The sequence below is a fragment of the Zeugodacus cucurbitae genome, chromosome 2 (assembly GCF_028554725.1).
Source record: "Zeugodacus cucurbitae isolate PBARC_wt_2022May chromosome 2, idZeuCucr1.2, whole genome shotgun sequence".
Classification (NCBI taxonomy): Eukaryota; Metazoa; Arthropoda; class Insecta; order Diptera; family Tephritidae; genus Zeugodacus; species Zeugodacus cucurbitae.
Window position 1 is genome coordinate 46,932,882 of NC_071667.1, and position 126,323 is coordinate 47,059,204.

At 35.5% G+C, this 126,323-nt stretch overlaps 2 protein-coding genes across 3 annotated transcripts; one reads left to right on the top strand and one right to left on the bottom strand.

Moving 5' to 3' along the window:
* Positions 1-16,121: 16,121 nt before the first annotated feature.
* LOC105212430 (dopamine receptor 1) lies at positions 16,122-118,807 on the bottom strand. Its single transcript, XM_054233984.1, has 6 exons — positions 117,711-118,807; positions 71,127-71,232; positions 69,518-69,697; positions 56,974-57,103; positions 30,538-30,783; positions 16,122-17,357 (listed from the first exon to the last, which is right to left on the bottom strand). The coding sequence occupies exons 1-6, from the start codon at positions 118,008-118,010 to the stop codon at positions 16,820-16,822; spliced, it is 1,500 nt and encodes a 499-aa protein (XP_054089959.1). The 5' UTR covers positions 118,011-118,807; the 3' UTR covers positions 16,122-16,819.
* LOC105212346 (uncharacterized) lies at positions 44,747-46,845 on the top strand. 2 transcript variants are annotated; one of them, XM_054233990.1, is made up of 4 exons: positions 44,747-45,388; positions 45,432-45,615; positions 45,886-46,203; positions 46,295-46,845. In XM_054233990.1, exons 1-4 carry the CDS (start codon positions 45,018-45,020, stop codon positions 46,706-46,708), a joined length of 1,287 nt encoding a protein of 428 aa, XP_054089965.1. In that variant the 5' UTR covers positions 44,747-45,017; the 3' UTR covers positions 46,709-46,845. The 2 variants fall into 2 exon arrangements, with proteins under 2 accessions (XP_054089965.1, XP_011182551.2); XM_011184249.3 differs by having other exon boundaries at positions 44,764-45,388; positions 45,447-45,615.
* Positions 118,808-126,323: the final 7,516 nt, after the last annotated feature.

The following is a 126,323-nucleotide window of genomic DNA, read 5'->3' on the forward strand; positions in this document are numbered from 1 at the left end:
AAACTTTTCAACGGCAATCGCTAAAAAAGCTTTAGTGTCTTGATATGCGATCAACAAATTTTTGATTAATATGTTGCTTTGACTTTCTTACGAAAGCCCTGTGATAAATGCTGCGTAGGTCACACGAAAGTGTTTCACATTATTAGTGGATACACAAATATAAACATATATCCCTAAACTTTATAGTACATATTTACATCAATGTACTACAGTAGATATGTACACAAACTCAAACTTCTCCTTGTGTGCCCAGTTCCTTTTGGCGTGGACAACAGCTGTAAACAACATTTTTAAAAATGTCACAGCACGCAAATGACACACACTTTTGTTTGCTCACGCTCGCCCTTTGTGTCGCTGCATTTTCTCCGCTGCTTTACTTTGCGTGTTGTCATTCACCCTTTGTAGGGCCACTCAATTGTCCACTAAGGGGCCTGGATAAGGTTTTGTTTTCTGCTGCAAAGGGTTAAGTAGCACATTTCAGCGTCCATAAGGAATTGTATTTACAACTTTTTATATTTTTCCCAAAGGCACACAATTTACAATCTAAGTGGCTTTGGAGATTTGTTCGAGTGTTTTCGTAAAGTGGTATAAACCTCGAGCTAAGTTTTACTTAAGGCATATGCAATGCCACTGGAAGGGTTGAAATTATTCGAAAACTCGCACAAGATAAACCTCAATTTGCTTAAGTTATGAATGTGCAGACAACATTACAGTTTAAGAGTGTTTAGCGATGTTATGCTTTGCTTAGATTCCAACTTCCAGTTCCGTCTTACTTATTGCTTTATGTTAGTGATGTATATGAAGAGAGTCCGATACACACTTGCATACAAAAGCATGAAGAAGATTCTTGAATATTTGCCATTTTACATGAGAATTAAAATTTAGTTTAGGGTCCATAGTAACTCCTAAATCAACAAAGCTAGATACTTGCTCTAAACTGAAGTTATTTATTACGTAGGGAGAAGGATCAACAGATCTACGGGAAAAGCACATCGTTTTACATTTTTTAAGATTCAGTGGCATATCATTTATGTGACACCAAGTAACTAAATTATTTAAGTCCGATTGTAACTCAGTTCTATCATTATAAGAAGTATATGATTTAAAAAGTTTTACATCATCCGCATATAATAAAATGTTTGAAAACTTAATTACGGAAGGTATATCATTAATAAACAATAAGAACAGAATCGGACCGAGATGACTACCTTGTGGAACGCCTGAAGGGACCATAATTGAATCGGATAAAGTGTTATTAAATATAACTTGTTGTTTTCTGTTAGTAAGATATGAGGATACCCAATTAAGAAGTCTTGGTTGAAAACCAAGATAATCCAATTTTTGCAATAGAATAGAGTGGTTTACTCTATCGAATGCTTTACTAAAGTCTGTATAAATAACATCGGTATTCTTATTCTCTCTAAAACCCATTGACACATGGCTTACGAATTCAAGCAAGTTTGTTGCTGTAGATTTCCCTTTACAGAATCCATGCTGAGAAAATGAAATCAATGGAGAAATCGAGAATGTAATTTGGTCAGTGATAATAGCTTCAAAAAGTTTGGGTATAGCTGACATTTTAGCTATCCCCCTATAGTTCTCAACAGATGATCTAACTCCACTTTTATGCAAAGGTAATATAAAAGAGTTTTTCCACATTGACGGAAAAATACCTTGTTTAAGAGATGAGTTGAAAAGCTTGGTTAAAGGTAGATAAATATATTTTGCACAATTTTTAAGGAAGCATGAGGGAATCATATCGGGGCCATATTTAAACGAACTTTTTAAAGTATCTAGATGGTTTAAGACATCTAATTCAGAAATTATAGGTGCATTAATAACGGTACTCGGACAAGACACATGTTGATATGGCACATTCGTAGGGGAGTTAGAACAATAATTAGACTTAAAGAATTCAGTAAACATATTACAAATAGTATAATTGTCACATGACATGGTTGAATTATATTTCATCGCGGACGGAAAATTGGATATCCTGCGTTTGGAGTTAACGAAACCATAAAAAGATTTTGGATTGCGAATAATGTTATTTTTAACTTTATTTATGTAGTTTTTATAACATTTTTTGTTAACTACCGCAAACTCTCGTCGTAACTTAGAATATTTTAAATATTCACTAAGCATTCCGGTTTTTTTTATAAAGTTTAAAAGCACGAGCTTTTCTATTTTTTAGTTTACATAGCTCTTTCGAAAACCACAAATTTGAGTTTTTACTTTGGGTAACAAGACATTTCGGAACAAACCTTTCAAATAAATTAAAAATAGTTTTATTAAAATGTGAAACATTAACATAGACCAAATCTAAGAATTTACCGAATTTGTTAGGAATCAAACTAATTTGGTTAAGACCCAACTCAGACATTTCTTCCAAAAACTCATTAAAGCTTAAACGAGTGCAAACTGGTATAATGTAATCATCAATGGATTTCCATGATACATACGGTAGATTAAAATCGCCCAGAACAATCATGGAATCAGTATCATTAGCAAATGAAAAAACATTTTTTATTAAAGAAGCATGCTGCATATATACAGATAAGTCAGATTGAGGAGGTATATAAGATAGCGTTAAGTAAGTGTAACCACTATTAATGCAAATTCGTATGCATTTAAATTCAATTAAGTCCGCATGAGGGATTTCAACTTCTTCAGATGGAATTGAAGAGTGGACAGCGAATAGTTCGCGCACGAAAGCACCGGGTGGCCAAAATGATGTATCAAGTAGTAATTGGAAATTTTCAGCAGATACATCGATCTTAAAAGATGATATATTCCTTTCATATTTAAAGTTAAATTTTCTGATGTCAATATCTTTCGTTTTTAATTTCGACGAGATGTAAAACTTAATATCTTCGACTGCAGTATCCGAAGCAAATCTCGAAACGAAAACTGATTTTTTTTGTGGTATTACGACCAAATTTTTTGCCACAAATTCAGAGTTAATAGGAGGAGGATCCTGAGTTGTTTTCCGCTTAAGGTTATCAGGATTCCGCTTAAGGTTATCAGGATTATGCGCTTTTGATGACGTTGGCTTCTCTCCTTGAGGGCAAGGAGATGAGAGATTTATTAGGTCTATTTTTACAGGTGACATATTCCTTACGGACAAAGTGGCAGGTTCTTCATCAGACGGACGTGGGTTGAGAGGGATGAGGGTTTAGTATTGTCGTCTTGATCATTTAGACATTTAAATGATTGAAACGTCAGTTCATAACGCCTAAATTTTTCAGTAAGGGTTTCAAGTTCGCGGCCGATTTCCTTAAAATTATTGCGCGCCTGTTTAAAAACTTTAAATAATTCGATTTCTGTTGGTCTACATTTTAAGCAAGACCAACGCAAACCCTGATTATCGAGAATAGAATCTAAGATCCTCCCTGTCAATCCAGCACATTTAAGATGGGCAAGCCCGTCACAAAGCCAACATGAAACAAAGCGATCGGAATCGCTTTTAATATTGCAGTTTGGAAAATTACAAGTCATTACGAAAAGTTTAAATAGAATGAAAATCAAAAAATAGTAAACAATAATAAAATAAATGTAATTCGCTAATAATGGATGACCAAAGATCACAACCAATATAGTGAGCAGTTTGAGAGGCACTGAAACGCTTAAAACGCGAACAGCTGTGAGCAAGAAACGAAAAACAACAAAATCAATATGAAAAGTATAAAAGAAGAATTTATAACAACAATAAATAATTGAAATGACTCGGCACAAGAATTTAAGAAAAATAATTAAAATAGTACTAAAATATATGTACAACACAGAAGCAAAATATCAAAAATAGCACAAAATACTTAGCTTTAGATTTCACTTAGCACAAAATAAATTATATTTAATAAAATTTAATATTTAAGATAAAATTTCACAAAAATTTAGGAGCCGAGGAAAAATACGAGCTTCACAGTTGACGCGTTGCCACTTTTATGCGCGTCAAATTCCCAAAATTCGACTGTAGACATATACTAGTAAATTACTTTAACCATATCGGGCGTTGAAATTATGGTTTCGGCTTGGTACACTGATAAGCAGGAGTTTCCTAACAATTTGAAAAATGTTTAAGGCAAGTATGTGGTTATTGCTTGAAGGAAGGAATGAGTTTTTCGGAACAAAAACTGACTTAAGTCAGTAGACAAGTGTCACTATTGCGGTTTACAACTACACTCCTCTACAGTTGAAATTTTACAATTCCTTATTAACGATAATATCTCAAACTGTTAAACAATTTAATTTTAGCCGCCTTAAAAGAAATCAAATTTAATGTGTAGTTTACTATTTATGCATTCGCCTTACAAAATATGTTATTTATTCAATTTAAAATCATCGGCTGATTAATTATATTTTGAAATTGTTTATGATGTCAAATTCGATATAACTTCAACTGAAATGAGTTGTAATTCTAAATACTAAAGAGGAGTTGAGTTGTATTTAAAGTTGAGTTGTTTGAATTGTAATTAAATTAAGTGAATTAAATTTTTATTTTTGTAGACTAAATACGTTCATATTTTAAACGTGGAGTATATTCAATAGTTCAAAAGTTTTTCAGTTATTTGAACAATCCTACATTCCGTCAACTGTGTTCAGTTGAAATTGCACTGGATAGTTAAACTAACTTTAACTAAATAGAGGCATAAATGTTTATTCCGTTTAATACAAAAATTTAAAAAGTAATGTTATAATAGTGTAATGAAATAATATAATTGGAAAAGTATCAAAAAAAAAAATATTATTTCAGTAATGAATTATTAAAAAACTTTTACCCACTGAAATTAAAGCGAAAATGAAATGTGAACTTCCGCATCATAAAATCCGTCGACGATTAAAATTCAAATGAAATTTCATCAACATCATCAAATTGAAAAAGTTTATTGGCTTATTGGCGAATGCCTTCCTCCAGTGTATACACACTTGCATGCTCATACATATGTAGTGGTGATTATGTGTGCGTGTGTGTGTGTGTATGTGCACATAAGCAAGCGAAAGGCAAAAGTTACGCCCATAATTCGTATGAGTGAAAATTTAATAAAACCGAATCAAAAGCGAAATTATTGTCACAATCAAAAGCGTAAGAAATTACTAAAATAACAACAACAAAAACAAATTTAATGAAGGTTTTATGCCACGCATCGCATTAAGTGTTTGCAGCATATGCGAAACGCGATCAATAATTACAGAAAAGCAAAGCAGAGGAAACTTTTGGAATCGCCTACAAATTGGGTTAGGGAGGGCGACAAACAAATTCGCCGGAGTTTTATTTGCTTGCATTTGTGGCTGCCAAGTTTCTTGTGCGAAATTCGCTGCAGGCGCAATCGAGTGACACGCGCAGGCGCTTTGATGCCTCAGCATCCGTTCCAATCATGTTTGTGGTAGGGCGGGTAATTTAACATAAAAAGGGATTAAGGAAATTATGTGGTTCAGAGCAGAGAGAATACGCAACCGCTGTCAGATAATTTAAATCACACGCACACACATTTATATTTAAATGTTAGCGATTTCATTGTAGCGAATGTTTTTACACACGCCAAGGTTGCACATCGTGCATAACATAATATGTGGGCGACCGAATTGTTCTGCCGTCTGCAATTGATATTAAGACGCAGACTGACACTGATATTATCTTAATTACAAGAAATATTGTCTTTGTGTGCCAGCTTTACTCTACGAGGCGGAGCGTCTGGCAGTTTGCTGGCAGATGCCGCTACAGCTCCAAGCAATTAGGTATTGTAGGAAAAACTGCCGTGGCCTTTAGATATAATTGTGGGATCCTTGCTAAGACAGAACGCAAGTGTGGCCAGTACCAGAAACTAACTTTAAAGGTGGGATGAAAAAGATCAATTGTTCACTACATTTATATATTTCATATTTTATATTTATATTTTATGTATGTCAAAGGTCGTCTTATCATTGTCACAGTCAAAACGAGTTTTCTTAACAGGAATGTATGTTGTGGTAGTTGTTGTCAACTTGTCAACTTGTTGTCAACTACCACAACATACATTCCTGTTAAGAAAACTCGTTTTGAAAGCGTTCCAGTATTCGAGTTTATCATCAAAGACACACACAGAGGAGTCCAAGGAAGATATTTTCAATATTTACTATAAATAATAATTATTTTTAATGTTCAACTTTCAGTAAATATGCTTAATAAAGTTATATTTCCTAGTTTTGTTGAGCAGCTTTGAAATTGAATACCATTTCATTGGAATTTATTGTTAAGGCTTATCCATGTTAAATTTTTGTTTCAGTAAAAACATTCCCATTTCACGATTTGAAATTTCCTGCTGGCAATCACTGTTACCTACAACATTGTGTGTATACATATGTTACTCGTATGTGCAATGTAGACTTTAATACTAACGTATGTCATTTGCGCAAATTAGTATGAATTAATATAATATACAAAAGGTTGAGCATAATCACAACGAAATTTAGTTTGGGTAAAATATTAAGTTCTTAGTGTTATGAGTTCATATTCTCAAACATAATTTGTTTAGAAGGTAATTAAAATGTGTCACGCTTTTTCAGTTAATTGAGTTCAGTGAGTTCTCAGTACCACTCTGGTGATTACAGTCTATTTCAAACATCTGTTGTATCTACTATTTTGCATTTAAGTAGCATTCATTAAAGCAATTTTGTAAATATGTGAATGGTTGTCATTTTGGCAGTCCTAGTGAAGAATAAGTTTAAAATGCTAATAGCAATAATAGCAATAGCTAACAGCAATTATTCGTGGTTTAGTAGGGGAAGAGTTTTAATTAATAATTTTACAAAACTCCAAATATGATATAATAGTACAATAATGATACAAATTTTAATTAACATATGTTTGATACTGGGTTTTGGATTTTTCATCCAATGTGCTGTTAGTGCAATATTGAAATGTAGGTTTACTGGCGATGTGGTCCAATCTCTGCTGCCTCTGCACCATATTTCATACATATATAAACGAAATGTGTAATAAGCAGTCATTATGCCACCTTGTGGCAGGCCATGTACCAAATTATTTATTCGATCAGCATTACCCTCGTTTGGCGCTTGCCTTAGTCATGTTTCTGCAATTTTGATGCTAATTTGTCTGCGCACCTCCGCCATCCGTTTTCGAGGCACACTGACGGCGCACGTACCGCCAGCATTTGTTGTCTGCAATTAATTGCGCTAACACACACACAACAACACATACAAACACGCGTATGGCGACACGCACACACATAGTCACATGATTGGCGCGCCACTTGCACACGAACGCTAAATTATGTATGTGCGAGTATATGCTGCAGTGTGATGCAAATCAGTGTTGTTGGAAATGTGGTTGCTACCACAGTAGCCGCCACAAATAGCTGCGCCGAGAAAGGCGTTTCTGTGTTTTTAGCGAAAGGGTGAGGGGTGGCTGCGCATTTTAAATTGCAAAGGAATTCCAGCGTAACTATTTTGCGGCCGCTGCTAGCGACGTTGAGCAGATAAGCGTAGAGAAATTAAATTGCCAACAGATATCGTTACAATTTCAACCACGAGAATACTCGAGAGATTGAAAATGCGGCGGCTTTCGTAGTGATATTGCAGACACTTTAAGGTTTTTAAGGTGGAGGGTGCTGTTGTAATAGAAGCTGCGATTGAAAAGCGAATATATATATACAATTTGTGGAATTTTCATTAGACCGCTCGAAAGCGTTTGCTGAAATTATGTTTATTCGCCAACCGAAGGAGACAATATTTGTTTGAAGTCATTTAATGTGTTTGTAGAACGGTCGAAGAAACGTGCTTTGGTTAAGCAGTCTTTGATGGGTATAGGATGTACAACGTACCATTTGTATGCTGTGAGATGGCATGGTATTTGCTTTGATTTTAGAGATATGTGCTTATCCTTTGTTTGTTCAAAAGCTTAAAAGTATTGGAAAGAGTAGAAAAATTATTGAAGTGTGTTATTCTATCCAGTTAATCTGCGTATTGTTAAGATAATTGCATGACTTATTCACACTTATAGACACTATAACATTTGTGTAAAAACAGTCAATGGATATATGAGGTATGTCTCATGGTTGATAACGCCAGACGGAGCATCATATGTCACGGCGAATTAAACGACGTCATTCTTCACGCCTTATGGCAAAAATAGATGAATGACTAGACATCCGGAGCGGAGGAGGCTGCCAATAAGGTAGCATTTGATAGATTACACCAATCCTGGCCATGTGCTCGCTGACTGTCCGCTTAAAGCTAGTCGAGGAGTGCTTAGCCTCTCTATCAATAGCTTCCAGCTACTTTACTCGCTTGGGTCTCAGGTCATAGCAAGTTCACTGGAAACTGCAATCTCATCAGATTGTGAAGAAGCTGGTGCCCCACTATCTTCATGACTCTCCGCGTTGGATCGAATGATAACGACCAGTACCTATGCGACCGCGAGATCATTCAGGGGACCGTAGGATATCCACTGAGCTATTTTCTCTTAGTAAGGTTCAACTGGCCCTAATGATAGGAGTCATTACTGGCTACTGCCCGATGGTGTTATATGCCTTGAGGATAAATATCCTGACGGATGCAAATTGCCAAAGTTGCATGGAAGAAGGTGAGATTGAGGCTTCAAGATACTTTCTCCGTCATGGTCAAGCTTTTGCTAGACTGCGGCTGAAACCTGAAACATCTTGGCAATACAAACTTCGGAGAAGCAGCTGAACTATCCCGATTACAAATTAGTTGCCTACACAAATTCGTGAAAGGTTCTAAGCGCATTGTCGCCTCTTGAGTGTCTTAGACGTCCATTTTTAGGAGTTAACCTTAAAGCAAAGACGATTAAACTATTGACGATGTCAAGTCGTATTAAAAAACGTCCAAATTGTTTTCAAGGAAAAAATTAAAAAAATATGTATTATATGTATATCAAATAAAAAGTCTTGTTTTGGGTCAAGAAAAGAAATTTGAGAAAAAAATATATAATCATTGTTAGCTGAGTTTTGGAACATTAACATCAGTTTGGGAATTGTGCATCGCAGCTACTTTAACATATTTAAAATATTTACATTGATACATTTCAATGATAATATTTTTATAATATTAATAATTTTTTTTTTTTCTAAATGGGAAACTAATACACTGTTTTCACTAATTAATAAAGAACTCCTTAATTCATTAACACAACTTAAATGCACACTTATTCTCCTTGAATAAAAATAAATAAAAATATGTAAATCACATCCATTTAGACTAAGTATTTTAGAATAAGCATTTCGCTCCAATATGCGTACATCATTTATTGCCTGAGAAATTTCTAACAGTTAATCAAAGTGCGTCTAATTAAGATTCAAACACTTGACGTGCCGACGGGTTAGACAAATAAAATCATTTACAACCAACTTGCGAAAAGTCACAACGTAGGCGCAGGTACGGGCGAGAGGAGTGAATACTACATGTATAGTCTAATAGACGTCAATACAGTGCAAAGTCAGTGAGTCTGAGTTAAGTTAATGACACTGTAGTAATTGGTGCGCTACTGTTAGAAAATTGGAGTAATCCGCAAAATTCTCGTTTGTAAAGCAGTAATGCTCCAAAAAGAAGTAGTTTGGTTAGGAACCCACAAATACTTCAGATACAAATGATTTGGGGCTAGTCACAGAAATAGTCTCGTCGTAGATTCTTCTTGATAGAGTATTCTGATGATATAGGCCATAGTGTAAGCACCCATAAAGCTATATGGACCTTATATAACATGGACTTCATATAACAATGGACCTTACGTAGTGTAAATATGTTAGTTGGAATAAAATGCTCCCATGGAACACTCGAGAATTTCCGAGCGTGTATTTCAACTTGTTCATATATATTAAGAAGGTATGTATCTGTTAGTCTGTCTGCATTTGTTTGCAACAAGTTGCTGGCAAACATTGAATGCCAACATCTGTGCGCGCGTTTTATTTTAATGTCAATTTCCATTTTGCCACATTTTCAAGTTGCGCGCTGTTTACTTGCAATAACCGTTATTGTGCGTTGTTACTTATTTATACCACAATTAATTCAAACGAAAGTGGATTCATTATACGCTTTTAAATGCTTCATTATTTATGTGTCGCATATTTTCGCGTAATTAAATGCGCATTCGTTTCAGTTTCAGTTTCAGTCGAGGCAAATGTGATTTTTCATGTGAGTAAATCAATTTTCATCCTTAAAAATTTAATATTTATTAATATTACGTATGAGTATGCGTAATAATTCATGATTCATTGAAGCAAATAATGGGGTTTCACTACTGCAATTATTTATTTTCACTTTTACTTGCCAAAGCATGCGACGAAAGATTGGACTTTAAATGCACAGTCCAGGGATTATTATAATGAAATGTTATTAAATAATAATAATTAAACAATTTTAATAGGTAATGGGTTATTACAATACAGAAAATTCGGATATCCGCGGTGAGTTTTATCCATTCAGGAGGTTTTAAGACATTCAGCTCAGGAGTCACTTGAAAACAATTTCAGAAGTTTGCTGTTTTAACGCAGAAATTAAATTGTACAGTTAAATTGAAATAATGCGCCAATGCTATTGGAGATTTTAGTGAACAATGATTTCGAAACATATGATTTAAATGAAAAGGAAATAATTCAATTTACGGTTTTTCACTGAAAATATTAAAGAGGTGGAGGAGGTGATGGATAAGAGAAGACTGTTAATACGAGTGTCGCATCTACGTAACCGGAAGTAAAACGGATTTCTTTCCTGCCAAATAATGTTTGTATATTTTAGTAAATTTCTTTTTCGAATGGTATTTCAATTTCAATTTCTTGCTTATTCAAATGCAGGAAATTGTTAACTTGAAATTCTAAACCACACAAAACTAATTTAAATTGTGTGAACTAACATATATGTACATATTATATATCGAACAGCTCTGGCTTTATTAATTTCAATTTATTACTCAAAACCAATTTAATTTGAGAATTTGTTTATTCACACGTTTCTGTAGTTGTTTAAATTTTCTCTAATTGTGTATATAAGAATAAAGTTAAAATAATAAAATTACTTCAAGAAATATCTGATTCAGTAGTACAACAGTTTTTCTTTTAAATTTCACAAAAACAAAAAAAATAAATATTTTAGTAATTGGTATGTGAAAATGCTCAATCCTACAAATTAAAAGTCATATGCAGTTGAAAGCCAATAACCGGCGGTTATAACAATTAAGGAAATTTCTTTGCCTTCGGGGAAATGACAACATTTGAAATTTTAACAATCAATAAAGTCAAATATTTTAGAAATTTGGTAAAATGTTGGCACACATTATCTAATGTGGAAAGGAAAGGAAAATGGTAAAGGAAAAATAGTATGAAAAATGGCGTACTGGAGGAATAAAGTGGATATATAAATATCAATGAAAGCCTGATTCTTACATATATACTCTTAAAAAAAAAGAGATATGTCCTTCTACAGTCCAAGTAGAAAATAATATAATACATATTACTAAAAATTCGTTGAAATATCCAATATCTGCCAGAAGTAATCATATTTTTAACTGCTTCTACTAAAACATAATTTTGGTTTGTTATGCAGTTGTCTTAAGGCCAGTCTTTTGACGACATAATTCGTACCCCAAACAACAACCGAAATAACTGCGATCCACACTAGAACCCTGGTACACACAAAATGTGCATAAAGAAATTGGACATGCTGGACCAAACACTTTCCAACTTTATAAGGAGTGAAAATGGATAAATTCTCACATTTCCATATTAGCTTTATTTTAACAATCGATAGTAAAATGTATAAAATACTGATTTTCCTATCTTTGTGAGATTAACACAGATCTTCTCTCTTTAGCAGCAAATTTTTGTTGGGTTGCAGACGCTTTGTCGATACTTAAGATCTAGCTTCAGGAGTTTTCTGGCCTCAAGAAAAAAATTTCCAAATGTGTGCTAGCCATGACCGATTGTGGAACAAAGATAATGCTTTGTTTGTTCCGAAAGAGATGCCATTCTGCCATTTTACTTTTGTTAAAACAACAATTTCCTAATATTTTCGAAATGATGGCCGATGGAAGATTCACACTATCGCGCGAGCCTGAAGCTGACTATTCAAAAAAATTTTCAATTTCAATTTTCTAATAACAATTAATTTTTAATATAAAATTTTTAATATAAAATAAACAACAATACGCAATGACATTTTCACGATTTCGATTGTATTAGTTCAAATATGTTTAATAGAGCTTTCGAGTATATGCAACGCTATGTTCGTGGTTAATTACAACATATAAATATCTATAATTTATTATATAATTTTCAATGAAAGAATATATATATTTTCCTGTGTTTTAAGTACAAAAGCGCGTCGGAAGTTATTTTTGTATACTCGTGATTTGAAAGCTTTATTGCTTAACAATTTCTCAATGCGTGCAACAGAGCACTCAAGTGGAACTTCTGCTTCAGCAAGCAATCAATACAGCTAATTGAAAATCAAGGTATTTTCCATTTGAAATCAAAGTTGCGCATTTTGTTTTGCAATTCGCATCCGCCAGACTAGTTGGTCCTGTCTACCTCTATGTGTAAGGGTGTGTACCATATACAATTGAATTTCCTTTGCTTGCAGCTATTTTGAATACATTAATTAAATGCAAGTGCCAGTTTGTAAAACTTACTACAAATGACTGATGAAAGTAGTGCGAAAACTTCCGAATTTCCGAAAAAGCGCATTCAAAGCAAACTAAGGCGCAGCAGTGACTGTGGAAATGGCGTTGAAAGAGTCAACTTCCAGCGCTATTAGTGCAGGCAAGAGTGTAAGCCAGTGACAGTGTGATGGGAGCGCTGAGTGGCTTCTGTTCGACAGTCCAGCAGTCTGCCGTCAATCCCATTACCACGTACTGCTTTGATTTTATTGCTGCGCCGTGTTCTGCGCATTTCGCTAAAAACTCACTTTTAGACGAAGTTTTAATTACATTTAGCATTGCATTTTAACAAAGTGCTGCAGAAAACTGAAAACTCGCTCGCAAAGCGAAGCGCGTTGATGACGAAATTTATAGATTGTTTATTTCACTTTTATCAGTGGCGCTTTTATTTCTGCATTTATCACGAACATTGAATTGAAATTAATTAAAGCTTCGCATTAAATTTTAATGAGAAAGTGTGCTGAAATGTAGTTTGTTTTATTTCCTGGTAGTTTTTAGCTTTCATTATCTAGTACAAATAACAGCATTTACGATTTCACCAAATTTAGGTTTTACCAATCCGTAAGGTTATGGCAGTAACACCATTTATTTGTAGTTTAATTAGATTCAACAATTTATCTGAATAATAACAACAAGCTATGCACTTGGGCGCGCTCACTAGCTTACCATCAGTATAACGCTAATTCTTTTTGCAACTAATTTAAAGATAAACACATTTTTCTAAGTGCAAATCAGTTTTCATAAAGTTCAGTTAGTTTTCAGATAGCGTTGTCCTTTAGTATTTACACAAGTATATCCAACAGTGTATTGACTCAAATATCCCTTTAAGCGATGTTCTAAATCAAAATGAAGAATAACTGATAGGAAATGGTTGGTGAAGTCTCCAATTATTACAAAAACTGTCTTTTAAACTTCAGAAAATCGTAAGTCAATTCCAGTTGCAAAGTAAAACCTTTTGATCAAATTAAATTTTTATTGAGATGCCGTTTTTTGTCCTTTATACTGCCGGCTACTCGGTAACCGATCAGCTATTATAAATTTTTATACTCTTGCAACAAATGTTGCTAAAGAGAGTATTATAGTTTTGTTCACATAACGGTTGTTTGTAACACCCAAAACTAAACGAGTTAGATATAGGGTTATATGTACCAAAGTGATCAGGGTGAAGAGTGGAGTTCAAATCCGAATCTGTCCGTCCGTCCGTCCGTCTGTGCAAGCTGTAACTTGAGTAAAAATTAAGATATCTTGATGAAACTTGGCACACTTATTTCTTGGCACCATAGGAAGGTTGTTTCGAAAATGAGCAAAATCGGACCACTGCCACGCCCACAAAATGACGAAAACCGAAAACACATAAAGTGCCATAACTAAGCCATAAATAAAGCTATGGAAATAAAATTTGGTATGAGGGATCGTACTATTAAGGGGCATATTTGGATGCAATTTTTTTGGGGAAGTGGGCGTGGCCCCGCCCCCTACTAAGTATTTTGTACATATCTCGCAAACCAATAGAGCTATATAAACCAAACTTTCTGCAGTCGTTTTTTTAGCCACTTCCTAATACAGTCCAAAATTGAAAGAAATCGGATAATACCACGCCCACGTCCCATACAAAAGTTAGGTTGAAAATTACTAAAAGTGGGTTAACTCACTAACGAAAAACGTAGAAACACCAAATTTCACATAAGAAATGGCAGATGGAAGCTGCACTCAGATTTTTTTACAAAATGGAAAATGGGCGTGGCGTCGCCCACTTATGGGCCAAAAACCATATATCAGGAACTACTCGACCGATTTCAATGAAACTTGGTTTGTAATAGTTTCCTTACATCCCAATTATATGTTGTGAAAATAGGCCAAATCGCTTTACAACCACGCCTACTTCCTATATACCAGAACTTTGAAAACAATCTGAATCGTTTATTTTACAATATATAAAGTAAGTACTAGTGAAGATATCGGTGCAGAACTTTGCACAAATACTATGTTAATAGTCTGGCAGCCCCATTCTAAAAATCGCCGAAGTCGGACCATAGGTTTTTAAGGCTCCATATATCGAACACGAGGACCTCGGTGTCTCGGTGGTTTCCAACTTTCAATGGACTTTATACAATATATATGATGAATATGTGGGTCAAATTGTGTATTTTATAATATAAATAAATTGCGAGAGTATAAAATTTTCGGTTACACCCGAACTTAGCCCTTCCTTACTTGTTTTCAAGTCGATTTAAATTCAATTTAAAATAATTGGAAATTTTATTTTGTTTGGTGAATCGATCTTAATAAGCGTTTAAGGCAGTGGTCTGCTTTAGAAGCCGAAAAAAGCGTTTTTTTAGCGGTAAACGGAATTTTAAGACAATAGTGTACTATATTTAAGGCTTAAAAAGCAATATTTATTAGTTATTAAAAAATATTGAAATTTTTTCAACGTTGTAAGTATTTTTCTGGAGCGTCTGGGGTCTGCACTTGTAAATCGGTGCCGGTAAGGAGGTCGTGCGAAGCATCTGAAACAGTCGAACCAATTTTTTTTTTTAATTTTTATAAGTTTCTTTTTTTATGAACTACAAAAATACGGAAGAAGTTATAAAATTCTATTTTTTTCGAAGTTTGAAAAAAAAAATTCACTTTTCTAAGAAAAAAAATTGACTTTAAGTTGCACAACAAGTAGTTTAAATAATACTTTTTTTGGTTGAAATAGAAGATAATTTAATAATAATAATTTAATTTTAATCGTTTTTTTAGATCGGATATATATTGTTTTTGCTATCGCCGGCACCGTTTTCTAATACTTGTGAAAATGAAAACTCGAGAAATCGCGCTTTAAAGTCTGCCTGAGCATTCGCACCTGCTCGACGCTCGAACACTAAAACTGCTTTAGCTTCGAAAATATGTCGAATTGGCCTCTGGAATTTTAAAGACATATTCTTGGATATTCGATTTTTTGAAGCCTGTAAAGCAGACTACTGCCTTAAATACAGCAGAAAATTGATCAATTAGCTCCTGTCTAAAAACGGTAATGTGAAGTAAATATGTTCGGCATCACTTGACTCATAATATAATCACATAATAGTTGTATTCGATTCACTAATTGTTAGAGAGTAGCAAAACAAACATATCAACCATGTGTTCGCTGTAATCATTGACCACTATATTTTGTAATTGTAGTAACTTAACAATTAGGAAGCAATGAGATTACACCACTTCTATAAGGTATCCGCATAGGGATACAGGACATGGTACAAGGTTCCATTTATTTAAGTAAGAGCTGAACATCTTATTGATGATTTGAAATTATTTGCTCAGGTATGAAATCCGAGATGAAAGTCCACTGCTCTCGCTAATATCACCTTGAGACCGATCAGCATCGCGTTACTACAATCAGTAATAAATAATTATAATTTAAAGACAAAGATCGATTGTCAAAATTTTTTAATTTAAATGTAGACCACATACAAATAACTGCCAAATAAATATATATTTTGGATGCTTCAGTCCAGAAACAGCCACATATTTTCTGTCTTAATTACTAATAATTCGCGAGTTATGTATTTTACTCGTTTGAGTAGAGTGAATCTTTAGCTCAACAATCTCATTTCGCTCATAAATTCCGCTCCTCGAACTCGTTCATTCCTTAGTCTAAACACACAGCAAAATCACTTACATAACTAATATTATATTATTCTAAATATTAGTATTCACAACACGCATACATACAAATATACATACATACATACAGATACGGTCCATTATGTTTACAAAAGTCTCTTTAGCTCTATATTGCTCACCCTGTTTTACTCCTGTTGCTATTAAATGGTCTGTAAGTCGGTCGGTCACTCACCTTCACAAACGCTTTTGCCCTCAGTAGCAGCGCATAAAATTCACTTTCAACACGATTACCTCTCACGATTACTTTCCACCAACATTTCGATAAACTCCGCTTGCGCCGCGAACATTTCAACGTCGTTACATCCTCTTCGTAATTCAGCAATTTTAAACTAATTCCGTTTCCATTTCCGTCACAACCGGTAAAGCCTCCACGATGGTCGTGGTTGCCACCGTCACCGAATCTCACGGAATATATGTCGTCGTCAGCGATGCAGCATCCGAACTGGACATGCAGCACACCAACGTCGAAGCGGTGCGTTTTGGTCAAATCGCAGATACTTGCTCCAGTTCGGCCGACGAGCGTGCCGAATTCATCATAACCACGTTTTTTGCCGCATAATCGGTAACGAAGCGATCACTATTGCGCGGATGTATATTGCCAACCTCCTGTCGGCAACACCACGGATTTCGTGTGGTAAGTATGCGCTTGAATGCATCGCGAAATTCCTTGTTGAATATTGAGTAAATGATGGGATTGAAGGCCGAGTTGGAGTAGCCCAGCCACGACAGTATTTTAAAGGTCTGGCCGCCGATGCAGGTCTTACAAAAGGCGGCCACAATATTGACACAAAAAAATGGCACCCAACAGATGAGGAAGACACCCATTATGACGCCCACCGTGACGGCAGCCTTGTGATCGGACACGTGATAGGGCGAACTGTGATGCAGATTGCGCACTTTGAACTTTTTCGGTTGGTTTTTGTTGCGTCGTATACTCTTGTAGCGTTGCTTTTCGGCCACCTCTCCTGGTCTTGTCACCGCCTTAATGGACTTTACATGCTTCTGGGCATAGCAGTAGAGTCTGAAAGAAGCGTAATAGAAAATGCGGTTAATTAGTTAGAAATTATGTATATTGATTGACTGATGTAAAGAATTTATCATAGATCTTCTCTGAAGACGTAGGACCCAATGGAGTAACTCTGTAACTCCGTATGTTATGCCAAAGCTCTGTGCAAAGTGAGTGTCATTCGAACTCGATCGATTTACCTAGTCACAAATTATGGGAAAATATGGCGAAATCTAATGTAACAGACTTCGAATAGCCTCCTCATCTATCATACTTCCCCGGATTGTAATAACAATACAAACTAGTTATAGAAAACTAGGAGGATCGCTATAATTAATATACATACTTCTTTTGGCCCGAAGTAATAATGGCGAATATATATTTTCCAAAAGTTCCTAGGTAAGTAATTTGTTTAATGAGAGACGAGGTGAGATGTGATGAGAGAGAAAAATAGATGATTAGCCTTTTGAATCCAAGCCTGGATCTGAGGCAGCCGGTCTGCCTTCTGGTTGGCAGGATGTAGGAATTTAATAACTTTATACTGTCTTTATACGGTCGCCGGTTTGTATAGAATCAGGGGGTACTGCGCGAATGGGAGGCTGACATTTGGGAGATATAGGTTGTGTGTTCGCAACACCAACACCAACCTCATTTGCCCAAGTTATGTGTTAGTTAATGGGCCCGGCCCTCCGCCATGGCGAACAATGAAATCGAATTTCACAAAAATGGTTCTCTTTAAGACAATATTACTTCGCTCATGGAGACAGTACTGGATAATACACTACATTCTCGTTTCCAGTCGTCGATCCGAGAATTTTAGTGAAATGTTTACGAGTTTGAATCTATAGAAAAGGGTATGTATAGAGTGTCAATTGTTACTTGTTGGGCACTTTTGTGGAGCAATGCTGTTTGCTGCAGTACAACCGAAGCAATTTCTTTGAGTGCGTTGCCCTACAGGGACGCATTCTCAATTGTATGTATTGTACGGAGGCGTTGAGTTGGCAGGTGAGCCAACAAACTTTGATGCCAACATCCATACACATGCAATGGCGTATTTGTTTTGGTGCGCTAATAGATGGACGGCTTGCAAAGGAAATTGCAAATTCTTGCTGCCGGAGAGAGGACGTGCTGGCGTGTTCACTCATGAAATAACCACACCTTTTTCTTGCCGAATTCAAGCATGTCTCACCTCGCGATAGGCAATTTGGGCATATTTCACAGCGCAATACGAAAGTTGCCTTTTTGCAATATTTCCTATTCTTCTAGGGAATACTGGAAGATCACGCCGTTTTTCCGCTGAAAAATGGTGCATTGTTAATGGTAGAAGGAAGTCGGAAAAGCTTTTATTGAAGAAGTACGTGCAAGTGCGCTCTGCAATTGCAAACGAATCTACAATTAAACCATTTGCGCTGCAATACTACGGTGTAGTTGGGGTGCGGCAAAATCCATTTTGAGTTGTTAGTGCATGGCATTAGGCAATTTGCGAACGAGCCGTAGAAGCCAAAAAAGCAGGTGTATGAGTGATCTAACATAAGAGTATAAAACGGCCGCCGCGTGCCACTGCACATGCCTCCGAATGCAATATTGGCGCCCACGCTTAGACATAAAGTTGCTTGAATGATCGTTTTTTGTGAGTGAAAGTGTAGGTGCGCTGGTAATGACCACCACGGATGCACACAGTTTCATCGCTTAATGGCTTTATGCTCATCGGCGAGTAAATTAGAAAATAAATAAATAATGACTTCTTTCCCGTCTTCTAGGCTTTGCAATTTTGGCAGTGAAACATAGCTAAATGGGTCTTAAGTGCAAATTGAAAAATACTGCAGACTATTAGAGGATTAATGTAGTGCCGCGGAGATTAATTGTGCACATTTGCAAAATATTTGAAGAAATTTAGAATAAGAAATTTGCAAATTCTACTAAAAAAGTCCTCGCTTAAAGTTTCACGACCGCAGCAATCTTTCTTTTTGGTATGCAGAGCATGTATTTCGTTAATTAAAAATAAAAAAATCCTTAAAAGTGGAAGTTTGATGTGTCAGTATGGCTAAGCCTTTATTTCACTTCATAGTTGAAGTTTTGTTAGTTAAATTCCAAACACAACTCTAAGATTAAATATTGAATGGAGTCTAGCGGTAAAAGGTAGTAAAAGCTTCTGTAATTATTTGCCATTTTAATCGATCTAACATTGTGTTTCTAGTTATGGCTTTTCCTCATATGATTCAGATTAGTATCTAGATAACACGATCAATGTATACCCTATTTCCTTTTCTAACCGAAAGCCAGGGTTGTCGTTCATTATAGAAAAAAATATATTGGAAAAACGAATTGATATGCTTATTAACCGCTGACCATACCCCATTAATAAAAATATATCGGAACCTTGAAGTATAAAAGTAAAAGTAACAAGTAAAGAAAAACTAAGTTTAGGTGTAACCGATCACTACATACTACAATTTATTTCATTAATTGTAACGGGTGATTTTTTTGAGGTTAGGATTTTCATGCATTAGTATTTGACAGATCACGTGGGATTTCAGACATGGTGTCAAAGAGAAAGATGCTCAGTATGCTTTGACATTTCATCATGAATAGACTTACTAACGAGCAACGCTTGCAAATCATTGAATTTTATTACCAAAATCAGTGTTCGGTTCGAAATGTGTTTCGCGCTTTACGTCCGATTTATGGTCTACATAATCGACCAAGTGAGCAAACAATTAATGCGATTGTGACCAAGTTTCGCACTCAGTTTACTTTATTGGACATTAAACCAACCACACGAATGCGTACAGTGCGTACAGAAGAGAATATTGCGTCTGTTTCTGAGAGTGTGGCTGAAGACCGTGAAATGTCGATTCGTCGCCGTTCGCAGCAATTGGGTTTGTGTTATTCGACCACATGGAAGATTTTACGCAAAGATCTTGGTGTAAAACCGTATAAAATACAGCTCGTGCAAGAACTGAAGCCGAACGATCTGCCACAACGTCGAATTTTCAGTGAATGGGCCCTAGAAAAGTTGGCAGAAAATCCGCTTTTTTATCGACAAATTTTGTTCAGCGATGAGGCTCATTTCTGGTTGAATGGCTACGTAAATAAGCAAAATTGCCGCATTTGGGGTGAAGAGCAACCAGAAGCCGTTCAAGAACTGCCCATGCATCCCGAAAAATGCACTGTTTGGTGTGGTTTGTACGCTGGTGGAATCATTGGACCGTATTTTTTCAAAGATGCTGTTGGACGCAACGTTACGGTGAATGGCGATCGCTATCGTTCGATGCTAACAAACTTTTTGTTGCCAAAAATGGAAGAACTGAACTTGGTTGACATGTGGTTTCAACAAGATGGCGCTACATGCCACACAGCTCGCGATTCTATGGCCATTTTGAGGGAAAACTTCGGAGAACAATTCATCTCAAGAAATGGACCCGTAAGTTGGCCACCAAGATCATGCGATTTAACGCCTTTAGACTATTTTTTGTGGGGCTACGTCAAGTCTAAAGTCTACAGAAATAAGCCAGCAACTATTCCAGCTTTGGAAGACAACATTTCCGAAGAAATTCGGGCTATTCCGGCCGAAATGCTCGAAAAAGTTGCCCAAAATTGGACTTTCCGAATGGACCACCTAAGACGCAGCCGCGGTCAACATTTAAATGAAATTATCTTCAAAAAGTAAATGTCATGAACCAATCTAACGTTTCAAATAAAGAACCGATGAGATTTTGCAAATTTTATGCGTTTTTTTTTTAAAAAAGTTATCAAGCTCTTAAAAAATCACCCTTTATAAATATAGCACACCAATTGACCCATATATTCGCCATAAAGTCTACAAGAATACGAAAATTATTATATTTAGAATATTGAGGCCGGGGAAATTATTGGACCGTTTTGACTATTTTTGCCACCAAGCTACATTATATCCTAGATTATACGTTCACTTAGTTTTTGTAAAATATCTCGCATATTGCCAGATATATACAGAATAAAGTCCACTGGAAGCTTGAAAACCGAATATCGGGTATATGAGAGCTAGAGGAAATATTATCCAGATTTCGTAAATTTTTGACAAAATATTAGAAGGAACACATCTGTGTGATTAAGTATATTTTCGGTAAAAATATGTCGCAAGCACTGAGGTCCTCATGTTCGACAAATGGGGCCTTGAAATGTTATAGTCCGATTTCGCTGGTTTGAAGAGGGCAATATTTTTGAAAAGTTTTGTTCGATATCTTCACTGGTGCTTAATTTGTAGATTGTATAGTGAACGAATCAGATGGACTTCAAAATTGTGTTTTAATGAGAGTAGGCGTGGTTGAAAGTCTATTACGTCCATTTTCCAACTATAGCTTTGGGATGTGGAGAAAATGTCACAAATTGGCGAGTAGTTTCTCAAATATGATTTTGACCCATAAGTGGGCCCATGTAAAATTTCGCAAATAAATTTGAGTGCAGCACTTCTGTACCATCTTTATAATGAAATTGAAGGTGTCTGGGGTTTTTCCTTACTGAATTAAAGCATTTTTAGTAGTTTTCATCATAACCTTTGTATGTGGGTGGGCGTGGTAATAATCCGATTTCATCCATTTTTGGACTGTATAAGAAAGTGACTAAACGAAAGTTTGGTTGATATTGCTTAAGTGGTTTTCAAGATATGTATAAAAAGCTTAGGATAGGGCGGGGCCACGACAACTTTCCCAAAAGAGTTGCATCCAGATATGTTCCTTCATAGTGTGTACATCTATACCAGATTTTACTTTCAGTTATAGCATTTTATAGGTTTTCGGTATTAACCAATTTGTTGGCGTGGCAGTTATCCTATTTTGCCCATTTACAATACCAATATTCTTGAGTGTTGAAAACTCAAAACCAAAATATTCTTTACTGTATAAGCTAAATCGCAGAGTTTCAGTAAAATAGTTGGATATATGCTAAAAGAGGGATGTTGAAACCTAGAACGAACTGTTGGGTGGTAAAGCTATAAGAGATGACTTCAAGTGCAGAAATTCTGTTTTATTTTATATGTAAACTTGTAACTTCAACATGTTGGTAAATGGTTTTTGCTGACGACAAAGGAGTTCTTATAATGAATGCCCACGTTTTTGCCAGCGATCGTTGAGCATTCATGGAGTAAAGTTTTGTCAACGGAAGGTGTTCTTAAGTTGAAGTGGTTTATATAAGGTTTTGTGTATCTTAATTTAACTGAAATTTTCCTTCCTTTTGCTAAAATCAGAAAAGTAATTTATATCGATGATAGATTATAGCTGGCCTTGATAATAAAATATTCCGTCTACCAAACTATCAGTAGTCGTTTTTCGAAGGACTATAAAGTAGGCTATAACATATTCAAAACAATGGATTATTTGTTAAGTTACTGCCTTACCTAAATAAAAGCGGTAACTTTACGTCAAATATCAAACTGTTTAATTATGTTATGAAATTTTATTGAACAGAGAAACTTCGTTTTTCGCAGGCAACTTTACTTCGGAACGCTTTGTCAAAATATAAAATTTGAACCGATCAGCCTCGCCGTCGCGTTATTATTATAGGTATGCGCCATACAAATTGTATGGGCATGAGAATTTTTTGACAGTCATTTGCCGCTGCCGCTTTTATTTAGGGAAGGCAGTTAGTTGTAGCTTCTGTTGTGTAATTCGACATGACAACTCAAAAGCCACGTCGAGTCTCATATTAACTGGCAGTTGTGGATGATCACACTTCTTACGAGATTTTTGATGACAGCGATTGGGTAATTTATGACTGAGAGACTTGCCTGTTTTGGATCTGCTACTGCTACTTTTTTAGAAGATTGTCGCATAAGTCGGAATATCAACTGAACATTTAAGAATCTCACAATAGTTCCGAAAATATACGCCATACCTCTACATTAGTAGGATCATCATATGCACTCACAAAAGAATTACAAATTTTTATTCCTTTAATAGAAAGGCAATTTAAATTAATTAACACTGACATATTTTTTTGTAGTTTTTTAAATACAAACACATGCTGAGCACAAAAGGTTAATTTGAGAAATTTACAACGAAACTTTTTCGAGCCCTTAGTGGGATGCCCACAGGCAAATTGCCATTAAATTAAAAATATGCGTGAATTTGCCACCGGCTTCGTTTTTTATGCAATTCAAGGAAAAGCCCTAAACGCAATTCAGTTGATGAATACAAAAAAAGTTTCGAATAGCAGATGGCAATGAAAAAATGCACAAAGGAATGTTTGCAAACTTTCGCTATAAAAAATTATGAAAAATGCACAAACTGGCAACAAAGTTTCAAACCAACCAACTATTCACATGCAGCAGTGAGAAGCGCCAGCAGCAATGAGCCAAATAACGGCGCGGCAAAAAAGCGAAAAAAGTATAAAATATATTTAATAGACAAATGCTGCAAAATATTTGACGAGGCGGTGAGTGAATATGTGAAATAAACGCAAAAAGTGAAAACCTATTTAGTAGAAAAGTGATTCTGAAAATATTGGAAATTTTATCAAATATATCGAAAATTTATAAAAAAGTGATCGATAAATTGTTTCAACAAATATTATATAAAATGTGTATATTTCTACGCCAAAAGGTGTTGAAGCATGCAAAATATGTGGCAGCTGCTAGTGCAAACAAGAACTTTTTACGGTTGAATGCAGTGTTACGTATGCACAGAAATAAATAAAAGTAAACAGAACTTTACACCGATTATGCAGATGAAATAATAAAAAACCCTATTGGCACACTAAAGGAAATGAATGCATAAAAAGTGCGGAAGTTGGCGCCGGTCGTCGACAAGAAAGAAATCACACAGGAGGCAAAGCTACCCACACATAATAAAAAAGTAACAAATATAATAAACATAAGGAAGGAAAAAAGGAAAACAAAAAACAGAAAGTAGTTTTGTTTACTGCTCATTTATTGCCAAATACAACGATTGCGCTATGTACTGCCAGCATTAAGCGAATATTGCACGCTCGCCTACATAAAAGAAAGCTATAAATACTCCTATATATATGTGTGTAGTTATTGTTGTTGTTGTACTTTTATATGTAATGCGTGCGAAACTTCAAGACAAAAGCAGAAAACACTAAAAAGCTTATACTACTATTTATTACACGCTGCAACATGTGTTCCTATATAATGTGTGTGAGTGTGCTCTAAATGGTCGCACATGTCGTATGAGTAACGAGCGCAGTTCCGCGTGCCAATATGCTGCAGCACTCTGGATATTCCACTTAATTTGAGCGTACGCACACCTATTTGGGCCTGTAATATGATGGTGTATAATAATCGACATGTCATTACCAATAACAACAACAACAGTAATAACAATACTATATAAATACTAAGAGTGTATTTAGGCTTAGCCTAAATTGTTATAACCATATATGTATAATGCGTACGTATATGCTTTGGGATTCAGAGCTCATTAAGAGCTGCTGTGAGTTTGCGAGAGAACCGAGCGGACTGTCGCCTTTTGGTTCTTAAAGAAATACGATAAAAATATTGTCTGGGTATGATGGCAAATATGTAAGCAAATCTATATGAACATGCGTAAATATATTTCGCTGTAGAAGTTGGCATTAATTAGAGCTGACAATTATGAGTAGGAGATATATTTCGGGATTAAGGACTATTCCGAATATGATATTATAAGAAAGGTAGTTCTCCCACTAAGACCGCACTTCCGTTGGTGCCATATTTTATTCTTGTGATAATTATATTACAAGCTGTTCAATTGATTTCCACCAAATTTAGTGTTCTAACTTTACCACAATTTTCGTCTCAATAAATTTGAAAAATTGTATAATTTAATTTTAATTGCCCTGAAAGGTTCGAGAGAGTGGAGAGCCATATATTTAAAAATAATCAACAGCAATCTTAATGTGAACAGGAAATTCTGTCTTATCTAGCAGAAGTATGTCTTACTTGTGCGCCAGCTCTAGGCTACCTAATGGGAGTGTCATGTCCATCATTTCATATGTATGTTTAATATTTGTGATTCGGCTTTTGTTTTTCCTCCCCACACGTAATGGGCTATCGGAAGGGTTCGCTTCACTTGCGGGCAGCAAGTGTTATTAAGAGCCGCTGGATGTCCCACAAAAGCACAGCACACATACTTGTACACGCATATATGCTTATTTATATACGAAATTTAAGCATGACCAGCATGGCGTGCGTTTTTATTTCTTGGTGCTGCGTGCGAATGTGTGTTTGGTTAAAGCTGCCACAACAAATTACATAATGAATATCCTTTTATCGCAATAATTTGTACATTATTATTAGCCCAAAGGGTGTTGAATCTGGTTTTATTGCATCTCACAACAATTTAATGCGTACTTGAGTGTGTGTGTGTGTGTGCTTACATGTGTACTCAGGTATTAAATTTGTATTTAAAATTATTGCATATAATCTCCTAAGCCTGTCGATATTTACTTACATACAAATATATACACAAATAATTCGAATAAATTGATGGATGGATGTGCGCTGACAGCTAGATTAAGTTTAAGTTAAAACCATTTCAGCAATCTTAAATTTATTTGCCTAGACAATAAATATTTTTACCAAGAAGATAATATGTTCCTTGAGAATTTGAGAATAATTTGAGTGATGATATTTAATATTAACTCAACATTATTCACTATTCAATAGCCTCTAGCATTAAAAATAACATACTGTAAAAACGTAAAAATCTCGAAAATGTCACTATAAGTTTTCAAGGCCCCAAATAAATTAAAATTTTCCGGTAAATCTCTTAGGTTTATTTATTTAAAGGAAATTCAGAGAAGATGTTTTCTTTTTAATAATGTATCTCTGAGCCGAAAATTAACCAAATCGGCTTTTCAAACTTCCGACTTTATTCGACTTTTATATCACGGTTAATAAGTAAGATATCCATAGCAAGTAAGTGAACGATTAATCTTGGATAAGATATAGATACAGAAATTACCTCAACTCCATATACCATGTATAGATCCACAAATAAATTTCGAGTTAGAGAGACTTCGTGTTATAGAAGTTTTCATTAAAACGTAAAATTTCTCAAAAACCTGTAAAATTAGATTTATACAAATTGATTTTTTGTATATATCTCGCAAACCAAAAGGGCTATATAAACCAAACTTTGTACAGTCGGTTGTCTTACGTTCCTCAATATACGCCATGAAAGTAGTTAAAATCTGATATTAACCACGTCCACCTCCCATACAAAGGTTAGGTTGAAAATTACTAAAAGTGAGTTAACTCACTAACGAAAAACGTCAGAAACACTAAATTTTACAGAAGAAATAGCAGGAAGAAGCTGGACTCAGATTTTTTATATCTCAGGAACTACTCGACCGATTTCAATGAAATTCGGTATATAATATTTTCTTGACACCCTGACAACACGGATGAAATCGGTTCACAAGCACGCCAACTTCCCATATTACGCAATTTTGAATTCCATTGATTCGTTCACTTTATAATATATACATAAGGAACCGATGAAGATAGCGGAATACAACTTTACACAAATACCGTATATCATCTGTGGCTTCACTTATGGAAAAATTTTCGAAATCGGACTATAAATTTTCAAGGCCCCGGATATCTACATGAAGAACTCAGTGTCTAAGGGTAATTTTTCCCCTAAAATATAGGCAAATCTTTCAGATATTTTAATGTAATTCAGAGGAAATTTTTTTCTCCTAATTGTGTGTCTCTCTTCAAAAATTATTAAAATCGGATCAGAACTTATATCGGGTCATATGTTAGATATCTTAGCAAAATTAAGTGAGCACATAGTCTTGTATATAGTATAGTTTGGTGGGGAAAATGAGTGAAATCGGTTTAAAATTACATCAGCCCTCATATACCGTCTATGATGATTTTCGTTATTCTATTGGACTTTAGGACAAATATGGGTTAAATTGTGTGTTATCTTAATAAAGATATTAATAAATTGCGAGAGTATAAAATGAGAGACCATGCCTTTGTCATATTTTCATATATTCATGTTTTTTGTTCGCCTCCATACGATATAAAGAGACTCTTTTAAAATTCTTCCTCGATAGTCAAATTTTAAATTTTATATTATGTGCTGTTCAAAAAGTTTGATTTATGAAAGGAAATTTTTATGCCGAATATATGTGGTCTGTTGAAAAAATTAAGTTGATTGTGAAATATAAAAAAAAAAATTTGTTTGATTATGTTGATACACATAGATTCCCCTGAGGAACGATAAAATTTTCAGCCGTATTTATTTCTTACTTTGTCTGTAGCAGCGGCTGTTTTTATGAGATTGGCGATTTGAGTTTGTTAAAAGCTCAAACTTCGTTGCTTTTTCTGAAATTCTTGGCCAGACGGGACTCCATGTGCCTCTAGAAGCGCTCGCATAAGTGCATAATATCAAATGAGGACTATTTTAAAGGCAACAATTATAAAGTGAACTAATGAATAAATATTTTTTTCAAAAAGGAAAGTTCCCTACCTTACGAGCACAATGTGCTAGTTACGAAAGACGGTATACTTTTAATCATCGGGATCTAAAACTATATGAGTCTGAATTGAATTGTACATTCAAGGCTAATGTAGATAAGAAAATGAAAGAAAATTGTACCTTTGAAAATATTCTAATGTAACAAGTAAGGAAAGGCTAAGTTCGGGTGCAACCGAACATTTTGTACTCTCGCAATTTATTGATATATTTTTATTAAGATAGCACACGATTTGATTTGAAAACCCTATAATTAGGTATATGAGAGCAAGGGGAAGTTATGACCCGATTTTAACCATTTCTGGTACAGAGACACACTATTAAAAGAAAAATATTTCCTCTGAATTAAATTAAGATACCTGAGAGATTTACCGAAATTTTCGGTGAAAAATTACCATGCGGCACTGAATTCTTCATATTCGATATTTGGAAAGTTATAGTCCGATTTCGACAAACTCCGATTTTCACAAGTGACGCCACAGATCATATACAGTATTTCTGTAAAGTTTTATTTCCCCATCTTCATTGGTTGCTTATGTATACATTATAAAGTAAAGGAATAAGATGGAGTTCAAAATTTAGTTACATGGGAAGTTGTCGTGATTGTAAACCGATTTTATCCATTTTCCACACGTGTCATTAGGGTGTCAAGAAAATATTATATACCGAATTTCATTCCAATCGGTCGAGTAGTTCCTGAGATATAGTTTTTGACCCATAAGTGGGCGATGCAACACCAATCTGAGTGCAGTTTCATTCTGCAATTTCATCTGAAAAATTATGTGTTTCTGACGTTTTTCTTTAGTGATTTAACTCACTTTTAGTAATTTTCAACCTAACCTTTGTATGGGAGGTGGGCGTGGTTATTATCTGATTTCAACTATTTTCATGGTGTGTGGTGGGGTATGTAGGAGAACCGACTGCAGAAAGTTTGGTTTATATAGCGTTATTGGTTTGCGAATATATATACAAATAACCGATTTGGGAGCGGGGCCACGCCCACTTCCCCAAAAAAATTTCATCCAAATATGCCCCTTTCTAGTGCGATCCTTTATTCCAAATTTTACTGTTATAACTTTATTTATGGCTTAGTTATGACACTTTATGTGTTTTCGGTTTTTGCCATTTTGTGGGCGTAGAAGTGGTCCGATTTTGCCTATTTTCGAAAGCAACCCTCTCAGCGTCCCAAGGAACATGTGTTCCAAGTTTCATTAAGATATCTCAATTTTTACTCAAGTTATCCGTTGCGCGGACGAACGGACGGACGGACAGACAGACATTCGGATTTTGACTCGTCTTGTCACCCTGATCATTTTCATATATATAAGAATGCGTTGTCGGCGGTATTTCAATTAGCTGTATTTTGGAAATATTCGCCAAAGACAGTCCCATCTATATGTTGGATTTGAAAAGATCATTGAAAAATACACGATTTAGCTCGAGGGCAAATATGTTTCGACAAAAACATATGCTTTGGAAGATAATGGGGAGTAATATGTTTTGAAAGTGTGGAATAAAATAAAGAATAACGCACAAAATTTAATAACAATCAGATTTTATGTGAAAAAAAACGAATGACATTAGGAAAGTTACATAGAGAACAATATAAAATATTTATTTTAGAAGAAACTACTTCTCGAAGAATGAATAATACATTTACAATATTAAATACTATTGACTGCAACAACAAAATTTGTGTACAAACTACAAGCTGAGCTGTCGATAACTGTCGATTTTCATTTAATACCAGTTCTTTCATACTCCTTAATACTTTTTCCTCGCAGGCACGACCTTTACAATTTGAAATTATTTCAGCTGCAACATCTGTTTGTTCATAGCAACGCCTACTAGTATTGCTTTTTAATCTCAATAATACCGTTAAGAAATAACAGTTTTAGTCCACTTTCGAGCAGCTTTGAGAGTTTAACATTGTGTACTCAATCGCCTATGAAACTCAACCTACCTCACTTTGAGTAATGGCGGCCATCCATCTTGTTGTCACACCCCGAAATTGCAATGTTCAATTAACTCAATGCTTTGTGTGATAGCAACAAATGACGGAAAGTGGTAGGTGGTGAGGTATAATGTGGAACAGCTGTACCCCGCACAGTGGTGCCGCTTCATACAAGCCGCGGCAAAAAATAGAAGGAATCGTGGTAGGGCTTTGAAATTTGGCACACATCTCTCATATTGCCAAATTAGATGAAAAAAAATTTTGTTAAAATCCGCCCACAACTACGCCCATTTCCCATATAATAAATATTCAAAAATGATCATTTGATGATGTAAATCACATCTATAACATTGGTTTTAATAAATAAAAACTTTACAATTGATATTTTATGGTTAACTTTTGAATTTTAACCTTTGTAATATTCATCACATTTTTCTGAGTAACTTTGCGTTGATACTTTGTTGGACTTTGAAGCTCTCCCAACAAAAAACCATTGAATATATCAAGCCTAAATATTCGGATAATGTTATTTGATTAGTTCTTAGCTTAAATTGAAAAGATGGTACAAATTTGGAATGATAAAAAAATCATTTTTTTCCGCTTTGGCACCACTGTGCCCCGTAGCCTCAAAACCAAACGAGTGCCATAAAGGGAGTAAAAAATCATCTAACGAGTTGCTCAAACCGTGGCAACCCGTTCTGTCGGTTGCATCCGTAGCGAAAATCAAAAGTAAAGAATGAGATTTCCTACGGCTTAGTGTGTGTGTACTTACCTACAGTAGATGCCAATCATGACTAGGCATGGAAAGTAGAAACTGATACAACTGGAGACGACCGCATAGGTAGGCGTCAGGTCCAGCGCACATGTGGGATACCGTTTTCCATTGTCTTCTACGATTAACGGTTGCTCCGGTCGATGCAGACCCAACGAGATTGGCACAAATGAGACAAATGCGGCCAGCAGCCAAATGGCAGCAATTGTAATGACTGCGACACGACGTGTCACCCAACGACCATATCTGCAAATAAAGACGGCAGAGAAGAGAGAGAGTGAGTCATAGACAAACAGTAAGGCGTGCAGTGAGTCGATAAAGGGGGACTTTTATTAAGTACGTAAATCAAGTGACTCCATGGGTGTGCTAATACCCGTATGTGTGCGCGTGTGTATGACTGAGTTCCGTTAGTTTTTGCGTTGCATCTAGTCGGTGCAGACTTTTTGTGGCATTCAGCATGCTGCTGACAATTGTGTGTCCATGCGTAATTGTCGTGACAGTGAAAAGTCTGACTGTTGACGTTGCGGTCGTCGTGGTGTTCCTTGCTGCATTGCTTTTTTGCCTTTGTTAGCTGCTGAAACCTGTTAGCTGCAACCACACGTTGTGATTGGAAAATAGCAATTTTCTAAGCGAAGATGTGCATTTTTCATTCAGTCGGTTATTGAAGCATTGTCTGATTGTGACCTTTACATGAGTTCTGTTGTTGAATTTTTCAAATACGATTGCAGTTGACAGCCGGTGCCGGCGAGTTCTGACCAAAAACAAATTATATTACACTAACAGGTTTTACTAGTCAGGAAAAATTAAAACTGTGGGCATGTTACAAATTTATTAGAGGGGCCTCTCAACTAAACATTTTTGACATTTCAATTTATTTATTATTTCGTTTGTCAAACTGAGGAGGGCAATTATTGGTTTGTGATAACTGACTAGCGGTTCATAGTCTTTAAATTTTCTTTAAATATATTTCGTTACTTTTCTAATCTAAAAAAATTTAAAACGTCAGTCATCGCTTTCAAAATATATTATTACCTTGATTCCATTATAATAATAATTTATTTATTAATTATTATATAATTGCCTTTCATGATTATTTACTACGTGAAATAAGCTCTCAAAATAAGAATTGGCATGACTAAAATTTAAATAGCAACCCTCTTATCATTCTCAGTATCTTCTATTTTAAATCAAATATTTTTTAAATTGTGGCCTTAATAAATAATTTAAATTCATTGAGAACCGCAGCCCTTTTCAACTAATTTTGTTGCAGACTCCTTTTTGGCTCAATATAATTCCGTAGATATTTTCTCTTTTTGTTGTTGGTAATTTAGCTTTCTGTCCCTTGTGTTTAATGATGCACATAATGCTAATGAAAATGAGTTTGCCGGTTGTCTGTTAAAGATTCAATGAAGAGAGCACTTTCATGTAGAACGAAACGAACACACGGCAAAGAAAAAACACAAAATCAGCTTTCGCACAAAAAACAACGAAAGAAATGAGAAATGACTTGCCCTAAATCATTAGACCTTTATGAGAACGTAATTTATATACTTAGGGAGATATGTGTGTAGAATTTCTAATCTGAAGAGCAGAAGAACAATTTATAAACAATTTCCTTACTTGTATATAGTATGATACATACATGTGATTTACATTCATTTTGAAGCCATCTTCGTATGAATACAAAGTGCTAGCCCTAAAAGTTGACATTTATGCTGTTGAACCTCAGAATTACAGTTCAGGCTCGATTAAAGTTTCAGTAGAATCTCTCGGCTGATAAAATTGTATGTTTCTTTCAGTAATATTAATTCAGTAACCTGTGTCAATGTGATACCATACCTCATAGGTTGCGTCATAAAGGAAAGAAGGATGATACATTTATTTATAGTTTGACTTTGAACTCATCTACAAACAGGTCCAACACTTGTCTTAATGTACAGGAACAAGTACGGTATTATACACATTACACCATGTCAAATAATTCAAGTATTCTCGGAAGGTTAGCGATAAGGTTTGAATTTAATGTTTTCCTCGGTGAGGATGTCCATCGGGAGGAAAACAAAAATTCAATTAAAAAGAGTCTGAATATGTTAAAAATAAAACAAGTCTTATATGATTAATTAAATATGTAAAATGTGTACGTCTATCTTGGAACCAGTTGTTGTTGGTGTTGTTAATACCAACAATGTCAGCCCAGAAATCCAACGCAGAAACACTTTTGCCAACAGGTGCAACTTTGGACTGAGTGGACAGTTGAAAAGTAAAGTCCAAGCTCTACAAGTCGTTCATTAATTATACCCGTTATTGTTGTTGCAGTGGTTACCGCAAATCTGCTTGAACCGGCAAGCCTCAATTAATTGTCATCGAAGTCATCTAACGGAAGACCCAGGTAACGAGTTTCGACAGGGTCGGATCAAAGGAAAGGGGTAGAGTCTGGATAGGTAGAAGTTTAATCTGCTACAATATCCAGAACGAAGTTGCGCAAGCGATGCAACTTGAGCCCGGTGTCTGTAAGGTGGTGATTTATCTCCACGTACGCTATTTACGGTGAATGGAGTTCAGTGCTGGTCGAAAGTCCAAAGTCCGTTCCGTATAGTTCTGTATGTGTTCTGTATAGTTCTGTATGTGTGAGACATCAGGAGGCAACCTGTGACTGTCCGGAGAAGGACTTCGAAGCATTACGAATGATTGACGACCGTTCAGATAATTCATGGTTCACCTCTTCAACCCTGGAGGAAGCGAAGATTGTTCAATATTTTCTAGCAGCGTTGTATGGTTGAGTGTGCAAAAACCTTTGCAAAGATTTTAAATATTTTAAAAAATAACGATCGGGACAAGCTTTAATAATTTTGTTATTTTTGGGTTTCAACTTTTTATTTTATTTTATTGTAATATGGTGAAATTAATGTAAGGGTTGCAAACCGGTTTAGCTTGTTTTCAAACTGTAGCGTTGGGATGCCAAATGTGTATGAACCGAATTTCGCTGAAACCAATAAGTGGGCGTCGCCACGCCTTTTGTTGATTTTGAAGTGGTTATAGTCATAAAGTCTATATAATGTATATGACTCCATGAAGTTTGGTTGATATGGCTTTAGCAATTTATGAGATATGCACAAAACACTGCAGAGGAAGGTACCCCTCCTTTGTGTGATTCTTTATACCAAATTTTGTTTCACGTTTTAACTTTATTTATAAAGTAAAATAAGTATAAAAGAAGTAATACAAAAAAATACACCACACATTAGCCTTTATTAATTTTGCAACATAAAATATACGAGTATACCTTTCACTTTAAAATTCATTTAAAATTTTTCAAATTCGGGAACGTAAATGTTCGCCAGACCACTTTGAAGTGCCCCTTTAGTTGTGAAGTATTCGTTGCGTTTTGAAAATGAACATGAGCTCACGTCTTCGATAAAATTTTTAGAAAGTCCCGTTAGATTTTCATATAAACCTGTTTTGCCATTTAAAAGTTTGAAATGGCGCACAATTATATACATACAAAATGTATACAAGAGTATAGCTGCTAATAGATGGAGGACATTAATCGAAGCAGATTTAACTTTGTTCCGCAAATATTTTGTTAGTGAAACTTCATTGAGTTAGTTGACATTGCCATTGCAAGCCAATATTGCGATCTAATATCGAGTTCATGCCAACTGTTCCAGCGGAAAATATTTCAGCAGCATAGTTGAGCATAGAACCAATGACAAATGCAATTGGGAGAATTTTCTGACGAAAATTACGGTTAATGGATGGAATATGATCAGTCGACTATGCGACAATCTGGAAACGAAGTTACCCAACCGTAGCGGCTATGAAATTCGGAGAATTGCAAAATAGATTTTCATAAATTTTAGGCTTTGTTTTGATTATGCTTCAATTTCTTATTTGCGAGAATTGATTTTGCCGCTATTTTCGGCTGTGACCCCGGGGGTAAAAATTGAAATAGGAGAAATAGGAAGGACAAATGTGCTGAATGCAAGAGAAGTTGTCGCTTGGTGGAAATGGCGCAAAAGACAGATGTCGAAGGGGTCGAAGGGGCAAAGTGTAATTTGTAGCTCTAGATAAATATTGATTTGAGAAACCCTAAAACCGATTTATGCCGCACGGATGGTGGTTAAGAAGTGAGTGTTAAGATACATTGTATATATTAGCATACATTTATGCGCGCAACGATATGAATTCCAGTGTTTGTTGCAGCCAGTTGTACGCTAACAACTTCAGTGTAAGCGGAAACTAAATGAGCAAAAACAAATACATATTTGGATCCTAATATGCATAGAAGCATTTAATTTATGTGCACGCTTATGCGCATATGTAAATATGCCCTATCGCATAACGGTTTGGCACAGCTGTTACGGTGTAAGGCGTCTTCTGTGTCTGCATGCGAGCGTTTGCTGGGGATACAAGGAAATAAGGAAATCAAACGGAATAATTCAATTGTGATGCTAGAAAATGGCAAAGGCAAACCATGAAAATAACAACAACAGCATTAGCGAGCATATTACGATTGCTCCATTGCCTGAAGCCACTCACGAATTTGGCAACAATCAAAAAAGCAAACAGTCGTCAGTCGCCGAAATAGTGGCAACGGAATGTAGCCAAAGACGGAAGTGTGCGTAATTGCATCTCAACACGCATAATGCGTACAGGGACACTCACACATACACGCATGTGCAACTGAAGCAACGTACTTCGGTTGCAAACACGCGTTCATTTCCAATTCAAATTTCATTATTTCGTAACTTCTTTCTCTTGCAGAAAACCAACCTATGTACTTATGGCATACATATGTATGAATATATTTGCATTTTGACTTGGTTTCTATTCTTACTTTCTGTACGGTGTACATACTCATTTATATTCCATACATTCGCAAGCAAAAAATTGTTTTTGTTTCATTTGCGAAATGAGCGCTTCAAATGTTTACAGAATAATTTTTGAATGTCATGTTCCAATTTAGACGATTTCTTGGTCTGCGGTGTTTTAGCATACACTGTACCTGCAATTGTGTGCGGAAATTTGCATATTTTGCGGCGCACAAAAACGTTAATTCGTTGAAATAATGCGATAAAATTATTCTTTCTTCTCGAATTTATTTTGATTTGCCACAAAAGATAAGCTACAAAAATAATTGTATAAATTAAGCAGAGTGCCGTATTCAAATCGTGTTCAATTGATTTCAATTCACGAAAAATTGAACTTTTTAGTTGTTCGTGGAACTATTTTGATTAAATTTCTATCATTTGAGAGTAATGCATGGGATGAATTTCATTAAGTTGAAAGCAGTTTTTATATTCTCGCAATGTGATGCATAAAATATAATCGTTTTGTGAAAGCGGATAGATAGAATGTAGCTAGATGGTAAAAATAGTTGAAATCGGTCCATGTATTACCCAGCCCCAATATACTATATATACTGATTTTAATTCTCTAATGGATTTTATGCCGAATATATGGGTCGAATTGTGTGTTATTTAAATAAATAACTTGCGAGACTATAAAATGTTCTGTTACACCCGTACTTGTATTTGTCAGATAGCCAGTTATTGATTCTCTGCCACGTTAAATAGTGAGCAAAAATAAGGGTGTTTAAAAAGTTCGTTTTGCTAGTTATTCTTTGCTTAATTTACTCCTTGATGGCATTTCCCAGCAAGGCTTTTGAGAAATCATAATTAGGTATATGGGAGCTAAAGGAATTTATGACCCGATTTTAACCAATTTTTGTACAGAAACACACTATTAAACAAGTAAGGAAGGCCTAATTAAATATAACTATGTATATTAAATTAAATATACTTTTAGTGTATCCAATGCACTAGAAGAACAAAAAGAGCTTTTCATGATTAAAATGATTTTAGATTTTCAAGTCTCAGTTTCATTAGCAATGACTCTTCTTTTAACGCGTAACTATATTTATACTCACACACGTATTTTGATTTTATTGGCTTAATAAATATTATAAATACACAAATTTGAAAAATTGCCGCTGTGCAGAAAGTTAATCCATTTTATTGTTGTTATTAACTCAGCTTCTGTGTCAGTTTGCAAACTTTTCTAACAAAGCGCGACAAATTGACAATTTCATTAGAAAGCTTTGCGGATGTACGCGAGAGTGGCTGCATACATATATAGTATGTATGTAGCATTATATATGTATGGACATGTGTATTTGCCGCGGAAGAGCAGACGCGCTTCTGTTAAGGCGCACACTTTTAGATTAAATTTAGGAGTAACTTTGACATTGAAGTGCGAATGCTGACAATAATGAGACACATACTTAAATAAATTGCTCACATTGGTATGGGTGCGTGCATACGGACCGATACCCGGTAGGGAAATCTATATGATTGTACTCTGGAGTGTTTAAGTATTTAGCAATTTATTGCATTCAGTTAGTTTTTGTTCGAGTTAATTTTTGACGTTTGTGTTTTATATACCTTTAACTAGTTTTTTTTATATTTAAAAATATTATAATACATATCGAACTCTCTCATTTACAACTACAAAGGCATAACTCATTTACTATAATATTATTTCAGCTTATGATGCATATTGAAATAAACGACCATTGAGCCGTTTCCGGTTTATAAAATATGCAATGGAACCGAATATTTTATTCTTTGGAAGTTTTTTATAAACAATAAGTTTATTTTGAACAATCTCAATGCACCCGAAAGATCAGTTTATGACTTAACTAGAATATATATGAAAAACTTCAAAAATATTTGAAATGTTTAATTCTTAAATAAATTCAAATTAATTTAAAGTTAAAAGAATTACTATAAACCAAACTATTGCAAAAACCCTTAATATGCGTTCAAACTTTTTGTCTTAATTTGTCTTTTGTGTCAAAACCATCAAACGTTGGATGCAAATCAATATCGAAGGATGTCAATATCCTTATTGAATTATCTGTATCTGTCTACCAATGTTTCAAAAGGTTTTTACGGCAACGCTGCACTCTTCGACAAATTAATAGAGCGGGTGTGGTATTTATGTAAACATGTAGATTATCAAGCATAAGGCTTCAGAAACAGACTTTTTTCTTCTATGTCGTTTTTATAGAATATTTAAATTAAAAGAATTAGAGTCCAATTTGTCTTAAGATTAATATTTCTAATATGGACTGGAGAAGTTTCGATTTAATTAGATTTATTCTTTATAGATTTATTCAATTTTTTTTTCTTACAGGGCCTATATATTTCTTCCGCACATGCATAAGCGTCAACTTCCTTATGCTGATTGCGAGCTAGCGCCTTTAAAAGTTTGTCTTTCTTTTGTTTAGCACTTTCTTGTGCTCACACGCGAGCAACATTTGTCACTTCCTACAGAAGTGTATATAGACGTATGTATATCGACAATAGCTGCGTTGGTTTGCATAAATTTACACCAGTAGCGGCACAAGTGGCCAAAGTGTAATAAAAGAAACACGCATAAAGCAAACAAACTAAAAAAAGTATAACGGAATATTATGACACATGTTTTTTGGCAAAATCGTGCCTTCAAGTGTCATCACATTGACACGCGACCATAAACAAACAAACACGCACTTAAAGCACTCCATATAAATATTTTCACTCTCACACGCCTGTAAAATATATTTATAAGCACATTTCTCCAGTTCATTGTATGGTAATTACTGTTGGTCTAAAGTGCCTGTGTATACACTTAAACAAAGCAAGAGTGTGAACGTACTGTTGCTGGTCCCATGTGTGCATATTCTACATTGTCAATGCATTCTTGTACTTCACAATCCCATATTTGTTGTGGTTCAGCTGGGTTTGCTTTCTCTTCGCCACAGCCGCTAACCACTACCACAACAAAATGAATGTTTAAAAATAATATTTCGTGTCTATGTGTTTGTTAAAGTTTTGGAAAATGCTCATAATCGTGGTTGGCTATGTGTCTACAAATATATACAGTGTACTATGTAGTTGTCTGTGTAGTTTGTGTAGGGCATGTCTCAATGGACAGCTGTAAATGCTGACATAAATAAATGACAAAGGAAATGGAAACATAAAAGAACTATTGTAAAATCAAATAAATTCGATTTAGATGTCATATGTGCCACATGAGGCGGTAAATTCATAATATTCTTGAATTACATACTAATGCCGGGGCGTATGAGCAATTTTTAGCATTTCGTAGTGGGTGACGCACAATTTCCAAGTATTTCCCAGTATGAGGTATTGCTAGGAATATTTTTAATTAATTCAGCATTAGCTTTACTGCAGATATAAAATTCACTTAATTATTGTAAAAGTTGATATCACAATTGTCATAAAATGTATTTTTTATACATAATCAACCATTTATAAGTAAATTGTACATAGAACGAGTATATTTGTAATTATCCAGAAAATATTTTTGTCTGAATTCAAAACTTTTCAATTAAAGCAATTGTTTTATGGAAATTTATTATTTAATGTGGTCTAATTTTTGGAAATTCTAAAAATATCAACTTTTGTATCAAAACACAAATTTTGCGATTTCCTAGTAACATTTTCCCACCAACCTTTCCTCAAGGGCGCATGCCCTTTTATGCAGAAACGCCTTCACAGTTTCACAATTTGTTAAATCTGCTTAAATTGCTGTAATAAAATCTGTCTCGTGCAAATTGCTGTAAATAATTTTTCTTTTATTCGTGCTCATCACGCGCATACTTGCGCCTTCATGGCAAGCGTAGTGGGCTCTTTAATTTAATTGTAGGGAATAATTTAAAAATTCATGCGTCACAAATTGTATGCAATTAAGAGCGTAGTAAGCGAGGAGTGAGAAAATTACGTGAACAACAAAAATAAAAACAAAAGAAAGAAAACAGGCAATGAACCCTGCAAAGGAGCCGACAGCATAAACAACATGAAGCACAGAAAAATCCAGCGCCTTTGGAGATGAATATGCCCGTGCGTCTGTGCTTGCTTAAATGGTTACACTAGCACATAATTCTCACGCCTTTCGAATAGTTGCTCGTCTTTCTAAAGCCTCGGTTACTTGCTTGTAACATTGCAGCCTTCAGGTGACATTAACCTGCGTCACCAGGTGCTTGTAATTTTCTACAATGTTGAATGGACGCTGACAAAATGAGAGTGTACAAGAAGGTGTGTGGCTAAGTGTGAGAGAGTATTGCTATGACACGCAAATAAATCAAATGCTCTGTGTTTTTCTTGGGTGAAAATGTGCTGCGGAACTCGCGTGAAATTCTGTAATACGAAATTGGGTATGGATTAATTGGTGAGGTTGTAAAGAAAATTGTCTTGGCGCATAAACATGAACACCTTCGCCGGCAAACAAAAGGGACAAATTTAAACTAATAGAACTTTTATCTGACATCTTTTTAGGCTAAACGAATATTATCACGCGTTTTGGATGAAAACATATCTTAGAAATACCCTTTTAACCTTTGAAGAGGTATAGTATAGGGAGTGTAGTTGCATGTTTATAGAGTTTTCTATTTTATTTGCCAATTTTATGCTTCCTTCTCTTAAAGTGCGGTATTCAAATGAGTTTTGTAATATTTATTTCAGCATTCGCTTGCGTTTTAGCAGAACAATATACCATTTAGTTAGTTAACAACTTATAGCAGACATTTAGCTCAGAATTAATATTTGGAATATATGTATGTATTTAATCCATGGAAATTCAAGATTTTTTGTGTGTTTTTTTAATAGTAAAAGGTTGTATTTTCTTAATTAGGAGGGTTTCAGAGCGTAACAATTTAAAATTTTTTTTTAATTTATACAATCATATATTTCATTTAAACAATTCAGCATATCAAAGATACATATTTAAAGGGTATTTTGTGAAATTTTTATTTACAAATTTTGAAATTTTGAAACCCACCTAATTAAATTTGGAAACCCCTCAATTAAATTTTTAATACATATTTATATTTTAAACTTGATGCTCAGAATGGCCAAAATAAGTGAGGCTTTTGTGAACCGGTTGTTTGACAACAGTTGTTTGTTATGACCTAGTCCTCGAACACTATTATATAATTATCCATTTCCATGTGTTTTCGGGAGCCTCCACTTTTTAAGAGTAAGAAGTTCCACATAAAAATTAGTTGTGGACATAAGACAGGATACTGTGGCACAGGGAGATTCAATCCGTTAATCAACTCTTTTTCAATATTATCAATATCGGAATACTATCTGTGACGTGGCAGTGGAAATTCCAGAGCACCTATATCACCTTATGGTAGAGACATTGTGAAGAGGTTGGGTTCAACAGAGCAGGGCTCGCAGGGAAAATTTAATTATATTTTATATTTTAAGATATGAAAATACTGAGGGGATATAAATCAATTACATGGTTTTTTTTTGCACGTAAATTTTCACTTCTTCAAAAATACTTATTTTGACGATGTAACGTACATGAAAGCAGATCTTCCATTTATTAAGAATATTAATTAATAGGGCATGTAAACTGTCTGCATTAATTAACATAAAATGTAATATACACCACCTTTTTGTTAAAACGTAGATCTATTTTAGACTTCATTAAATGATTTCATTACTGACATGCTACTGTCACTTTTAAGAAATGCATCAATGAAATATGTTCACCTTAAACATGCATACGTAGTTTTTACCTTTCACTGGAAGTTTTCATGCAGTTCGAATAATTCACAGAAAACTGAGCTTGCATTCAGAGCAAGTTATCGAATTGCATTCGTCTTAATTTCATTCATGAGTAACCGCATGCACATTTCGATTGAATGTTGCATTTTGTTTATCGCTAAATGCTTAAATGGAACCAACACTTGATGACTAAAGGAGTAATCTTCCGTTTGTAAACAACTAGAAGAGACAACTTCGTTAAAAACAGTAATACAGGTATTTGTTCTAGAATTAGAATCATTCTCAGAAAAAACTATCACAAAAATACACTGTGTTACCACTAACTAAATGTAATTACACTCATATAGGCTATATGATAAATAGGAGCCATCTTTAACATCAGGATCAGGATTCTCATCAAGTATTAAATTGTAACTTGTACTGGCCAAAAAAGTATTAATTATTACATGTACAAGATTATGCTTGAATTTAAATTGTGGAGAGAGCAAGTGATTCCCACATGATATGATATCGCAAACCAATAAAGCTATATAAATCAAACTTTCTGCTGTCGTTTTCTTTAGCCACTTAATACAGTCCAAAAATGAAAGAAATCGGATAATAACCACGCCCACCTCCCATACAAAGGTTATGTTGAAAACTAAAAGTGTGTTAACTCACTAACGAAACACGTCAGAAACACAAAATTTTACAGAATAAATACCAGAAAGAAGCTGCACTAAGATTTTTTTATAAAATGGAAAATGGGAGTGGCATCTCCCACTTGTGGGTCAAAAACCCTTTTGACACGTGTGGAAAATGGATGAAATCGGTTCACAACTACAACTTCCCATATAACTCAATTTTGAATTCCATCTGATTCCTTCACTTAATAAGATATACATTAGGAACCAAAGAACACAGAGAAATAAAAATCTACATTAATATTGTATATGATCCGCACCACTTGTGAAAAAATTGTCGAAATCGGACTATAACTTTTTAATGCCCCGGATATCGAATTTGAAGAACTCAGTGCCTTATGGTAATTTCTCACCGAAAATATCGGTAAATCTCTCAGATATCTTAATTTAATTCAGAGGGAATTTTGTTCTGCTAATAGTGTGTCTCTGTATCAGAAATGGTTAAAATCAGGTCATAACTTTCCCTAGCTCTCATATACGTAATTATAGGATTTTCAAATTGGGTCAAATTGTGTGTTATCTTTATAAAAATATATCAATAAATTGCGAGAGTATAAAATGTTCGGTTGCACCCGAGCCTAGCCTTTCCTTACTTGTTTTAATATAAAACCATCTCAACCACCAACCAAATTTGCTTGGGCAGAATTGTGTATTAGAAAGTATCATTTCACCCACGAAGATTTACTGGTTTACTTTAATTTAAAGTGTGTCATATAAATGAATATCGATATAAATGTCGACTTTAAGCTAGAAAACAGTACACCGAATATTCGTAGTAAACAGTTTACAAATTATTCCTACAAAACGTTGCAGTTTAAACTCTTAGTTGATAAATCTACTGATTATTCGCTCTGAAAATTTACAAGAAATATGAATAACCGAATAACGGCATGTCGCACCAATAAAATGGGCCAAAAGGAATAAACAAAAACCGGCATTATTTGCAAATTATTTATAACAGCACATTTACTAACGATGGACGTGATATGAACTGTGGAAATAGTTGCTTGGATTCACACGCCACCATGCCCCTTGTTACTAGTAAAAAAAATCGTATCGGGAACACAAGGTTCAAAAACTTACCTAGGTTCGATTTAATAACTGGAGAAATATTAAGCAAATATTAAGCCTATTCCTAAATAGGCACAATCCAATAATCGATCGAAAACACCTTTATAGCACCAGCACATTAGCATTGGCTTTGGTAACCACTATTCAAGAATTGATTAGGTAACATTGTCTAGATGATCTACCAATTAATATTCTATGTAAAGAATTCATATCGTTTTAGGGTCGAGCGATCGTAGAGGAAAATAAAATATCGAAAAATCTTCCGACGGATCACGGATTTCGACTTTGATTATGTGTCAGTTGTAGGCAAATCAATAACAATTAAGTAAACTTGAATTATATATGTACATTCATAGATGGAAACATCGAATGCTTGCAAAAATCAAAATTTCGATGAAAAATTAACGCAATTTATGTTATAGCAAACAAATAATTAAGTTCAGCAATGTTTGAATTTCGTTTTTTGTTATTTATGTTATATATTCAATGGAATGCTTTGTCAGTTATTACAGAATTACACGCATAACTGTGCTATTTGAACATGTACACACTGATTGGCTTTGATTATACTATTTGACCAATATTGGTTGTTGCTGTAGTAATTTGCAAATGCCAACATATGTGCATTCGCAATGAAACTATTTTTATTGGCCAAACAGCGCTGAAACGCCAGCAATGTCTAATGAATTTTGCTCGTTTGGCAGACAAATAGCCGGGAGCATATTGTTTGCATAAATTTTGGCCAAACATATCGTGCGCATCAGTAATAGAAATCATAGACATTCATATATAAGGGTGGGCGTGGCAGTATGTGCTCACCGTTATATTACATGCACAAATAGCTATTAGGCATTCAGCCTGTCATGACAGTGCTTGCAAGCTGTCATACATTACATAGCTATCAGTTATTTTATTTTCTGCTGTTTATCTTTGCTAGTCTTCACTGCCACTGATAGTAAATTGTTATTATTAATACTTGTTCCCCGCAAACCAATTTTGTGAAAATTTTTATGGTTTCACATTAAATAATTACATTTACGAAATATATGAAAATATATCAGTGATCTCACACAAAGTTTGTAATAACGATTTATTCTATTTGGCCTCATCACTATAAATTAAACCAATACCACTAAAACTTAACATCTCAAGGGTCAAGGTGTTGTCTACAACCAGTATCAAACAGCCAGAAACACTAAACTTTACAAAAAATATGACGAACAAAAGCCAAAAGCGATAAAAAATGGAAAATGGGCGTGGCGTCGTCCATTTAATTGTGAAATATTCTAAACTATAGAATACTAAGAACTTCTCGTCTAATTGATCTATGATATTGTGAACACTACGGTTTGGGTATTGAGTGGATTTTTACATAAATTCCGCATAGTTCACTCAGTTAGAAATCTACATTTCCAAATAACAGATAATTTAAGTTGTATAATGAAAATTATAAGAGAAAAATAAATACTTTCGATGATTTAATTGCGAATAAACGCTGTAACATGTACTTATCAAAGTCCCACTATTTAGTATAATAAGCTGTAACGCTTGTAAAATCGCAGTTAAATAATGCGACTAGGGAAGAGCAAAGTCAACAAAAATCAAAATTGCAAAGACTTGATAAGATCAGTCATTGTTTGCCGTTAACTTAGCTGTTTTTATTGACAGTGCTCAATTAACTAATTGTTAGCCACAACAATTTGAAAAGTCGTGAAGTGTCAGGTGATCGTTATCTCATAATCTATAAATGTTTGTTTAGATTAGAAGTGGTGCATTTTGTATTGCTCCTCGAACGCTCCGTCGCTAATCGAGACGCAAAGTATTCGCACTAGTTAGCTAGATAAGCTAATTACAAGTTATTGGTAGAGTGAATCGAGTACGTACATAAGTAAATTATGTGGAATAGTTTTGATATACACCAAACAAGAGGCTGGGAAGTTTTTTCTCTCGAAATTCTATGTGCGGATTGGCGCGTCTATTAAAGCGCAACATTTGGCGGAGAATGTTTCAGTTTAGTGAAATTCGCGGAACGTATCGGTTTGCGTGGTTGATTAGGAGCTAAAAGATAGTGAGAATAGAAAAATAAAACAATCAAAAAAATATATTAGTTAAATTATTAATCAATATAGAATTCATAATAATGGTTATTAAAAACCCAAACGATATTTTTGTGCCCGATTATTTGAATGAGGAGTTTTTCGCGACCGCACTCGAGGAAGGTTTGCGTGAAATTCAGGTGACGGTGAAGGAAGTGACCTTCGAATGGGGCAGCAGCCCTGGTGATAATTATTGCTCACGTATCTATCGCATCTTAGTCGCCTATGAGCGTCTAGTTACAGACGATGAGCCGCCAGTGCAAGAGCAACGGTCGCTTATCATCAAATCCGTACTGTCCTCGGAAGGCACACAGTTCCTTGAAGATTCTGGTGCTTTTCTGAAAGAGAAATTGACCTTCTTGGATGTATTGCCACGGCTGCAAATACTTATTGATGGTCCGAAGTTCAGTGCCACGTAAGTATGCAGTGGTGTTTTCAAATGTATTATAATTTTTTAGTTTTTTTCTGCTTAGCTGTTTTTATACCATAAAAGAACCAGCACGTTTACTCGTGCTCACCGACTTGAAGAGTGATGGTTTTTCAATTGTATCGCGCCAAAAGAAACTCGATTGGGCACACTGTGAATTGCTGCTGCAACAAACGGGACGCTTGCATGCGACGTCAATGGTTTTGGCCAAGCGAGTAAGTATAATTAAACTGTAACTATCTTTATCGACTATACCACATTTTGTAAAGTTTTGAAGCTTTTCTCGGCTTAACCCCTGATGGAAAGACGAATCTGCACATTTGTGAAAATAAAAATGATTAATTTTGAGAACAAACTAATTTCATTACCAATAATTTAAAAATAATTAAGTGCACTTTATTACTTAAACATTGAATTTTAATTGAATTTTTTATAGATCTTTATGAATACAGTACAAATTCTTTTCAAATAAATACTATTTTTAGGATCCTGAAATTACTAAGCGCTTTGTGAACGGTTTGCTGTGCAACGAGACTATCATAAAAAGCGATACCTTTAAAATAATGTTCGGCGAAAGCCTCAAGCAACTGGCCAACAATGCAGCGGAGTGGCCTGGTTTTGAAAAGATCGCACAAAAATTGCAGCACTTCTATGATAATTTCAAGCCCATATGCGCACACTTGGGTGATCGTCGTGCGAGCGATCGTATCGTTGTAATGAATCATGGAGATCTCTGGTTAGGAAATACCATGTTCGCCTATGATGACCCCAAACAACCCGACAAGCCTACGCGCGCTATTTTCGTAAGTATAAGTATTACATATATAAATTTAAGGTTTTCCGCATGTCAAAATTATTAATAATTCAAACATTTTTTTTTTCATCATTCTTCAGATGGACTTCCAATTTAATTTCTACAGTAGCCCTGGCTGCGATCTCAACTTCTTTCTCAACACAAGTGTTCGTCTGCATTTGCTGCAACAACGACGCGACGATCTAATATATGTGTATTATAAAACATTCAGGGAGACGCTGGAGTTCTTACATTATGAAAATATACCGACTTTGGATGATCTCAAGTACGAGTTGCGCTCTCGTGAACTTTATGGTCTCTTCGCATTGTTCGGGTTTCTACCGCTGGTAACTATGCCAAAGGAGTTATCCGACGATAGCAATATCGACAACCTGGTGCATGAGGAATTCGCCCGTTTAAAGTATAAGAAAGTATTTGCAGAAGCCGCCTTGCAGGCTGAGCTAAAGTATGGACTGAAACGCTTGGATGATTTGGGTGTGTTGGACGAGTTTTAGTTTCGAACAAACCATACGCTGTGTACTACGAGCATGTGAATATGTATACTAACATAGGTTTTAAGAAAATTCAAATGAAAATCTTATGATACCAACAAAGAAAAATTAATATTTAATAAAAATATATACAAATTGTAGATTTTTATTCAAAAGGAGAGGAAACTTGGATACCGGTTATCTGGATGGAGTATCACAGTAGAGAGAAGCTTTAAGGGTTAACAACTTTTCAGAAAGTGTTCATTTGTTATTATGTATTTTTACATTCTGTAAATTTAGTCTCGAATGGCTAAAGATTATTACAAAACTCCATAGGATACAATGTATGTTAAATCAATTTATATGAATAATGTACCCATGCATAAGTATATACTTCCTCGTTACTAAGGACAATCACCGAATCTCATCTTAATTGTGTTTGCAACTTTAGAAATTATATTTGCTATTGAGGTACGCGGTCTCAATCTTGAAAGGATACTTTGGTGGCTTTTTTGCCATTTTATTTTTTAAAACGGCTCCCAAATTAACTGAAATCACTATCATTTTCCACCTTCAAAATATTCAACAATTAATATCGTTCTGCTAAATGCCAGTATTACAAATTCACATCTATGTACAGAATTCCATTGCATCCATTTTGATTCTCGTAGGAAAAACTCTTTGATCATACACTACTTTGTGGGCACTTTTGTTCTTTTTGCTTGCTCTTTTGCGTGTTCTAATGAATCCAGGTGAAGACATTATATAAAACCAAAGAAACTCTTTAATTTATTTCAGTCATTTTTACGTCTTTATCTGAATTTGCTGAGTGGGCTTAAATGAATACCTCTCCACTCACGTAAAGACAACTTTTGTAGATTTTCTCGATTGTGTGTGAGCTTTGCGTCTCCACTTGCGTTTATCAAAATCGTGTAGGCGGTACGCTCGATTGACCGCTGATTGTTGCCAGACCGTTTGCATCACTAGCCGGCAAAAGAGCCAAGAAGCCAAGCAAACAAAGGCCCAGCAAGTAAATAATCAAACTGGAACAAAAGACGACTGAGGTGTATGTCTACATATACAAGAGCAAGAGCAGTAGCAAATGCAATGGATACACACTTCTGTAGGCATGCCGCATACTGAGCTTCAAATATGCAATATTCCCCTATTTTCTTCCATCCTTTGTAAGGTGCCGTGGATAAGAGCAAAGAATAACAACTTGGAGCAAACATCAACACTTGAAGCGTGTGCGAAAATCATCGAGTTCATGCAGATTTAGCTGTATATACGCACATAAATACATACGAACTCGCATTTATACGCAACAAATTCGCTGTATGTCGGATTAACTGTGCGTGCGATAAGACGAAGAAATGCCACCAAAGGAAGGTGAAAGGAAATTGAAAGAAAATTGAAACAATAAATGTTTGTCTAAGTTTGTACGTTTGTACAGTTATAACACAGGTACTCATATAATATAACCAACGTGTGTAAGTATGTGTCAAAGTTAGATGGCTAACTGTTGTTAGGGGGGAAATGTAGGCGCGGTTTAGCATACTTTGCCGAACTTTGATGGTTACACGTGCAGACTTCTAATGGAGATTGTGAAAATTGTTTACAAACCACAAGCAAACACCCAACAATACGAATTAGAGAAACGTAATAAGTCTAACAGTAAAAAAATTAATTTGAATTATTAGCCTGTGAAATACCGTAAAATCTTGCTTTGTAGTAATATGCACGTACATTTTGGATTCTGATGAGTGAGAGTCGCTGTATATATTATATGAACCGGTAATATTAACCTAGATCTAGATAGTACAAATGGGTTGAGTAAAAATAGAGAAGTCAGATTCTAGACTAGATCGTTTTGAATTGCTGAATTGCCCAGTTTTTTTGCCTAAGGAAGAACAGGGGATAGGAATCGGTTACAAGCACTTTTTCAACGACTGTTCCAATTTCATCGGAAAATAATAAGGCACGCGAGTTTTGAAATAAACTATTGTCAGAGCTTGGATACCTAATTATGCTAGGCAATTTCAATTATTGGGAAACACGATTCTATGGAATTATTTCATAAACATTTATAAAATTGCAGTTCCATTAGCCCCTGTTTCTCGTGGTTAATAACATCTGTTTTCAGCAGTTCAGCGAATTGCATTAGTTTGTCGCCTAGGTTGTTCGCCATCTTCTTCTTTTAGCTGTCGAAATACTCCAAAACACCAGTATATAACTTTATATTATGCTTCCATACGTTTAGTTAAAGCAAACAGTACGTTATCAATAACGGCAAGAAAGTCTTGGTCATATGACTGCAGCGAACCACTAGTTGCTTGTAAACGTTCTAGAACTCTGTTCCATGTGATTGTCATAACTTTATAACCTATTCATCGTTGAAACTAGTCCCAAACTTGCTTTAAATTAACCCACGCGTACCATATGGTAACACAAAATTTATCCCTATATTTTCATAAATAACTTGAAAATTACACTACAAAACTACAAACTACGCTGGTTTTTTGCATTTTCCGGAAAAGTTATATAATAACAAGTAAGGAAGGGCTAAGTTCGGGTGTAACCGAACATTTTATACTTTCGCAATTTATTTATTTAACTTTATATATATTATATAATACACAATTTGACCCACATATTCGTCATATATATTGTATAAAGTCCATTGAAAGTTGGAAACCATAATATTAGGTTAGAAGCACCGAGGTCCTCGTGTTCGGTATATGGGGCCTTAAAAACCTATGGTCCGATTTCGGCGATTTTTAGAATGTGGCTGCCACACTATTAACATAGTATTTGTTCAAAGTTCTGCACCGATATCTTCACTAGTGCTTACTTTATATATTGTAAAATAAACGATTCAGATTGTTTTCAAAGTTCTGGTATATAGGAAGTAGGCGTGGTTGTAAAGCGATTTGGCCTATTTTCACAACATATAATTGGGATGTAAGGAAACTATTACAAACTAAGTTTCATTGAAATCGGTCGAGTAGTTCCTGAGATATGGTTTTTGGCCCATAAGTGGGCGAAGCCACGCCCATTTTCCATTTTGTAAAAAAATCTGGGTGCAGCTTTCATCTGCCATTTCTTATGTGAAATTTAGTGTTTCTGACGTTTTTCGTTAGTGAACGTTTCGCAGTGGTCCGATTTTGCTCATTTCCGAAAGCAACCTTCCTATGGTGCCAAGTTTCATCAAGATATCTTAATTTTTACTCAAGTTATCGCTTGCACGGACGGACAGACAGACATTCGGATTTGAACTCCACTCTTCACCCTGATCACTTTGGTATATATAACCCTATATCTAACTCGTTTAGTTTTGGGTGTTACAAACAACCGTTATGTGAACAAAACTATAATACTCTCTTTAGCAACATTTGTTGCGAGAGTATAAAAAAGGGTAAGGAAGGGCTAAGTTCGGGTGTAACCGAACATTTTATACTCTCGCAATTTATATAACTTGATTAATAATATATAATACACAATTTGACCCACATATTCGTCATATATCTATACTAATATTATAAAGAGGAAATGCTTGTTTTTTTGTTTGTTTGTGTCGAATAGGCTTCGAAACTACTGAACCGATTTGAAAAATTCTTTCACCGTTGGAAAGCTATACTATCCCTGAGTGACATAGGTTATATTTAGTTAAAAAAAATAGGGTTCCTTACCAAAACTCCGATAATGTAAAAAAAAAATACCAAAAAACTTTCTTTAATCGCGAACGCTCCGAAAACGATTGAAGATATAACAAAGTGATGTACTACAATTTTGTAGAACTTATCATTATCTACAAAAAACGTCGCATCGTACCTCTAACTATTATAGTTTTGTCTCAATAAGCGATTTTATATAAAAAAAATTAATTAATATACCACTACTTGAAAAGGCTCTTTATTTATACCTTTGTATTAATCCTTATCGAAATAAATGATTTATTATTTAAGATCGCTTCAAAACCTTTATATAACTTTTTGAATTATTAGATTCTGACATACCATTCAAAAGATATCACGAGTTAAAAATTTTGAAATTTTTGAATGGTCCTGTGCGGAATTAAAAGTAATTGTCGCTTGATAATAATATAATATAAAAATGAATTGCTGTTCGTTTGTGCCGCAAAAAAACGAGAACCGCCAAACCAATCTGGCTAATTTTAGTCTTGAAATATTCGTGGAAGGCCAGAAAAAGATTAGAAAGTGAGTAAATATGAAAAAATTTCGAGGAAGATACTAATAAGAGAATTTTATTCGAAAGAAAAATATAAAAGAGAAAACAAAAAATTATAATTTGAAGGTTGTCATTGTTGCTTTGTTAAAATATTTTTGTTAATGTGTCGATAGCCCAAAACAATTTGTAACAAATAAGGAAAGGCTAAGTTCGGGTCCAACCGAACATTTTATACTCTCACAATTTATTGATGTAATTTTATTAAGATAACACACAATTTTACCTATATATTCGACATAAAGTCCAATAGAAAATCATCATATATAGTATATGAGGGCTGATGTAATTCCAGAACCAATTTCACTCATTTTCACCACCAAGGTTAACGGGAATAGGGGCGACTTGGCACCTGTTAGTAGCACATTCGTCCTTGAAATTACTCCTAAATTGCAAATGAACGAAATACCAGTCAACAAAATCGTCAAAAATAGCGCTTTAACGAAATTTTTCCAAATGTTCAAGAAGTCGTTGGAGGTACTGCACAGGACTTTAAAAGATCTTGATTGTCGATGAACGTTTTTGGTGGAGCCAGGATTCTGTTAGTAGGTGATTTACGCCAGACTCTTCCAATTATTCCTGGATCAACTGTTACTGACGGGCTAATCGCATGCCTAAAATCATTTAATTTGTGGTGACACTAAAGAATCGCCAATTAACAACTAACATATGAGTGTTTTTGCAACAATACCAAATTGCGATTGTAGAAATAACGGGTGATTTTTTTGAGGTTAGGATTTTCATGCATTAGTATTTGACAGATCACGTGGGATTTCAGACATGGTGTCAAAGAGAAAGATGCTCAGTATGCTTTGACATTTCATCATGAATAGACTTACTAACGAGCAACGCTTGCAAATCATTGAATTTTATTACCAAAATCAGTGTTCGGTTCGAAATGTGTTTCGCGCTTTACGTCCGATTTATGGTCTACATAATCGACCAAGTGAGCAAACAATTAATGCGATTGTGACCAAGTTTCGCACTCAGTTTACTTTATTGGACATTAAACCAACCACACGAATGCGTACAGTGCGTACAGAAGAGAATATTGCGTCTATTTCTGAGAGTGTGGCTGAAGACCGTGAAATGTCGATTCGTCGCCGTTCGCAGCAATTGGGTTTGTGTTATTCGACCACATGGAAGATTTTACGCAAAGATCTTGGTGTAAAACCGTATAAAATACAGCTCGTGCAAGAACTGAAGCCGAACGATCTGCCACAACGTCGAATTTTCAGTGAATGGGCCCTAGAAAAGTTGGCAGAAAATCCGCTTTTTTATCGACAAATTTTGTTCAGCGATGAGGCTCATTTCTGGTTGAATGGCTACGTAAATAAGCAAAATTGCCGCATTTGGGGTGAAGAGCAACCAGAAGCCGTTCAAGAACTGCCCATGCATCCCGAAAAATGCACTGTTTGGTGTGGTTTGTACGCTGGTGGAATCATTGGACCGTATTTTTTCAAAGATGCTGTTGGACGCAACGTTACGGTGAATGGCGATCGCTATCGTTCGATGCTAACAAACTTTTTGTTGCCAAAAATGGAAGAACTGAACTTGGTTGACATGTGGTTTCAACAAGATGGCGCTACATGCCACACAGCTCGCGATTCTATGGCCATTTTGAGGGAAAACTTCGGAGAACAATTCATCTCAAGAAATGGACCCGTAAGTTGGCCACCAAGATCATGCGATTTAACGCCTTTAGACTATTTTTTGTGGGGCTACGTCAAGTCTAAAGTCTACAGAAATAAGCCAGCAACTATTCCAGCTTTGGAAGACAACATTTCCGAAGAAATTCGGGCTATTCCGGCCGAAATGCTCGAAAAAGTTGCCCAAAATTGGACTTTCCGAATGGACCACCTAAGACGCAGCCGCGGTCAACATTTAAATGAAATTATCTTCAAAAAGTAAATGTCATGAACCAATCTAACGTTTCAAATAAAGAACCGATGAGATTTTGCGTTTTTTTTTTTTAAAAAGTTATCAAGCTCTTAAAAAATCACCCTTTAGTTGGCAGTTGACACCTCGATGGATTAATAGCATTTCCAACAGATTTCTTTCCCTTCATTGACTCGAAAGGGAAGTTTTCCTGACATGAAACCTCAATATGATAACCATAAATGACTGATTGAATGACCTATATTGGTGGTAAAAAAAAAATATCGATGATCTTAATGCGACACTTTAGAATTTCGGTCCAAGAGAGTTGACACAGCTACTAACCAGGATGACGTAGTCAATTATCCCAAACTATTTAAAATTGTCTGTACTTTGCAATTAAAAGTAGTGTGAGTTGTAATCATGCTGCGTAACATAAATCAACCTCGAGTAATCAATATCGTCGCCGAGGCCAAGATTGGACCAACTTAATTTAATGTATTATACCTTAGCCACAAAAACGTGTGGCCGGGTCTGCTAGTATTGTATAAAGTCCATTGAAAGTTGGAAACCCTAATATTAGGTTAGAAGCACCGAGGTCCTCATATTCGATATATGGGGCCTTGAAAACCTATGGTCCGATTTCGGTGATTTTTAGAATGGGCCTGCCACACTATAAACGTAGTATTTATGCAAAGTTCTGCACCAATATCTTCACTAGTACTTACTTTATATATTGTAATGTAAACGACTTCAAAGTTCTGGTATATAGGAAGTAGGCGAGCTTGTGAAGCGATTTGGCCTATTTTCACAACATATCATTGGAATGTAAGGAAACTATTACAAACCAAGTTTCATTGAAATCGGTCAAGTATTTCCTGAGATATGGTTTTTGACCCATGAGTGGGCGATGCCACGCTCATTTTCCATTTTGTAAAAAAAATCTGAAAGGACTACAGAAAGTTTGGTTTATATAGCTTTATTGATTTGCGAGATAAATACAAAAAACCTATTTGAGGGCGGGGCCACGCCCACTTATCCAAAAAAATTATATCCAAATGTGCCCCTCCCTAATGCGATCATGTGTTCAAAATTTTATTTTAATAACTTTATTAATGGCTTAGTTATGACACTGAATAGGTTTTCGGTTTCCGCCATTTTGTGGGCGTGTCAGCGGACCGATTTTGAAAGCAACCTCCTCAGGGTGCTAAGGAATATGTGTTCCAAGTTTTATTAAGATATCTTAATTTTTACTCAAGTTATCGCTTGCACGGACAGACGGACAGACACACAGACGGACAGACGAACAGACGGACGGACAGACATCCGGATTTCAAATCCACTCGTCATCCTGATCATTTATATATATATAACCCCATATCTAACTCTTTTATTTCTTGGTGACACAAACAACCGTTATGTGAACAAAACTATGATACTCTGTGCAACATATTGCGAGAGTATAATAACGAATCGTAAAACAAACTTCATTTTCGAGCTCAGCCGGTCAAAATACATATGTGTACTTAATTTCAGGAAAATCTGAAATGGAAAAGTTCTGGGCAGTACTAGGTTAATAGTGATAAAACCATTGTACCATCAGATCGGGATGAACATATATTGTCCGATAACCTTATCAAAGTAGAAATGTTTGAAGTCTTTCAATGCGTTCGTAGGAAGACCCCATCAATAGGTAGGAACCGGAAAAAAGTGTAGATGTTTTCGAAGAAGAGTAATGCTTTTGTACAGCAATCTACAGCTCAAGCAAAATAATTAATGTGCAAGACAGAGAATATATTTTGCGTACTAATTTATTGTCTTGATTCGTGCTTGTATTTCCCAATCACGCTTGATATTTTTACGGTCGAACAGGTGTTAGACCGCTAATCCGGCACTGCAGACCTTGAATTTTTGAATTGTTCTGTTATGTATTTTTCTTTTTTTAGCAAATAATTTAATAAAATAATTTATTATATTGCAATTCTCGGATATTAAACTAATCTTTATTGAAAAACCTACATCTAAGTGAGTACTCGAATTATCGAAAAATTCCATATAACGAACCGGTCTGACAATTAATTTCGGAATACTACTGTATATACAAATACTAAAACTAAGTTTAGTGCTGGGTAATTCTGCATCTACGTTTGAACTTCCAAAATGTATACAATAGTTATTATGCAATGTGTCTGGGCAAAAGGCGGCTGCTACATCCAACAAGGTAAAAGTTGACCAAGTCGGTAAACGTGTTCCAAACTCTCAGAGGACCAAGATAAGCATCAAGGGGTATTTCGTTGACACAAAGGATAACTGCAATACCTTTGCACCTTTGCCTTTTAAGCCTTGTAGGCTGAGTGGCATGGGATTATGTATATATGTATGTCGATGTGTCAAAATACAGTTGCTAACACACTTACTCAGCAGTTCGAGTTAAAAGCAACGGTACATGTTTTTATTCTGATTTCGCACAAATCTGTTCAGTTTTAGACAAAGTTAAACACTTTCGCCCCTAAATTCGCTTGAATTTCAGATGAGTTTGAGAAGTGGTCCATTTTCATATCACACACATCTGCCTTTTGGTGCTGATGCGTGTGTGAAGATTATTTATATGAACTCGAAACCAAATGCAATCGCCATAATTTAGCCGAAAATCGTTGGGTTTGGATTGCGTGCAGCAGTTGTAAATAGTAGATAATTATTTGATAAATATATGGCTCATATTAGGTGTACGAATCGGATCAGTTTTGTGCTCAAACACCTACTGCTTAAGTGATTAAGTATTTGAGCACATGAGTGGTGTGTAATTAATCGAGTGAGTGCAGTGATTAGGAATAATTCTTTTGTTACTGGTTTTAATGCCTTTCCTCGTAAATATTTATGTTTTTGAATTTTGGGTCAAATTGTGAACGGGTTTAAAATATCGTCAAAGAGTTAGTAGAACTACTTGCAATACATAAGTTTATCATATATTTACGACTTCTTACGATCCACCTTAGACCAGAAGGATCTGTCGGAAGCTTAAAGCATTGGTTGATGCGAAGTTTCCGACAGTAAACTCCCCCACGTACTTTTACCGCCAGCATCGACCCATACGTGAAGAAACTCACCGCGCCTCTCCTTCAGCGACTAAGGTTAAATAAAATATTAGATTTGCGAACTCATTTACTAAAGCGGCTTATGAGTCTCTGCACTCTATCACTATGCATAGATGAACAGCAAAGGGTGTCGCAAGTGAGCATCAGACGAAGAGGAGCAATGTAAAGTGGTTGAACTTTTACCAAATGCATAAAACTGCACCTTCAACTATGCAACCATACATACGTACATACATACATATATCATTTGAGCCTTTGAGGCATTTTGCTGTTTACAAACATAGCTAAGCTCGCTTATTTATAGTTAGACAAGATTGCTTTGTTGCTACAACTTCCTTGCTCCTCGCGCCTCGGCTCACATACCTTCACTTGTGAAAATCAATAACCGAAAGCTAAAAATAGAACAGGATTGTCATACATGAATGCTTGATGCCCTTTTACCCTCCCTACCTTTTCCACCTCCACTATTTTCAGCATCAGTTCAGTGTCATCATTCGCGTCATCGTATGCTGATGCTGTTGTATCCATACTACAATATCTGTGCCTAGAAGAGTATCGGACGTTTATGGTGCGGGTTCTACTGTCAATTATTCAATAAATTTTTCGCTGTGTTAATATACTACATACATGTGTATGTGTATGAGTGCGTGTGATGGTATGTGCTTGCTTTCATTTGTGTCACATCGATTGCCTTCGAAGCTTCGCTGTGCCCCATTGCTCCGCTCGTTTTTGATCCAATAATACATTGCTCCTGTTATTGCCACTCTGTATCGTACATCCGTTCACAAACACACATGCATACAATAACAGTTGCACCTCAACCAACACGTACAAAAGCATCTCATACAGTAGCAATGGCGTCCTTATGGTCGGGCCAGCTTAGTTGGTAGCCATTTCAACTGGAAATCCAGTTTTGTAATTTTTAACACTTTCGTTGTTGTTGCAGTGTGCTGTTTGTTTTGTTGTTGTACTTACTTAAGCTGTTAAAGGTCTTTTTGATGGCATACATTGGTCATGTATAAATTATATACATTCTACACCACTTTGTGTGTCACACCGCCGGCCACTTACCTGAGTGGATCCTTTATGTGTATATAACGGTCCATTGAGATGGCGCATAAATTTAAAATGGACGCCGTCGAGCACATAACATCGAAGGCGACCCAAGTATCACAAAATTGCGCGCCGAAAATCCAATAACCTGCAAAGCCAAAAGAGTGGAAATTTTATTATTCACATTTTGTGTTGGCAGCAGTTTCACATTTAATTAATTTGTTTACGAGTAGATATATATATTTAAATACCACGTGTCATTAAAATATTCAGAATACTTTGAATGTGGCTCATATTTCGTAATGCTCAATTAACATTTTATTACACTTGTTGAAATAGTTTACAATTGTTTCTAGTATTTCTTTCACCATTTTAATTTATCTTTTATTGTTAGAGTAAACGATTTTAGTTAATGGTACTTTACAGAAATAATGTAATCCCTCCCCCTTTTACAAAATCTCATAATTCCATCTTCATTAACGACATGATGCTAAATAAGTTGATATCTATTCATCTGTCCGTAAAATAAATTTCGGGATACCTTAATAGTGTAGCATATGGCATAATCAGATCATCCAGTATGCGAAACAAATACAATAATACATATGTTACTAATTGAGCTGAGGTCACTTATCTTCTTTACCCACCATAGCGTTAAAATCGACAAGTATCATTTTTGATATCGTTGAAGTCGTGTTGAAGAACGTTGCTTTGATGCGGATTATGGTTAGAAGTTCATCCACCGGAGTGAATGCCAGGACTCGACGACTGAATCCCTCTCACACCATTAATCTCACACCAAATTGCGGTGGGTCCCAAACCCTACGCACAACCGCATAAGCTTGCTTCGCCTTCTCACTTTAGCTCGCTTTCGAACGTATGTCTATTGGCTATCCAGAGGATACTTGGTCTAAAGACGGAAATCGTGAACTGCTTGAGCTACATGTAAAATAATCGTTCCTGGCAACTCCCAAGTGAACGGTAGTCAGGAATTCCTTGACTGGAATAAATTTTCGCCACCAAACTACTTTTCATCCAAAATTGTACGCCTATTTAATTTTGTCGAGGTCTCGCATCTTAACAGATATATACAGTTTCAAAACCATAAGATTAGGTACATGGGACCTGAGGGAAGTTATGACCCGATTTCATCCATTTTTAGCACATTATTAGAAGAAAAAGATTCTCCCTGAGTTTCTTTAAAACATATGAGTGTTTTACCAATATTCTCGAAAGTTGTATCCAATTTCGACAATTTTTAAGTGAGTGATGCCATACCTCAAATGATGTGCTTGTGTAAAGTTTTGATCCGGATTGAATTAAAAATTGAGTTATATGAGAAGATTTCACCGATTTGACTTATTTTCTATCGGTAATATCAGGGTGTCAAGTAAATATTATGTATCAAATTTTAGTGAAACCGGTCGAGAAATCTTGAGGACAGACATCCGGATTTTAATCATTTTGATATATATATATATATATAACCCTACATCCAACTCTTTTAGTTACAATTCCGGCCTTTTTTAACACATCTCGTAATATACGAAATATAATGTTTTCAGACCATACAGTGCTACAGTGCTTTCGGTCAGCAATACGGTGAAATTAAAATTGGTGGCAAATGGAAAATTTATAGTTTCCAGAAATCATTAATTTGATCGGTTTTATTAATCGCTGGCTCTATGATTTGACCCTTTTTTAAAAGTCGAAGTTACCTTAAATTCAACACTTAATGTTGTAATGAAACCTTTCATCTTCGAACCAGCCAAGCCGAATATTTAGCCCAAATATTTAGGTCATGAGCCTAACATGATTATCGTAAAGCCGATTTTTTTCGTTTCATCCAACTTTCCACGAGTACGTGCATATATACATATATGAAGCTCTTCTTTAGCACCCTGTCATCGCAAATATGCTTTACACGATATCCTCATTAGTGCCGGTATTAATTTTTATCCTTAAATCCTTCAAATGAGTTTCACTTAAAAAGGCGACGACGAAACAGTGCGAAGTGGAGAAAATGTAAACACAAGCACAAAGTTTTTTTTAAATAAGTTAATAAAGGTGCTCAAAACGGAAATAAATTAACCAATAAAGGCCCAGGCAAACAACGCTGTTACATTATTAACAATACATGTGTGTCTGTGTGTGTGTGTGTGTGTGTGGTCGCACCGCACACATATGTAATTAAGTGCGCTAATTTGAATGACAAAGCACTTATTCTCACCACAGACGGGCAGCAAGTAAATAAGGATATTTGCAATTCATTGGCGGTGAAGAAGAGAAAAGCTGATAAAGCCTTGTTGATGTTACACAAAAGCAAAAAATAAGCGAGAAAAGAAAAGCAAAAAAAATCAATGGAACTGTCCAGCTCGAGTTGTCGCATAGAGCTTCTATTTATACTGACATAATCGAATTTCGATCCTCTATCGTGCACTTGTGCCGGTAATAGAAAGAATAATGAAAAGAATGAAGAAATGAACATGCATGCATATAGAAATTCTTTAGTGGTAAATGTAATAAATGACTTCCTTACATGATGATGACAAAATAAGCTGGCTTGTGAAAATAAACAGGAGTTTAAGTCCTTGCGCAGGTAATCGAAAGGTGAAAGTAAACACACATATATGCTTGCTTGTGTGCCTCTGTATTTGCACGAGGGCTCATTGCGGCGCTGAGAGTAAATAGCTCTGGCTCTGGCCAACAACTTGAAACGCTATTCAATATATACAAATAAATATATTTACTTATGCACACCTAGTGTTATGTGTATGTGGTTCTTATTATATTTGCATACGTTTCGCAATAATATCGTCGACAAACTGTGAGTGAAGTAGGGACAGCATGTAATAGCTCTCTTCGCACGTAGCTGCATGCTCTTTCTCGTATGGGAAAATTTAATATGAAAATGTTTAAAAAGACTTAAATACTTATACGTGTTTGAGTCCTGGCATAAAGCAACATTTGCGTCTGATATATTTCTTGCTGTTGGCATTCGAGCTTAGTAACGGATTGTTTGCACTTCCGTTGCACAACTACCGTATATGATGGTGTTGGTTGGTGTTCATGCGAAGGATGTCGTTCTTGGTGATGTTGGTCAAGATGGTCGAGATGTAAGCACTTTGCGGTTGCATTAGTTGGATATTTACGTTTTTGCTTTTCTTCACTACTTACTACCTGAACAACGATATTCTATGAGAAAGTTTCTTCTTCTAGTATACCAAGTTCCACAACTTATATGCTTGTACATCCATATGGCGCTGAGAAGTTTGCGAAATTTTAGTCGGTTTCTCCGCAAGCATTGGTATGTGGCTTCAATTTTGTCTACTCGTACGAGTGGAACTCATAATGAGTTAAAACTTTTGCGATGAAAGCAATCATGCATATACATATGTATTTCTAGACGATAGAAACTATAAACGGCGATATGTACATGGCAAGTTTAGATTTTGGAGATTGGAATAAAAATATTAATATGAAGGCATTAAGAACTACTAGCGTAATATTGTCCGTCGTTAGAGAGCATCAAAAAAACTCTGTGTAATGTAACAGACTAACATTTCTGTCACTGAAATTTGTACTTGTATTAAATAGCTTTAAAGACGGACAGCTATTTTAAATGCTTTAACAAGAGTTAAGCTTTTTATGTACTGACAAATGTGCCGCTGGAAGTGCTTTTAAGTAATCCAGGTCCACCACCGTCATGTACAAATGCTGGCTGGTAACAGGGCTAGATCAAAAAAAAAAAAAAAAATATTTGCGACGACGAAAGATCGGTCGTGCTGTATAAAGCCTCTATAACTAAAGTTGGGGTAGTATACCCCGGAGCAAAGCTAGTAGCGGTCGACAGGAAGGACATCGCGGCCAAAGGAAAGGGTCTGTATCCCGGCTACACCATCGCAGCCGGGCCAGATAATGCAGCTCATTCGTGCATGCAATCTGCCGACGGAAGTATGGAAATTCGTAAAAGCTTTCCAAGAACCTGTAGAACCTGGCGTAGAACCGGAGAGGACCACGATGCAGATCATGCTGCTTCTTACCGAGGAATCAATCGAACTTCTGACGAAAAGTGGCGGGAAGATTAGTTATATACAATCGGAAAGGAGAAGACAAGTTGATGCCCAATCTCCGAGACTTCATAATCTCCTAATATCCACTTATCCACACTCACCTCCATATAGAAATGACGTAGTACCGTAGGGTAAAAATAAATGCATATTTTATGGTTTTATTGCTTATTACGTTTAAAAATACATAAAAAAAGAGAAAATCATTAAAAAAAAATATTGATTAATTATTTTTCATTCCGTGAAATGTTGCGCCTACGCAACGTTGGGATTACTGAACTTATATTATACAAGCAAGTCATAAAAATACATTTAAAATATTTCACTTACGCTAATAATATAGCGATTAGCGTGAGTGAAATATTTTAAAACAATCAGCATGAAGATGTAAATGACGTTTTTTACACATATAAATTGTTGTACTTCTACACTATCTACATCTTCTTCGACGTTTATTTTCGTGCTCCTCTATGACATGACCAATATTATCGAAGCGAATATTGGAAGGTAATGCGTTTTTGGATGGTCTTTCTAAATTTCTATTTGAATTACCCAAAAAGTGAGAATTATTTGCAAGTTGGGCTACTTCGGTTTTCATCAAACTAACAGCAACGTAAGTTTTAAATTCTAATTGAGTCATAGATCGCTCATTTGCCAAATTGTAAATCTTCCACGATTTTACTAAAACACTATCTATCAAATTGATGAACAGTGGCCACCACCACTTTTTCCCTCTTACTCGAATCCTATAATTGGAAATTCCATTATCATGCAGATCGACGCCTCCCATATTTTTATTATAATCTGCTATAACCTCAGCCCCAGCACATTCACCATTTTTTTTTAGTTTTCTATCGTAACGTTTTGCTGTAACCAATGGTTCGATTTTTGCGTTGTTAGTAGCCACATTCAATACACACACAATAGTACTTCATGTTTTTGGTCAAAGCTGAAATCAAATGACCCTCTTTCTTTTTTCTGAAGAGTTTTCGTATTTGTCATGGTTTTATTCATGTTCTATTTTCTCGAATAGTACCAGTAGCAAAATAGTCTCCTATCAAGTCATCTATGCTATTAGCTCAACGTTCTAGAACCAACTGAATAATAAAAACAAACAGAACTACTCCTTGAATAGCGGGAACCCATTATTGACAATACATTTCTAACACGAATGGCATGCTGAGTATCATAACAACTGACTATTGTTACTCCCAACGTTGCGTATACGCAATGTTTCCTAGAAATGGAAGATAAACAACACGTGTAGGTAGTTTTGTCCACCAAAATGGTTTATATCTCAAATAAGATATTGTTAAAGGTTTGTACAGTGTAAAAAGTAAAGCTTTATTTAAATTAATATTTTTTATGATTGGATGAATATTTCGATCCCGAGATGACTCAATTAGCAGTTTTTGAATGATAAAAATAAAATGCATTTGTATTTGAAAAACCATAAAAAAAATTGTTGTCTATCTGTTAGTTCTTCTTTTTGAGAGTGGCTTAGATTTCATAGATTTATTTCCTTATTTTAGAAATAAAAAAAAACAAATTTAAAATGTTGCGCTTGCGCAACGATGGGTAAAGATGGGTTAAAGCGCCCTAAGGTATACAAGTTCTTTTTCTTTCACTTCTTTATTACTGTAAAGCAGTAACGAGAAACGTGAGAAATTTAAGTTAGAAGAAACGTGTGGAAAGATACTAAGTTACAACGTTAAAATATATATTTGCCTACATAAATAAATATCCAGAAGAGTTTATTTGTGTTTACACAAACCTTTTCACGATTCTGTTGATATTAAACAAAGTTTGCTCTTTTTGTTTTATCTTCTGAACTAAATGTTGCAACTTTGTTAAAACTAAGTTGTTTCTTCTCTCATTATCTTCGTTTACTGGAACTTATAGTACTTATTGGAGTGACTGCTATCGGTCTCAGTGCAAACAAATTTTTGTTTATCTAAGTTTTTGCAGAGTTCCCTTTTCATAAGCAATTGAGGAACGACACGAAAAATGCAGAATACAATTTTCTCAAATCACATTTTGCTCTTGACGATATATGCAAATGAGAAGATTACATAGACTCATATTTATCATATTTTCATATTTTCAAATTCTTCTAGTGCATTTGATTTGGCAGTCAGTTACTGACTCTCTAAGTAATATATTGAACATGATTGCAGCCGATTTCCAGATTCAAGCTGATAAAGCTCCACTCCAAATTCCGGTTCGGATTAACAAAACAAGATTGCATCGATAAATTAAATATGATCATTAAAAGCATTTCTTAAACATGAGTATAATGAAAATACTCCAAAAGCATATATAAGTATATATGGTATCTTATGAGCATATACTATAGGTATCACTTAGTTATATAAATTTAGAGAACTTCGATTCGGATATATGCGGAACGAAGGTTAAAATCATAGGTGTATATGGGAATTGTAGATAAGAAGAAAATAAGTAATAGCAGATATGGTTAAAAGACCACGCGGCACTATAAAAATATAATAAAATGCTATACTGAAGAAAATCGAATCGCAAACCATGAGAAGGGTTCTTCGCAAGGGTGGTTTACATGGAAGAATTGCCCGGAAAAAACAATTTGTTAGTGAGACAAAAAAGTTTAGAATATGCTCACAACTACCAATTAAAAGATTTTGAGTTTTGGAAAAACGTAATATGTGTGGAAAAATCCAAACGCTACGAACAGCAAGTATATTCTATTGGCTACCTTTGCCACTGCACCTAGTTTCTCTGCAATTCCTCCAGAAGCACGTTTTGTAAACTTTTCACAGTTGGACCATTTTGTGTGGCACTCACTGTACATATAATAAATATAATCTCTCAGTTTTCATGGACTTCAAGTATTCGTGAAATACAGGAAGTAATAGTATGTGCGTAGATTATCATTGAGAGTATTCTTAGGCAAAATGTTACTATTCAAAGTGTAATACTAATTGAGTCCCACACACAACATGAGGATTTGATTGTTGTACATCAACGTTACTAATATCAATTCTCCAGCCAACATAATCACAGCAAAGGTCAAAGGCCAATATGATTTACTTGTTGTTGCTTCATTTACGCAATTAAATGCATTTCATAGTTGCAGTTTGTTTGGAAATAAGCATAATGAAATTTTGCTGTGGTTGTTTTCCAGCCAACCCGCTTTTTCTTCCAAACCACGAGGGTACATATTTACACATTTACGTACAGTTATGCGCGCGAGCACGGCTTAGAGGCAACTAGACACTTGCTTATATTAATGTATGTGTTTGTGCATGAAAATGCTTGCCTAAGTTGCCATATTTATTATTTCTCGGCTTTTGTTATTCTCCATTTGTATTTATTGTTGCTTTTGCGATTTTCCGTTGCTGCCTTCCGTTGCTCATTTGCATTGCGCAAATTGCGGAAATTTCCCATGCAAAACATTGCCATCACCGCTGCTGCTGTTGTTGTTGTGACTGTTGTTGCTGTCGCCGTAGTGTGGTGGCCTGCTGATGCTGCTGACATTGATTGCAAGCATACGGGGGACAGAGTACGAGAGGAAAAGTGGCTGAATAAGTGAATTGTGCTTCGGCAAGTCGGCTGTGGATTTGAGTGACTGTGTGGTGGCATGCAACGTGGGCTCATTCAGTCAACGTCAACTGTTTCCCCTTACGCTTTCAGCGCTATGCCACATTATGCGACAGATGCATAAACTGAAATATCGTTATATCAGGATATATATATCTACATATATTGCTATATGTGTTTAAAGTTGGGTGCTCGCGAAAATATGAAACACATGAGCTTTTGCCGGGCTTCTTTAGAAACCTGCGCTTGCCTTCGTACCGCTTTAAGTAACAAATACTTTGCTCCTACTTCACCTATTTTTCCTTCTGGAATAATATTAGGAAAATAGAAGATATTTATTTTATTTCTCATCATTTTTAGTTTCAAAAATAACAAGACGACCTGACAAGTCCTTTCAAATTTATTGGATGTAATAGGTGATTCATGGTCTCAACAAATTTTTGACGCAATATAATTAGTTCACTAAAATACTGAATGGTAGTGAAAGTGCGGCAACCGGAATACATAAGATAAGAACTAACAGCGAATAAGAAAGAACAAAAGTAACAAATCGGCAGGAGCCGTTTGGACTACAAAAATTAGGACCCCACAGACTGCCTAATTACCGTGGGATAAACCTTATCAAAATCGCATAAAAGTTTAAATCGAGTGTATTACGTGAGAGATTAAAGTATACCGTCAACGAACAGATTGGACCTTATCAGTTTGGCTTTAGATTTTGACAATCTACCATGGACCAGATTAACCTTGCATTAAATCTTGGAAAAGACCCGAGAGAGGGTACAATATTATACAAGATTGTACTATTGCTGGTGTATGCAGATGATATTGAGATCATTGGCCTTAACAACGCCGAATGGCTCGGGTGGTGAATATAGACAAGACGAAATATCTCCTGTCATCAAACAAACTGACAGCGCATTAGCGTGAACAATGTCAGCTTTCGAACGCAGAATCACTCTTGGCAACAGGTGCTATTTTGAGGTGAGTAGGCAATGGAAAAGCAAAGTCATCTTTCGACGAAAAAAGTCGAAAAGTCGCTCATTATTCTCGCCATGCCTTATGGAGCAGAGGCGTGGACGATGTCAACAGCCAATAAGACGGCACTTGGAGTTTTCGAGAGAAAGGTTTTGCGGAAAACTTGTGGTTCTTTAAATATTGACAATAGCTAAAACTACAGAAGAGAACATTGGAAACGGCTAATAACGTAGACGATGCAACGATGAGCTGTACGAGTTGTACGACGACATTGACATAGTTCAGCAATTAAAAAGACGGCGGCTGCTACGATCATGTGTCCGAATTGACGAAAACACACCATCTTTGAAAGTGTTCGATACAGTACCCGCTGGTGGAAGCCGGGGAAAAGGAAGGCCTCTACAACGTTTGAAAGATCAGTTGGTCAGCGACCTAGTTTCGCTTGGTATTTCCAATAGGCAATAATCGCTTCAACAACAACTGAAAATTTAGAAATATTATTAGTTTAGTAATATAATTATTATATGAAAGTAGCGATTAGAACCACATATCTTGAGATGTATACATTTTAAATATGATATATCTTATTAACAAAACCTTTGGATGTTCTTACAAGTCTTACGACCTTATCAGTGTGGCTTTAGACCTGGAAAATCAACAACAGACCAGATATTCACCATGCGCCAAATTTTGGAGAAGACCCGTGAAAATAGGATCGACACACACCATCTCTTTGTCGACTTTAAAGCTGCTTTCGACAGCACGAAAAGGAGTTGCCTTTATGCCGCGATGTCTGAATTTGGTATCCCCGCAAAACTAATACGGCTGTGTAAGCTGACGTTGAGCAACACCAAAAGCTCCGTCAGGATCGGGAAGGACCTCTCCGAGCCGTTCGATACCAGACGAGGTTTCAGACAAGGTGACTCACTATCGTGCGAATTCTTTAACTTGAAGCTGGAAAAAATTATAAGAGCTGCAGATCTAAATAGAGAAGGTACAATATTCTACAAGAGTGTACAGCAACTGGCGTACGCCGATGATATCGATATCATTAGAAACAACACCGCGCCGTTAGTTCTGCTTTTTCCAGACTGGATAAGGAAGCGAAGCGTATGGGTCTGATGGTGAACGAGGACAAGACGAAATATCTCCTGTCATCAAACAAACAGTCAGCGCATTCGCGTCTTGGCTCCCACGTCACTGTTGACAGTCATAACTTTGAAGTTGTAGATAATTTCGTCTACCTGGGAACCAGCATTAACAGCAATAACAATGTTAGCCTGGAAATCCAACGCAGAATCACTCTTGCCAACAGGTGCTACTATGGACTAAGTAGGCAATTGAAAAGTAAAGTCCTCTCTCGACGAACAAAAACCAAACTCTACAAGTCTCTCATCATTCTCGTCCTACTTTACGGTGCAGAAGCGTGGACGATGTCAACATCCGATGAGACGGCACTAGGAGTTTTCGAGAGAAAGGTTTTGCGGAAGATTTATGGTCCCTTAAACATTGGCAACGGCGAATACCGCAGACGATGGAACGATGAGCTGTATGTGTTATTCGACGACATAGACATAGTCCAGCGAATAAAAAAACAGCGGCTACGCTGACTAGGTCATGTTGTTCGGATGGATGAAAGTGCTCCAGCTCTGAAAGTATTCGATGCAGTACCCGCTGGTGGAAGCCGAGGAAGAGGGAGACCTCCACTCCGATGGAAGGACCAGGTGGAGAGGGACCTGGCTTCGCTTGGTATAACCAATTGGAGCCAAACTGCCAGAAGGAGGGATACGTTGCGCGCTGTTTTGGACTCGGCTATAACCGCGTAAGCGGTGTCTACGCCAGTCAAGGAGAAGAAGAACTGCTTCACCACATTTACAGTTCAAGGGTTTTTTATACGAAGAATTTACCTAATGACTATCTGCACTCAAATAAGAAGTCGTTAAATTGTGGGAATTTTGAGAGATTCTTCAGTACACTTATTTACTTTCCTTTGTGTTCTACTGCAGCACTAATTTATTGCAGTCTGTCAATAGTATCAGTAATATAATTTTTTTAAAGAGAAGCTCAAAAGTACCTGAGAATTTCTCCTCTTTCAAACTAACAACCTGTTAAAATGAAACGTTAGCAACATCGAAGGCCTCTTTCAATTTGAATTTGTTTGTATTTGACACTCTCGATTAATTCTAAGCAAGCCTGTTTCATTTTGCATTCCATTTTGAAGAAAGTGAAATTCTTTGAAAGAAATGTCCCGTAAAGAGTTCTTACCAAATGCGAATATTTCGAATGAGTTTTCCACGAACAAGTAAAAGTCAAGTAATTTCGTTTAACACTGGTAACATTTGGTCAAACAATTTCTCGCTTTCAACTGTGAGTCTACACTAGTACAATTTGATCAAAATCTCGCTTTCAACTGTTAGCCAATCTCTATGATAGGAAAAACTAACGGCAAATGTCAGTATACAAAAGTGAAATGAATAAAAGTAAACAAGAAATTTCGTTTTATTTTAGCAATCACTTTCCAATTTCCGTTTGCATTTCCGTTTTAATTAAAGGTGTGCTGCTAGTGACAACATTTGTCTCGTCTGAGGTTCGACACGAATTGCAATGTCATTGAAGTATGTGAGGGGATGACAGCAAATTTGCAAACGATAATGACACTCGTCAGCGTCACAGCGTAAGTGACGATGCAGCAATGATTTTTGGTACGTTGATTGTACATCAGGCATCTGTCTATACCATGTCGGTATGTAGTATGTCTCTGTGCGCACATGTGCGTGAGTGATAATTGCAGTATATGTCAGGCGTAAATGAGGGCTAACAAAACTCCGATATGTGGGAACGCGTACATTTAGCGTCTATTTAGCCTTGAAATCATGTTGCAGGCGTCATTTCCAATTACATCAAATCTCGTTAGCAATGACGGCGAATAATAACCAAATGAACTTGATACCAACATATGGGAAACTAGTAATGGATTGAGCCTAGAAAATGCTGTATTACTATGAAAACTGGTATTAAATTGGCTTTAAAATGGTTCACACCATAAAACATTTAATGGGTGTAAGACCCCGTTGGAAGTTCAGTATTGACATTTATTCGACAAATAGACGCTTATCTCTCTTTATGGAATGTCCAGGGTACGCTGTACGAAGTGGTTTATTTGTGCTACGGGTGGGGATACTTCACACATTTAGGTTAACTTAATCTTCAACCGATTGTAATAACTTTCGATTCGTGGCCTTCGCCACACTTACTAATATATTTATTATTTTTAAAAGAATGTCATTAACTGGATCTTTAACAGAGGTATTAAGAATATGGTTACTAACCGGTGATCAAGTCTCATATAAAAATGATCGAAATCGGTCAATATCTAACCAGCCCCCATATACCGAATACAATTATCTAAGCCTCCACTTGATTCTACGCAGATTATGGTAATCAATATTTGTTTTGGAGCCCAACATAAATAAAATTGACTAAGGTATGCCTTAAGTACTCGTACCATAAAGATCTCTATGATTCTTGATATGTTACATAAGTATCCCTTTAACATATTAAGCTTCTTTCCAAATATCGATAGAGATCGTTCCTATAGACTAGTTATTAATGTAAATAATCGTTTGTATTATGTTGGATATGCTGCAACGAATAATTACCTAATTGAAGTATGACTTAAATTAAGGGAATAATCCTATGAACATTACAGTCTCTCATTGCATTACAAATCCACATGATGCATCAGGTCAAAAGTCAATCACAGCGGAAGACCGTTAGCTTACCGTGAGCTCACTCATACAAAGTGATTTGTCCACTCATAACGAAATTACTATTTTATGATGGTGTATGTATGTGTATGCATGTGCCAGTTAATCGCTTCGTATACACAAACGACGTAGTGTTAAAACTGGATTTCAATAATAATTTTGAGTACTCACCCAGCAGATCATTGACGCCGGCGAATGTCATCACCAGGGATGCGACGAATAAATCCGCTATCGCTAATGACGCCAGAAATAAATTCCCAATGCGCCGCAAACTGCGTTCCGTATAAATGGCGAGGCAGACGAGTATATTGCCGGCGACCGATAGGAAAATCAGCACTGACAGGAAGATGCCTGCGGGGTGTCATGTGCATTTCCCGTATATTCGATGAGGTGAGGCGAAGGCGGGAAAAGGAAAATAAGCATGAAAACTTACTGAATGCCATCCCAAAACGCATATAATCACACATACTAATGCATATGAGGGGTAAAATATGTAGTGGTATGACATGTGAGATGTGCAAAGGTCATATTCAGAAAGTAGTAAATGGAAAACAGTAAATTAAAGAAGTGCAAAAGAAAAGTACAAACAAATTGAAAAGGTAGTGCGTGAGGAAGTTAAAGTAAGTACAACTATGCGAAGGAGTGCTTAAGACAGCGTAGAAGAAGTGCGATGTGTGACATGTGATCATTGGTTGAAGTGAGTGAGCAGCTTGCTACCAAGTAAGTTGGCATTGAATTTCAAATGTCAAACAGTTCAACATACAGCGAATGCTAGGCGTCGGAACATGCGGCATGCTAACATTTCTCAAAAATTTGTTTGTGTTTTTGGAAAAGAAAATTTGCAAACTGTGGGAAGAACATAAAAGGTTTTTGATCATTCCAGAACTAACAGACGTTCTTTAAGGCCACCTAGTAATAAATTATCATCCTTCGAAACAAACTATAATTATTTAAGCGCGATAAATAAAAATAATATAAAGAAAATTAATATGAAATACGCAAGTGAGGTGATGCACATACATAAAGTGCAAAAAAGCTTGGCAATCCGCAAATGGGTTTACCACTCAGGATCCACTTTCCACAGCATACTACATTTTTGAGGAAGGCTTCCATCAAGACTTTTTGCAATTATAATTGAATGCAATTTGTGGTTAGACATTAAAAATACTTGTGTATAAATTCTATTTAATGATTCATTAATTAATCTAACTTATGTCTGGCAACATAAATTATTCTTTTGAATTTAAATTTTGTAACGAGCTATAATTACTTAATTAATTATCTAGAAGTCGCCTAAAATAACCATTAATTTCGTTCATTCTAGATGAGAGGGAGAGGTTATTGGTTGCGCTCTCCAATCAAGGTCACAACGTAATAATTTTTGCCAAGAAATAAACATTACTGCTACAATCACATTATGTTGGCTGTTACGGTTTATCATAAATCAGTATGCGAACCACCAAACATTAATATACCTTCGGATGGGATAAATGATAGCTTTGAGAACGAATGATAAGTAATTCTCAAACTTGGGACGTATTTAATGCTGTTGGTGGCTCAAAAGGTGACTCAAAATTTCTATAACGGGACAAATATGCTTAGAATCACCAAATCTATACTTGAGTTCAAAAATGAAAATAATTAAAAAACTAAAGTTTATTTGATGTTCCAGTTGAGTGTTCGTGTGATTAAATATGTAGGTGTTTAAAATTTATGTGATATTTGTATGTGTGCGTGTTTAATCATTCACTTGATAGACATTCAACGACATTTACTTTACCAACAACTAAAATTGACACAAGAGACACCGCATCAGGTTCCTCACCCACTATCGTATCGGCCTCAGACGGATTTATCCACGACGTGTCATTGAAGTATGAAGTCAGCTGAAATGAAATAAAATGAAATAATAGTGGCATATTACTATAAAGTGACAGAGAGTTGTAAGTTTTTGCCAAATAGAGTATTTCACCATATATCTAATTTGACTATTTGTAATACGAAAACAATAATCAATCTTTGGACTATTCTAATTTGAAAATGAATATCAAAATAAAATTTACTTATAATATATAATCATTAATTATCGGTAAAATTACTTATGAAATAAATACATTTCAATTTATTTTCAAACTTGGAATATTTGAGGGTCTCTTTATTAAAATGATGAGACTATATATAGTCTCTAGTTACCTTTTAGATAAGTTAAGAGCCAGAGTTATGACCCATTTTAATATTTGATTATCATAAAGTTTGTTTAGCATAGTTTCAGAACTTCACGAAGTATGCTTGAACACTTTTCCACCTACCTTTGAAACCAATTTCTTCTATGTGTCAACGGATAAAAAATTATATTTTAGAAGTAAGAGAGAAGTTGAGTGAGCAAATTTAGAAATTTATAATCTAGCTCGTAATTCTTCCTCTAAAAGGTTGCCAACCGCTATTACCATCACTCGCAGACGTTTACACAGTTTTACCATTAGCCCATTAAAGCCGAGTTAACAGCAAAAAGTTTGTTGTACATTATTTTCATAATCCTTTTGCTTTTCACACTTTATGTTCTCTGGCTACGGCGACTCTTTGCATTCACTTGCAATTTGCTCAGAAGTCAATTTGCCACCATAGCTGCCAAGTTGCTGTCAAAATATGACAAGAACTGACAGCTCAACAGCGAACGTGTGAGTGACGCAAAGAAAAATCCCATTGCCTCAACTGTGAAGAGACACGATGTAGAAATATAGGCGAGACTTTTAGGTTTCTAATGCAAATCATTAATCATTAGCAAACCGCACACAAGACATGCTAATGTTTGGAGCTCTAGCCACAGTCAGAATACTAGCACTCACATGTAGAAACAGCTGACGCCTCTACGGTAGGCAAGAACGCAATTTTTGCCTAGCAACTAATATTAATAAGTTTCCAATGAAAATCAGTGAGTAGTCAAGCACAGGGTTGCATTTAGTCTACATTAACTCTTTGACACTTTACATAAACAATTAATTGCTTTCAATTTGAAGCTGAAGTCAATTTGTTGTTGCTGAATGAGAAGCTTTGACAATGTTTGTTTAATGAAAAGTGTAGAAAATATTAAAAATCTTAAATGCTCTGAGCCGTAATGTAAACCCCCAGCACTCAACTGTAGTTTAAAATGTAAAAAAATCCAACAAATTCTTAAAACGCTTATCAGTTGTATATAGATTAATTCTTTCAAAATTCAAATCCAATCTTAATGTCTTTCACAAAAGGCACGACCAGCAAATGTCTGTGTCAGACCTGCAAACCGCACCATTTCACATGAAAGCTCAGCAATTTGACAAATTTACAACTTCAACGTCAGCGGTTTAACGGGTTCGTTAGCAAAGGGAAACATCGTGGTCTGAGGATTTTGATGTGCGTAGACAGCTGGACAGTCAGCCACGGTAAATTCGATGTAATTGTTTAGAGCTTTAATCATAGTTTCTCTATTCTAACTCGCACCACATACGCACATATATTTACGCATGTGACCAGCTGATGTGTCGGCAGCATGTTGAGAGCTGGTCAGTTGCTCTGTGGTTTGCAGCCACAAATTTAATCAATTTACAAACCGCAAATTCAGTGGTTACACAATTACGAAGCGCAGCGTGCATGTTTCGTACTGTTGGGAGAAGGTGAGCACTAGTAAAGGACGCCAATTTGGAGAGGACATCAAGTTTGAAGGAGCTGTGGATTATGTTTGGATTGTTTCATCAAATATAAATTCTGTTGCTTAAATATGAGTTGGCGCTGGAAAATATAGTGGTGATTATTGAAAAAGAAAATTACAGAAAAAGGGAGGTATTATATACATATGTATAGGACTTTAAAAAAATATCGATTATTATTTATTTCAAGCCGTGGAACACGAGATTAGTAAGTGCGCAAAGATTATATTAAAGAACAACTATCAAACAAATGCTATGGCTGCAGTTGTCTGGACCCTGCCATGCAAAGATGTACTTGGGGAGGGTACAACCTTAAAAGATTCAGGTAAATAATAATCCTGCCCATGGAGAAGTAAGGGCAGTTGGTGACAGTGTATACTGAACACAGCAGGTTTGAGTGTCACTTACACAAAATGGAAATTTTTTCGCCAGAACTTTGTAGGTTCTCGAGCTTGCAGCGCATAGTGATTGCGCCCATTGCCCAAAAATCGAAAATCGATGGATAAATATTTTGACAAAATGTTGACACAGACGTGATCACATGTTCGGGTTCAAAGCGCGGTGAACACATCACAACTAAAGGGTCGTCTTTTGGGTCAAAATCCATATCTCAGGAACTTGTCGACCAATTTTAACGAAATTCGAAATTTGGTATCCCATCATCGAAATAGGAATATAACTTTTCAAAACCACAGATATCGAACAGATATCGTGCCTCAGTGATTGTGGCTAATTGTTTCGGTAAATCTATCAGATATGAACTTATCATTTCCTTACTAGTTTTTATTTTTTTTTTTTTTTTTGTTAAATATCTTCTTATTATAATGTCTTATTAAGTATCTGTATATATTTATATGTGTTACGCGATAAAGTTAAATGAAGTGATGTGATAAGGCAGAGGGCATAATAGACCACTGTCGCTGTGCATACCTCTTAGTATTAGTTACCTATCATATATTGTTTTGCTTAATGTAAACGTCCCTGTTTTGTCGAAACTTCGTCTTCAAAGTGGCCGCTGATAGTACGCGGTAACTTTCGTTGATATGATCCAACTTTGCTTCCAAAATTGTCGCAATCGATGTTTAGCTTATTTAGCTTCAGTAAACCGAATGTGGGTTGATATTCTAACGTAGTTAGAGTTGTTATTCATTGATCATCCATTTAAATTTCAATAAATCTGGTTAATTTTAAATCTATTATAGTATATCAGATACTATTTATATAAGAAATGTTAAAGTCCAAATTAAAGTAAAATCTACAAAGTAAGTTAATGCATTTGAAATTTAAATTTTGCTCAACTTCGAGCAATGTAAAATCCGTTTAGCTTAGGATATAAATCTCTCGGAGTCGAAGTAAGGCAAAATTGTTTCAAGAAAAAATAAAACAAATACATCATTTTTCCGGCGTAAAAAGTCCGATGTGATCAGAATTTGTAATTTTTTTTCTATAGACATTTTGATGGAAACAAGCGATGTCTGAACAATAGTGTCATGCGGGGGAATATGTGGTTAAAAAATGTGGATTGAAGTAAGCTTAACGCAAATTCCATCAATTAATGCTACGACGATGGAATTTTACAGTCTTAAATACTTAGCTGACCACATATTGCACTAAAAGAAATGTTTGGTAAAGTACTTTATTTAATTGATTCTTTACAAATAGTACAAATATAGCCATACGTGGCGTATGAGCAACATTAAAGTTTAAAGTGGCATGTAAAAAATTTTGGTTTTGATTGAAAATAACATAAAAGGAAATTCGACCATAAAACACAAATAATGCCATGCAAATGCATAAAAACCGCAAATGCAACACGAATAATGAATGAAGGGCGCTTGAAAAGCGCAGTGCGATGTGTGGCTTCATTCATATGGGGTTGTGCGACTGTTTGTGCGTCGTATTTTTTTTACATACTGCCAGCCAATTATTGGTGCTGCAGCAATGCATAGCATTAAAGGTAAATACATTTTCATCGGCTCAACACTGATGGATTTTCGCTGCAGCAACTGTGGCCTTTTCCTCTCCCTCATTTTGCATCAAAGTATTTTTTCCGCATTTGTTTTACTTATAAATTAACGCTTGTAATTGATTTAATTGTTTATTTTAGTTAATGCAATATTGGTTACAAAAAAACAGCATCTGTATTTCATTCAAATAGAGAAAGGAAAACAATGGCGAAATGAAATGAAAATAATAACTGAATAAAAAGTAAGAGAAGTTAAGTTCGGTTGCAGCCGAAGTATATATACTTTGAAAGAATTAAAGCAAGTGAAATATTTTGTGTTAAAAGTAAAGATTTTCGCTTGTTTTTTTGGTTGGACAATTATTTCCCTATTCATTTTTTGCTTTAGTCAAAAAGGATGTTTCCTAATTTCCATTGGGTTGAAAATCAGTATATTGGTTACTGAGAGACTAGAGCATATCATTATATATGAATTAATCTTTACAGACACGCTGAGCTAAATTTCTCTCATAATATTGATTAATGTAAAACATATAAACTTCTATAATCGATTTGTGTGAGGTGATGCAAACAATTGTTAGGTAAACAAAACTATTGTACCCCCTGAAAGATGTTGCGAGGGTATAAGAATAATACAAACGCATAACTAAATAGTATGCGAGTATATGATCACATTTCAATTCACCATTGAATTTATAAAACTTTAATTAAACATAAATATTGCCAGTAACAGCAAATGAAAGGAAAATGAAAATTAAAAGTTGCTCATACACCCCGGAGGCAAAGAGCTACACATTGAAATTCACTACAGTAATATTAATAATTCAGCTTTGTTTGGTTTTTAGCCTTATGAATGTTTACTTTCCATATTTTATTCCGTTACAATGCGAATTATAATATGTAATATTAGAAAACGCTTGTAGTTTCTTCGGAATTCTTAATGGTCGAATTTACGCATTAAAACTTGTTCAAAGTTAGCGATATTAACATTTCGGCAATTATGGTGTATTATAGTAATAATGTGTTGGTAGTTAATTCTGTGGTCTTAAATTTGAGTCTTGAAGATAGCAGAAGAGCAAATTATTGATTACTCGACAGGAAAGAGTTCGACAGTATCACGGTAGTATCAAAATTTATAATCTGGCTATATACTAGCTACAACAAAATAATAATAAATTGACAGGCAACCATCTACTATGATCTGTTTCTCTTTCAATAAAGTCTTAATTGCGACCTGTACTGTGAATAATTGTTCAATTCAAAAATATTGCCATGGCTACAAAAATAAATGAAATAGGATTATAATATGTAGTTACTTAAATATCGGTGGCCAAATACTAATCATTGAAATTCACCATTTGTTCTAAAAAAATTTCAGTAAATTTTGTTTTTATTAGCACCTGACTCTAATCACTCTATTATTATCGCAGTTTTTGAGATTCAGGTTTCATCTTAGACTAAATGTTCTTTAGAGGTCTCTATTATCTACCAGATTAGAAAAACTGTTATGTTTTTTTACATTGTATGCATATGTAATTCAACTCGATAAAACTAGAAGAAAACCATAATAATTTATGCCCTCACAACTACAAACACCCGCTCGCTTACCCATTTAATTGTTTTTGGCTTTCGACAAAATCTGTAAATCTTTGATTGGAATTACTCGTAAGTACATATCTTTGATGGAGTCGGATACTCTACTGACATTTCTGCTTTCGTTTCCTCCTGTATCTCCTTGCATGTCCTTGCCTGCCATACCATTGCCACATACACTCGGCTCATTCGGTTTTGAAACAATGGGAATGTCATACCATAGGTTTCTCAAAAGTACAAAATTGTTAGACAGAGCACAGTATAACACAGATTTCAGAGGCCGAACAGACGGACAGACAGACATTCGGATCTTGACTCTTCTTGTCACCCTGATCATTTTGATATATATAACCCTCTATCTAACTCGTTTACTTTTATGACTTATAAACAATCGTTATGTGAACAAAACTATAATACTCTTTTTGCAACTTTTGTTGCGAGAGTATAAAAAGAGGAAAGAAATAGGCTTAAATGTGATCCATAGGGTTTTAATACCATTGACAATGTTCCCTCTAAAATTCAACGGTATGTATTATATGTCTGAAGCTGAGGTCTCAATACGAAAGTCAAATGAACAACGTGTTGAGTTAAAATAGTGAAATGAGAGAACATATATCTTGTCAGGCGTCTTCTTCTTAATTGGCGTAGGATAATCTGTCAGGCAGACCCGATTCAATTCAATTAAGTCAATTGAAGTTATGTCAAGAAGAAGATAAGAAGCAATTCATGGTAAAAACTTACCTACTCAAATTCGCTTTGCACAAAGAGAGATGATAATATATTGCGCTCAGTAAATGGTTTCAGTTAGGTACTTACTAAAGATTTTAATTTCATTTAATAAATGTGCTTACAAGTGGCACATTTTAATCCAGTTTAATCTGAGCTCACCGTAAAAACTTAATTAACAATATTAAAAAATTTCCTGAGAATCATCACTCATCTGGATAAGAAAAGCCCAAGCATTTTAATTAACGGAGCAAACTCATTGGTATAACACCGATGAAGAAAGGGAAGAAGGGGGATTTTAAAAATTCAATTAACCTAAACTAACCGAAAAATTACTTGCTTTTATGCACCATGTGATTTATTGTCATATTTACTGTTATGTGCCTAAATTGTCTACCTAAATCTGTGTTTGCCTAGGCGGTAATAAATAATCCGCTTTTTCGTGAAACTTTGAATTTATTTTCTGAAATTACCTTTCGGTCCCACCCCGATTTGTAGTGCAATGCAAAGCAACAGTAAATGGCGAAAACAACATTTAATGAGACAATAATATTAATACGAAAGGTCGGCAATAAATGCCACTATAATAAAGAACGACTTAGAAGAATTTAGCCAAAGCCAAAGAAAGGCCGCAGCAAAAAAGACAGCGACTTTGACAAATACACACCAAAAGCAAACAAAAGTCAGAAAGCAACAGTCAGAGGTAATGTAACCGACACTTTGCAAAAAAGTGAAATGACAAAAGCAACAAAGCCTGCGAAAGCTAGACGAAATTGCGGACTTAATTTAATTGGCAATAAAAATGGTCAACATGCTCTAAGCCCACAGACTGAAGGGTGCAGAGTTGTGGTATGGCAACGTCGATGGTAACTGTTTGATAAACAATAAATAGCAACAGCAAGAGGTAAAAGAAATGGAAACAGATAAATTTAAAGCTTTGCAAATGATGATAATGCAATGATATTTCACAGAGAATATAGAAAAATTCTGGTTGCCTGGTTTCCCACAAGGTTTGCTAATTCATTCAAAGTGTTCTTTGATATTAAAGGATTTTCATATATGTTTGAACTTTTCATTAAATATATTCTGTGAGCCTTTAGTTAAACAGCAAAATGTTTCAATTGTCTTTTCATACATTTTATACAGAAGTATCTGTTTGCTCTGGCTCTTTGATTTTGTGTTTAAGCAGCAACTGCATAGCAAAATATCAAATAATGTTATGATACTTTTAGTTAAGAAAGTTTCTTCCTGCGTATCATGGTGACTTATTATAAGAACCGCATAATTTTCAGCATTGGAAATTGATTTTCGATTCTTAATGCGGAAATACATATATGAAAGCTTCTAGATAATATGTTTCCTAAGGCTATATAGTAGTGAAGCTAGTTGTCAAAATGATTAATTACCATGATAATAGCCTTTTCGCGCAGGATTTATTTGATCAATTAAGCAGCCTTTGTCCGATTAAATCGCTAATATAGATCGATTTACCATACAAAAGAAAAATTTTATTTTACGACTTTAATTTTTATTCGAATAATAATTGAGTTGAAACTGGAATGCAGCTCTACGGCTTGTTGTCCACGCTGGATATTTGGTTGTGGTTATTAATAAAATAACAATCACCTGATGAAACCTACAAACTTATTCTGAACAGCATAAACAAAAATTTTTGTTGTTTCGCATTTCAGGCTACTCGATTAACGATCAGCTGTTATACATTTTTATACTCTCGCAACAAATGTTGCTAAAGAGAGTATTATAGTTTTGTTCACATAACGGTTGTTTGTAACACCCAAAACTAAACGAGTTAGATATAGGGTTATATATACCAAAGTGATCAGGGTGAAGAGTGGAGTTCAAATCCGAATGTCTGTCTGTCCGTCCGTCCGTCTGTGCAAGCTGTAAATTAAGTAAAAATTAAGATATCTTGATGAAACTTGGCACACTTATTTCTTGGCACCATAGGAAGGTTGCTTTCGAAAATGAGCAAAATCGGACCACTGCCACGCCCACAAAATGGCGAAAACCGAAAACACATAAAGTGCCATAACTAAGCCATAAATAAAGCTAAAGCCATAAATAAAGGAAAGGCTAAGTTCGGGTGCAACCGAACATTTTACCCTCTCGCAATTTATTGATATATTTTTATTAAGATAACACATAATTTGACCCAATTTTAAAATCCTATAATTAGGAATATGAGAGGTAGGGGAAATTACACTATTAGAAGGAAAATATTTCATCTAAATTAAATTAAGATTCCTGAGAGATTTACCGAAATTTTCGATGAAAAATTACCATGGGACACTGAATTCTTCATATTCGATATTCGGGGCTTTGAAAAGTTATAATCCGATTTCGACAATTCTTTCACAAGTGATGCCACAGATCATATACAGTATTTGTGTAAAGTTTTATTTCGCTATCTTCATTGGTTCTTTATGTATATGTATATTATAAAGTGAAGGAATAAGATGGAGTTCAAAATTGAGTTACATGGGAAGCTGTCGTGGTTTTGAACCGATTTCATCCATTTTCCACACGTGTCATCAGGGTGCCAAGAAAATAATATATACCGAATTTCATTCGAATCGGTCGAGTAGTTCCTGAGATATGGTTTTTGACCCATAAGTGGGCGATGCCACGCCCATTATCCATTTTGTAAAAAAATATGAGTACAGCTCCCTTCTGCTATTTTTTCTGCAAAATTTAGTGTCTCTGATGTTTTTCGTTAGTTAGTTAACCCACTTTTAGTAATTTTCAACCTAACCTTTGTATGGGAGGTGGGCGTGGTTATTATCCGATTTCAACTATTTTCATGGTGTGTGGTGAGGTACCTAAGGGAACCGACTGCGGAAAGTTTGGTTTATATAACTTTATTGGTTTGCGAGTTAAATACAAATAACCGATTTGTGGGCGGGGCTACGCCCACTTCCACAAAAAAATTACATCCAATTATGCCCCCTCCTAGTGCGATCCTTTATTCCATATATTACTTTTATAGCTTCATTTATGGCTTAGTTATGACACTTTATGTGTTTTTGGTTTTCGTCATTTTGTGGGCGTGGCAATGGTCCGATTCCGCCCATTTTCGAACTTAACCTTCTTATGGTGCCAAGGAATATTTGTGCCAAGTTTCGTCAAGATATCTTAATTTTTACTCAAGTTACAGCTTGCACAGACGGACAGACGGACAGACGGACAGACAGACAGACGGACAGACATCAGGATTTCAAATCAACTCGTCACCCTGATCACTTTGGTATATATGACTCTATATCTAACTCTTTTAGTTTTAGGTGTTACAAACAACCGTTATGTGAACAAAACTATAATACCTCGTAGCAACTTTGTTGCTAGCAACTTTGTTGCGAGAGTATAATTAATGTAGATTTTTATTTTGTATGGTAAATCGATCTTAATAAGGGTTTTAATCTAGCAGAGGCCGGATAATTGATCAATTAGCTCCTGTGTAAAAAGGCTTTAAGGTTAATACTGAAATATTGTTTAGCGAAGTTCTTAGTGAAAGTAAGATTTAAGGTAGTAGGGATGCTCCCTTAGGAAAACTGGAAATGAAAGACGGCTATAGAAAGAGCTCCTTTCAGAAAAGTCGCGGAAAGGAGGGAAAACAACTCCTTATTATTCAAAGATGTTCATTGCTATCGTGGGAAAACCAATACAATTTTTTATGAAGAAACGGTTGATCTAGTAATGGCGTGCATCATATTACAAGTGATGTCTACAAAAAAATCAGACTATCGAATTGAAAACCTTAAAATATTATACTGAAGTAATGTAAGTACTTCCAAATTGTGCTTCAGTTCTCATCAGATACTTTTATCGATTTCATGCATCTAAAATTGTACTTCAATTTTATCTAGTTCCCAAACTCATTATGTTAAATGTTTTGATGCCAAACATATGTATTTGAACCATTATGATTATGAAATTGCATGCCTGCTTGCTTCTACGTTTGTGTGAAATTAATAAGATTTACTGTGATAATTCGGCGCAGTTCTAATTTAATGTTAGCCGCTTAAAATAACTACGAAATTGCGCCTGAGAACAAACAGACGTAAATAGATAATTGCTAGCCCCCGAGAAGACAACATCAATGCTTTGCACAGATCAAATGTCGGCAACACAACTGAGTAAATAACGCCAATTATATTTAAATAATCAAGTGCTGACGGTAATATGAAAATATCTGCTGCCAAATAATACATAAATACAATGTAAATAAAATGACCAACAGCAACATTGGAATGGAAACAGTAAAAGCAATCAAATCCGAAGAACCAAACACAAAAGTGTGGCAGCAATTATATGCGGACTTAAAGCGCTCAATTGTATGTGTAAACAAGCTAGCGGGATGACAAAGCACACTAAACACACAATTCCATATCGGCACTGTGCAGCATAGCACTTACAGCCAGAACTTCATATATTTGTAATATCAACAGGGAATGTGCTAATAAGTGAAAACAGGATATGCTGCACAGTGGGCAGACTGTGCCAATAAATGCGAAACACTAAATTATGAAAAAATATAAATTGAAATCAGTTTAAAAGGTAAACAAATAGTTGTAGATTCAAAAACTCAAAACTTAAAAAATTTTAATTCCTTGCAAAATTATGGAGAAGTATTGGGTGTGCTGCAGTTTGTAAGACTACCTAAGTATACTTAAGTTATTTGTCGATTTTCTATTCCATTCCTCCATAGACACCTTCACAATGGAAGCTTCAATGGAAAAATATATATGAAATATATAAGATTAAACTTCAACAAAAAGCTTTAAAAATCATGCCTTTTTCGTTTATTATTATTTTTTTTTTCAGAATATACTTTGATTTTTTTTTACAGTTTAGACTAGAATGGAAATATTTTCATTTATGGAATACTTAGAACGCTCCAATAAGTCAAGAGCTTAGAGAAGCGGAAAGAAGAATTTTTTAGTCAAAAAATGATTCTAAATGGCATTGCCTGTACGCAAGGTTGCACCGTAAAGTGTTCGATTCGCTACTCTCTAATGCTTAAAATATACTTTTCTAATAATTTTGAGGAGACAGTTTGAGAAATTGACACAAAGTTAGTGAAAATCGATAGTACCGAAGTCATCTACCTGCATATCAATACAAAATATTAACTTTGAGACATCGGTAGAGATTTGTGTGATTGTATTATACTTTCTACTCTTCATATATTTGAAAAGAAGACACTGTTGGATGGATTGGATTCATGTGAATACAGTTTTTATTTCCATACGAATGAAATATTCCTATATTGAATACGGTGTGAATCAAAACTAATATTTGAATTTCGGCATTCTGTGTTTTGATTTTTTAATGATTCGATGGTAATCATTTTGTAAATTTGAAAAGCCAATTAGTGACTGTTTTAGCTATCCACTCCGGAAAAGATGTATATTTGAAGGAATAATGTATTAAAACAACTTGAACGGACGCACATTGGGTAGGAACTTGACAATCTTTTTCTATTCTGAAAAAAAAAACTCATGTTACTATTCCAAAATACAACGACTTTCTTCTTATTTCCTTTGTGAAAGCTCTTTACTATATCAGCATTTTCCACCAAAACCTTAAACTGTGTTTTATTAATAGACCTCAGGCAAGATTTTATGGCTGTTCCTCACACTACACTTATAAAATAGGACTGTGCTTATTTTGAAGTGTCGCGAACTTATACTACAAATCTGCATATGTTGTTTACTCCTAAGTCCACTAATTCGCTAATTCAGATTTTCAAAAAAGTGATATTCAAGTCAATCTCGTATAGGCGAAGGGAAGTGTTGAGATTATTCCACTTCGTCTTCTTCCAGGCAACTTTTGCAGCTAGCACAAGATACAATTTTCAAAATGAGTCCTACAACTAAGAAAGTATTATGGAGAGCGAAGACCTCTCTAGGTGTTGCGGCTGACCAGCGCTAGCCCAGTTTAGCTGAAGCCTAACTGTAGGTAAGAAAGGTAGTGTTCATGTTTGTTCCCATTCTACTGTCGCTAAGACGGCCATGTCTAGCTTTTGTCAGCTCATCAGCCTTACAATTTACCACGCTGTGGCCAGGCACCCAAACTAGTCTAATTGTGAATCCAAACTAGTGTAATTGGCATCGACTGAAAGTGATGGTAGACATTTTTTTACCAGTTTTCGATTCACATTGTGTTCAAATCTGGAGAGTAAGCACCGGTGGCAGAATATAGGTTTTAACAAATCCACCTAGAGTTCGGATCACTCACATGGTTAGTGCGTGCTACCCATATTAAAGATCAAAAACACTATGGTATAGTGACGTTAAAATTAGAAATTTTCATTATAAATATAAATATTCAAAGGTTCAGGCGTAATTTACACGGCTAATAATTATTTTACGAGTACGACATGATTCAACAAATACGTGAGCATATATTTGGAGATCCCAATATATCTACGACCCGCATTATACTCGTACTCAGCACCTTTCACATGAATACTTATCACATGGATGACGGCAAATGTTTCTTTAGTTACATGGAAGGAGCTAGCCACAAGAACTCTGGATCGAATTGAACATCGACATCGGACTATTATTGACCGCATTTACTGCACAACTGTCACACTGTACACGGCAGACATTTCGAGTGCCGTCGCCAAGCAAAATGTACGAAAAGTAACAGAAAATATTAAGTTGACAATAAAAATTGCTACAAGATGTATTGTTATTGTCAAGTAGGAGACAAAACATCCCCAGCACTGACATTGTTTTTACATTCCTTAACACATTCACACTTTGTTGGGAAGCTGGCGCGTCCACCGAAATTGTTGCGTTGACAACGTAACGGAAACAGTAACTCAGACAGAAGCAATGTGCCAGTGACCATTAAAACGTTGTGGGGTGGCGGTGGTGAGTGTAATTGGCATGAGGGCGTTTGTAAGCAACAGGAAAGACAGTGGAAGGACGGCAGACGGAGAGGTTTATGCGACACATCACTACCTAAATTTTTATTATTGACTGTGTAAGTTGAAATGTAGAGCTCTACGAAGATTGTTATGAGGCGAATGAATATAAAACTGACTTGTTGGTACTCACACGGAATATACATGTGTGTGTGTGAATGTGACAGGAGCAGCTCAATTCAGCAGTTAATGGCCACTAAACTTAAAAATATCTGTTTAATGCTTCCGGCATTAGTTCGCCATGTGGATGTATCACAGTGTGCGTTGCTGTGACATTTTACTTTATTTCATTTTTCACTCACTTACATTATTGTCCTTGCGCATGTTTACAACAACAATTGTAACACAATACAAAAACTTAGGCGAGTGTAATGAGCAATGAACTCACTTTTGTTGTGTGTTGACTTTGTTTATGTCGCCTTGCCTTGCAGGGAAGAGACACGCGAAATCACTTTTTCGCCTTTGTGATTTGTCGAGGCGATATTACTTGCTTTATGTAAATTTGCCGTTGTCCTCTGCCAACCGGCTGGCTGCTTTTGAAACCGAATAGGGGCGATAGAAGTTTGCCGGAAGGCGCGAGATATAATTGCTTTAATATAGACTTTGCGTCATTTTAAATTATAACCTTAGGCAACTTGAAGGGGGCCATCTTAAACGACTCAATAATTTATTTCATTCATTAAAGCGAATTAAATTCGCTCTTTAAATAAGTAATTCAATCGGGAAAAAGTAGATAAGCGTGGCAACTTTGAGAAAGTTTACTTTTATAAATCTATCATTTAAATTTTAGATAGTCTAAATTGGCCACGTTTATGTCCCCTTAGGATTGTTGCAATACCTAAATTGCCGCAAGTTAAGCTAATATAGATGTAACAGAGTTGTTGTTGACTTTGTCAGTGGCCAAACTTCCTTTCAACTTCTGTTCATGTATTTTTGTGAAAATAAATGACTTTAGCTTCAAATATTATTCACAAACTGTCGGTATATTAGCAATGAAAAAACTCTTTATCGTTTGCTTTCTAGAAATCTCGTTTTTAGTAGCCAGTAACCGTTGTATGATTGTTAATTTCAAAGACCTCTATGATCCAAAAATAGTAGATGAAATGCTTTCAACTTGTTTATAAAGGGTGATCAAAGTTGAGGTAGCTTTCTTTTGACAGATCACGCATGAGTTGTGTGTAGCTGTCATGTTACTTTTGTTCAGTATTGTTTGGCATTTCATCATGGAGAGACTTACGCCTGAACAACGTTTACAAATTGTTCAACTTTATTATGAATATTCACGTTCTGTAAATAATGTGTTTCGCTCAACTTATGGCCGACATAATCGGCCTACTGAGCGTATTATTCATCACCGATCCTGAGTCCCAGCATTCATTATTGGATAATCTTCTACCGAATAGATCACGTCCAGCACGCAGTGGAGAAGATATATCAGCCGTAACTGAGAGTCTAAACGAAGACCGTGGAGAGTCGATTCGACGCCGTTCGCAGTAACTTGCCCTGACGCATGGAACGACTTGGAGCTTTTTACGTCGAGATCTTAAATTGAAAGCGTATTCCAAGAACATCGGATATTTTCGAGCCAAATTCTGGGCAGCTATGAGTCCCATTTCTGGCTCAATGTCGTAAACCAGCAAATTTGTTGCATTTGGGACGAAGAGCAATCTAAAGATATTCAAGAGCTGCCATTTCATCCAGAAAGCAACAGTTTGGTGTGGTTGTGGACAAAAAGGTTGAGAAAAAAATTATATTTCATGAAGTTGAGGCAGGTCTGGTCCGTACACTAAGCATCCGAAATGGCAACTCTACACTAGAGCCTACAGTAACAATAATAGTTAGCAATTAATCACCATTCCCGAAGCGTTTATATCAACGTCGCACATATGTATAATTGCCACTCAAATTAAACCGTTTTATTTACTTTACGCAATCAATCAACTTTAAGTATACGAAATGTGCTTCAGATAAAATGTTAATGAGTCGCGTTTATTTTACAACGAACGCACAAACTTGCATACCGCGCGTAGCAAAATGAGAGTGCGAGTGTTAAAAAATGTAGCGAATTTACCACCAACAGCGAAGAGAACATAGCTCCGAGCTCAGAGCATTACCGTATGCACAAACAGCTTCCAGCCAGCTCCGTACGCCTGCTTGCCCGAACAAACACATGTGTGGGTGTAATTATGTTCGTGTGTGGTAGTTTCCATGCCATCTGCGGGGCGCATGTTGAATGCGTGAGAATTTTCAAATAAAACGAGGGTACGTATACGCAGTGCTACCCTCATGTTTGCCAAAGCACTCCACGCGTGGCATGGTACATAAGCCAGCAGCATTTCATGGCGGTTGTGTAAATTTTGCCACAAGCAAAGAGTCTTTAAACTAAGAACATCGCTGTTTTATTTTTGGAAAGTTTAAGCATTACACAATTCTTCCATAGTACAAGTTTAGCGGTGTCGGTTTTAAATATGCTACTACAAATATAAGTATTTCAAGGTGCGCGTGTTGTTTTTACTGTGCTACTTGTGTATACATACTTAGCATACTTTACATAGTCGTACAATCATATTTTTTTATTTCTTTCGAAGAATATGCCAAGAGTTGCTCGTGTGCACGAAATCCGGCTGTAGTATTGTTTGATGTTGATGTTTACATAAATTCTATAAAAGTTCTTTATATTTAAATCTGCCAAACTTGGCGTTGATGAGTGCGCTTGTGCGTGTCATGTTGGTTATTGGAATTGCAATTGTTGTAGTTGCTTATTCTGTATGTTGGAAGTCGGTCTGAAGTGCCTCTATTTCAGTCTATTTATTTCCGGCAGATACACTCAAGAAATCCACATGTCATAAATCGGGAGAAGAGACTTAGCTGTAGTAGCTTAAGATCACGTATCACTTTATTTTATATGATTTATTGTATTTTAAGTTATATGGGGATTGTGGTTTTCAAATAGATATTTACATGCGTATCCTCTATTTGATGAAAGTTAGTAATTTAAAGCATGCTTCGTGATCTCGTTCATATGTACACTATGCGGACCATATACAGATAAATTGTTGTGACTCTTACGTACGTCAGTTTTAACTAACGTCACAAAACATTTGTTGCAAAGTGCGTATTTTTTCTTCTAAAATATCCTATATAAATTTAAAATTCTTTAAAACTACAAGTAAAAGAGTTTCTTCGTGACGATAATCTTCCCGAAAAGGTTATTTTAGTTATTGATAATGCTCCCTGTAACCCCAAATAAGGAGAGTACTGATGGTCAAATATTGGTAATATACTTTCCTCCTAACTGTACTGCTGTTATACAGCCCATTTCATAAGGCTTGCGAAAATAAACGACAAAACAAGACTTTTAGGTCAAATCGTTCGACAAAGAAAAACAGTAGACGATGCGCTCCAGAACATACCCTTGAAGAATTCAATACGTTTTTCGATTCGATTCTAATTGAATCCCATAAATGTGTTCGGTCATCATATTAAGCATTTTTTTTTGATGTAACAACCGAATGGGATAATGAAGATGATAATCCACTTTCAGTTAGCTGAGGATACATCAAATATTCATAACATTCAATAATTAAATCTTCTATAATGCGACATAAAATATAAACTAACATTTTGAACTGAAGGGTTTTTGAATTGAAATACAGATTAAATATATATTTTAAGCAAAAGCATGTATGTAAGTTTATTTTATTTTATAGAAAAACATGATACTCGGTACTTGCGACATTCTCAAGACTTGCACAGAGCTCGGTTTTCATTACGTGCAAGAATAGATGTACTTCTGTTTTAAAATTAAAATTAGACACATTCGCTGAAGTTCCCATATTCGATATTTGGGTCTTTTAGAGTTATAGGCCGATGTCCACGATGTCCACAATTTTGTGTAAAGTTTAATTCCGATACCTTCATTCGTTTTTGATGTATATATTATAAAGTAAACGAAGCAGATTGAATTCAAATTGAGTTATATGGGAAGTAGAATTTGCCCGTTTTAAAGATAAAAATCAGGATATCAGTAAAATATTACTAGCTTTCGAATTTAAAGTAGGTCGAGCAGTTTCTGAGTGATGGTATTTGACCAAGGAGATTGTAAATTTTTTACACTAACCTGTTTAACATATTTTCATCATATATGGTGGGATACTGTAGCAAAATTTGTCCAGTGAGTTTGTTTCATATAGCTGTAGTTGATAGATATATACAAACAAGTTACTAGGAGGCAGTAACACTTCATCAAACAAATTTCCTCCAAATATGTCCCTCCCTAGAACCGTTGTACCAAATTTTATTCTCGAAGATAATATAATCTAAATTCGATTTGAAATATACGATTTTCCTTCTTTCACTTTCATTTTCGAAGAGCTGGTGCCATTTCGTGATATTAATCAAAGCGAACTAATCCATTATTGTGAATAATTGAGCAAAGTGTATTTTTTCAATTCAATTAAAAATTATTTAATTAAGTAGCCAATTATGTGCTGGCCATGTGTGAAGTAACCTAAAGGGTTGTGCTTTGATAAGTGTGTTAATTACTTACGCACACAAGCAAATATTTGTGAAGCAAATATTCAAAGGACTCGAAAAGTGAATACAAGCACTCGTACATACGTATGAATGTATTCTATAATAATATTATTATACACTCGAAACTGCATGGCTATACCCACACTTTCACTCATTTGAGAAATTTGTTTGTGCGTAAACAAAAGTTGTATCACAATTTCTGAGCAAACACACTCAAGTTCAACCAAGTCCACGTCGGGAGGCTGCTCGCTGTCTGCTCTGCCACACACAGGCAGACTAGTGCAGCTCGATTTCATTATGTCTGGCAGCTTTGGCCCAGTTTGTTTTTTATTATTTGTTTAAGTGTATTTAATTACATCGCTTAACACATTAGTAGAAAGACACTTGAGACGTGTATATATGTAGTACAGTATGATCGCAAGTACTCAGGTCTGTCAGCGCGCGTGTGTTTAGAAAACTTTCGCTTAACAAAATCCTTTCATTTCACATATTGTGTTTGTAGAAGTGTCTTCAGTTTGAAAATTTGAGATTTTCGTTTTCTTCCAATTTAACTTTTTCTTCAAGTTTTTCGGTTGAAAATTAAATTCTATTCCATCTTTTTCTATTAAAGTGAAATAGAAAGCTCTACGAATAGTTCTACTAGTTTCTTATATTTTTTTAAACACTTATTGTACGTATGTAGGTACCCTGCTGTGGTATTTTCTCGCTTCGTTTATGGTGAAGTTTATGTTGTTATCGGTTTTGGGTATAGTAGTTGTGTTCGTGCTATGTTCTACATAGTGTCCGACCGATACCAAATTTTTGGCCGATGCTGATGCCGATTAATCGGCCAGTTGGCAAAGAACCGGCCGATACCGACGCCGATGCCGATTCTTTTATCAACAACTTTATTTAGTAAATTAGTATAGTAACAAAAGAAAAACAAAGACAAATAACATCACAAAATAAGTGAACAACTCAGTTCATATGTACACTACTGGAAAAAATTAAGGGATCAAAAAAAAATTCCAAATTTTTGGGCAAACTTCAACAGGCCGTAACTTCGTAAGAAAAATTGGGGATATTAACTTTTTTTTTAAATTTAATTAAAAGGAGATCAGTATAATCAAGGAATACAGCAGCGGAAACGCGTTAAAAATGATTGGGTGATGGTTTCTTGAATTTGCTTAACTTGTGTTTTTGTTTGTTTTAAATTTAAGCTTTTTCTGGAGCAAAAATGTGGAAAAAGCTAGGAAAAACGATTTTTTTCTCATTTTTTAAAATTATGAGCTTTTCAGAGCAAAAAACGTGATTCTTTAATTTTTTCAAAAATTCGATCGAGTGAAACAAAAAAACGGCTGGCTGGATTAATTTGATTTTTTTGTAGGATTTTTGTGGACATATTGAACTGTAAAAGGCACACTTAACATTAGTGGTTTCCTCAATATTTTTGATCTAGCGCTCGATTTTCCAAAAAACAACCAAAAGCCCTTTTTTTGTTGCATTTTAAAATGTGACAATAAGAAAAAAATTTTTTTCCGAAAAAGCAATGGCTAGTCTTTAAGGAGAATTCATTCAAGTTCTTGAAACCCACATTTAAATTTCTATGCGATCATTGGTTGCTGAGGTATCGATAATCAAAGATAAAAGGATCCTCTTCCATTTGAAGACCGATATCTCGGCGAGATGTGGACGTATCGAGGTGTTCAAAAAACCAAATTAAAGCTAAATGAACAAAGTATCCGATCCTTATAGTGGTTAAGCTAAAAAAAACTAAAAAAATTTTGAAAATTTTTTTGTTGCTGGTTTTTCTACGATTACTCAAAAACCGCAGAGATTAAAAGTTATAATCCAAAAACTAGACACTTGGGGCTATAATTTCCTTCTTTATGGATTTTTTGTACGACCATTTCTTACGAAGTTACGACCTGTTGAAGTTTGCCCAAAAATTTGGATTTTTTTTATCCCTTAATTTTTTCCAGTAGTGTAAATACGAAGTGGGTTATTTATTTAATTTATATTCAAAACTAAATAAATTATTGTTATAAGATATATGTTGATAGAAAAAGTAAGTTAATCGCGTTTTCTCTAAGCGAATCAGCAATATAGCATTTTTCTTTCAGGACATATATGAGCATTACAATATATGAAAACAGTAGGTCTAGTAAAAAGAATCCGTTATTTTCAAAGAGATGACTTTTGGCATTTCAACCTCGCATTGTGAAAGGGGTCAAATAGTGATAGTGACTCGATAAAAACTTCGGAGCTTGTTTGGGAGGTTCTTTTGCATGCACCTTATAGTCCAGTAGTCCAGGCCAGCACCAAGTGATTATTACGTGATCCTATCTATGGCGAACTTTTACAAATAGACACTTCTAGTTACGAATGCTTCTATAATAGTGGCTTTATTACATTACCTTCAAAATCTCAACAAGTTGTTAAACAAAACTGTGAATATTTGACATAAATCTAATCTTTCCAGCAGTGCTAAATAAATCCCTAAATTTAACACTAAACCTACCAGAGCGATCAAATGACCGCTTGTGAGACTTTGAAAAATAATTATTTAATATTATATGATATTTATTTTGTGTTTATTGTTTATACTAAATTCTGTATTAATTACAATCAACTGGAAAATAGTATAACTTTTATTTCAAAAGTGGTCATTTGACCGTCATCTGTAGAAATAGTTATGTATATAAAATGTGTCAGTAGGTTTAGTGTTAATGCAAAATTATTGAATTTCTTTATACATGACTTAAATTATCATCGTGATGAATTATTAGTTTAGTCATATGTGAATCACTGTGTTTTATATGGTAAACAGAGAAATTAAAATTGTATGCTTTAAATAAAAAAAAATGTATTTTAGTGTAATCCGAAAGAAGTAGAAAGAATCGGCTAAGAATCGCCCAAATATGGCCATCGGCCGATTGGTCTCTAGTTCTACAGCAATATCTGGGGAACACAGTAACAGATAATGCTTAGTTCACTTCATACAACGACTAACCTGTTTGCTAAACTAAAGATAAAATTTTAAAAAGTTTATAAATATTATTATTGCTAGTCTCAATATATTATTGTTTTGCAGATATTTACATTTATTTCGGATTAACAAAAAATACAGATAAAGATAAATAAGAAATGTTTTCTTAAAAAAAAAATAGCTATGCTTTGCGTTTCTTTCTTGTCTTGTATTTTTTTCTTTTCAACATTCAGATATACATTTTACCAATGGGGTGTGTTGGTGCTTTTTGTCTGATGTGGGTTGTCGCACATAAACCTCTCTACCATTGTCTACTCTGACAGATAAGAATACACAGGTTAATCCGGTGTAGTTTCAATTTGGAATTTGGAACAATTCAAATATACATATCTGAAGTCTGTAGTATAAGTCATCGCTCAGATTTAGCCTTTAACTTTACTGCGTGGATTACTCCACTTTGCCATGTGTCGCATTGACAAGATTTGGAGGACTTTTAATTGTCAATCAATCATCATAAATTTGTTGTTGCTGTAGGAAGATTGTGATTTCGCGCGGCAACCATTTTGCCCAGTGCTTTTGCATAACACTGATATCTTAAGAGCTCAAGCTGTCTTCCCAAAATCATGTTGGGTACTATTTTGTAAATTCTACCACAAGATTGATTAAGAAATCAGAGAAACTCGTAAGTATTAATCATTCGAAGTAAGTATTATCATTCGAAAGAATATTCTTTGGCATTTATTTTTTAAAGAGTATATCTTTTAAATGTTCACCGCGCCTACGTCTTTGGTGGTCCATCATCCATCGAATCTCCACAGTCTAGGTGTACACTCTCAACTACGGCTGTTATATTTTCTTCACTGATGGTCTATTTGGTCGCATATTATCCAATAAGGTATGCTGAGCCTTAAGATGGGTGATTGTGTTGCGATTAGTACGCTCTGTGGGTTGGCCATAAGTTGAGCGAAACAGAATGTGAATATTTGTAATAAAGTTGAACAAGTTGTAAACGTTTTTCAGTCCTAAGTCTATCCATGATGAAATGCCAAACAATACTGAACAAAAGTAACATGACAGCTAGACACAACATGATCTGTCAAAAACTGCTATTGACTAACTATACTCGGATCACCCGATGCTTCCATATATAGTAATAAATAGAGTAAAAGTAATTATTAGTGCTAGAACAATGGAGAAGAAAATGGTTACATCCACTCTCAACATCATTTCAATGTCAATGTAATCTAGATTGCAAATGAAAACTCTAATCTAAGTACGCTCAATTAGTTTGGCAGACATCATCGTAACCAAATCCAATGTACTTAATGAACAAAGTCTCGTATTTTGAATTTGAATTTCTTGATCACAAACCAACTTCAAATTTGTGTTTATATAATCAAAGTCCATGCACACATGATGACCTTTCGAGAAATACTTCCAATGCCATTGTTATTTGTACGTCAGATGGACCCACTACATAATCAAACTATCCTAAAATTGCTGCTCACTTGGATGTTGGCTTGCAAATGGCATTCGTCAAAACTCATATTTGCATGCAAAAGGCAAACACTTGTTGCAAACACTCGACAGTCATGCAACGCATTCACGCAATCAATCGATTATTCGGTCTCTGGTTACCTGGAATTTGCCAGCATTTTAGCAACTACATATGTGTGTGTGTAGGCCAATATTTATTTAACAAATTCCAATGTGGCAAACTTGTTTGGCTGTGAATTAAGTGCTCACACACACGCACGCTTTTAGAATAATTCAAGTGTAACCATTAAATGCTTCCAAATCGGCTAGTTTGTATGCGTAGCCAACTGCTTGAAAATTTATGTGCATTCTTATGCTTGCATGCACACGCACACACACACACAGGCATTGACATTCTTTCAGCGCACAATTCATTTGTCAAATGCTAAGCAGCAATTACGAAATAGTTTCCACTCCATACGCTCCACAGTCCTAGCGCTCCACATACAAAGTAATTCACGCTTTGGGTGGTCGCAGCACTTGCACGAGTCCTTCAATCAAATCGAATTGCAAGCAGCATGCGCAAGCGTGTGTGTCTGTGCGGGAATTTGTGCAAATATTAACATAATATTACTTAGTATTTGTTTGCTTTGCCACACAAATGACCAATTTGTGCAAATATTTGATTCGCCTTCAATTGGCCTGACTTGGCTCGGCTTGGCCACTCATATACTTAGTTGAGTGCTTCAATTGAAATGCTTGTGATTTAATCATTTGATTGAATGCCAATGTGCATGCATTCGTAAATGCCCCAGCACAGTGTGCTTCAAATGCTTCTTAAGTGCTTTGTTGTTTGGTATTGTTGTTGTTGTAGCTTGTATAATATTCATGGTAATATGCACAAACTTTGTATGACATTTCGAACTTGTCCATATTTCAAACTACCGATTTCCTTGTGAGCAATGAAAGGTCAAATAATTATTTAAGTGAATTATGATTGAAATGTGTTACCAAACAACTTGAAATTCTTTCAAAACCCAACAAATTGACTGCATCGATGACAAGATTTATTGAAATCGGGAATTCGTATTCGAACTCACTCCAAACAAGCAAAGCTGTCATACAGCGAATTAAATATGAGGCCAAACAGTGCTAAATAAGATAGAACAAGTTTCTGGTGGAGATAACTGATGGTTAAACTGTCCTTTCGACTTGAACATTTCGAAACTTATTAAAGAATTTGCGTTCAAAGATAGTACATTAAAACATAAATATAAAAAATTATTCACCATCGTCTTGAGAAAAAGTGCTATCTACCCTGCAGAGGCAATAGCACTTGAGATGTTCTGGGTCAAATATATTTAAGTTCAAGATTATGTAGATAAGGATCATGGGATATTAACCAATGTTGTACACTCAATGAACAACAAACCGACGCTTAGGCACACATTTTTTCAATTCAGAAAGTGTCGCCTATTAAAGAAAGGACATCTCTAAAACCGGAAAGTAATATGTACGCTGCAATCTTTGAGTAGTAAATATAACCCTTCATTGTAAAAATGTAACCCAAATTGAGACCCATTATAGTTTCTTCATGTTATGATATGAGTATACTGAATATATGTAAGTACCCATAATTGATGTGTCTAACTTCTCGAAGTCCTTTGCCAAATAGACAAAATCGGAAAACAATCACCTAGATTTATTTTGGACCGAGATCTTGAAATCACTAATAGAAGGTCTCTTGGAATACCATACAGTAGTTTACAATGTGCGATCCCTAGACTGTCGACTCTTTGCAAGCGGAATAGACCTAACCAACTGTCACCTTGGCAGTACTGGGTGAAGTATAAACTCGTTTTCCATCACATTTATATTAGAAGAAACTTTCTGGACTGTCATATAAACTACTTCATAGCAATATCAGCTACGCTTCAGCAAAATTTTCGAACTCACCAATTAGGTACATACTCGTTCACTACAATTCCACACTCCCTCCAATGCAACAGGAATTTCAGTTTATTTCCAAAATATCAACGGAACAAATACAACGGGGCTCTTAAAGGTATTTTCCCATAACCGTAAAAATTTGGTCAATAACAATTTCGTATTAATTCGAGCACACAAATAACAACAATATTTACTGTTATGTTTCATCGAGTTGTCACAATCGAATTTCGAAGCTGTATCATTGGTATGTACACATGAAATTTATTGTACATTGTGACATTGTGTCAGGTGAAAAGCTTACATATATACTCATATATATAGTCATACATATATGTGTCATATTTGCGAGATTGTGTTTGTGTATATTTGTATGGAGGTGTTTATGTGCTTTCCCGTTATTTGTGTTTACAAATCAACTTTTGTCGACATTCACAAAAGCCAATTGGGTGATAAAGTGCTCTCATTTTCCAGGCAGTAAATTAATATTTCGGGTTGTTTGGGCTGTCGCCAAATGAAGCCTTTGCTTGACAATTCTTCACAACTACATACCTCAATAGGAATGACCTCTGACAATAAAATGGAAGAACCACAACATTTGTACAGCAATTCGCAAGGGAGAGGCTCAGCTGTGTGTAGTGGTGACTGATGGTAGTGAAACATGTAATGAAACGAAAATAAATTGCAATGACAAGGAAATCATGATAATTGTAAGTGTGCACTCGTATAAAAGATGAGTACTGATTCTGGAATGTGAGAAGTTAACATATTCAATTGGTCGAGGAATAAAGAACAAAGGAGTAGAATGCCGAATTAAAAATATTATGTTGTTTACGAAAAGAATATCGGATTGGATTATGTGATGAGACTCAGGTTCGTACAAATTAAATATAAAAAAAAATTACAAAAAAATTACAAAAAATTTTTTTTTGCAATTATATGTTTACTCAAAGTGTGAATACAAGACACGAGGCATAATAAAAATAAAAACATTTGACAATAATTGAAGCTAAAGATAGGATTTTTTCCGACTTTTTTGAAAATAGTGTTTTTAAACTGTGACACTGTTCGTCTGAAACATGTTCAAGGCTCCAGTATTGAAGATGTGCCTATGGCTGCTTTTTACCGACAACATTGGATTATTTTCAAGATATCATAATGAAATTTCATGTTTTCTTAATAATATGTGTAAAATGCTTTGGGGACAAAAATTTATAAAATCGGATCATAGGAAGTATAACCAAAAAACCTAATATAGAGCTTATCAAACTTCCACTTGGTTTCATACCTTACATATCGGTTAATATGTAAGATATCTTTACAAAATTATGTGAATGTAAAATCTTCGATAGATAGGCAAAAAATGAAACTATGAATTAGCCCAAACCCCATGTGCTATTTGTAACATTCTAGTGGCCTTTACTTAGTTATCTTAATAAAATTGTTTGAACAAGTAAGGAAGGGCTAAGTTCGGGTGTAAAAGAACAATCTGTACACTCGCAATTTCTTTCTTCAATTTAATTAAGATAACACTTAATTTGACCCATTCATTCGGCATAAAGTCCTCTAAAATAACGAAAGTGTACTATATGAGAATAGTATATGAGGGCTGTGTTAATTCCTGTACCGACCAGGCTAATTTTTATCGAATTCGTTCATTTAATTTAGATATCCGACCTACCAACCAACACACATATACGGTATAAAGCCTATCGTATGTTTAAAAAACCCGAATATTAGTTATGTGGTAGCTAGGAAAGATTATTGCACGTGTTTACGCATTTTTGTCACATAAGCACACTATTGGAAGAAAAAGATTGGCTTTGAATTTCTATAAAATATTTAAGAGATTTACCTATATTTTCGGTAAAAAATTATCCATCCATTTACCTACCTAGCTTTTTGAATGTGTTCCATTTTTTCATGATAAAATAACGATAAATGTCACCCTTTTATGCTGGCCGACTCTCACTAACAATTTGAAAACCCGAGTACAGGATAGAATAAGAAAAGAAAACGCTCTTAAATTTAGAGACACCCTATTGTTGTGTATTGCTTGCTTTTGGACGACCAGGTGGCACACCAGCTGAATTTTTTGGAGAGCACAAGGAATTCCGTTTACAGCTTTCGCACTCAGATATACCCAAATTATAATTTAATCTAACGTAAATACACACGTACAAGCTCACAGACTTCATTTGCGCGGTATCCATGAAGATTTCTACAAAACTTTATTTGCTCACGTGCGCGCATTTTCATCCGCGTTTGCGGTTTGTTGCTGTATGTTATGTGACAATCCGCCACGGCACATGTGTTTCCGCGATTATGGTTGTGTGCAAGCGTATTTATTTGTACAAACTATTATGCTTTTGGGTTTTGTTAACTGCATACGCACATTGCGCCTCGGGCACAGAATACCCGGGTATTACACATACACGCGTTTACTGGAATTAGCCGTAAAATAATATTTACATGCGTCTCTATGTGTTTACTATCATAATTATGGTTAAATCTAAAACAACAAAAAATTTTGAATATTCGTTATACGCTGTGCTGGCAACGGCATTGTGGCTATGGAAACAATGTCCATTGAACCCCTTTGTGAGTTCTCTTAATTGACGCTCGCAATTACATAGAAGAACACGGATTTATGTATATGAAGGTCTTGGCATCATGTTTAGGTGCCTTGATTATGCACATAAAATACTATTTGGTATGCAGATTCGTTATGTGCCCTGGGGTTGCTGTTCTCAAACTCGAATTCACAAAAAATATATATTTATTTATACTTTGAAGTCTGCGGTAGTGGGAATCTCAGATTGTGGTAGTTCAACTTAAATAAAAGTATGATAGCTTCAAATTGAACAACCATAACTTGTCTGGTTGACTGAAGATGATATGAGATCCAAGGTATTTTCATTTTCATCGAAATTAGCCCTGGAAACTAAACAGTTCAGAATAAAGTACTGAAATGTCTCTAATTTGTCTTCTTGCAGATAACTTCAATTATTGGCTTGGATGTCTACTACTCAATGTCTAGTTAAGAGGCATGAAGCTAGGGCAAGACAAGTCTTTCAATACACCTAATTCTATTTGAAATTTAAGACCCTTTAACTTTAACGAAGATTCTTATATAATTTAGAGTTCTCAAAGATCATAACATTATAGCAAATAACAACAAGGTTTCTTAGTCTAGGGGCTCAAGCTGCAAAAGCTTTAATCGTCGGAAGGAAGGAAAATCTACTTTTTCCGATTGCTAATTTAGCTTATTTTTAAGTGAAAGGAAGTAAGCGCTAATGCCTCGCGCAACGATCCTGTAGTAGTGTGGGTTTTATGTTTTCACGTGATAAATCTGTATCGCTTTTCAGCACATTAACCATAATGCTAATGATGAAAATCCCTTTTTTCGCTGAAAATAATTCGGCATTTTCACCTGCTTCGCCCTTGGGTGTGAGCATATGTTTGTGGGTTTGTGTTTTTGACTTAATTATGCCAATTATCTTTTCCATTGAAATTTAATGCGTCTGTGTGCTAAAATAAATACCTACAAGTATATCCATATTTTTGCATATACATACACACATGTATTTCACCGCAAAATTGTTTTCACTTTGAAGTCATCCACTTTTTATTGCACGCTTTAAGCCCCCATTCACTTTTCATATGTAGATTTTGAACTGCTCGTAAATGTATAAGCATACATTAGGGCGTCTTAAGTGGCAGGCTAATACTGAATTGCCTTTTCATCCAATAAAAACTTATTTAAGCTTTATTACTGCTGTACGTATGTATACATTATCAGTATGTGGTTTAGAGCTGCATACTCTGAGTTTATACATAAGTGTGTGCGTATATCTATCAAAGATATGTATAAGAGTGGAGTATTAAGCTAATTGCGCTAATTCTTTAAAGAACTTACGGAGATCTCTCATTAAATGAAATAAAATAAAATAAAATAAAATAAAATAAAATAAAATAAAATAAAATAAAATAAAATAAAATAAAATAAAATAAAATAAAATAAAATAAAATAAAATAAAATAAAATAAACACGTTAATTTAAATTTTTTTTCTGCCATTTCTTATGTGAAATTTAGTATGTCTGATGTTTTTCGTCAGTGAGTTAACGCACTTTTAGTGATTTTCAACATAACCTATGTATGGGAGGTGGGCGTGGTTAATATCCAATTTCGATTATTTTTATGGTAGATAATGGAGTACGTAAGGAATTGACTGCAAAAAGTTTGATTAATATAGCTTTATTGTGGCGGTGGTTCGATTTTGCAACCTTCTTTGTCTCTGGTCTTGTTCGGTGTGGGCTGTCGCAGGTGAAGCTATGAGATGTTGTCGTATCAGACAAGAAAAGACAACTTGACTAATTCGGTGTGGGTTGGGCCTTAAGTCAAATTTCATTTTAGGAAATTGTTAGAAAAATACATAATGTTTACTCCAACTATTCCTTATTATAACGGTGCACTTGTGTCAAATATACGTACAAGCCACCAAAGTTTCTAAAAAGCAGTTCAGAAATTACTGAGAAATTGTGTGAAGACAAGTGAGCAGATAATAACATCACATTAGTGGAATGGGTCAAGAATATTCTAGAAAATGCTACTATTCATGTTTAATCCATAGGATGACATAGACAACTCAAAACGGAATGTCACTAATACGCCCTGTGGTCATGAAGTATTTCTTTGCTTACAGTCAGATGACAATATTTTATTTCTTTGAATAATAATTTTAGAGGAAATTACAATAATCATAATTTAAATTCTCAAAGGTCCACTCCCCATTGCATATGTTATTCTATTAAAATGCACTCAAGTTGCTCACATTTACGGGCAGAATAATGAAAAGTCATGCGTTTACATTGAAAATGAAAATGGTCTGAGTGGACATTAATATTAATGAGAGTGGAATAATTCGCAAATAATTTGAATTTGTGTATAATATAATTTGCACAAGTGTGATTTATTGGTTTTACTTAACAAGATACATTTCATTACAATACATTCAGCTGCTTAACGGCTGAATGTTGATTTTGTTGTGCTATTTCTATGAGTTTAGCATATTTTGATTTCATATTTATTTAAATGTGTGTTCGTAAGTCCACAATAAACTGTTTGCTGTTGCTATTTATATTTCTTGTTATTCATTATTGTACCGTCATTATGTTTACTGCATGTGTATGCTCGGTTATTTCACAAGAAAATCACATTTCTTTGTTTGTCTACCATTCATTGAGCATTTAATAAATAAATAAATAGGCGCACAACTGCTTGTATGTGTGATTGTGTGTTTGTTTTTGTGTGTATGTCCATGCAATTTGTGCACTTCCATTTGTGTACTCAAGAGCATTTGCCATTCATTTGTTTGCTATGCAAATATTTCACATCTAATAATCACAATGCAAACACACACAAACACGAGCTTATACACTTGAATTATATTTATGATTTATGCCAATACATACATACATATAGGCAGTGGGTGTCTCATATTCACACATTTGCTATATTTACAGTGCATTTACTGTCTTTCGAGTTCTCTCTTTTGAACACTCCAACTGTAGCGCACATATGACCCACAGAAATGCATAAAATATAATTAAATTAATAATATCCACATTATTTAGATTTATGTGACGTTAAATAAATTTGACAAATTGCTCAGATTTTCAACTATTGCACCGCCAGCGATCGCTCATGCGAGTAAACGTTTATGTGCGTTTATAAATTGAAATTTGTAGATTTCATTTGCTGAGACATTTTGTTATTACAGAGCGTGTTTCTAGGAGAAGTAGCTGGCACAAACATTTATTACTTACATCTACATGGCACGTACCTAATGATATTTGAATATATTAAAAAATCTGATTTATACGATATAATATTCAGACATATATCAAATAAGCAAATTTTACCACCATTCGTAGGTGGTCTGTTATAGCCAAAACTAGTTGAAATCTCTATATATTTATATTTGTACATATACGTATGCATAAATTGGGCTTCGAAATGGTTGTGCTTCTATTAAATTTTATTAATATAGTATCATAGTGTAGTGTAGTGGAGGATGGAGTCATATGTAGAAGTTCACGTACGTGAGGAAAGTTTCTGACTGTCATTCACTTGAGAGTGGCCAGGAACGATTCTTTTACATGTGGCTCAAGCAGCTCACGACTTCCGGTCTTAGACCAAGTATCCTCTGGGTAGCCAACAGACATCCGTCTGGAAGCGAGCTAAAGTGAGAAGGCGAGTCCCGCTTATGCGGTTGTGCGTAGGGCTTGGGACACACCACATAAAAACGAATAACCAGTGAATAAGAAACACAGGCCTCGGATGAGAAACCCCCCTTTTGATGACGACCACGGCAAACATATAAAGGACTATGATTTAAGGGCATGCACCTGGAATGTCCGGACCCTTAATTGGGAAGGTGCCTCTGCCCAGCTGGTTGATGTCCTCGTAAGAGTAAAGGCTGACATCACCGCAATCCAAGAAATGCGATGGACGGGACAAGGACGGAAGAAGGTGGGTCCTTGTGACATCTACTACAGCGGCCATATAAAGGAGCGCAAATTCGGTGTTGGATTTGTGGTGGGAGAGAGACTCCGTCGTCGAGTCCTGGCATTCACTCCGGTAGATGAACGTCTAGCCACAATCCGCATCAAAGCGAGGTTCTTCAACATATCGCTGATTTGCGCCCACGCCCCGACGGAAGAGAAGGACGAAGTGATCAAAGATACCTTCTATAAGCGCCTAGAACGTACCTATGAGCACTGCCCCCGCCACGATGTCAAAATCGTGCTTGTCGATTTCAACGCTAGGATGGGTAAAGAAGCTATCTTTGGCACAACAGTCGGAAAATTCAGCCTCCATGACGAAACATCACCAAACGGTCTGAGGCTGATCGACTTCGCCGGGGCCCGAAATATGGTCGTCTGTAGTACTAGATTCCAGCATAAGAAAATCCATCAAGCTACTTGGCTGTCCCCGGATCGAATCACTCGCAACCAGATCGATCATGTTGTGATAGATGGACGACATGTCTCCAGTGTTTTTGATGTGCGTACGCTTCGTGGTCCCAACATCGACTCGGACCACTGTCTTGTAGCAGCTAAGATACGCACCCGCCTCTGTGTAGAAAAGCGCACACGTCAACAAAAACAAGGAAGGTTCGACATCGAGAAGCTGCAATCACAACCGACAGCCGAACGATTTTCTACTCGACTTGCACTCCTGCTCTCTGAGAGCACTCATCAGCATCTCGGTATAAGGGAGTTGTGGGACTGCATATCAAAATCCTTACGTACAGCTGCAACCGAAACCATTGGTTTTCGGAAAAGTCAAAAAAACAGCTGGTATGATGAGGATTGTCGTCTCGCAGTGGAGAGAAAACAGACTGCCTACCTCGCAATGTTGCGATCGACCGCAACACGAGCGGGATGGGAAAGATACCGAGAGCTGAAGAGGGAAGCGAGACGCATTTGGAGACAAAAAAAGAAAGAGACCGAAATGCGTGAGTATGAAGAGCTTGACAAGCTGGCCGACAGGGGTAATGCTCGAAAATTTTACGAAAAGATCCGGCGACTAACTGAAGGTTTCAAGACCGGAGCACACTCCTGTAGGACCCCCAGAGGTGATCTAGTTATTGATGACCAGAGTATACTGAGTTTGTGGAGGGAACACTTCTCCAGCCTGCTGAATGGCAGTGAAAGTACAACACCAGGAGATATTCAAATACGGCGGCGAAGAGCTGATAAGGTGCTTGCATCAGCTTCTTTGCAGAATATAGTCGGAAGAAAGTATGCCTGACGATTGGAATCTCAGTGTACTCTGCGCAATACACAAAAAGGGAGACCCCACAATTTGCGCCAATTACCGTGGGATAAGCCTCCTCAACATCGCGTATAAGGTTCTGTCGAGCGTATTGTGTGAAAGACTAAAGCCCACCGTCAACAAACTGATTGGACCTTATCAGTGTGGCTTTAGACCTGGAAAATCAACAACAGACCAGATATTCACCATGTGCCAAATTTTGGAGAAGACCCGTGAAAATAGGATCGACACACACCATCTCTTTGTCGACTTTAAAGCTGCTTTCGACAGCACGAAAAGGAGTTGCCTTTATGCCGCGATGTCTGAATTTGGTATCCCCGCAAAACTAATACGGCTGTGTAAGCCGACGTTGAGCAACACCAAAAGCTCCGTCAGGATCGGGAAGGACCTCTCCGAGCCGTTCGATACCAGACGAGGTTTCAGACAAGGTGACTCACTCTCCTGTGATTTCTTTAACCTGATGCTGGAGAAAATAATACGAGCTGCAGAGCTAAACAGAGAAGGTACAATCTTCTGTAACAGTGTACAGCTACTGGCGTACGCCGATGATATCGATATCATTGGTATCAACACCCGCACCGTTAGTTCTGCTTTCTCCAGACTGAATAAGGAAGCGAAGCGTATGGGTCTGATGGTGAACGAGGACAAGACGAAATATCTCCTGTCGTCAAACAAACAGTCAGCGCATTCGCGTCTTGGCTCCCACGTCACTGTTGACAGTCATAACTTTGAAGTTGTAGACAATTTCGTCTACCTGGGAACCAGCATTAACAGCAATAACAATGTCAGCCTGGAAATCCAACGCAGAATCACTCTTGCCAACAGGTGCTACTATAGACTAAGTAGGCAATTGAAAAGTAAAGTCCTCTCTCGACGAACAAAAACCAAACTCTACAAGTCTCTCATCATTCCCGTCCTACTTTACGGTGCAGAAGCGTGGACGATGTCAACATCCGATGAGACGGTACTAGGAGTTTTCGAGAGAAAGGTTTTGTGGAAGATTTATGGCCCCTTAACCCTCTCATGCCCGAATTAAAATGTGCGGAGCTAACATTTTTTTTTAGTACAGATATATATTAGACTTAACTAAAATATGAAGTGATAAAAATTTCAAAGTCCTATGTATCCTGGTTCATTAGTTACAGGATGTTGCTTATAGGCAAAAAATAAATTATTATAAATAAACTAAACACTTTTCTCATGAATTTTTTGTTTTTAATGACTCTCTAATCTTTACTTATTTATATAGTTCACTAAAATAAATCAATTATTTTTATGTTTTTGAACACTTTTTGTAAAACCACTTTAGGATAACTTTTTTCGCGAAACCGATTTTGACAATTCCACTCTGCGGAAGTTGGATACGTGGCTGGCATGAAAGGGTTAAGAATTGGCAACGGCGAATACCGCAGACGATGGAATGATGAGCTGTATGTATTATTCGACGACATAGACATAGTCCAGCGAATAAAAAAACAGCGGCTACGATGGCTAGGACATGTTGTTCGAATGGATGAAGGTGCTCCAGCTCTGAAAGTATTCGATGCAGTACCCGCTGGTGGAAGCAGAGGAAGAGGGAGACCTCCACTCCGATGGAAGGACCAGGTGGAGAGGTGGAATAACCAATTGACGCCAAACTGCCGGAAGGAGGGATACGTGGCGCGCTGTTTTGGACTCCGCTATAACCGCGTAAGCGGTGTCTACGCCAGTCAAGAAGAAGAAGAAGTGTAGTGAGAGCCTAGTCTCAAGAGAATAGCCTAGTAACAATTCGTCAACAGCTTAACCTATTTGAAAATAAGCAAGCAAAATCTCAGGTGTAACCGAACTATAATAATTTATTTATCTGATTTTATAAAGCAGTAAGGAGGCCCATTGTGAATCCACCGGGACTAGAACCTCCTTACACTACATTGTCTTTTCTGTACAACTCTGTGTGTGATGTTTGTTGATCAACTCAAAAAGTTGTATGTGTACAACCTCCGAGACATCGTCTAGAAAACCGTGCCCGATTGTCCCCTTTACTGGAATCCAATTTTAAGGTTGTGCTTATCTGGCTAGTTCATATGCTTTGTAGTGTTCACTAGCTCATTGCTGGTTAATCGTGTAATAGGAAGTCAGTTCCACAAATAGCTCATGTCAATCTTTTATATGTTATATATACAGACTTTAGTAAAGCATTCGATAGAGTAAACCACTCAATTCTTTTGCAAAAACTGAATCTTCTTGGTTTTCAACCAAGACTTCTTGAATGGGTATCCTCATATCTGACTAACAGAAAACAACAAGTTTTATTTAATAATACATTATCCGATTCAATTAGTGTCACTTAAGGGGTTCCACAGGGTAGTCATCTCGGCCCGATTCTGTTCTTGTTGTTCATCAATGATATACCTTCAGTAATTAAGTTTTCAGAAATTTTATTATATGCGGATGATGTAAAACTTTTTAAATCATATATTTCTCATAACGAAAGGACTGAGTTGCAATCGGATTTAAATAATTTAGTTACTTGGTGTCACAAAAATGATATGCCACTGAATCTTAAAAAATGTAAAACGATGTGCTTTTCCCGTAGAACTGTTGATCTTTCCCCCTATGTAATAAATAACTTCAGTCTAGAGCAAGTTTTTAGCTTTGTTGATTTAGGAGTTAATATGGACCCTAAACTAAATTTTAATTCTCATGTAAATTCAATTGTCTTAAAAGCTAAAGATGCTCTTAGCTTTGTTAAACGTTGGTCTAAAGAATTTAGTGATCCGTATATTACTAAAATTCTTTTTACAACATTGGTAAGGCCTATATTGGAGTATGGTTCTGTGGTATGGAATCCTAGCTATCAATCCCATTCTGATAAGCTTGAGTCCGTTCAAAAACAATTTTTACTTTTTGCTTTAGGCCACTTACATTGGGATTCAAGATTGAATCTTCCCCCGTATACTAGTCGTTTAAAACTTATAAGTCTTCCCACACTCACTAGTCGCAGAGAAATGCTAGGTATAATTTTTCTAGTAAAACTTCTGAATGGTTTAGTTTGTAGTTCATTCCTTTTGTCTGGTATTAAGTTTAATGTCCCATTGCGTTCATCCAGGCAGTTTAGACCATTATTTCTAAAATCTTCTAGAACAAATTTTGAGTTAAATGAACCATTCTGCCGAATATGTCATGATTTTAATTCGCATTCCAGCACATTTGATCCATCTGACTCAATATTTAGCATCAAAAAAACTATTTTGTCTTCTCTTAATAAATAATATTCAGAAATTTTTAACTTTTTGTTTTTATATATTTTTAAATCTCAGCTGTTGAAATGTTTCTTTCTGTAGCTGAGCAGTATGAGAACCGGACGCTTAAAAATCTCTTGCCTTTCTAGACTCGGCAAATTCCGCTCGTTTGCGGACTGCGCCCCACGCGTCGGTTGGGCGGGAGGAGGGTAATCGTTTGGGTTAATAATCTGGAATAATTAATTTTCTGTCGATAAATTTGACTCATGTTATATCAACTTACTGCCACAGGATTACAATAAAATCGATTCCTTAAAAAACTTTGTAATACAAACATACATTTTCCTTTACTGAATGTCAAACTAATTTTTGCTACATTGGCTATATATTACATTCGAATGGCGTACAATATCAGTTTGTTATGCTATTAGTGGCACAGGCATTAGTTACTATTAATACATCCAATTCTTATTCAATAAAATATGTCAGAATATAATGAGCAAAGCGAAATCTATACGCAAACTAAATAGCAATAGACGGGAAAGAAATACAAAAGAATAAAGGAGAAACACAATACAAACTAACGCCTTCTTTTTACAGCACAAGTACATACACATCAATGTGGTAAGCCTCATGTGTACATATGAATATATGTGCATATGTTTATATTAATGTTTGTATAACAGTATAGGCGAAGTATCAGAAACAACAATAGCAATAAAGCTCCTGAACTAGCAACTCTGAGCAACAAACTTGAGGGCAATGAGCCGCTTGGGAGATTATTCACTGTAGCTTTGCCTTAAATACCAACGAGCTGCGGAGTTATTTCGACGGCCATCAGTTGGAATTTCATTTATTCGGCTTTGCTCAGTTAATAGTGCGCTTTGTTATTTATTAAAGTGGATTTGTCTCAGACGAAGGGAGATGGTAATGTATGTGATATTTTATGAAAGTGTTGCCACATTTAAATAAATATATTTTATCCTACACATTTGTTATTTATTTTTGCCGACATTTATTGGCCTTAAATAATAGGGGTACGTATTAACAGTTAATATAATCCGATAATAGTTATGTTCGGAAAATTTGATAGTTCGGTACACCGTCGGCCGTTCGATAAACATCAACATTTCGGAAATTACTAAAATATAAATTTCGCAAAATATTTCGAGATCCCTATAAAGTTCTTTGTAATGAATGATGGAATTATTATCGAAGAAAATAGAAATAGTATTCGTTATTAAGTAATAAACACTTGTACCAAAATAATTAGTTTAATTTTATTTTTTCTAGGAACATTCCCTCCTTCCGGGAGATAAAAATCCATGAGAGGTATGTGGCAGCGTTTTCAGCCAGTCGCCTCATAAGTTCGAAGCCCAGACTCATCATCTATAACCTATATAAATTAATGTTATAATCAGAAATTAGCTTTATTATGACCGCCGAGTTACCCAATTTTGGATCTCATTTTGCAGCAATTGGGACCGTATGTTAGCAACGAACATTGTTCGAAGTAAGTCTGTTCATTATGAGATAGCAAACCAAACTGAGTTTAAATCAAGTAACAGCTGTCAAGAATATCAATTCCGTAAAAAATATTGTCTCAATAAAAACCGCACTCTTAAGAAAAACACCCGTTATAACAACACTGAATGACAAATATATATATATATATATGTTTGGCGTAGGAACCGCTTTAAGCGATTATAGCCGAATCCACCACAGCGCACCCTCGTTCCTCCTTTTTGCTTTTTGGCGCCAACTGAAAACACCAAGTGAAGCCAGGTCAAGACTGATTCTGCGTTGAATTTCGAGGCTGACATTGTTGGTGTTGTTAACGCTGGTTCCCAAGTAGACGAAACTATCTACGACTTCAAGGTTATGACTATCAACAGTGACGTGTGAGTCAAGACGCGAGTGCGCTGACTGTTTATTTGTTGATAGGAGATATTTCGCCTTGTCCTCATTCACCTCCAGACCTATACGCTTCGCCTCCTTATCCATGCGGGTTGCTTCCGATGATATCAATATCATCGGCGTACGCTAGTAGCTGTACACTCTTATAGAAGATTGTACCTTATCTATTTAGCTCTGCAGCTCGTATTATTTTTTCCAGCAATCGATTGAAGAAGTCGCACGATAGTGAGTCACCCTGTCTGAAGCCTCGTTTGGTATCGAACGGCTCGGAGAGGTCCTTCCCGATCATGACAATGGTTGTGTTGCTCAACGTCAACTTACACAGCCGTATTAGTTTCGAGGGAATACCAAAATCAGACATGGCGGTGAAGGTAGCTCCTTTACGTGATGTCGAAAGCATGCATAAAATCGACATAAAGGTGGTGTGTGTCGATCCTCTTTTCACGAGTCTTCTCCAATATTTGGCGCATGGTGAATATCTGGTCAGTTGTGGATTTTTCAGGTCAAAAGCCACACTGATAAGGTCCAATCAGTTTGTTGACGGTGGGCTTTAGTCTTTCACACAATACACTCGACAGAACCTTATACGCGATGTTGAGGAGGCTTAACCCACGGTAATTGGCGCAAATTGAAGGGTCTCCCTTTTTATGGATTGGGCAGAGCACACTGAGATTCCAATCGTCAGGCATGCTTTCTTTCGACCATAATCTACAAAGAAGCTGATGCATACACCTTATAAGTTCTTCGCGGCGGTATTTGAATAGCTCGGCCGGTTGTTCTTCAAAGGGCAATTACTATTCGAATTTTTTCATGATCGGAAAATGGAATATCTATTCCATCGTCATCGTTTGGGGAATCGAGTTCGTCATCTCCTGGTGTTGTACTTTCACAGCTATTCAGCAGGTCGGAGAAGTGTTCCCTCCATAATCCCAGTATGCTCTGGACATCCGTTACCAGATTACCTCTTCGGTACCTACATGATAATGCTCCGGTCTTGCAACCTTCTGTAAATCGCCTTAACTTTTTATAAAATTTTCAAGCCAAAATGAGCCAATTTTTACATAGTTATCGTCGGATTATAATGAAACGGAAACATAAAACAGGCATTGAAGAAAAAACTTATGTGACAATATCCAAATATTGTAGAAGATACCCTCAAAATAAATAATTATCCGCTCGCATTACCATATCCTCTCTGAATCATCATGTGGTCTTGATAAAATTACTAAATTCAACAAGTTTTATAAATGCAATTTTCGGAGATATCGTTAAGAAAATCGACCGATCGCTATGTATATAGGTAGGGTAGAAAACGCCTAAAAAGGTTATGAAATCTAGTGAGCGTGTGACACTTGGGACTGCATAATGGACATATTTATTATTGGACTTTCCCTTTTGATCAACTAACCAATCAAACATTACTTTTTTTAGTTTTCTGGACAGACAGAAAATACTATACTCTTTAAATCATATTTCTAGTAAGCTCAATATTATCATTTAAGAGCGTTATGCTCACATTTACCAACTCAGATTATGCTTTATGAATCATTTTGCCCATTTTCGAGATATGTTACATTGCTCATTTGAAGGAAAGCACGGTTCAAAACGCTTAAATAACTTAAAATGCAACTATTGGTATTTCAGGTTTAATTCAGCGATTTAAAAATGATTTTTTAATCATTACACTGCACAAAGAATTCAACGAAATTGTTTAATCACAAAAAATTAAAATGATGGTTCAATATTTTTTGGTTTAATTTTAAGTGAATAATAGGCAACAAACTGTCAACTCCGAGGTGAAAAAAACGATCAAAATCAGCAGCATTTCAAGCGTCAGAAGCAGTCACTTGTCTGTTGTGGTTGCAAATCAGTTTAATTCGTGTTTCATTTCATATTTAATCGGTTTGTCTGAAAACCGCATTCGCTTTTTCATGAATCATGATTATACTCATTGCAAGTTGAGTGTCACACGCGCCGTGCGCCCCATATACACATTGAGCTCGTTATTGGTCGACACAATGGCCACTATGTTGCTGTAAGCTTACATGCATGCGTATGTATGCATTTAATTATGAAGGTAAATTGGCAGTTGATGCCTCTAATTGTTGCGTGTCATCCGAAATGTGGCATCTGTATAAGCTGACCATCGCTGCTTTCAACACACACTTCTCCGGATGTGCGAAAATACGCTGGGCTTCACGTGAGTGTGTGTGTGTGAGCGTTTTTGCGCTGTCACTTGTAAAACAATGCCATTATTTCTCGCCTCGTTGTGGCGAGCTGCAGTCGACATTCTGCTGCATATTTATGGGGCAGCTGTCAAAAGCGGCTGATCATTTTAAAACCGCTACACAGACACATATACATTGATGAGATAAATGCATTTTTATTGCACCAAAACTACTTTTTATTGCAAATCCTCGCTTAATTTCCGTGATTTTCTGATAATTGGTGTTCTGTGATATTTAATATTTTCATAATTTTAGCGGTTTAATTTGAATTGTTAATCGCATATTTCATTTTGTTTTGAGGTTAGCGGTTTTAAAATCTATCGATTGCAGCAACATTGTGTAGCACTCAAAATTTCGTTACGTTGAATTATTCGCGGATTATTTAATAAATTGAATAGAGAAACACTGCACACTTAAAGCTTAAAGTCAGATAATCGGACTTGCCACCATTTCAAATTTGAATTTAATAAATTTAAAGAAAGACTAACAAATAATAATTATAATTTTTTTTTAAGCAGTGTTGCCATTTGATTAATACATATTAATAATATAACTGATGTCTTACTATTGGTATACAATTAAATATATTTAGGAAAATATTAGTTTAATAACAATCAAAATTGTAAAAATCAAATATCAGTAATGAAATCGGCGGAAATTTAAATTGATGATTAATCAAAAATTAACGCAATCAAATTATTCCAAAAATATGAGAATCAAAATGGAATAATAAAAACAAAATTTAAATATCTAAAAAATTTAGTTGCAAATTGTAATTAAGTTTTCAGAAATTTTATTATATGCGGCTGATGTAAAACTTTTTAAATCATATACTTCTCATAACGAAAGGACTGAGTTGCAATCGGATTTAAATAATTTAGTTACTTGGTGTCACAAAAATGATATGCCACTTAATCTTAAAAAATGTAAAACGATGTGCTTTTCCCGTAGAACTGTTGATCTTTCTCCCTATGTAATAAATAACTTCAGTTTAGAGCAAGTTTTTAGCTTTGGTGATTTAGGAGTTAATATGGACCCTAAACTAAATTTTAAATCTCATGTAAATTCAATTGTCTTAAAAGCTAAAGGTGCTCTTAGCTTTGTTAAACGTTGGTCTAAAGAATTTAGTGATCCGTATATTACTAAAATTATTTTTACAACATTGGTAAGGCTTATATTGGAGTATGGTTCTGTGGTATGGAATCCTAGCTATCAATCCCATTCTGATAAGCTTGAGTCCGTTCAAAAACAATTTTTACTTTTTGCTTTAGGCCACTTACATTGGGATTCAAATTTGAATCTTCCCCCGTATACTAGTCGTTTAAAACTTATAAATCTTCCCACACTCACTAGTCGCAGAGAAATGCTAGGTATAATATTCCTAGTAAAACTTCTGAATGGTTCTGCTTGTAGCTCTTTTCTTTTGTCTGATATTAAGTTTAATATCCCATTGCGTTCAACTAGGCAGCTTAGACCATTACTTCTAAAATCTTCTAGAACAAATTTTGAGTTAAACGAACCATTCCGCCGAATGTGTCAGGATTTTAATTCTCATTCCAGCACATCTGATCCATCTGACTCAATATTTAGCATCAAAAAAACTATTTTGTCTTCTTTTAATAAGTAATATTCAGAAATTTTTAACTTTTTGTTTTTATAAATTTTTAAATCTCAGCTGTTCAAATGTTTCTTTCGGTAGTTGAGTCAGTTTGAGAACTGAACGCTTAAAAATCTCTTGCCTTTCTAGACTCGGCAAATTCCGCTCGTATGCGGACTGCCCCCCACGCGTCGGATTACTTACGTCAGTTTAGACAGACTAACATTCTTAGAACTCGGCATTCAACAGACTTCTGTTAGAATTAATTCGGGCAAAAAAAAAAGAAATAAATATTTGAGGTTATTCGGAGTGTCTCGTTGTACAGATGGGTTGGTATTGGAAAATCACTGGAATTAGTGATATTGGCATTTATTTTACTTACTTATTTTTATAACTTATTGAACCCAATGTTTATTAAAACTTAAAAAAGCTCTGCCGCACTCACACTTCTTTTAGTTTTTCATATACCCAACAAATGTTACATACATTTTGTCACCAAAACAAAATTAAATGCATTATAAAAAGTTCCACAATATTCCCTCACTTTTTTAAAGTCACTTAATCCGTTTTTATTATAAACTGAGTTTAACCAATTTAAATAAAATCATTGATTTCATTTGCTTTTATAAAAATTCTACTTTTTACTGGCAATTTAATTGTATACACATATTTCAAGTGTTTATTACTCGCCCTGTGACCCTTCACAAAAATGGTTTTAACTGTCAATAGTAGTTTTTTGCGCGAAAGTGCTTTTTAGTTAGGCACTTAAATTTCATTTTAATGTTTTCAATATACAAATTCATTTGCATTTGCAACTTATTGACATTTCACATTTACAATTTGATATTTGAATGTATTGCATTTGTGTTTTTGGTGAAATCAATTTTCCCAGAATGATTTGGAAATGTGCGCAAATATTTTGCATAACCCAATTGTATAAGTACTATACATCCAGCAAAATAGTCCTAGTCTCTCTGGTTAACATTACGCGTGTTTTATTTGACCACCACAAGCTAATAGCTAAATCATGGACAAATAAAACGAATTTTGCTTATTTCATATCTTCGCTTAAAAATTAATTGTGTTGGCAATGCGGGCCGGAAATCTCAGCTGATATGTAATTTATTTGAAAAAAAAACCGGTAGAATTTGTGAAACAAATTTTCCATTTGTTTACCCCTTTTCTATAATATTCTGACCTTTTAAGGAATCTACAATCATTATTAGAACCGGGATGGTCAAAATAAATATGAAAAAGCGATGAACTGGCAATGCCTCTAGTTTAATATCATAGCTTATGACTAGCCAACATAATTAGGTTGACTAAGTCTTCCGAACTGATAAGGTGCATGCATCAGCTTCTTTGTAGAATATGGTCGGAAGAAAGCATGCCTGACGATTGGAATCTTAGTGTGCTCTGCCCAATCCATAAGAAGGGAGACCCCACAATCTGCGCCAACTACCGTGGTATAAGTCTCCTCAATATCGCATATAAGGTTTTGTCGAGCGTATTGTGTGAAAGACTAAAGCCCACCGTCAACGAACTGATTGGACCTTATCAGTGTGGCTTTAGACCTGGAAAATCCACAATGGACCAGATATTCACCATGCGCCAAATCTTGGAAAAGACCCGAGAGAGAAGAATCGATACTCACCATCTTTTTATCGATTTTAAAGCTGCCTTCGATAGCACGAAAAGGAGCTGCCTTTATGCCGCGATGTCTGAATTTGGTATCCCTGCAAAACTAATACGGCTATGTAAGCTGACGTTGAGCAACACCAAAAGCTCCGTCAGGATCGGGAAGGACCTCTCCGAGCCGTTCGATACCAAACGAGGCTTCAGACAGGGTGACTCACTATCGTGCGACTTCTTCAATCTATTGCTGGAAAAAATAATACGAGCTGCAGAACTAAATAGAGAGGGTACAATCTTCTACAAGAGTGTACAGCTCCTGGCGTATGCCGATGATATATATCATCGGAAGCAACAACCGCGCCGTTTGTTCTGCGTTTTCCAGAATAGATAAAGAAGCGAAGCGTATGGGTCTGGTGGTGAATGAGGACAAGACGAAATATCTCCTGTCATCAAACAAACAGTCGGCGCACTCGCGTCTTGGCTCCCACGTCACTGTTGACAGTCATAACTTTGAAGTTGTAGATAATTTCGTTTATCTGGGAACCAGCATTAACAACACCAACAATGTCAGCCTTGAAATCCAACGCAGAATCACTCTTGCCAACAGGTGCTACTTTGGACTGAGTAGGCAATTGAAAAGTAAAGTCCTCTCTCGACGAACCAAAATCAAACTCTATAAGTCGCTCATTATTCCCGTCCTGATGTATGGCGCTGAAGCGTGGACGATGACAACATCCGATGAGACGACTCTTGGGGTTTTCGAGAGAAAGGTTTTGCGCAAGATTTTTGGTCCTCTAAACATTGGCAACGGCGAATACCGCAGGCGATGGAACGATGAGCTGTACGATTTATACGACGACATTGACATAGTTCAGCGAATAAAAAGACAGCGGCTACGCTGGCTAGGTCATGTTGTACGGATGGAAGAAAACACTCCAGCTCTGAAAGTATTCGATGCAGTACCCGCTGGAGGAAGCCGCGGAAGAGGACGACCTCCACTCCGGTGGAAAGACCAAGTGCAAAGTGACCTGGCTTCACTTGGTGTTTCCAATTGGCGCCAAAAAGCAAAAAGGAGGAATGAGTGGCGCGCTCTGGTGGATTCGGCTATAATCGCTTAAAGCGGTTCCTACGCCAAATATATATATATAAGTCTTCCATAGAAAATAAGCGAATAGCTTAATTTGCTGGTCAAATAAAACTCCTCCGGTAACAAAAATTATATATGTGTAGATATATTATTCGAACCATAAATAGGTACCATCTGTCCATAACAAGCTCCAGTATTAATAAGATGAATATTGTGGTATCTAGTTTAATTGAATTCCGAGTACAATAGATATTTCGGATAAGTGACATAAGCGAGATATGTAATAAGTGGACATAAGTTGGAACGAAAGTACAAATTATAACAATCGGATAATTTACAGCGAGGGTTGAATTCATTTGAATCTTTTAATACATTTAATACAGGGGTCGAATTAGGTAATTTTTAGATTATCTAAACCCTTCTTAATTTTTTTTATCAACCTCATCTATATTATTATATAATCTATTGGAATTCAAACTTCAGACGATTAAAAAAAAAGTTATTGAAAGAACTCTGATTGGATAAACATAGAGGATGGATCATCTGAATATATTGGTGATGAACTGTTGTCTGAAGATTTAAACTAGTTCTTTTTGACGTTAAACTTACACCAAAAAATATAGACAAGAAGGTAAGGAAAATGATATGGTATAAAAATATTTAGAACTGGAGTTATTTAGTGTGCTTTAAAAAAGTAAATACAGATTAATTAAATATAAAAGTCATTGGTTATTTTAGGCAAAGCTGTTACCTAATGTTATTAAGGATATTGTGCCGAACAAATCTTATTGTACTAGTGTTTCGTAATTTACAATATGAAAATAGCGAGAACTTATTGTGCCCTACAGTTTAAGCTATTCGACCATAAAATATAAATTCTGTGTTCTATTTTAAATGGAAAAAAATATAGACGTCATGCTTTAGATAAAAAGTGTGTTTTCATTGTTTCCCCACAAATCTTAGAAATTTCCAAGTTTTGAAAAACTTTTGAAGTACTTCTTACGATATTCTAATCTCCCCTCTCGAAAGCACTAAATTCCACAACTTCGCGCTTTTATTTTTACCACATATCTACATATGGAACTCATGTGCTTGTGGGTATGTTTTTGCAAATGATGCAAATGATGTTACGGCTTTATTTTTATAGATTTTGTTGTTAATTTTATGACTGCACATACGATTTCTTTATTACTCAACATGCCGTAGAATGCGCGCTGACTGGCAGTAAAAATTATTTGATGGCAACACTGGCGAATTGTGGAATTGCATAAAAAATCCAACAACACGAGAGCCTAGAAGGCACATTAGAGAAAAATCTTAATGAGAAATGAAAATTTTATCAGTTTACATAAAGTAAGGTGGTCTGATTTTAGCTCTAAAATTACTATGATGTCATAAAAATTTCCATAAGGACACACACTACATAAAAACAATTCATACTAAGGAGAGTTTCAAATCCTTTAAGGTTGTGCTGTTAAACAGGAGATTTACAAAAGGGTCTACAAAAACAATAAAATAAGTGATTAAAAAATTAACAGTTCTATTATAAGTTGAGGAATGATATTGGCAAGAAATATATTGCTAACAGTGGTTAGGATATGAGTAATGGAATCATCTCGTTGATAGCAATACCAATAGCAACAATATTACTCATCACTCATCATCAATTAAAGTGTGCCTTAGAATGCACTCATATTGCAATATGCCAATCGAAATCAAGCAATAACAACTCGATTGAAGATATGATTAATGCGATTGTACTAAATATTGGGCAGTCAGCATCACAATATGATAGAAATTCGATAAATTGCACAATAATCACATGTCAGATAGCATTTGTTATTATTATGGGTATTAATTGTTAGAAATAGCCAATTTGTGACTTGAAATTGCCCGCGCTCAGAATGAATACGCCTCATGTCATGAAGGAAACAGCAGACAGCTTAGACCCTTAGTGTGCAGTTAACAATACAACTCTTGCCTTTACAATGTCGATCAGAATGAGCTCAAGTGCACATATAATTGTTTCACTAATCCACCTTACAATTATCTAGAAAGGTGGTAATTTCATAATCTTTTTTTTTTTTGATTAAGCCAAAAATGTACAAACTCCTTAGTTTTTCTAACTTTGAGATTAACATTTGGAATAATTCTCTTGTGGACAGCAGGTGAAATTGAGTGCTTCCCATAGGAAGTAACGTGCCTATGAAAATTTGAACACAATGAAACGCATTTTAGTCCTTTAATGCATTCGAATTGATTTTGAAATATGTTAAATACTATTCTTTTTGTTTTTTTGTCCAACCGACACACCTTAGGCAAAGTCACATAAAAATGGATTTGAACTCCGCCTTCTAGATTTACGACGGTGCAAAGATTGTGCCTTGCATTAAAATAAGCGGATGGAAAATAAATAGGGTTATAAAATGTATGAATAAAAATGTAATATAATAACTTCAAATAAATCACAAAAAAAGGGATTTTGAAACCGAACTAAATGAAATAGCTGCTGCACACGTACCACCGGCAGCGCACACCATGCCAGTAAACTCTCACTTTTCTCTTTCGGAAGGAAAATAATAATACTCGCAGGCAGTTTTAAATGGGAGTGGAGCCCTTTTGTCCACGTGCCATTTTGCAGTTGTGATTTTACGACCGGAAACATACTACTTATGTAGGTATCATAATAAAATAGCCCAACCTGCGCTGCAGCCCCAACACAGGCGTCACAACCTGTGCGCCAAGCCGAGCCGAGAATGAGCGAGTGAGGATGCATAAATAAATTTTGCTTCGTTTCGATAAAGTATTGTCTTCTTCAGTATTGTCCGGAAGGCAAGACGAATTATAGCCACACTGGCAGGTGCTTCGAATGAGCCGCAGCAGGTTGTACTTGCAAAATAAAAGGCTAGAATGTATGTGCGTATCGAGAAATATAAAGAAGGCAGCCGCCCCTCGAAAGGTCAAAGGTTAAATGTTGTTGCAACTTACCGTTGTGCCGTCGTAGCCATTCGTCAGCAGTTGTATGTCGATTTCAATATCCAGATCCACTTTGGCAGTGGTCAACTGAGGCGGCAAGTGATCGGCGCTCGCAGTCCCACTCGCCGCGGCGTCGCTGCCCACACCCATTATATTGGCGACATTGCTGTGATTGCTGCTGCTGCCCGTCGCTGCTGCGGCTGCTGCTGTGGCGAAGGTGGTGACTGTTGCTGCGGTTGTTGTTGTCGCGGCAATGGCAGCAAGCGCGGCGACAGTTGTACCTGCAGCCGCGGACATTTTTCTCAACGGCATTTCACGGCGTTTGTGGCGTGGATGGGAGAGTGTGGAGGAGAAGTGCGTATGAAGAGTTTGTGTGATAGGCGTGTGTGTGTTCTATTTACTTATGGGTACAACAAGGTCACACACACACTGTCGCCACTGGGGTGGGATGTTGAAAGGCTAAACGAAATATTTCACAACACTGTGTTCCACTTGGAGATTATGCTTTTGGAGTGGATTGGAAATGTGTTGGTATGCGTGCGTGCGTGTGTCTGTTTGTTGGCCAACGGTACAGTTTTTGCTCCCTCCGGTGTTGCTGCGTGTTTGTACTTATGAACTCACTGACTTGGTAATGCAATTAAAGCGCACATTTTCAACGGGAAAAACTGTAATATCATTCGACGTGTGCTGAATTATTATCACGATTTTCACGCTCGCTGAAAAATCACAAAACTTTCACGCGTCGAACGCACTGGATGACTTTTTCTGCAAATTGTATTTTTTCGTTTACCCGTTGCACATGTGTGTCATGTGTAATAATTCACCTTTGCTACAATTCACTTTACGTATTTTTCGCACTGGGCGCCCCAAAAGGCTTTCATTCACTTTTTCACCGGCGTACAAGCTCACAATTACAATGGACAGCACTCAGTTTTAGTTATTGCAAATGGGCTACGGAGCCACCAATGGTGGGTGTTTATAATGCACTCAGTGTAGGTTAGTATTTTCAATATCTTTGAGAATTTTTTTTTTTTGTTTTCAATATTCACTTTTTTAGTTTTTGGATATTTGTGGCATGTAGTTAGTTGTTGTATGCTATATTTATGAGTTTAGTTCTGAAAGACAAAAATAACAGTAGTTAGTAGCCTTTTCGAATTCAGTGAAGCCAGATTAGCATTAACAATAATTTTAACTAAAAATAATATGGCACTTTGTGGCATGGCTTATGAGCTGATAAATATTTTATTACGAATTTGAGTTTATTACCTCAAACACATAAAACATTCCTCACCTCATTACTATACTTACAATTTATGGGCTAAAAAAATATATATTAATTAAGTCTAACCCTCCAGCCCTAAGGAATTAAGGAATTTATATCCGGTATAATATAAATGACGATTGAAGTTTGAAGTTTTTGACCTTGAGCAAATCATTTTGTGTGGATCTTAGAACCAAGTTATTTGTACCCATAATTCAGTTTTTGAACATTCCTCAGGAAAAATGTTCAATATTAATCGGCTTTGATAGTTAAGTCTTCCACCCACAAAAATAGCTCTATAATGCTCCTGGAAAGACTTTAGATTTTATTATCAATTAGGTCGTCTATATATTGTGTTATTATAGATAAATGTAATTTGAGAAACAATGAATTACTATGATCCATAGCAACGCCTTCGAAAGTTATTAGTAAAGCTTGAAGCTCATTTTGCTTAGAAAAAATTGAATTCCAAGCATTTCTAACAGTACGATTTTCAATGTTTAACATCGTCTTACTACTACTTGCGACAGACGTTGTCATGCATAATATATCAAGCTATTATGATATTAAACTAAGAATTTGCTTTGGAACAAACTGGAATTAATATATAATTGGATTGAAGATTTGGTACACCGACAGTAGCGACCTCCAATTATTTCATAAACAATTTTTTACACCCTATTTTTGGCAAAATTAAAATTAATTAAATGTGTTACTTAAATTGCACGAAATGGTGACTACAAATCATTCTCGAATCCACCTGAATGTACACAAAAAATTTCATTCAAATCGGTCGAGCCGTTTATGTGAAGTTCTGTGATACAGAAGAACAGAAGAATTTTATTCATAAAGATGATACTAATGCTCCAAATACACCATATTCTTTGGGAAATGGCCCAAATTGACTTCCTCTTTATTTTGTTGTTAATTATCGCCGTGTTTCTTTGTATTTTAAGATGTCGTTTTTGAGGAACTCGTGGCTGAGTTATCTCACTAGTTTAAACATATTAAAGTCGATTGGAAATAAAAGAATAATAATTTTATAATGCATAAATATTTTCGTTTTTTTTTATATCTCTATTAAATTTTGTTATTTGTTTTAGTTTATATCCCGGTTTCAATAGAACTTAACGGTAAAATAGTTAAATTATTCTAACAGATACAATGTAGTAGTTAAATATATAATTGAGTCCAAAACAGAATTTAATGATGATAGATTTTTATCAAAAACTGCATCGAGCAGAAATCTACTTACTTAATTACGTAAATATTTCCAGTAGTAAATGTAAATGTAAATGAACGAATGAATAGAAAATATACATTTGCATGGCTTTGCGTTTTACACACAAGTTTCCGCTGTTCGCGCAATTTCCGTTTTCGCTTTCCGCACTTGTCGCAAACACTTGCACAACTTTATCGCATGCGATAGAAATTACATTATTTTGATTTGTTTCACGGCTGGAGCACACCAAATTTAGTCAAAAATAAGAAATTATAGCCAACCCTGATATACCTATTTAAGTATATATAAATGTTTTTGTTTGCATAAAATATTATTTTGGTAATAACTACCAAGCATAAACGAAGTAGCTTAGATGTGAGGTAGTTACAAAAAATAGAAGGAATTAACTGAAATAAGTTTCAAGGAACTATGATTTATAACGCACAAAATACTTATGCATTTCAATTAATTTATTTGTTTCCCCACGAATTAAATGCAAATATCCTATGGTGGAACGCGACGTATAATTTACACTTTATTATACCGTTATATTTGGCGTGTGGCTGATTACCATTTCGCACACCATATCCGGAACGGCGCGACTTGCAACTTAGGTTCTGTGAGTTTTCTTTTGCTATTGCAACACATTGTATATAGAATACTACTTTTGTTAACTGAAAAAAAGAAGAAGAAGCTGAAACTGCTTGCCCGATTTCAATATTGATTCTGACATTCAACATTCACTTTGTACAGCTTGAAAAAGGTCGCAATCGGACCATAACCACACCCACTTCCACTTAAAGTCTTTGTGTTGTAATCTGATTTTTAAATATGTAATAGATAGTTCAGCGGCAAACAGACCGACCAGTAAGGTAAATTTCGCATTAACTTAGTTGACTCAGATGAGAATTTTTCAATCAACAATAAAGTTTAAGGGCTTCAAGCTGTAACTTGAGTAAAAATTGAGATATCTTGATGAAACTTGGAAGACGTATTTCTTGGTACCATAAGAAGGTTAAGTTCGAAAATGGGCGTAATTGGACCAGTAAGTTTTTTGTACATATCTCGCAAACTACTAAAGCTATATCAAGGAATATTTTAGGTACTACCTTATACAGTCCAAAAATGGAGGAAATCGGATTGTAACCACGCCCACCTCCCATACGAAGGTTATGTTGAAAACTACTAAAAGTGGGTTAGCTCACTAACAAAAAACGCCAGAAACACTAAATATGGGTCAAAAACCATATCTCAGGAATTACTCGACCGATTTCGATGAAACTTGGTTTGTAATAGTTTCCTTACATCCCAATGATATGTTGTGAAAATAGCTTCACAATCACGCCTACTTCCTATATACCAGAACTTTGAAGACGATCTGAATCGTATACAATTACAATATATAAAGTAAGCTCTAGTGAAGATATCGATGCAGAACTTTGCACATATACCAAGTTAATAGTGTGGCACCCCATTCTAAAAATCGCCGAAATCGTATCGTGTATTATATAATATAAATAAAGTTAAATAAATAAATTGCGAGAGTATAAAATGTTCGGTTACACCCGAACTTAGCCCTTCCTTACTTGTTTAGTCATAAATTGCGTTCTAAACATGTCTAGAATATGGTTGTAAAGGGATTTTTAAAATTCGAAGTCGTTTTAAAGATACAGCAGTTAGAAGAAGGAGCTGTTCGTAGTGCTGAGTTAGCAGCTAGAATGCTTTTTTCTCAAAACTATATTTTTCAAAGTTTTCTACGTCATATCTCAGAAATGGCTTGGCTGTTATCAATCAAGAATTCCCAAAATTCTATTTATTTATAGCAAAAATTTAAAAAGAATTCGCAATTTTTTTCAAATGTCTACCAAAAGTCAGATTTTTGGTATATTCATTTGATAGCAGTGCTTTCTATGCATTTTAGCTTACTGATTAAAGCGCTGCTAAATTTTTTCGTTTCTGATAAGGTAATCTGCCGAAATCGTCAAGGAAGTGCGAGGCGGGGGTGTTCAGAACGCTATAACTAATGTTCTACACAATATTTTTTTTAGTTTAAATTTATGTTTATGCTGTCGAAATATATGTTAATAAATTATAATAAAGTTACATGGGATGACCCTCCTTCAGTGACAGCGGACATAAGAAAGGATCGCAAATTTAGTCTAAGTCGGTGAAATGTTGAATTCCTGGGGAAAATGTTTTTAAGAAACGTTAGAAGACACCCTAGAACATTTCCTCGCCTTTGATTCTCATAAAATATTCGTGTCTGAACTTAGCACCTGCTGACTTATTTATTTTTATAGTTTTTGCATTGCAAAGGCCTCAAGCATACTATGCTTCAACCAAAAAACTTTCTTGCATAAACATAGGAGGCATTTAAAGCCAAAATTGGTAAATAACTGCAAAATTAAATAAATTTTGTTATTTGTTTTAGTTTATTACTTATTTGAATATAAAATTGGCATTTCTTGCGTTTTATAAATGTCTGCTATTTTTCTAATTCAGCCAATGTAGAGGACTAAAGTCCTTGCACTCCCCATAATAAAGCATCAGCCCTATGACCTACCCCAGACCACTATCATACAAACCTACAAATCTGCAACAATACTACTTTTAACAATGATGATGTGAAACTAAGCAATAAAAGCAGAAAGGAAGAAAGTATTAGCGAAGAGAGCGCTCTAAGACGAGTATGGGCAAAGCACTGTGTTTGACGGCAGCAACGTAGCGTGTGAGCGCAACTAAACTTGCAACATTTTGGTCGGAATTTAAGTGAAATAGCTAAACAAGCCTGTAGTTGATTACAAACTGGTTCGTAGATGTGTGTCTAGGCAAAACTCAACGACTTAAGGTTTACGGCATCTGTTATAATTTTTTAAATACTCAAAAATTGGGAGATACTTAAAAAACCGTTTTAAACTTTCCATTTATTTAACTTTAATATACACGATTTTTGAGTATAAAGATTTTCTTAGTGAACTCATTATTATTACCACGCAGACGAATTCGGTGATGAAGCAAATTTTCTAGTTTCAGGATAAATCTTTCATAAGCTTAGTAACTCCAATTTTATTTCCACAAAGAATATCAATAAATAGGTATTTAGAGACATACCTTAAGAGTACTTATATCTAGAAGGATTCCAACAATTATTTGAAACTTTAGTGCAAAAATTGATGTGAAAAACATAACTAATTTGGAGGAGGAGTTACCGAACAAAATCTTTACAAACAAAAATAGCGAAAAATAAAAAAAAAATTATGATAAATCTTTAATTTATTGATATTTTGGAAACAATTGTTAAATATTACTGTTATAAGCATATTATTCGAAAATTATAGAGTCTCTTTTATTTACAATAATTTTGCATTTATTCTGCCCTATACTTCAGCTGTCTAATTTTAGTGTTCTTTCCTCAAAATTTTTTCAAATTCCTTTGATTTTCTCAAAATGTTGCATTCCAACCAGAAATAAGGCAACATTCTCTACTCTACTCAAAACGTAAGAGTGAGAGGTGACTAGCATGTAGGGTTTTTTTTGTTCTTTTATCATCGCTAAAACGGAAAGCATTCTGAAAGTTTTAAATTTGGGTTTAATTTTCTATAGAGTTGCCAACTGGGAAAAAATAAAGTTTGAGTTCTTACGATTGCATACGATGTATGCAATCAAAAGCGTTAGAGATAGAGGTTAGAGATATCCTGGAATATAGTTGGGGAATACTTTGTTACATCAGCAGAAATATTTTTAAAACCAAAAACAAATAATTTAAAGATTTATCATAAATGATTTATAAGCGCCGAGCCTTTTACATAGCTCTCATATTCTCTTTACTTTTACATACATATATATTTTTTCGATTAATGTTAATAGATAAATTAGAAGTTTGTTCTGTAATTTACGTTCATAAATAGTATCAATTTTAATGTATACATATTTAAATTTTTTTAACAGCAACACTACACTATTGAACTTTTGACAAGAAACTTGAATAAAAATTATCCACAGTGTTCTTCAGAAAGCAAATATTATAACTTGTAAAATTGCCTTATTAAAAGTTACATTTTCTGCACACATTTATGACAATGACAAATCTCTATTTTCAAATCATTAATAAGAATGTTCAGTTACAACAGTTTGATTGATTATTTCTGTTTGACAGGAAAAACAAATATTTAAATTTATATTATTAATTTCCATATTTTTTTTTTGATTATTTCTTTTAACAAGAACTCTTCATATATTTCACTGTTTTATTAAAAACATTTGTTTCACTTTAAGCCTTTGTACAATTAAGTAAATGTTGAATAATCGTTTGAATTTAAATTTCACAATTTTTGATCCTCATCAACATCGGTTAATACAAAAAACTTTAAGTGCACCATGCCACAAGTTGTATTATTATAAATTTCCACACAAAAATACAAAATAATTTATTTATGCATTCAATTTGTCGTTAATGTTAAAAGAAATCGCTTCATACCGCCCATGTCACATAATTTTTCAATTTAAAACACCAATTTATTTCATTTCCCTTGACACTTGCCTGCATACTGAGTAAGTAGTAGGTTTGTATGTCACTCTATGCACTTTGCGCCATTATCACCCGCTCAATTGTTTGTAATCACTGAACGCCTGGCTGGTGCACCTTCGCCATCGGACACGCTGCGACTTTGAAGACTAATCGCATTGTCAGTTTAAAAAAGCATTATCACACTAGTCACTTGGAATCACCTGAATGCATTTCGCTCTCACTCTCTATCCTATCATTGGATATGATTCAAGCTTTTCTATTTTACTTTTTACTTTTTCACTCAAACAAATAAATAAATGCCACTGTGTAGTGTCAATGTAGAATCAACCGTACGGGATGAAAGCTTAATGTCGACTGAATAGCCTGCAACGTCGAGGCAGCGTGCCAAGCAGCGTGAAGCATAGCGCCGCGGCAAAGACCAGCGAAAGCCGACGAAAGTGTTGGTGATGTACATACAAACTCACACAAAATTTCATATATATATGACGAATATTGGCTGTTGTTGTAACGGTTGTTAACACACTGCCTCGCATCCTTTTCATACACACATACACAGGCATGCGAGCAACTCTCTCACAAGCGAACATATTACTTTCATCGTCATTTACTACCAAAATGTTAGGGCTGCACATGCATACACGTACACATACGAATATCGCCTTCAGCGCCAGAAGATATGCAACAATTTTCGGCAACACTGCCGCATACAACTCACTTACATACATACGAAAATACAGGCGAACGAATTCAACAGGATGCTCGTATTTTGTATGTGCCGATAAAAGGTACAACATATTTACTGTTATGGCTCTTCGCGTCGCTCGTTGATTGCTCTGTTTATACAAGTAAATTGCTGTTGTTGTTATTTCAATCGTTTTTCCTTATCACAGCAATCGCGGTTATGTTTGAAAAACTTGTTCGGTCGCCAGTGCGCCAACCACAAGTTAGAGCGTACATTGAATGCTTATCAGTAAGAGAAAGAGAGCGCAGAGCTTTTCACCACACCAAAACATTCTCTCGTGAGTCTGCTCTCTCGGGTGTTCTGCCGTGATTTGCGGTCGAACACAGCAATCCACCTGTTGAGCTTCCTTAATTTATAATTATATGTTCGTGTGTGCTGGCAAACATATTGAAATACACATACACACATGAATATTGTCTAGTTTAATGTTTTTCACTTCTTTGTGCCGTTCAGTAATCCATTTTATTGAGACAGTAATCAGAATTTATCACAGTGTTACTTACTGCTTGAACACCAAAATATAAGACACAGGACTCCTTGGTACGACTTCAAAAGTCGGAAAGACGGTTTTAGTCACCAAAAGTAGAACATGTTTTTAAGACTGTAATACCTCAGAAAAATATTGATGTTTGTGCAATTTTTTTTTGTAATGCTCAAAAGAAAAAAACAATAGCTTAATTCTGAGTATGTAGTTATGTTTATTATTGATTTATTTCTTTTCGCCGCACAAAAAATCGACGACAACACCTTGCTCATAGTACAGTTAGTATTATTCCACTATGCAGATCGGGTCGCTTCATAGAAAATAGGTATATGTGCAAAATGATTTTTTTGTTTTTTGGCTGTCACGGAGTCAACATCTCGACTATTGG

Coding starts and splice junctions, on each gene's coding strand:
- LOC105212430 (XM_054233984.1), bottom strand. CDS start 118,010: ATGCCGTTGAGAAAAATGTCCGCGGCTGCAGGTACAACTGTCGCCGCG. Junction 69,698..71,126: donor TGTGTCAATTTTAGTTGTTG/GTAAAGTAAATG, acceptor GACACCCCGCAG/GCATCTTCCTGTCAGTGCTG. Junction 30,784..56,973: donor CACATAAAGGATCCACTCAG/GTAAGTGGCCGG, acceptor CTTTATTTGCAG/ATATGGTCGTTGGGTGACAC.
- LOC105212346 (XM_054233990.1), top strand. CDS start 45,018: ATGGTTATTAAAAACCCAAACGATATTTTTGTGCCCGATTATTTGAAT. Junction 45,616..45,885: donor CAATGGTTTTGGCCAAGCGA/GTAAGTATAATT, acceptor TACTATTTTTAG/GATCCTGAAATTACTAAGCG. Junction 46,204..46,294: donor AGCCTACGCGCGCTATTTTC/GTAAGTATAAGT, acceptor ATCATTCTTCAG/ATGGACTTCCAATTTAATTT.